This window comes from Aythya marila (genome assembly GCF_965140915.1).
Source record: "Aythya marila genome assembly, chromosome: 6".
Taxonomy (NCBI): Eukaryota; Metazoa; Chordata; class Aves; order Anseriformes; family Anatidae; genus Aythya; species Aythya marila.
In genome coordinates, this window is record NC_139047.1 from 22,223,549 (window position 1) to 22,367,727 (window position 144,179).

The following is a 144,179-nucleotide window of genomic DNA, read 5'->3' on the forward strand; positions in this document are numbered from 1 at the left end:
CTTGATCTTTCTGAGTCCCCTCTCCAGGCTCAGGCAGTTTTCTGCACTGCTCAGTTACAGGGTTCAGTGAAATGCCAGCTATGTGATACTGTTTCTAATTCCCATCGATTTCAATCAAAGCTATGTGTCTAATTATGCTTGCAGATCTATTCTTGCTGTTTTTCTATTGAGAGGGGATGCCTAGAAACAGTAGATGTTTTACCTAACTTTCTATGCTAACAGCTTATGTCTAAAGTCAGTGCTGACAGGAGCTCTAACAAGAAATCACTGCTTTAGATTTCCCTGATAATAAAATACCCTTTGCATACGTAACAATAAATAGTCGAGGTCTGCAGCTGGAAATAACCTTGTAAGGATGACCACAATTTACAGTTCTACCACAAGCAACAATACTGAAGTGTTCATAAAAGGGCAGGTTTGGGGTAAAATCAGTAATCTACTTTAACCAATTCAAATGCCAATATCCCATCTGCTAAGTCTCTTTATTTTATATCAGTCTGCCATTTTCTCTTAGTGGTAGCATCAATAAACATTGTTGGTAATCATCTGCTTGTGCTCTAATGTGGCATATTCAGTTTCATTGAATAAAGCCAGGCTGAAGATCCCTGAAGAAAAAAATGTGACTTGTTTTGCTGTGATTCAGATCCATGTCTCTGGTTTAAGAATGACTCAAAGTTGCATCATCACCAAACCTGAACACAAATAGTTTTGCTTTTTTTTTTTTTTTTTTTTTATCATATACAGAGCTAAATGCTAATAGCAGCTATGTCTTATTTATTCCAAAGAAAATTTTAATTTCACTTCTCTTTTTTTTTGCTCATTTTGCCAAGTGCAGTGGAACATCTCAAAAATAGCCATTGATTTGAGGTGTTCACTGAACACAATATTTGTATCTGATGATGTGTAACAGGACTCCAGCTGGAGAATACTACTTCAATTTAAGAAAATGTTTGTTTTGCTTTTTCTCTGTTCAAACAGATTTGGAACTCACAGATATTAAAGGCTCAGTAACATAGCTTGAATTCCTGCTTCTCTTAACCAGCATTTACCATAAAATTCTCAAATACAGATGCACAATCACAATCTGCCATCGAGACAATATAAAACACACTATGACAAAGGAAACATTTGTTTCTGTAGCGTTCTAAAACTACAGTTACAATGATATAACTAAGCACAGCAAACAATAGTTAAAACATGACCTGATGATTTTGCCATCATGATCACATCAAAGCCTCACAGCTCTTAAGTTCCCATCAAGTATCCAGGACTTCTGAGAGGGACCAAAGCCACAACCAACTCATGCCCTTCAGCCTTAAGAGGTCTGTCAGTGAGGCAGGGAGGAAATCAGGATCTAAAGCCTTCCAGTTGTGAGATCAACCTGATACAGAGGTTACCAGAAACATGGAAGCTAGAAATAAGGTGGGAATACCAGGCTGGCAAGGAGCCATCTAGGAACTGGGAAACTTCTTTGGCTTTTCTTACTTCTTCAGTCAAACTACCTCCATTACGACTGCAATTTTCAACAAATCTGCCTTCTCTGATATGAAAATGTTCCATGACAGGTTACTGTCCAGACCTGTTAGGACTGGAAATTCATCTCATGGGTCACCAGCCCCTGAACAGCCTCATGCTCCCAGAGTTCCTCTACATGCAGAGGTGGAAGACACATCGCTCAACACCACCGAGGACCAGGTGCTTCACGGCATCTAGAGCAGGCTGTCACAGAGCATGATTTAGGCTAATCTATAAAAATCTATAAACAGAAAATTCCCATATCTCTCAGCGAGTAGTGGGCCCTGGCACTGTAATGGAAATCACTGCACTTCATAATGGCATCTCCTTTTATATGAGATATAAAACCACGCATGTTTGGTGTTTCTGTTTTTGACTGACTGACCTTGAGTTTCAGGAGGACCCAGTAGCTTCCCCTAGCAAAGATGAGAAATTTCTTTTGGGAGGTGTCATGTAAAACAATTCTCTTGGAGAAGAAGTTTGGCTTTTAACGAAAACCGTTATGTTAACAGCACTGTTCTCCCAGGTGACCAGTCCCCACTTCTCAAAGGAAAGACTACAAAAATACAAGTCCACTAAGTTTACAAATTATATTCTTGTACACTTGATTCATCTGTATAGTCACTGATGTCCAAAAATATGACCACAGCACAGAGCTGCTGTTAAGGTATCAAAATCACCTAACAAGTCTATTGCATTTACTCTTCAAATATATATATATTTGTAATTTTTATATTTTGAAAGATGCTTAAATTTTAGACAATAGCACACACAAACAGTAAAACAAGTGGATCACTGCGAAAAAGGTAAATAATAGATATTTTGAAGTGATAATGTTCAAATACTACTGAAATGTAATTGATTGTGTAGGCGCAGCCTGACACTGTGGCGTACACAGATTACTTGAGTAAGGGCACTGGCAGGACCACTGCGGCCCCAGATAGCCTGCTGCCTACAGCCGAGGTTAGGCACTTTTTGTGCAGGAAATAAACGCAGTTTTACAAAACATATGAATCTCAGATTCACTTTTCAGCAACGTTGTCTACATTGATTTTCACATACAATAGCGTAGCTCTAACAAATAACATAGCAACAGAAGCAGTGTTTTGGCAGAGACGCCGCTGCAAGCAGCGCAGGTCCGCTAGAGGGCCCAGGGCCGTGCCAGGGAGAGCTGCAGGGAGCAGCAGAAGGGAGTTGCAGTTAATGCCAGAAAAACAGCAGTAGCAAATTTTACCCATCCCCTCCCCAGTGAAAGGAATGTATCATTAGAAGCCAAAAAAGAAATCTATATTAAGATACCGCTAATGTTCTAACAAAGTGACACAAACAAGTCACACCGCTAACAACTCACCTTCTTCCTACTCTAGGTATTTATAGCAGTCTCTGAAATTTTACTGATATACCACGTTCTATTAATTCTGCTATTCTTTTCCCCTTCCTTTCCCCTTCCCCCTCCCCAAAAGAAAAAAAAAAAAAAAAAAAAAGAAAGAAAAAAAAAAAAAGTAGGATAAACAAGGAACAAAGCAAAACCTTTAAAATAGAATTTCCTCTCCCCACCATTTATGTAAGTTAGAGACTTAGGACTGTGCTGATGAAGCCAACCAGCAGCCATCCTGCACACGGCAGGGCACCTCACGCTGACTCTCTGCGTGTGCTGAATCATGGCGACTGATTTTACAGGAGTCAGTGGCATGGTCGCATGTTACAAAGCAGGAACAAGCCTTTCATCATGAGAGTCCCTTAAATAGAAAGTTGTTAATAAACAAACTAAGTTAAAAGTCAATTGACCCATAATTAAGTGACCTTAGAATAAAATGCGCCATTGCAGTACTTGAGCAGCACAGAACAAGTAAATATCTCTAAAAGAAAAAGCAAAGTCTTCTATGACAGAAACCAATTTGATATGGAAATGGGTCAACAGTTGCTTAAGATGTAGCACAGTTTTGATTTGATCTGCTATATTTGGACTCTATATGAGGCGCTTCCAGTAACATCGGTATTGCTTATACATGAGACTTTTGCATAATCACTGTATGAAGCATTAGAATTCTTCAAACCGAGAATGATTTTCAAAACGACTATACATAACTATGTTAATAATGTGGATACAACAGTATTTGCTGGAGAAAAAGAACAACTGTTTTCTCAAACAATTAGGATTCATGATACATTGCTTGGCAGACTATTGTTCAAAAGCCCACACAGTCCTTATCCAAGAGAAGCCCAAACGCATCCATGAGCACCAAGTTATGCATAAAACTGAGCTCAGAATACGCACTGATCAAACAAGGAAAAAAAAAATAATCAGACATACCAGATAAGTTTATTTTACAAAAGAAATCCTGTATCTGTAGCAAACAGGTTTTTACACTGTTGCTTTTCAAAAAGGATTACAGTTGGAGTTGTTCTTGTCTTAAAATGGAATCTGGTTGTTTTCCTAAGATTTTTCTTCCAAGGATATGATATAACCATTTACTTCCATGTACCTCAGTTGTTCCCTTTCCAGTTCACCTTGTTTTTCCTATGAAGACCCTAGTAAACCTTTTATCACAATACAGATTTCAATCTAATTTCACTCCTGAAAACTATGAAAGATGATTTCACTAAGCTTACCACCATGTTAGGGAACTTTCTCCATCCAGTAGTGATATCTGCTTCTCTCTGGTTGGTTGACCTTTGCTCACGTATCAATACTATCGTATTTTTTCTTTGTCCTTGTGTTCCATTGTCTGACCTTGGAAATAAGAATACAAGTATGGAATCATTTCCTCTAAGTATGTAATGACAATTAAGATAAGCATGCACATCCTAAAAGCCAACTGCAGGCATTAAGGATCAGCTACTGACTCCTACAGAGCAATCATACATGGTAATGCAACCTTGGATGAGGTCATGGTAGTCTCTGAAAGCTAGAGCCATTATTAGCTGCTGGGTACAGGCAACCTTTAAAAAAGGCCTGTCCCCATTTTTGTTTTTGTTAATCTCTGTATGCTGCCTACTATTGAAAGAGGATACATTTAAATCATACTTTCATAGGTCATAATGTTATCATATTATTCCTGCAGAGACGTAGAAGAATTATCATAGCCATAGTAAAACAAATCCACTGAAATCCAGGAATGTGAGAGTGCTAGGTCTTCACACAGAAAACAAAATGAGACAAAAAATAACCAGTCTTGTCTATTTGTGATTAATAATAATGACTCTACAATCAACACAAATGATGATTACAGGGGCTAACAACCTTTATGGAGCCCATGTGAATATCCATTCTGTTATGTATCTTATACACCAACAAATATGATATTCTGAGAACAAATATCTCTGCAATACATATCTCCAAAAGGGTACACCCTGTTCAATCCAAGAGCATTTTAACCTAACAATTGCTATAGCATATTGCAATTATTAGACTAACTGCTATTAGTGAAAACCAAACTACTCAGTCCTATGTCTGTCTCTGTAACAGATGTCATACATAATGTTTAACAAGTAGTTCATGTCTCTTGATACCATTTTACCACTTGTAAAATAAGAATGCTTTTAGATCATTGAATGGTAGACGTTATAGAAGTAGAAAGCACTGACTATTATTTGTTGTATTATTATTATTTAATGTAACATATGGATGCAAAATTCTGGCTTGTTTGACCAGGAAGACAGCCCTATATGTTTAAAATTAAATTAGCATAGAAAAAAATTAAGCAAACAGACTATCTCAAATAGGAAATGAAATAAACAGTATGGAGCTCTTTAAATACATAACAAGTAATCAGCGAAAGGGCTGCGAACGGAACCTGAGTGGGAAGCTTGTGACCAGTGAGGCTGATATTGCTGGAAGCCTGAATGAAAGTTAAAAGGCTCCATGACTAGGCCAGACTATACAGGCAATTAGAACTGCTGAACGCTGCCAAGGCATCAGGCCAACAAGAATTACAACTCAACAAACTGAATGAAGGAGAAGGCGGGGTGAGGGGAGGAATAAATAATAAAAATAAAAAAAAAGGAAAGGCTTTAATTAAATATTTGAGATCTCACAAGGGATGGGGAAAGTGCCAGGTAACTGGAAGATGGTTAACTAAACTGAGGGGGTCTGTTCCCTCATTAATGCGTGGGGGAATTTACAAGTGTAACTTCTACTATCGTTAATTGGAGCTACAGTAAATGAGCGATTTCCATGTGCACTGGTGGGGAAAGGCTCCTGTTACCTAGGATTGGTCTTACCTGTTAAGGGTTTATTGAAGAGTTACAGAGTGATTTCTGGATGTGAATGAAAAGGGGTCACTAAGATGGAACCTCCTGAAATAATAGTCTGTACTCCTTTAAATACAGGGTTATCCCAGAATAAAGCAGTATTTTCATAAGAACTTTTCTTAGCAGCATTTCTTCAGAATTGTGCAGACATTTACTTTTCCTTGCCCTGCACCTCAGACATCCCAAAATAACCATGGGGGACGTGTCAGGTTCAAAGTGGATGAAATAACTGCACTTCTGCAGCTCCTTGTCAGAAGGTTCACCAGTTGGGATGATTTTATTGTGCATGTGCAGAAATGAGACAGTGAAATGAAGCCAGCAGGTCACTCACCCGCAAAGAAGCGGTCAGAATGAGCAGAACAGAAGTACTTGTAAAAGAACCTAACGTTGGCGAGGGTAAGGGAAGAGCTGCAAGTGTACCATGTCACTGGACCCAATTAGAAACTCCACAGATGAAATTATGTCAGATAAGCATCCACACATTTTTATACAGCTCCAAATTCTACAGTTTTCAGAACATCTATAGCTTCAGAATTCACATGTAGAATTTTACATACACATTAGTTATAATACACCATTTTGTCATCCACTGTTCCTCCATTAACTCTGAAATCTGCTTCAGAACAGAATATCTAAAATTTCATTGCTCCTGTAACACCACAAACAACTCAAGAGTTACTCAGAGAGGCAAAACAGATTGTTGTTTTGTTTTACTTTCAGAGAAATTTTGCAATATGTAAAATACTCCATATTTCTAGAACCCATGAATACAAACCTGAAATAATAGTTTTAGTACCTCTTTCAGGTATATAAAATTGAGAATTTAGGGCCAGGAGGCTTCTATCAGAGTTCCATGTAAGTTACTGTATCAGTAGTTCTACCTAGAAAGTAGAAAACAGAGTTTCAGAGTATGGCTCTTAAAATTAAAAAATTTATATATATATATATATTAAAAAAAAAAAAAAAAAAAAAAAAAAAAAAAAAAAAAAATGCTATGAGCCTTCACAGGCTTTAGGCCACATAATTTTTTTTTTTTTTTAATTCAAATTGCCCTCCCTTGCCTCAGAATTTGATCTCTCACATGAAACATGTCTATATGAGAACTAGATTTTAAAAGATTGTATCCTCAACTTTTACTAATGCCTTAAGAGAAAGGTGATCAGGTGGCCACCTCAGGAAGCCCAGCATATTTGAAACTCATAAACAAATTTGGACTTAAACTCTTATTTCATGAAAGGAATAATACTATATACCTTAAAGAGTATAGGAGAGCTTTACCACAATAAATCAAAATTATGAGAATAGTTAAAAGCAAATGAGATAATCATAAAAGCATTTACTGTTCTTGACACAAATCATTTAACACCATCACCATAGGATTACCTTACAAAAATAGTTGCCAAGAATGATTCTTTCTCTTGTTTACCCTCATGAAAATCCAAACACCTGTAAAGGACAGAACAGACATCTGCATTTGCTATGAAAGCAAACTTACTTCATAAATATGTCCTTTAGGGCCAGAACAGCCAAATTTTAGACAGGAATAATACAGGTATCATTTTTACACAGAATTTTAACACTGACATGAAAGCAAAAGTCAATTATTACTAACCAAGCCTGTTAATTTTCTCAAGATGAAGACGGGAAAAAAAAATGGAGAATTTTCACATTAAGGTGGTGGGCTATATTGTAGCTTAATTTATAATTTCCAGGCGTATAAGGCAAGCATAGACAGACCATATGTCTTTTCTTGGCCTTTAAATGCTCCTATTTTCCACTAGACTTGCCTTTTTCTCCATCTATTGGCAGCCATACCATTTGCTATTCAGGTGATTGGCTGTAATGAGCCAACTCCTGTTTCCGTATGAATAACCACTTTTTTCCCCAATTACTTAAGCTGCCAGCAAGTCACTGGTGTCATGTTCTTTGATGCAAATCTGACTGTCAATAAAGAACAGGACTACATAAAGAGAGAATTTATGATGATACCCTTAGCTTAATATTTTTCTTAAATGCTACTCAGTTTAACTTCCAGGAAATATAGGGAAGAAGGCAATGGTCCACAGTAAGAAGAAAGAATATCTTTAATTGGCTTTGTGCTCCACATGCCCTTGTAATAAGTCTTTCCATATGGTAGTCTGAAATAAATTTATCAATCTCCATTAATGTATTTGTCACTTTAAAAAGGTCCATTTTAGTCAATACCAAAATCTATAAAAGTGAAAAATCACATTTCATTTTACAATTTTAAAAGCTAGAATACTGAATATATAGTTTGATATTTACAATTTTTGGAAATATGCAGACACACAGAAAAGCGTGGGAGGGGGGAAGCTTCTGAGGCCAAGGAGCACCAGTTATTAACAATATGAGAACTAAATATGTAATTTTAACTCACTTTTTTGAAAGGTCAATTTTTTAATTAATCTTTCTTAAGTGGGCTTAGATATTTTTCACCAAAAAGAAAATATTATTTTAAGCCATCATACAACTTAGATTTTTCAAGCCAGAAGAACTTATTCCCCCCAAGTAAGTATGATCATGGTGTAAGGGACAGACTCCTACCTGGTGCTGGCATTCCTAGTTGCAAGCACCAACCACGTATGGCAGCAAATACTTTGAGAACAACGTATTTTGAGAAAAAAAAATGTTATAGTGAAATTCAAATATGATACAAAATAAATAAATAAATAAATAAATAAATAAATAAATAAAGCTACCCAGTATTCAAGGCCTAGCCCACAAACTACCTACCTTCAAAGTTGTACCATTTCAAGAAACCTCTACAGATTGCTATCGAGAAATTTTCCAAGTGTTGTTCATTTGTTCCAAGTGATTCCAATGAGAAGCCATTTTAAACCTTTAAACAATTTCTTCAACATCCACTTCAGCCATACAGCTATCAGCAGCCAATCTAAAGAGAACGATATTTTCACTACATATTACAAAGTGCTATTGGCTCTACAAAACTCAGATTCAGTTCTGCATGTTCCAGGTGCTCTCAGCTGGGACTTTACCTATGAACTAATTAGCTACTGTAGGAAGATCTCTTATATCAGCAGGTGTCCTAAACAGCTACTGCTCTTTTGTTGAAAGGGTTTGTGGGTTGATTCTTTTCATTAAAAACAAAATAATAAATTATTGTTTACATAAGGTTGACAGCACTTTTTCACAGAGCTGAGACAGAACAGGCAGCCAGCAAAGGGAAGACAGGTGAAAAACAAAATTTAACAGTCTGCTAACAATTAAATCATCTTTGATTGTGCTGATTTACAAACAAGAAAGGCCCTGTCTAATCTCCATAAGGGAAAAGGAAGAGAAAAAAGATGCTAAACCTGAAATTCATTAGTGAAATGCATTTAGCGTCTAAATTAAACAAATAAGTACTGTTAATTTCAGTGTGTTTAATTAGCCTGTAAAAGAATACAAACATATGTTTTAAGATTAAAAATGCAGTTTCATGGCATTTTTATTATTATCACTATTTGCTCCCCACATACTGAAATAGCACATAACTAAAAAATAAAACTAAAAAAATGAATTTATTTATTCATTAACTTCAATATAGAAATTAACCAGAATTTATACAAATTATTTCATACACAGCTTTTTTCAACAATGCATTTTAAACAGGTGTTTTAAGACCATTGCCCAGTGGTTCTTCTTCCAAACATGAACCTTTAAAATCTATGCTCAAGGAAAACTGGCTGCCACAAACATTAAGGGAGCACTGCTGATCAGGTACCAGGTCACAGGCTTTTTTTTTTTTTTTTTTTTTTTTTTAAACTGACTAGAAGGAGCAAATAGACACCTGACTGGATTTACAAAAGTTAAGACACCTGCCTTCTCCTCAGTTGCTTTCAACTCCCCTAATAAATACTAATAGACTAATACAAGCCACAGACTAGCTGGAGCCTACATTTGAAATCTGCTCTCAAACCTCATTTGCAGATTGGCCAGATGGTAATTAGTGTGGAGGTGTTCTCCAGGCAGACTCGCTTTCAGGGCAGGGTTTTTTAAATTTTATTGGGGTTGGGGGAGGAGAAAAAGAAGTCTTTTTTTTTTTTTTTTTTTTTCCCAGTTAAGATTAGTAACAGCTAGGAAAGGGTGCATAAAAGCCAAGCTACAACAGAATATTCTCTAGTTTGTTATATTTAAGAAAGTGCTTGCAACTTAATCCAGGGAGACCAATAAACAGAAGACTAAAATAAAAAGGCAGAAGGCTGCAGTGTCAAAGTGCTGTTAAAGTACATGAGAAAAGCAATCCACTTGGGGTTCATTGTAACACTTCTAATAATGAGCTTCCCATATTTAGACACAAGAGATAGCAAATTCAAACCCCCTGGAAAGGATGCAATACAGTTATACAACAACATAGCAAACTGTATTTGTTTTGTTATTACTACCTATGCACCCTATGGTTTCTTTAGGGAAGATGATATGATATCTTTATACCGTGGTGTGTAAAATAGCCTGAAATCTTTCTTTAACACCACTAACGTAACAAAATCCTCCCCGAATAGTGAAAGACCTCCACTTGAAGTTAAGCTTGATCTTAAACATCACTAAAAAAATAATATGTTTTGTTACTGCATTTCTCTCTGAAAGGTTTTCAAAATCATTCCAGTCAGTACATGAGATAGGATACATATTGTCGGGGATAAGTTGTTAAAGTGAATTTGAAATGTGCTTCTCAAAATATCGTTTACACATTTACCAGATGGTAAAATAAACATGTAAATTGTTATCGAGTATACACCAACTTTATACTACAATTTTACCCACTGTAGAAATGGTGTAAAAATGCTGAATATAGTGTTACTTGTTCATTTAATAGTTTATTAACATTTTAAATACTTTTGGAGAATAGGTTTACTTTCGAATTCAAAAAATACTTACTTAAGCAGCATTTTAATCCATCAATCAGGTCAAACTAATCTACTTGCTTCTACATTCAGCACTTTAATCAGTGATACGACTATCATAAACACAGTTCATTTCAAAGTATTTGCCTATAAATAGATGTTACATGTATTTATTAGAAATTGGTTTTAAAAGACTAATTTAAGGTGCACAGAGTGTTGCAAAGGTAATTTTGGAAGTGCAATTATCAATATCTCAGTTAAAGGTAGCTGCTATTAGACCACCAGGTCACCTTCCACTGGAATCTACTCTTCCATAAGCCATTGAACACATTCAGAAATTTGACCACGAATATTTTACTTTTGACAAAACAGAAGGCATGTGTTAATGAAACTCTGTATCCTAAGAACCTAATGTGTACACTAGGTAGAAATACACTGGAATTAAGATCTTTCCACTCAACTAACCCTTGATCTTCCCTAAAATAAAAGGTCCTATACATATGATCATTTATTAATGGTCCTGGTGGAAACATCAGCTGAAGTATTCTGATGAAAGTTTGTTGCTTGTGCTACCAGTAAGTGGTGCCTGGTGTGTCTTCCCTACCAACCCTGTACATTAGTTATACTGTGCTATGGAATTTTCTTTCCCACCTTTCAGGCTATACCTGTTTGTTTGTTTGTTTTTAATAAATATTTTTTTAAAAAAAGGTAGGGAGGGGAGAAGAAATAAATTCATTCTTCTGCAGTCTTAAGTTTAGGAACTTTCCTCATCTATGAGGAAATATATCCACTCAGCACATTTTATTTTTAGTCTATGTACCCAACAGACTCTGAACTGCTCTTTAGTAATGAGTATTTCAGCTAGTCTGCACACTCTAAAATATCCAAGGTCTTTTTTTCATCAATCCACAGTGAAGTCTTGGATTCTCACCTGAGATCTGCTTGAATTATTTTTTCTGAGGCTTTTTACAGCATCCAGATTCAACATCATACCAGTTAAGCTCCTGTTTACTATAATGTTGCTGCTTTACTATTATATGCCCTTGGCAATAAGGTGTTACAACATAGATACAAGTAATACATGACGATTCTCAAAAGTACTGGCACAGACTTACCTTAAGAGTTAGTGAATTTTGGAGAAGCTTCTATATCCAACAAATACGCCGTATTAGTAGGTGTCACAACATAAAATACTACAAACCAAAATTATCATTAAAGAATATTCTCCCATATAGAGAGCTAGCACAAAGGTAGTAGATAGCAAGGTTTAGCAAGCCTGTCTAGTTTCTCTAGCTTGTGGTTTAAGACTCAGAAGTCCTACTGACAAACCAAGTGCCAGAAGCTGCACCACACTGGATGCTTCATCACGGCTCCAGTAGAATCTTTTAGGGAAAAATAAAAAAACAATTTGCATGTGAGCACTTCTAAAGCACCATTTGGAATTTGCTGCTTTGCCAGCCTACCATTTAGATTACACTGCAGCTGAAGCATTTTGCAAAAAAAAAATACACAGGAATACTTAATGATGCTAAAGAGATTACAATAATGAGGTTTTCATATGGAAATAACCAATCATGTAATTTAATTATATAATGTCCCCCCCAAAAAATAAATATATAAATAAATAAATTTTTGTAAAGGGTTGGTTTAGAACTCATTAAGGAGAAACAAAATTTCAAACTTAAAGAAGTAACCTAAATGGAATGGGGAGAAATGGAATAATGAATGCAGATGGGAGGTGTCCAACAGCACACCTGCAGTTGCCAGCATACCTCTATACATAAATCAAAACAGATGTTGGGAAGCACAGGAGTCTGACTACCAAAATCCCTAGCACATTGGGAGTCATGTATTGGCTTCAGTGTATAAACAACTGCTATAGACTAAAACACTGAGCACGAGAGGGAACTGGTGAAGAAAGCACTGTCTTCAGAGTCTGTGCCACGAAGCACCAACCACCTCTGCCAGCTAACTTCAAAGCAGAGCCTGAGCCAACACTCCTATAAAGGCAGGGCGATCACTGGAAACTTGAAGCATATGCTGCTATTTACATAACTAATTGTAGCATGCACAGTCAAAAAACAGCCTCTAGCTTTAGCATATATGTGCAAAATAATTGATTGTACTGTATACAGAAAATTAGAAGCTGTCAGAAACAAAGCCACTAGTAACAGCCCCGAGAATCTAGAGGAGGCATCTCCTAGATTGCAGAGGCTATTCTTCACACAGCTGTGTGATTTACAGCAGGATATAAATCTAGGTGAGATTCAATGATAGCTGACACCCCATCCAAGCTTTCAGCCCAACTGACGTACACACCCCATGATCTGATGACGGAGATGCTCAATAAAAATCTTCCCAGACTCTGACCAGCTGTGATTTGTCACTGCAAGCATTATAATACAAGATAAAATTTTGCAAAAGATATTGCAAATATAACAACAATGCTCATCTGTCTGCACAACATATACCCAGCCTTGCAGAATAAAATGAAGAAAAATGTAAAGACATAGAATAAAACCCCAGCTGAGTTGCACCTAAGACTCCGATGAAAAATAGGAGGACACCAAGACGTGGAAAAATACAAAAGATGCACTAAAGCTGCATTATACTGGCAGCTTCTCAGTGGGAAAATAAATAAATAAAATGGAGAAAAAAAAAATAAAAATAAAAAGGTTTCTCAGGCAAAACAGAATGTTTGCGTAACCCAGAAAAGAAAATGCACATTGCTTCTAGAATATTCTGCTACTATTCAGAAATAACATTATTAGAAAATGACATTCAATAAGATCTACATTGGATAAATATGACATGTATTCTTTCAATCACAGAATAGACTAGAATTTCTTGAAATGTTTAATATTTTTATATTAAAAATGATTAAGATAGATTATTAAGATATCCTCTGGCTAGTAATTTTTTGGAAAATTATATTAAAATGTAAAAATAAATAAGCTGTAAAGAATCAAGCTCAGATCAGCAGTGGCCCTATAAATTGCAGTACAGCACCCACAAAACTAGTTCATCTGTTACTTGCCAATTAGGAGAAAACTCATAAACAGACAACCTGTTTAATTCAGGTTAAACCCATAAACTGACACCCTCAGAGAAAAAAAAAAAATATATATATATATATATATATATGTATATTGAGTTAAATCCTTTGAAACCATAAGAATCTAGGTACATGTAAATAAAAACATTTGGATACAAAAGAAAGCAGCCTTCAATGAATCTCTTCCTTTTCACTATTCCTCAGCAAGAAAAGACCCCTGTCAGAGCATCTCCTCAAAAGGAGTTAAGGGAGAGAGCTCACCGATGTGCTCAAGCCCTGAACAAAACCAGCTCTGGGGTGGGCAGTGAGGAAAAGGGCAGAGGAGAGCAAGGCAAAGGCTGGAGCTCACGTGAAGCTCTGGAGGTCTACCAGAGAAGGAGAGCAGAAGCTACCAGGGGACTACTGGTGTATGTGCGTCAGCTTGGAGAGCTTCTGCTTCATCTCTCAGGTGTGCAGCAGTGCACGCACCATCTTAACCAACTCTCTGGGGGTGGGTTTTGTGTTATGGGTCAACCCACTGCCTGCAAGAGGGACCGTCTGGCTTGCTGCAGCCCTGCCCTTGCACCACCGGCCAATGTTTCCCCCACAACAGCACCATTTCCATCCAAGCTACTTCGAGGTGCTTAGCTGAGCAAACCCAACCTTAGGGAAAGAGTCGGGTACACAGAGCTGCACACTCTCCCTGAGACAGCTGTGTACATCAAGCTATAGTCAAAATTAAATACAATTACTGTTTAGCAGAGTGTGTATTTAATACCGGCATTGCCCTTGTCCCGCTATCGATGGGAAATCTGACCATGGTGACAGAACTGCATTTTCATTACCGAGGGGAAAAAACACCCCAAAACCCACAGCAGATAACACTACTAAAGAAAAACAGACTTAGGTCCTCATCCTGCAAAGACATCTGTGCATCTATCTGCTAAACTTTACACTGTCACAGGACTATTTGTGTTGTTTCTCTGGTTATAAAGTATTTGGAAAACGAGCGTATACTGCTAATGGACTACCGTGGATTTGGGCCTTTCAAGTTACACCCATCTAAATGGCATACAGGGAAATGAACTCCTGAAGCAATCTTTCATCCATATGTTCTTCCAGTAAATTTTATACTGAATTTTCAAGTCCCACTTTCCATTTCTGTTGTTACACTTCATGCTACTTAAGTTTAGGTCTACCTATAAAAATGAATCAGACTGCTATAAGAAAAAACAGATTTTAAATACAGTTAATTGATATCAGTGATCAGAGAAAAATTGTAAGTGAACAATATATGGAAATACATCAGCTGGAACACTGAAATGTTTAAAAATACAGCACTGAATGTTAATCTCAGGTTTTTTATCCTATTTAAGAGAAAAGAAAAAGAGCGACTCTAGATAAGACTGCAAAATGTGTGAAAAAAAGGATACGGACATTACCAAATTTTTGACAGATATAAGAAGGACTGAAAATACCTGATTAATTTCCTTCCATTCCGCTTCTGAACACTTCTTCAGTACTAAAGGAATCCTCTTGGCATAAATATTGCCCCTAAAAAGGGGACAAATCCTTGCATAACATGCACTAGCCAAACAGGTTTTGATCTATCTATGAAGACAATTAAGGCATCAAAATCAACTTTGACAATAAGCAGAAATAAAGCTTCAATTATTCTTATAATCAAAACAGAGGTAATTAAAAATGCAAGTACAATAAGATAGCAGTTGGTCTTTTTTTTTTTTTTTTGAAATTCTTTTAATATAGGAGAAAAGAATACATATATCAAAGTAATACCTGGCCCTGTTCATTCCATCAAACTGCCCCTGCTTTGGGCTGTATCTCAACACAAGAGGAAACAATCAGATGACACAAATCAGTACTGATCTACTGAACCAAGGAAATAACATAATTTTGCACCAGTTGAGGATTTAATCTGTGGTACTCTGCCCACAGTTCAGCAACAAACCCCAATCCTCAATTAATATCTGAAATAACTGCTCAATGAGGTGTCCAAGACTAAAACTGTCAAAAGGGTGGGCATAACTCCGAACTCAGAAGCACTGCAGGTTTCTCGGTGAAATGTGCAGCATTTCTCAACATAGGCTACTAACCCATTCAGTGACTTTGAAAAATGCCCCTACCCCTTGTCACTTACATGTGGTGTTTTCAATAGCTTGACTCATGAGCTGTCAATATGAAGCAAAACCTTTCACCTCTTACTCAGTACCTTGCATCTCATCCAAGTCAAATGCCCCCTTCTGCTAACACAACAGAAAAGTAAACTGAGCTACCAGAAGGGAGCTTCCACCAAGCTTAAGGTGCTTTAGAAGTACAGGGATAAGGTGGTGGAAACACCAAGAAGGGGGAGATGCTTTAATAGTTTGCTGAAAACGGACATAGTGTGGTGAGCAGATATTCCTCTGTGGCGTTACACCACAGATCTGACCTAATGAAATGTGGGCACCACTCACATAACAATGGGCAAGAAGGGCAGTGCTGCTGCAAGGCACTGAGATGGGATTCCCAGGAGATATAGCAGCATGTGTGGATGAGCCCCAGCTTTCCTCATAGCCAAGGAGTGACCACCACATTTCCTCAGCATCTCCAACAGGAGAGCCGCAGAGGATGGAGATCAGATGGTCTGGTTGTTGTCTATCCCCAATAATCAACGTCTGCCCTTCAGCAAACATTTCCACAAAGGTAAGTAAGCTGTAAGCAGGGTGTTAATCAATCACTAAAAGTGTTCCTTAACTTACATTTGTGATTTCAGTTTAATTCCTGGTGGGTGGGTGTCTCCATCTAAACTAGGACACCTTTCAGCAACCTAAATTTTTCTCTCAATTCAAAGTTTCAGTCCCAGACCAGTATTATCTGCTTTGGGATAAAATACACTCCATGGAAGAAGCCTACTTAAAAAAAGTGAATTCTGTAGCATGGCCTATAGAAATTAAGATGTGACTTCTAAAAATAAGTTTAATTTAGGAGTAGCACTAGAAAATTAAAATTAATTTAAAAAAATACCCAAACAAGCCCCCCAAAAAGGTATTACAAATGACTGAAGTGGAAGCTTGTCTGATGCGCTTTGGTAACTCATCAACGCACTGTTTCTACTATATTAAAAAAAAAAAAAAATCAAATTATTAAGTGTATTCTAAATTAGTCAGTCACTTCAAGGTACACGAATATCACAATTATTGAAAAAGGCCTTGATCCTGAAAACATTTATGTCTGTGAATTTTTAGACAAGTGAATAGTCTTTGTAGGACTGACCTCTTACTTTACGTTATTCACACATATGAACTTGCATGCACGATCAGAGACTAAGGCAGGAATACACATTTACAAGCTATCAACATTTTACCTAAAATGTCTCTTAAAACAGATTCAAAGTCATTACCAGCTGTTTCTTATTTAAAGCTTAAGAAATAAATGCCTGTTAATACAGTCTAATATTATAGTTTACACAGAAGGAATGTAGCTGAAGTCTTCATCCATTCTGCCTTTAATTTTGGAAAAAAAAAAAAAATCACCTAAAAAAGTCAGCTTAGGACCAACAAGATCATTCGTACATGTATCAGCCCCTTAGTGTTAGAAACACAGCAACCCGGAGGAATTGCAGTGGTAACATGAATAAAACATCACAGATTTTATTGTGTAACATATTTTATCAGGCCAAAAGTTATACCTTATCAGGAACGGCAGCTTTGGATCTTTATGCATCAATGATTATTCTACCTTTATAAGAAGGACAATATTACCTATGATTAAAATTTCTAGATACAGAGATATATATGCTTTTCAAAGAGATATATATGTTTCAGATACACATATCTGAACAAATAGAAGGCTCTCAAGTGATCGTGGTCTTGAAATAAGAGGTGTTTTTGTTTGTGCATTCCCAAATTAATATGCATTCTGATAAATCCATGAAATGTTATCAGTAAGCTGCGTGGCTCTCTAGACCTGCTACAAACATATTAGCTGAAAAAAACAGGGTACTGAATGCGAACAGTCTGCTGCCTTCTATCTACTTATCACTCCGCTATTTCATTTTTTTTTTCCTTTGACTTTGTCCCTGTATCTTAGCTAGTCACACATTCCCCACTGGAGACCACATTCATGACAAGTTTTAATACTTAAAACGAAACCTTGTGTACAGTTTGCACAGAAGCAGTACCTGGAAAGCATACTTCCATGCAAAATCCTTTTTTCTGCTTTTCCCAATACACATGCATTCTATTTTTGTGTCTGAGTGATTTTAAAATTCTCCTATGTAATTTAAATAAGACTTCCAAAAACAGTAACCTTTCACAGGGATAAAACACAGCATTTCCAGTTGACAAAATAATTTATGAGGGACATACAAAGCACCTGAAAACGCAGACTGCAAATAAAACCATTTTAACTATAGCAACAGAACTCACTGCATAATGTTATAAGTAAAATTATGCAATTAGGTCTCTTATCAGACTTATTCAGATTTATGCCAGTTGGGGGGGGGGGGGGGGGGGGGGAATCATTGTTCACCACAGTTCCCTCGAGCACTACCTAGGGGAGGGGAGTGATGACCAGACAGCGAAAATTAAGAAGAACGTGTCCCACCTTACGCCTATTCTGCCAATCTGTCGCGGTTGTTCTTCTAGCTCCATAGGTTTACATGATTTTTTATTTTTTTTTTTTTTTTTTTGCTGACAAGTAATACAAGACAGATTCTTGCCTTCTTAGGATCTTGCAATCTAGTTTAGACATAGCACGTCAAGTGGTGATGAAAGAAGGTTAGGGTGGGTTTGAAGAGATAAGGATTCCAACAGTAAACGATGCAGAGACATCAGTTTAGTAATGTACACATGTTTTGCATGATTCATTGGACCAAAATGGCCAAAGGAACTTAAAAAGCTGTCAAAGGCATCTTTACCTCTGACCTACCTAGTCATCCATCTGCTTCCTCATACTGTCAATCAAAACCCTCCCATCCTTATCACTATTCTATTACACACATTTTCCGCAACCATTTCTCCTCCAGCTCTTAAAAAATATCTTAGCAAACATTTCAATCAGTCATTAAAAACCTTGTTAAAATATGCAATGTGTCATCAAATATGCATAGAGTACTCGTGCAAAATCTGCAGAGCGTAACTCACCATATTACATGGGATATAGCATTAATGGGAAATATCGTGAAAAGTATTACCGATAGGAACTTTGAATTACTTTCTAGGGATCGTCTTGCTCGGAGCTTGATTTTGTGTAATTTCAGTAAGGCAAAGAAAGGGCAGTTGAGTAGATTATTTTCCCGAATAATTAAATTAAAAACCCGCTCAGCACGGCTAGAATAATAACACAAATTATACTTCATGTAAAATTCATGCAATTAGTTGCTGGTCTCACAAATTCAAACTCGGGGTTTTGCTTTAACTAAACTGCAAGTATATTATCACTTACATACCCTGGGTCAAAAACTGCAGCTTTGATTCTAGGTTTATGCAGGTATTTTAACGCGTTAGCAAACGCGTGTATGGCAGATACACTCCTGCATCTCTAATGGTGGCGATAATAATAAAAATAAGTAATAATAAACGGACCTACCGACAGGAAATAGCCTTTTTTACTTCTGCAGCCTTTACCTCTTCCACTCTCCCGCAGAAAGAGTTAGGGATTTATAGCGTCCTGTCGAGATAGTTACGGAACAGCGTTAACCACTGGCTCTCAGGCGGGGGTTTTGCTCAGCCCTTCCAGGCGCTCGGTGCTCGCCCTGGCCCCCCGGGCCGCAACCCGCCGGGCAGGAGGCAGCGAGCCCCCGCCTCAGGGGCTGAGGGGACGCGGCGGGGGGCTCCTGCGGGCCCGGCGGCGGCGGGCTCACGGCGGAGGCACCCCTTAGGGCTGCGTGACGGGACGGAGGGGGCAGCGGTCGACGGCGGGGAAAGAGGGACGAGTTTTGTTCGTGTGTTACACCTCGACGGCCCCTCGCCGCGACGCCGAGGGGGCACCGGGACCCGGGAGCAGTTGCGGGGGGGGGTAAGTGGGGAGCGCTTCACCGCGGGCCCTCTCCTCCCTCACGGCCCGGCCGCTTCCCGCCCTGCCCGACGAGGCCGCCGCCGCCATCACTTCAGCCGCAGCCCAGCGCGGGCGGCCGGGCCGTGAGGGTCGATACCGGCACCAAAGGCCCCGGCGGCGGCTTCCCAAACTCGCCGTGTCACCCCTTACACCTGCCCTAACGTCCCGGCCCCCACAGACGAGGCGCCTCACCCGGCCCGTCTCCCCGCCTCTCCCTGAGGGGGCAGCGGCGGTCCTCACCCAGCCGCCCCCCTCACCTCTGCTCCGGGGAGCGGTCGGGGCAAGCAGGGAGACCCGCACCCCCCGAGCCGTCCCTCCTCCTCCTCCTCCTCCTCCTCCTCTTCCTCCTCCTTGTCCTCCTCCGGCCGGCAGCGCCGGGCCGGGAGGGGGCGAGCCCCGGCGCCCTCGCTGCCAAGCGGCGTCCCGAGACGAGGTGAGCGTTTTGCCAGGTTTATTTTACTTGTTATACACAGACGATACAAACGGGCAAAAACCGAAACATTTCTCAATGGAGCAGGTACTTGTATAAATTATTCAGTTCCACGGACATAACAGAACAAATATAAAAATCACAACATTCGATTTACAGAAGAGTCAAAAATATACACACGTTTATGACCCTGAATTTCTATTAGGAAACTTCCCCGTCGAGTGTAACCTAGACTGAATATTTAGCCCGATGCATATTTCAGTTTGCAGTTGTGTTTCATATAAAAATGCGTTAATCGTATAGATTTGCTACTCAAAATTCGAAGACTTACTATTCTGCTTCGCCGGGGGGGAGACCTGGAGGGATATTACTTCTCCGTCACTGCCAGAATCAGAGGTTTACAGGAAAGAGCGCTCTTACTTTCGATGTGCACTTTATTCCCCAGGAAGTCAGATCTCGGTTAGCTACTTTATGAAAAAGTCAATTCCAAAACTAAATGCAGTAAAATATACAACTCACAATTCATCTTCACTGGACTACACTATGGTTACCAACAATTCAGTCGTCTATATCTTTTTTTTTTCTTTTTTTTTTTTTCTTTTTTAGATTATTCATTACAAAGATTTACAGCAATATAAAGAAAGAGGGGAAAAACTGCAAAGAAATTTGAAAAGAGTTTGTCAGCATATTTGGCACCTGCAGGGACCAGTAATGGATTTGGCACTTGGGGGCGATGGGGTGGGGGGAGGAATACCACAAAAATAATAATATTGCTGATGTCGAGCTATTCCTTTTAAAGAAAAAAATACAGAGGCAGTTAATTTTGCTTTTGGAAGGCGTCATGCTACTTTAGTCGACTTTCCTACGAGACGTATTTCTGGTCTTTTGAAGGGAAAGCTCAGCTATTCCGTAGCTGTGTTAGCCCAGGGCAGTGCGTAATTATTTCATGCGAGGAATTGCGGGGAAAGTGAGAAACCCATTACTCGCTGTACGGCTACGGGGCGCTCAGCATTTCCAGAGGCGTTTAGAAAGAGTGTTCACCTGGGGAGGGGAGGCGGGGGGAGAGTGAGGGGATTTAAACAAGATCTAAGTTTTGCGACTTAACAGTGAAAACAAAAGTAAAGAGAAAGAAAAAAAAATCCGAACAAATAGGAAACAAACCCAAAGGAAAGTAATAAATTAGAACCCTATGTACAGGCATTTCACAGGCTCTTTTTCCCCACTATTACTACCATCCCCTAGTATCCATCCGTGGTAAAAGGAAGGAAGCGCTGTACGGCTGGAGAGAGTCTACACATCCTACTGACCGGCGGGGCTCGGAGGCGCGGGGGGGGCGCCCGCGGCGGGGCCGTCCGCGCCCCCGGGGCTCCGCCGGGCCTCGCGGGGCGGGCGGGGAGGGCGGCTCGGCCTCCTGCCTGCCTCCCTGCCCGCCTCCCCGCCGGGCCGGGCCGTGCCGAGCCGGGCCGGGCCGGGGGAACGGATGGGGCAGCTAGGGGCGGGGGTCAGTGCGCTAACCGCGGAGGAGTTATTGTGCAAAAGGACGGCGGGGCCGGCGGCGGGCCGCGCCTAGCTGTGCGAGTAGAAGCCGTAGTAGCCGATGTCCTTGGCGCAGGTCTTTTCGCAGTCCCGCTGGGTGAGCACCTCGCTCTTGAGGGGCGAGGAGCTCTCGGACACCGGGGTGTCCGACGGGGAGATCCGCCGCCTTTTGGCCTGCTCGTAAATCCCAGAATCGGTGGAGTCGATGGACTTAATGGACGATGGCGTCTCGATCCAGCTGGAGTCGGACAAATCTTTGGGCTTGGAGTCCTCGGCGCCCGGCAAGGGGGACCGCTCGGGGGCCAGGCTCTCCGCCTCCTCCCCCAGGTAGGGGTTGCCGGCGGCCATGCGCGCCGCCGCCGCGCTGTTGGGCCAGCAGGAGAGCACCGAGCCCGACTTGCTGCAGTACTGCGGGGGGCTGCGCGCCCCCCAGCCCGACGGGTCGGCGTAGTAGCCCAGCGGCCGCCCCGCGCAGCCGGCCGCCTGCAGCGGCAGCGCCTTGACGCCGGCCGCCGCGTAGGAAAGCAGCGTGGCCGCGTTGCCGGCGAAGTCGGTGGCCGTGTCGTAGGCGGAGGCGGCGAAGTCGAGGCGGTTGTTGGCGGGGGCGACGAACCAGCGCTGCGGCGACGGGGCCCCCGGGTCCTCGGCTTGCTGTGGGGAGAGCAGCCCGTTGGTGTGGGGCACGCTGCGGTCGGCGCCGGGCCCCGGGCCGGCTCCTGCCCCGGGGTGGAAGCGGGACTTGGCGTAGTTACTCACGAACTGGTCCTGGAGGAAGGAGCCGGCCATGGCGTAGCGGGCCCCGGGCACGATCTGCGAGCGGGGCGAGTCGTTGGGAGACGGCGTCAGCCGGTCCATATCGCAGCCCGTGTAGATCCTGCCGGAGAGAAGGGGACAGGGCTGGGTGGGCGCCGCCGTCGGGGGCACGGGCGGGCGCCGCCGCCCTCGGTGGGGCCGGGAGACAGGGCCCTAGCTGGGGAGGGCACGGCAAGCTGCTCTTTGGGACCAGGGGGTGCTTGCTGTTAGCCCAGGGGCTTCCTGCTCTCAGCCCAGGGCTTGAAATCCCCGCTCCGTCACACGCTGACCGGTCCCGCCGTGTGCGCCACAGGCAACCCGGGCGTGTGCAGCGAGCAGCGGGAGCGGCGGGCTGCGGCGTTATAGCGCCTGTTTAACACTTATTATTGAGAGTCGCAGACGAACCGTCAACATTTTACTGGGTTTAAATTAGGCTAATCTTTAAACACCTACTGGAGGAAATGCAGAACCAGACGCATCTAGTGTTCCCTGCGTGGCCTATATATAATTCTCCCATGCTGGGCTGCAATTTGCGATTATAAAAACTTTAATGGATGAATAACTACTATCTGTATTTAATTCAGGCTAAAACTGTGCTTTAATTAACCCTCCACGCCTCCTGGAATTTCTTATCCAAAATAAACTTGGCCCTTAAACAAATCCAACGTGCTAGACAACATTGAAGCTTCCCCCTCCCCCCGTCTCCTGTAAAGTGACGCCCTATAAAGTTTTTCCCCTCTGAAAAAGGGAAAAGCACTTGAGGCTGGGGGCGAAGGCCACGAACCCTCTCTGAAGGCCGCGGGTCTTGCAGAGGCCGCACAAGAAGCGACATCATGGGGCTGCCCTCACGGCGCTCGGCCCCTCGCGGCTCGCAGCGGCCGCCCGACGGGGCGGTCCCCTCGGGGAGAGCCGCTGCTCGGCCCCGGGAGCCTCTGGAGCTGCTTCAGGCCTCGGCGTCGCTTCCCCCCTGAGAGCGAAATGCCGCTGCCGAGGGGAGCTGGAGCCCTGCGAGAGGCCTTAGCAGGCGCGGGTGCTACACGCGGCCTGGGGCGCTGGGTGGGAAGCTGCTCCCGGCTGCAGCCTCCAGAGGGAGGAGGAGGTTTCATCCTTCCCTCAGGGGCTCGGCCCCGTCCTGCGGCCCCGGGGCTTGCAGAGGGACCGAGCAGCTCCAGGGCCGCCCGCCCCCTCGGGGCTCTGAGCCGTCCTGCGCCCGCCCTAAGCTGGCTGTGGGGGTGTGTGGGCAGGAGGTGCCCGCCGGCCATGCCCTGGGCCGGGGCGAGCCGCAGCCGTCAGCGCTGCTGCAGCCGGGCCCGGCTGTCCCCGTTCGGCTCCCGGGGACCGGGGCGGCCTCCCCACAGCAGCCAGGCCCTGGCAGCAGCCCCCGGGCGGTTCTGCGGGCGGGGGAGGCAGCGCGGGGACAAACCGCGATTAAAACTTCGCAGCCTTTAGCTCCACCCAGATGCAAGGAAGGAGAAAAAATATATATACGGAACAAAAAAAAAAAAAAATACGCTCCAACCCCAGAGGGGAACAAAACGAGACGGAAAAGAAAACTTGCTCTGGACACAGGGATTGCGGAGCCCGGGCTTATTCAAACTCGGCGGGCGCACAGCGCGCCTTGCGCGGGGCCCTTGCGCGCAACTCAACGCGAACTTGGAAAGGGGCGCAAAGAAAGGGGCCGGGTGCGGGGGGCCCCCCAGCATGTGCTGAGCCCCAAATGGGGCAGCCCCTGTGTGCCCGCAGCCCTGAGGAGAGCACAGAAGCAGTGGGCTCCGGCGGGGCCTCGCCCGGGGCGGCGTGGCGGGGAGGCTGCCCGCGCCCCCCAGCCTCTCCCCTTGACGGGTGCCCGCAGCCGGCAGAAGGGAAAGAAAAATGCGGTTTTACTTACGTGTCATAATTGTCTCGGAAGCCCTTGGCGAAAGGGTTGTGGTCTATTTTCAGCTGTGTGATCTAGGGAAACAGAGGAGCAGAGCGCACAGTGTGAAAAGCACGAAGAATGCACTCTGCTGCAGCCACCGCGCTTTTAAAAGCACCGAGCTTCGCTCTAGTCGGTCAAATTGCCTTTGAAACACGAAAAACGAAGCTGCGGCATGCTACTAGATACCAAAAATCGAATTTTACGATTCGCTTTATTCTAAAAATCACGCTAAAAATTCGCGTTTAACCCCATGTTTTCAGAAGTGTAATTACGCGTAGCGCATGGCCGTGAATGTATTTAAACCCAGAAACGAGGCGAAACGCCCCGCAGAGCGGTAGCTGAGAGTTGAGGCTCGCGTCGAGCCAAATAATTAACCCGGGACCGCGGCCCGAACATATGTCACCGGGGAGAGGGGCACCGCCACCCGGCCATGCCGAAACGCGGCCAAGGCGGTAACGAGGGTTTAATTCGAGGGAGCTGCTCCTTCGCCCCGGTGCGATCGATGGCCTCGCCAATTGATCTCCGCCGAGCGGGAGCTTCCCGGCGGGATCCCCGCCCGGCCCCGGGGCACAACGCGGAGGCAAAATGGGAAGGGAGCGGGGGGAGGCCCCGGTCTCCCGGTGCCGAAGCCCCGGGGGAGCGGGAGCAGCGGCCGGGCCGTGCAGGGAGCGCGAAGGGGCCGGAGCGGGGAGCTCTTTACATCGGTGTTCTGGTAGGCGGTGACCGCTATGAACTGGGTCTCGGGGAAGGTGAAGGTCTGCACTCTGCCCGGCTGGTTGGTGTCCTCCGTCCCGTCTTCGTTCACCTCCACCACATGCAGGCGGGGCTGGTACTTGTGGAGGGACTGCAGAACCACCATCTGTCAGGCAGAGGAAGAGGAGGGAGGGGGCCGCGGGGTTAGAGCAGCAGGACGGGGCAGTGATGCCCGCGGCAAAGGACGCGAGGGCTCTCCCTCCCCGCCGCCCCTTTATCCTCGTTTGGGGACACGGTCTTTAAAAATAAGGACTATTATATATATTGCATATACACATCCGACTGGAGAGTGCAGGATTCTGCCTGAAGCAGCAAAGCAAAAAAAAAAAAAAAAAGAAAAAAAGCCTAACGGAGCGTTTGCGGTTCCCCCACTGACCTGCCCGTTGTTGTTTGATGCTCCTTTATTGTTTGTAAGTTTTAGTTTCCCAAAGGAGATTTCCTGGCGCATCCAGTGGGCTCCCGTGTTGGGGGAGTCGGGGTGCATGTACACCCGGTTTCCTAAGCGAAACAAAAAAAAACACCACCACATCACGGGTCTCGCATGTAGCCTGGTTCTGCCTCTGCAGCAGCACGCGGGGTCGAAGGACCCCATTAAAGTTAGCGCTATTTTTCTGCCGAAACCGCCTTCATTTAACCGAGCGGGATTAAAGCAGCGTTTTCCGATCACCTCTTACTTTCTCCACCACCCTCCTTTTCTTTTTTCTAAAAAGCATCGTTGGCCCTTTCTCGTTTAAGAAGTCGCTAGAGCCAGTCCACAAAGGCTTTAATTAATCATTCTCACCTACATATGTGTCGGGAAAAGTGTTAATTGGAGGAACTTGCCTTGTACATTGGTGTCCGCCTTGCCGCAAGGAACCCATTTGCCTCCCTGAAATCTCCAGTGGTTGGGATCCGCCAAAATTACATCCACAAAAATATTGTAGTGAGCCGTGGGATCGAGACCAGAAATATTAAAACTTAGGAAAGGGAACATGCGCCTATAAAAAGGAAAGGAAAAAAAAAAAAAGAAAAAAAAGAGAGGAAAGAAGGAAAGCAAGCCAGCGGCAGCGATACGCACACGCAGAGGAGCCAGCCCGCTGTGCATTATCCTCCCGGCTCCCGGTAGCGACCGGGAACCAAAAATCCAAAGCAACTCCCTCCCGAAACGTCGAGCTTTCCGCGGGGAAGGGGCGCGGGGAGCCGGGGGGGGGCTGCCCCGGAGGGAACCGGCCCCGGCGACCACCGGCCCCGGCGGCGGGCGGCTCCCCCGGGGCGGCGGCGGCGGCAGCGGGCGGCTCCCCCGGCCGAGCAGCCCCGGCGCCCGGAGAGGGTCCGCGCGGCGGCTTACCTCCCCTGCTTCGTGATGATCATCTCCGTCTGGTGCCGGTGGAATTTCAGCCAGAGCGGCCTGTTGCACAGGTAGACCTGAGCCTTGCCGGGGACGAGACCCGGCTGGGTGGAGGAGAACTGGTAGAAAGGCGCCCCTTGGTAGGAATGGCCGTACTGCTGGGGGTAAGGGTAGCCCGCCGTGGGGTAGCCTTGCGGCGAAGAGTTGGACAGGAGGCTGTTATAAGCTCCGTTGGTGATCACAGGATGGTGAGCCATGTAGCGGCTGGGGCTGGCGATGGAGAAGGCTGGGTGAGCAGGTCCATGCTGGCCGGGGTAAGGGAACATGGTACTAGGAGCAGAGGCAGCAGACTGGGGCTGGCTGGACTGAGAGAGCAGATAGCGATCTGCAGCAGATCCATCGAAACTGTGACGAAGCTCAGAGACCCCGTCCAAGACGGGAGAGAGTTTATTTCTCTGGACGTCCCCTGGTGTGTCCTTGGAGTCAGGAAAATTGTCTGTATCTGACTGATTCGTCATCCCCCTGGTAATTTTTTTCAAAGGTGAACTTCTCTCCAGGTTGTCAGTGGTCGAGATAATGGGATGATCATGCAAGGCAAGCTCAGATCCGCCTGCATGTGGGTAACTGCTGCTCACATTGAGAAATTTCTTGGAGAGCATGATAGAGGGAGAAAGACAATGCTCCAGCTGCATAGCTCTAGCACCACAGTAATAACCCTTCAGTCCCTGGATCTGAAAGGGCTCCTCAGTATCAGAAGCTAGACATCCTGGGACCCTCACTAGACAGAAAGCACTTCATCCACCAAATGCTTCCCAAACGTTTGATTTACTTTTTTTTTTTTTTTTTTTTTTTTCCTTCCCTGGGAGAAGAGATTGGCCAATTGACACTATGCAGCAATCAGGAAAGACTCACTTTTGATCTTGCTGCTTGCGGAGAGGATGAAACGGCTTCTGCCATTGGTTAACCGCTGACAGTAATTTAATTAGATAGACATTAATTAGGATAATCACCTGGCTCCTGGTCGCGACGATCATGGCAAATTGAAGGAGATGATTTTATTGTGAGATAGAAGGAAGGCGAAGGGGGAAGGGAAGAGTGTGTTTGCTGTAAGAGCTCATTATTATGTGACCTTTCCAGCATTTTTTTTTATAATTTTTATTTTTCATTTATTTTATTTATTTATTTATTTTTGACTACGGCTGCAAAATAAACCAAAAGCCCCGCATTTCTCTAAATACTTGCGCGCCTGTCCCCCGCCTCTGGGTGCCGGGGGAGGGCCGGGCTGGGGGGGTCCGGGGGCCGCCGGCGGGGCCGGGCGCCGCTGCCCTCAGCTCACCCGGGCGGCGCCGCGCTCGCCCCGCTGCCGGGGGCGACCGGGGACCGGGAACCCCTCACCGAGAGCCCGGAGCCCCTCGCCGGGAGCCCCCCGTCAGTGCGAGCGCCCCCCGCCCCTCCCGAGCCCCCAGCGCGGCGGCCGCGGGTCTCCCCTTGGAAGTTGCGCAGTCAGCTGCGGCCGCGCTGCCCTGGCGTGGTGTCTGCGGGTCCCCAGTAAATAAATATTTTAGCAGGGCGCTGTAATGCCGCAGATCGTCAGCAAAACAGCGGAGAAGGCGTCCCTCCGGCTCCGGATCGCTTTCCACTCGGTGTCTGTTTTCCCTCAGTGACTCAGTCCCACAGACAGCGCTGGGAGGGGAGAGCGCTTTTGTAATACATTTGTCACCCGCTGCCTCGCCTCGCCTCGCCTCGCGGCAGCGGCGCCGCCACGGCCCTCCCTCAGCGAGCGGATCGAGGCCGGCGGCGGGAGCAGCCCCGGGGCCCGCGAGCAGCCCCGTAAGGGCCGAGCCGAGCTCCCCGGGGCTTAGGGGCGGGGGCAAGGCCCCCGATCTCCGGGGGACGGCGAGCGCCGTCCCTCAGCGGGGGGAGCCCCGGCGCGGCCCGCAGCGAGCTCCGCGCCGGACACTCGGCCGCCCGCCTCCCCGCTGCCCGCCGTGCCCCTTCCCAGGCGAGCTGATGAGTTTCCAGAATCACCCTTTTTTTTTCTCTCTCTCTTTTTTTTTTTTTCCTCTCCGGGAGGAGCTCTCCTGTTTCATTTTTCATAGTGTTTTCCCCTTAGCGATGTGGACCTGAGGTATGTCACGGAGCACACCTCTTTCCACTTGACACCAGCAGCCGGCTTCCAATTCCGCTCACTGTTACCGCGGCCCCGACCACCTCATAATAAAATCAAGCCCGACACGTAATCAGCTGAAGCCAGGCCGAAACTTCGCAAAGTCAAATCCAGAGAAGGCAGAAAGCAGGATGGTTTGTCAGAATGCGTATTTCAATGCTCCCAAATCTCACGGCCGTTTTGTAATTTTTCTGTTGCTTAAAACTGTGCGCTTGTTCAATGATGTGGTGTTTCAGGAAGGCTGGCATACACAGCCTCTGCATGGAAATTATTCTAATAAAATCCTTTGTTAGGCAAAACGCGAGGAAGTAATCATACTCGCAGGCTCATGGTACAGCACGGGCAACTTCCCATACTCTACCTTCTCCTTTCAGCGCTAAGAAAATAGTTTTATCAATATCAGCCCTAACTACTGTTTCTGACACTTGTTTCACCAGCATGCCCACCCTTGCATTTCTCTGCTTGAAACCGATAAAAAGGTAATGGATTTAGATACATGGGCGGGAGATGGGTCGAAACACAGCTAAACCCTGGGAAACGCTGCCCTGAATTATGTTGCTACACCCATATACATGCAGAGCTGCAATGAATTCAGTGGTGTACTGCCAATCACATGGAAGTGTTAATATATGCCAAAAATCTTCAGTGCACAACTCCTAAACTGGTATAATAGGGGGATATGCAATGGCAGGTGGTGTTACAGAATCGTCATGGAAAGAAGGAGAGGTTTGCTAATACAATATGCCCATCCTTCGCGCTGACAGGTGATGAGGGGTCAAGCTGCTAATGAAGGTCTGCTCCGCTGCGGCTGGAGGCTCAGAAGGTGGCTGCTTGAAAACCTTTCTTCCTCCAGGATGGTATATGGGCTGCTGCTTTTCAGCTTACAGCATGTGTGCACGCTTCCAAATCCCTCTGTGTAGCTCCTAAAGGACTGAACAAAAATAAGATGCCCCAAAACCCAGCCTTTTGATTATTCATGAAACATCTTAGTAAATGGAAAATTGTGCCTCCAAGTCAAACCAAGGACTGGATAGAAAGCAGGCTATTACAGCACAAGCTCATACTAAGGAGATCCACATCTCCAGCAGCTTTCCTTCAGCTATCCTCCATAAGATGTACATTTGTTAAAATAAATTTAGAAAAATGTGCAAGACTTACTGTTTTGGCTCCCAGCTTGCACTGGCCTTTCTCGCATGCATACACTGCAGCACTGCGATAGCTCCTTGCCAGTTCTGCAGTGCCACGTTACCTATGACCCCCCCCCAAATATCCATGTCTCTCCTGGTGATACAGGAGCACAGGGATGCAGAGCTCCGCTGCAGGCTCCCATCAGCTCCTGCCCTGTCTTTCTGCAAGGTGCAGCAGAGAAGCATATACTGGACAAATGGCAGGGCCCAAATACAACCTTCCTCAGCGATACGCTGGTTTTCAGCGCAAACAGCCAGAAACATTTCCACTTATTTTAACTGCAGGCAGATCAAACATGGTTTGGTACGTCTCCATTTTCCCAGTCTGATACTCTGCTGCCTACTGTGGGGGCAGAGGGAAGGCCATAAGGAGGGCAGCTGCAAAAATCTGCATGTTCCCCTCTGAAGTAAATGCACACTAAATATACTTTGAGAGAGAGTTATTTTAAAATGGTAGAAGGCCTAAATAAGAAATTCCAAACAAAAGAAAAATGTTTGAATGTTAATGAACAAATGAATAGGAAAGTACTGGGCACAATCTGGACAATAAGACATACATTTATGGTCCATTTGTTTATGATGCAAATAAGTCAAATAAATTAAAATCTTTAACACAAAGATGAGTTCTAAACTATTTATCTGTCACAACTGTTGCAGTTTAAAAAAAAAATCCAGCAACTAAGATATTGTGAATGAGTGATACAGAAAGAGCACTTCCACCCAGACAAAAGAACCAAATCTGCCTAAGCACCTCCAATACTTAAAATGCACCCCCCCAACCCCTGCCCAAAACCCAGTCACTCCCCAACCACAGTTACTTGGCTTTGTCTGCTTAAAACCAAGCAGCCAACCCACCTGCCCTTCCATAAGCATTTCTAGTCCATGGAAAAGGTTTAAAATGTCACATTGCAGTTGGGACTCCTTCCATATATCTGTATCTTATGTACCTCCTCTTTCACAGGAGGGAGGGTTCATATAACCCTACAGCAGCCCCCATCACTTTAATGTTTATTCTCAGAATAGTGCTATTTATGACACCGCTGGTGAGAGTTGTGTGATTCAGTTATCAGCATAACTGAATTCATTTTCTTAAGGTCAATTGTCTTCTGTGGATATTACAGCTTGAATAATATTGAAAGGGAGCTGTCATCATAATTTTCAGCACTTGCTTTTTGTATATCCTTGGAATTCAGCGCTTTTATATATGTGTGTATATATGTATATATAAAATCTTAAAAAGAGTATTTGGCAATCAATGGAAGCCAAATTTCATTAGAGATTTTTTGCTGTCCTAGCAACTAACATCTCAGTAGTTCTACAGTGGATACAAATATGTTTTACCAGCACTTTTCCTACACCATTGATTCCCCTCTTCCCCCCGCTTTCACAAAAAAGGCCTTCCAGAACTTGACAGGCTTGTAAATGTACTTTTATTATGTTGCAACGATCAAAATATATATGTACTACTGATTTTTCTCCCAAAATATTAAATGAAAATGTAATACATTTTTGCACATGTGTTCTTGAATTACTTTGGAGTCTGTAAAGACCCTGACATAAAAAAAATGAAGCAACTGCACAATTAGAGACTGAAAGGTGTTATTGAGCTGCACTTAGACTGCAAATGAAGTCAGATGTCTCTGTTTAATCAAATATAGCCTCAGCAGTCTCTGTTTTGTGAGTATTAGAAACGATAAACAAATATACACAGAAAGCATCACAAACAGTAAATTGATTATTTAAATACAACTGTATCCAACATAGCAGCTAAACACTGGACAATGTTTGAAGTCATCAGCACATCCACATGTTCTTCTAAGTGACGTTTGGGGTCCTGAAATAAAAAGGATAGCATGCGAGAAATGAATAAAACGTATCTCTGTGAAGGATTTCAGTTACTTCATTTATATCTAAGAAGGCTGTGACTTAAGGAAGAGAGGCCAGTGAAGCTCTCAGATCTTCCTTTCTAACAACACCTAGCAAATGACTAAATTGCCAAACAATTAGTCCATACTATCGCTCAGAGAAGCAGAGGATAGGTTTAGGAAGGAAATTTTTATCCAGCATCTGAAGAGTAACCATGACAGCTGTGAGTTTTAAGGACAAAACACAACACGTGGAATTCATTATATATCTCACTAGGTCCAATATTTTAATCTCAGTTCTGGTACACTGCAATTTGTTTTCAGATCTTTGTACAAATATGTATTCTAATCCTGTAAAGCCTCAAGCACGATCTAACACAGTCTTTGAATAGTTGTGTCGACTGAGAAAATTAACATATTTATACCTATCAAGAAAATGCACAATGAGATGTTCAAATGTTCTGACAAACAGAATGCTAAACCTGAACAGCATTCTGAAAATACACATTCCCACACACTATTACTCAATTGAGTGCGCACTTGTGGGCATTCACATAGAATAATTACATTATTTCTGGTTGAAAACTTAACTATATTCATAAACCGTTAAAATAACTTTCAGAATCAAGATTAAGTAATTAATCTGAAAATACTGCAAAATTATCAGGCATGTTTAAAAAACATCTCTAAATTTTACTGCTGCATTGTTGTAGCATTCTTGCTTGTAAAGAAAACATGGAAGGCTATCATATGGGAATTTTATCTACTACTTTAAAAGAATTATTGTCAAAATCTAATGAACTCATTTGAGTTTACGTAAAAGTGAACTGGAAAATCAAAGTGTGAGGAATGCCATAAAATGTAAGCTTTCTTAAATAATTCATTTTCAAAGATCATGTAGTTCTCCAATATTCTGTTCTTAACAAATGCATCCTAATTACATAATATACCTATTGCGAGCAGCTGTCTGTTTACAAAATTTTCTATATAAGTTGCAGAGAAAAAAAAATTTAGTAATTTTATCAGGAAAAAATGGCTTTTCTTTATAAAGAACTGCATCAAAATAGGTATTTTCCCCCACATATGTGTAATTATTTAAAAGACGAATGAAACTCCAGTTATGTTTGAGATGACATCAAAACTCTTAAAATACAATCCTTGTTGCAATGTTTAATTATATATATTTATGTATGTGTAGGTGTGCATAAACTTTATTGTTCTGAATGCTACAGAAATACACGAGTGACTGAACAATAGTGCAGATGTGTTATGACATAGCTGCTAGTAGCTGACACATAAGAGCAATCCAGAAGCCTTTACATTCTTCTACTGCCACTAACAATACAATATATACTGGTTCTTCAATGACATGCTTAGTATTTTTAAAGCCTTTTTTTTGTTGTTGTTGTTTTGTTTGTTTTGTTTTCATTGCCCCTCTTGAATTTTGAACACAACCTTTTACCAAGCTGTTTTGTTCTCTCCTCCACCAAAGCACGTTTCCTCAACCTTTAGGTTAAAATGATATGTAGAAATGGTTTTCTGTCAAGTCCTCTACATCCTTACTTTGCAAAGGGATAGAATGAATTGAGTAGTTTCAGCTATGGTCCTAAACTGTTTTGCTTCAACAGCAATACAAAGCAATGCAGCTTACTTGCATATGTGCATACTGGAGCTACGCACTGACAGTGTCTTCATGAACCAAGGACAGGGGTGAGCTGGCTCTTTAGCCATGATAATGTATGAAACTACACCCCCATCTGTTTTCAGTAGTACTGTTTTTTAAAAGTCGTCATGGTTTTGGTCTCTCTGACAGTACAACAGACTAGGATATCTTTATGTATCTCCTTGGAAAGGGAAAAAAATTGGAAGAAATCTCAACACTATTCCTCTGTATCTAATATAAACACATGTAGAACATGACTTGCAGATACACTGCAGATTACCTAAGGTCAAAAGCCTTGTTCCTTACACAACAATCTTCAGCAAAAATAAATTCATTCTTTAAAGAGTTGAGAATATATTGCATGTAGAACTAAAATCACCTACAGACATATAAGAAAATTAATATTTAGAATGAACGAAGCGTATCGTTCCACCTCACTCTAATTCATCGCACCTCACCTGCTTGCCAACATTTTTTATTGCCAGCTGTTCAGGTGTCATCTTATCTTCTTCTTCAACAGCCTGTGAACGAAACACAGAAAAGGTCAGTGTTTCAGATTTCATTTACTTTTTCCCCCCAACCACAAGATTCTCAAATATAATTCTCTTTCACAAAAAAAAAAGAAAAAAAAAAAGAGAGAAAAAGGAAAAATCAAACAGCAACACATTTCAGAAGTCAAAAGGAAAGCTACTTCAGGTTTTCAGCAGACATGGTTTTAATTACTAAGTGTTAGCACAAAAGATGAAGGTAAATACTCATGAATGGTTTTATTGTCAGATAAGCAAGATGTATTCATAAAACTTTTAAGCAAAGTGAGGAGTATTGACAGTAAAGATAATTGAAGATAATTAAACTAGTAGAGCAAAAAAAAAAGTCACCTACATTGTTTCAACTACTGGAAGTTTGATCACTAGTACATTTTATACTGTTTAGAGTCAATATATTTTTATAATGTCCTGTTGTTTTCAAACACACAGTCTGTATTATGTAAATCCAGTAACTTCACCTAATGGATGTAATACTGAATTTTATTTTTAAGGACTTCTTGGAAATTAAAAAAAAAATACCATTTATCAAGAATGACTGACAAGCTTATTATTTATTGAAAAGTTGCAGATATCTACGATTTATAAACAATATTTCTAAGTGTAAATGCCAGTATTAAAACACCACAAATAACTGTGATCCTTCTTTCTTACAACATCAATAATAATTTCTTTATTTAAAAAGAACATGAAATTAGGCATCAGAATGAGTTCTAAATATTTACTACCCACCTATCTACTGGAATAATACTGATAAACAACCTTATTCTGTTATACTGAAGTCTGGTCAAATAGTCCTTGACAGAAGAATGAACAATACAATCAGTTTTGAGCTACGGGAATCTGAAATTCTCTTCACCAAGCACAACTACAAAATCAATGTGATTACTCCAATTACTAAGCAAAACACATAATTAAACATTTTGCTAGTTTGTGGCAAAACCTTGGTGAAAACGCCTGAAGAGCTATCATAGTATTTTTAAAAAAGTTAATAGGCAACTTCACATAGTTGATTAATAAATGGGGGAAGCAATCTTCATAAGGCCATTAAAGCCCTGCTTGTGCCTCATTTAAACAAATCCCAAGAAACTCTTTGCAGAAAGCAGATTATACAAATCAGATTAACCCCCAAGGTTAAAAAGAGTTCTGCAGTGATAGTTTTCTTCTTACCATCTAGTCTTTTACAAGTCATTTTGAGTAAAGCTTGTGATAATTATCTTTGCTTCTGAAATCAAGTAATAACTTTCTTCATTTCATAAACAGTTACAGTTAGATCATTATGGGATAGGAATACCTTGTTATAATTCTTAGCTAATTCTAACATCTCCTTCACTACTGTTTCATTGAGTTTGCAGTGTTCACTGTAGTCCTGCAGTGTCAAACCTTCCATCCAACTCTTCTTATGCAAATTTAGCAACATCTGCAAAATAAAAACTGTTTAGAGCATGCATCATAAAATACATTCAAAATACTACACAGATGTCTAATTTATAGTAGTAAGAGTATAATAAAAATTATTGATCGTGCAATGTTTAAGTAACAACAGTAATCAAATATTCTGCTAAAGCAGACAATAGGCTTTCTTTAAGGTTTTAAAGACCAAACTTCTTGAACTCTAAACATGAAAATGTGGCATATACACCAGGGTCACATTTATTCTGACAGTAATGCTTTTCTTTTGTAATTCAGTATTTTTGCTGGAGGCTGAGAATGCACAATTGTATTGTTGAAGAGGTAGCAGGAAGGTGAATATTTTAGCTACCACATAAGGAATGGTTAAAGGATCTGACCTCTGATGAACTTGAAAAATATTTTAATGCTTTGATTAAATGTATGAGGTATTTATTTAGGCTTCACTGATTATCCTGAACTGTATGCAAGCAGCTGCCACAGTTGTGAAGAAGTGAACTTCAAAAGCAACCAAAGAATGACTTGTGTTTGTCCTCCTACAAAGTAAAGAGCCCTAAAAACCACATGATAAAATGAAACAGATTTTTGATGGTGATAAGTGCAGGGACTATTAGAAATATCTGAAATGTACTTGGCTCTCTGATGACATTCTGACAGTCTTGAAAAAGCGAAGAAATAACTACAAAGGTAATTTCCTGATTTTTATGCATAAGGAAAGCCTATTTTGCCTATTTTCCGCACACTCAAGCACTGTAGGGAAGATTCTTTCAGCAAACAGTTTCAGCTTGCCTTCAATTTGCAAACATTTACTACAGAAGTCTTTGAAAACCTATAAACCCTGCAATTCCTACTACCTGAATGAAAGCAGGTATTTCATCCTATGTGCTGCTTCCAAAGAAAACTCCTTTCAGCTCCCTGATTTGCAATATTATTCTTCCATTATTCAAAATTGGTTTTATTTTTATTATTCTTAGCCCTATAAAAGTAAAAATTAAGTAAGAAAACCATTCTGACCATTGCATTATAAATTCCAACTCTGAGATCAACGTATAACTGTAACAAAGCCATGAACATGCATAGTCATAACTGAGGACATAACTGAGTATTTTTTGTCAGTTACTGAACAGTATTTTTTCTGTGCAATGTGTAAAGTTTGTGTAAAGTAAGAAATGTGTCCTGTGAGTTAAGCAGGACATCACTACTTCCTGATGCTCAGTGTAGTCTTCGCGAGCTCTATCCATACCAACCAGAAACACTGTTGAAGTGATTATAGCCAATAAAAAACCTGAGACTCCTTGGTTATACAAATCCATTCCAGAAAACACATTCTTCAGTATTCTGGAATTCCAGCCTGTGAGAACCTAATGGAGGTGGTACTTTTTCAGCCTAAATCACTGAAAATTAAACTTTGCACAAACCTGTTAAGTGTGGAGAACAGCATGAGAACTTCCCATAAGACATCTGGAGAAAAATGTTGTCAAACTACTTACACGAATATTAGAATGTGTTTTTGAAAGGTTTCATCATCATTCTACACATCTAAGTGCTTTCTTATGGAAGAAAAGCCACGAACTGCAGTAGAGTTAAAACAACTACTTAAAGTATCAGCAATTAAATTAGAATATTACCACAATTCTTAAGTAGTTTGAGCAGCATTCTTTGTCCTCTGAATAGAAGCTAAAACAATTACCTTCTGTTCTAGTTCATTCTTCCTGTAGTTGATAGTGATGGAGTAGTAATGTCTGTTTAGTCCATGAATTAGTGCCTGTAAAATTCAGAGAAAGTTTGTATAAAATCTACTCACCATTGAAACAAAAGGAAGAGTTCATTTAAATACAGCCACCTTCAGATGACTTAGGGAAAGAAAAAAAAAAAGCACAACACAGACTATAGGTACATATCAGGTAAATATACCTGTTCCTATTTCTATCTTTCAATGTCTGTCAACTGGTGGTTATACTTTCTGTTTCTAAAGCACGGACTCGTTCCACAAGTAACAACCATCATAGAAGAAAGTGATTAACCACCTTCAAACTTTTGATAGATACATATGTGCAGGTATTTCTCTCAAATCTTACCTCTCTCAGTAAATTTGGCCATCTCATCTACTAAAATATAAGTCTCTCTGTTACAAATAAAAGAATGCTGAGTACTTATATTTACAACCACTGCCAACCTTTCCACATTTATATTCTGAGCTACAGTAAAAAGAGAGTAGCTTCAGCCAATTTTCAGCTTTGCAAATTTGTCCTTACTTTCTCCAACTGTCCTGTCTCTTTCCTCCCCTCTTCCCAAATCACTTTTTTAAAGAGTTGACAAATGTAAAAGGTAAACAATCATTCCACTTCAACCCTGAACAGAAGTTGTAGTTTGGCAATTGCAACAGAATAAATTGAAGCCCATAAAATAAACACTTGCTCTACATTTTAAAGTAAACCTTGCTCTTCATGCATTTTGTTTCAAATGGAAACCGTCATTCCAACATGACTTACAAATTGTATGCACAGACAAAAAGCAAGTAAAAAGCTGTTGATAAAGAAAAACAAGAAAAAAAACAAAAAAGGGATGAAGGGATACGAAGGGGGTATTTATTTCTAAGATATTAAGAAATACCTTAAAACTACTGGCAGAGAAAGAAACAGAAATTGTCGCCTAGTTGAAATCTCTGTTAAGTTTGCTGCTGAGCTCAACTGTGTCAGAACTGCACTCATGACCTCGGAACAAAAGCAAAACTAAACTGAGTCCTTAGAGGGGAAAAAAAAAAAAAAAAAAAAAAAAAAAAAAGTGTGTGTGTGTGCTTAAGGACAGTCTCATTTTAAGCCATGATTTTAGCCTAACACTGACATTGCAACAGCTCACTACCAACTTGGAAATTAAAAAACCAACCAACCAACAACAACAAAAAAACACTAACAAGAGAAACCCAAAACTCCTGTGACCAAAATATGCCATGCTATAGTGACAGTGATCTTAAAATAATGAAGCTGAACTGAATACCCCTGAACTGAATACCCCTGAACTGAATACCCCTGAACTGAATACTACAGGGGTTTACAAAAGGAGTCATTACACATGGTCCAGAAAAGCCCAGTTAGGATATTCTCCTGAAATATGCAAGCACAGGCTTGCCTACATCCAATCAAGAGCATTAACCGGTTATTTCATACTCATTACTGTTCATACTTTTTTACCAATTCAAAAATCAAAAGTAAAACAACAATCTTCTGAAGCAGAAACTGTTTATCTATTGTATTTTATTATCATTATTTTAAAAAAGGATTTCAATGTGTAAGTAATAAAAGGGAACTGATCTTTTGAAAGCTAGGGGTATGGTGAGTCTCCCAGAGGACGTTTCTCTTACAGTAGAAGTTTAGCCCTTATGTCTGTCCTACCATGAGTAACGTACTGTCTTTTGCCTAGAATGTTTATCTAGCAGATATTGCTTTGATTGTTTAAGTAATAGATCAGAAGACAAAAAACGATTCTCTGATTCTATGAATTTTGACTCTTGTGTGCCAGAACACATGCCTTTTAGAATGCATGGGAATAGCAAGGGAAAAAAGTTTTCTGGGGAGAAAAAAGGATAAGACACTGAGGCAGAAGAATGACACAGATAAAAGCATAAATCACTCTTGAGAATACTTTCTTCAGATCAGAAGCTTTTTCTTGAAACAAAAGTTTGCTTCACTGAAGACCAACATTTTTGTCTCACTAGTCAAACCATCAACTTTAGAAACCAAACTTTGAATGCTGAATTTCACAAATGCTTGCAGAGAAATACAAGACAATATTCTCAGAGGAAGCATTATAGTTGAAACAACCGAACAATCCACTGAATCTCCTACTCCACCATTTTTTCTCCAAATTACTATATCATCTCAAAATGATTTTTTAAGACATAATACAATGTTAAATCTAGATTACATATTAAGCAAGAAACTTTATATGCATACAGCAGAAAGGCAACATCATTAATATATAATAAACTTTTTCCATAATTTGCTTCAGAATAATTTATATTTAAGAAAGCTCAGACATGCTAATAAGGAATGTTTTAAATTACATTACTGAAAATGGATAACCTTTTACCTATCTTGCCTCACACAGTATGGCATCAATTGTTACTTTAAAAGTTTGCATTTTGGTAAATCAGTACTTTAACCTTTGCAGTATTTAATTATACAGGCATTCACGCTCAGTTAATTTAGGGCCCAACTTTAAACTCTTCATATATATAACTCTATTGATGAATCACATCAACTTCAAATGCTTGCAGAAAAATGCTAAAGAGAGAACAATAAATTTACAGCTTACTGTTTTTAGGCACCTTCCCCCAAAATTGCTGGAAAGATCCTGCAATTCACAGGACTATCAACACTGAGTTTACCTGGATAGATGGCTTGTTTAAGTGACCCAGATTTGAAGTTGTTTGTCTTGGTTCATGTCCCAAGACCATCATATTAGCATTGATCAATCTGAAGGCATCAATAACAACCTGTAAAAACAAGATGTCAAGTCAATTCTTTTTAGAAAATGCAGCTAATAGTGCCAAGCAACAGTGGACAAGGCACAATCAACTCTCATCTGTTTTTGGCCTTTATCCAGAAAATCATTTAATTATAATATTAATAAAAAAGAGCCTCCTGCTGGCTATGCTATCAGCACACTATACTACCTTGTATTGTAAGGTGACACCAATTACTACCTTTTCCATGGAGCTGTAAGTTTTATATACATGATATAATCAGATAATATTGAATTTTTATGTATGCTTACTCTAAGCTTCAAAGGTATGCATATGTTTGTCACCTAAATCTTATCCAATCAAAATGAATGACAGAGAGAGACTAAAACTGAAAGTGAGCACAAGCTAAGGGACCGAGTCTAAAGCCCAGTCCTGTCACATCAATTATACTACCACAATACTTGAAATGACAACAAAATTATAGCCAGCAAGGAACTTGCCCCATGTATTCCCTTCTAGTCAGATGCTTTTTGCTTCTTGTGACTACGAAAGGGTCTATAAACTGTCTGATGGATTAAAAAGTCCTTGTCAGTGTCATGCTCAAGAATAAAAAATAGAGTAAAAGAAAACCAAGGTCATTTATGATTTAAAGGTACACAGTAGGTAGCATTCAGTGCTATTTCTTTGCAAATAAATGAAAGCCATCACTGATTTTTATTCTGTCCTGTGCTGAATTTGTCTATTAAAATAGTTGGAAATGCATGGCCCATAGAATAAAACCCAATCACCTATCCAATGTCTATGTCAGGTGGAGCTGAGAACATACCAGCAACACACGCGAAGCTACTCTTGCTGGGTGCTCGCCATTACAGATTAACCTCAAGCTGACCTTTCTTGTTTGGGCCCTGGTCTTTTAAGCCAGACTTGTGGTCAAACACAGCCGTATGCCACCCACAAATAGCTCTCACCATACTCGCAGACATCTTTTCTGTCTAGCTTCGAGGAGTTATCCCAGTTCTTTTAGCTAAATGGTTTAAATCTCATTTTAGTGCTTTTACTGCACTCATTTTTATTCTCTTCCTCTCCATACTATGACCAACAACAAATACATTTATATGACTAGTTTGATATTCTGAGGAATTAGAGCTGAATCAAATCTTTTGTCTTGAACAAGCAAAAAATCAAACACTGTTTGCTACCAGAAGTCTGCAGAGAAAGTGACATCAGGTCTCCTATATTATTCTAGCATTTTCTTCTTGATTTACAGCAATGTTAACTAAATACATATGCAATTTGATTAAGACTATAATAGAATTATTGAGGTCACTGAGGTTATTCACGTGTAAATAAAATTAATGCAAGTTAATTGTTTAGGCAGGTATTTAAATAAAATTAATATTTATCCAATTGTAAACTCAAAAAGACTAGTAACCCATCACTGTTATTTTTTTAGACCAAACTATTTCATCTGTGTTGAGTAACTCAGTACCACTATGGCCTACAGGGCAGACTCTCAGCTACCTTGCCAGCTGTGTCTGCCCAATATATGTAATGATATATATATTCTGCATATATCACGTCTTAAAAAAGCCTGCGGAAAGTGTACAAAACATGTTTTTATTAAAATATTAGATAGCGACCCGATTAATGTCAGTTAACAGTGGCAATCCCTTTTTGAAAAATAATAAAAACTAATTACTTTTAATATGCAATAAAGAAAAAATGCCATCTATTAATGCTGATGAAGGGAATTATTTAAAAAAAATAATTCTCAAAATGATCTTAAATAGTTTCTATATACCTATACTTTCCTTGTTGAAAGATATAAAGTAATTGTATTTTTCCTTTTTTATTATTAACAGATTTTTCTCTATCTCAAAACGCCTGTGACAAGCTATTGTATTTATCTCTCCATGTTCCATTTTAACCAGATGCTCCAATTTATGAACACCTGGAAATGCCCAACCATAACAAACAGGCAGTATAAATTAAAAAGTCAAGCAAAAAAAAAAAAAAATCCACACTGCAGGTCTCCAGGGACAAGCTAGACAAGGGGAAAAAAATCTAGCAAATAAAAATTTACCCTGAGGAGCAAGAAACATCTGCAGGGCACTATCCCAAAATTGTGAGGAGCTGCTTTATAACTTGAGTTCTTAGTGGCCGTGCTCCTTGATTGAGTTTAAATGAGAAATTCACTAAATACTGTTGAGTTTATCCAAAAATGAATAGCTTCATAAACCATGGATTTGGTTTGGTTCTAGAGCCACGTGAAACAAGAAGGAAAATATAATAATAATGACAACAACAGATTAAACTTTTTTTGATAATAAATTCAACATTTTACTCAAGTATTCTCAAGGCTACATTCGGATATATTTCACAGAAAAATATGAGAACTAGCTGCTGAAATATTTGAGAATGACAGTGACTATCAAGCTAGTGTCTTCTCTCTGACCACAAGTGGTTTCTGGTAGGCCTTGGGTTCTGCCTGGGCGTGAGGCCTGAAGTACCACATCTCCTCAGCTGGGCAGGCCGCACTAACAGGAAGCGGTAGGAACTACTGAGGTCAAACTGTAATTCCTACAACCTCAGAAGGGCACCACGAGTACGCAGGTGGATGGTATTTCTCATCTTAGTTGCACGATGACGACCAATGATAACTAAATATTTTAACTACACTAAGATTAAAGGAATTTGCTGCTATCACTATAGCAACCATCCTAAAGAAACTAACATGCTCAACAACCTGGAGGCTAAATTTAGACCTAATACGCAATAAAAGCATAAATACAACAACAATTCCTACATATTGGCTTCTACCAAATATAATTGCTTTTTTCATGGTGAGAACAAACCAGTTTCTCTTTTAGAGGATTATACCAAAATAAATAGACTCATTAATGTCCAGTTTACTAATGAGCAATGGGTGAACTAGGTGTTAATTATGCCACAGTAAGATTCAAGAAAAAAGCCCCAGTAAGCGCTTGTAGGTGCACACAAGATGAAATCTGCCCTGTATCTTTGCATATCTTGAAGTAAAGCATGATGCAATCAGATGACAGCAACATGGTCATCCTGTATGTTATGATGGAAACTCTGGATATGGTATTTTGAACAAAGAACCTCTAAGGATTAATTAAAAGAAGAAGACAAAAAAAAAAAAAAAAAACACTTAGTTACATGGATTTTTGATAAGAAGTTGGTATTTCTCATCCAAAAATTTTAAGTTGTCATTACACTTACATTATCTGATGCATCTTGTGATCTGTTAGTAAAAAGTACAGTTTCCAAGCTTCATGCTAAATTCTCTTTCTATAGACATAAAAGTTAAACAAAAGTCTGTGGCACTGGGATATTTTCCAGAAATAGGAAGGTAGGATTTTTTTCAAATGCACTTCTGCAGTGCAACTCTTTCACCACTCTGACCATTTAATTTCTCCGAGTACAAGAGTCTTCAGACTTTTCAGAGGTCATTTCAACAGCAGACAGCTTATAACAAAACCATTAGCAGTTTGGCTAGCTTAAGGAAACCTCTTACTTTCCTTTTTTGTTTATTATCACTGCATGAATCTGCAGCATATGAGAGTTTATAATTTCTCAGGCTTGTTAAATTCATGTTAAAGGTCTGTTTTCTTGTTGAATAAATTTTGTTCATATAATGCTGCCTATTTCATATACTGAGTCTTTAATAGCACCTTTGGTCTATGCGCAACTCACAGATCAAAACAGAGGACTAAAATAGGGGTTGATGATGCTATTTACATGTGTGATTCCTGCTGTCTTCTTGTTAGTAGCTTTAATATAATAGAAGACCTTGTCTGTTTTGTAATTAACACATCTTTACTGGAGAGATATTTGGAAGTGATTGCTGTGAATATACTGGTTAGTAAAATAAACACAATCACACACCACTTTCTGTTATCAGACAAATTTGTGAATTGTACACATTATACTCCAGATCAACAAACTGTGATATAACAGCCAAGTAGAAGACACATTTATATAACCCTTTATTTTTCTGAAAATATGTATTCAATCTGACCTTGCAAATATAATTAGCTTGTGGGATGTGTGGATTTCAGTACCATGGATGCTTTACTAATTGCAGCTCTTGGAAATAGATACTAAATATTTGGAAGCTGCCAATACAAAATAAAAACTGCATCTTTTTGTACATCTGTCTTAGCTTCAAAAAAGCATAATAATCTAAAAAACAATAACTATACTGCATTTTTCAAGCATTTCCCAGGGGTCACCAACCCAGAGTAGAACTTGCATAATGGATTTTTAGAAACAAAATTTACAATTATCTTTAGTTTATTTTATAAATTTGAGGATAGCTATAATTAATATGATTCATGGTTATTCACAAGTGCTGGATTCCTCGATTGGTAACTAGATAAAAATCTGGCCTTTTATAGTGAACATGGTTATTAAAAATAATGGTGTGATTAAAATTTAGAATGTTTAATAACCAGACTTATTTTAGCTTCTTCTGACAGTGTGCCATGTAGATTACCACTTTTTCTAAAACACTCTCCATAACTTTGTTTGAAAAAAATCAAGACAATTTCAAGAGTACTTTACATGCTTGATTCTATTAAATTAGTCCAATTGCAAATCTACAAATAATATTAAAAGAAACACTCTTTTTTTGCAAGGTCTACTATGTTTTAATGATAAGGTTGAGTTAGAAGTAAGCCATCCTTTTTATTGAAATTAAAAAAAAAATCTAGCATCAGTATTTTTTCCAGTGAAGAATGTATCACATATGGTGACTATCTTTAAAAATGTATTGTTTCCTTGGAATTCAAATAGCAATGTATTGTTTATGCCATATGTTTATGAACAAACATACTAGTGCTTAAAGAAAACTATGCAAAAGATATAACATGGTTATGCAAGGTGTGGAAAAAGAAGTAATGTCCCATCTAAAATATCTTTTATCACCTGCAACTGACCTGTTATCAACTGCTTAGTTTGTTTCTAGATTCTTTAAAAATGAAACGGAACATGTGACTTGAGAAGTGCAGCTCAGGTTTATGACCATTTCGTTATTTATGCTGCCATGCACTGTTAGACAGCTACAAGTGAAGAACATCTTCTGTCCCCTGTAAGCCCACAACATAAAAAATTCAAAGAAATCTTACTTTTTATGCCATTTCCAATGAAAAGCACTAAGAACTGAAACTGACTCATGCCAAATGCATATCACTGAATTGCTGTGATTGTGAGTTTGAAGTTTGCAACATGGAAATTATTTATAAAATGTCAATTTTAGCTCTGGAAAATATATTCCTAGGAGTATGTGCATTTTCCTTCTCTATCCTTAGAGAATTGCTTATTTGTGGTCAAATCTGCTGTACAATTTGAACATCCATACTGGGAGGGGAGAGAACTACAGTATAATACATTTATCTTGACAAGTGAGGGCATGCATCCATAACTCACAAGTAGCAAAGCCACAAGTTTTAAAGCTATATGCCTTAATGAAGATAAATGGACTATTCTACATCCACCATGGCAAAAGGAAATTAAACATTTAATACTTTTCAACAAAAAGTCTTCTTGGAACTTTTTTTTGTTTTAGGGAAGGGCATGAACTGAAGTAATCTATGTAAATGGTTTAGTAGGTAAGCATACGTTGCTAATTTAAACACAGCAAGTCCAAAGGATGTTGCACAACAAACACCAGCGTTTAGAACACCAGCACTGATATTAACAGTTTTAGCATCCCACTAAAAAAAAATTAGGAATTAACATATGCAAAACATGTTATTCTGAGTTCATGCAATTACAATTAAAACGCTGGCTTTCAAATAAAACAGTAGAAAACGAGTGGTATAGCAGCAGTAATACGGCAGTTCAATGCTTAGTCATTTATGCCTAGGTTTAGAAAACTCATATCCTGAACTGAAATGCACAGATGAACACCAAGTGTCCTACACAGTTGTGCAGATGCAACGCATCTCTTACAAATGATTCTTCAGGAAAAAAAGCGTCAGTCTTTATTGAATGAGTAGTAAATTAAAACCAACACAAATGTTGTCTACTTCCTTATTCTCCAAATCTGGCTCAGTTCTTGCCTACATCCAAGTAGGAAGTTTCAGTCCCTGTTATGGAGGCTACTACACCAAATGCACCAGTCCATGTTATGAAGTGCCATGGATGAGTTCTACAGTTATTTGGTGGTTACTTAGCTTTTTGTTACATGGAAGACGTAATCCTGCTCTTGCCAAGGATGATTGCCATTCATATCACAGGATGCTATATCAGTTGACGCTTTTGTTGACTGGGTTTAGTGACAAATGTAAATGGAAAAGTACACAAAGATGAAAGGTGGAAAGAACGGAAAACTGCACAAAGATGCAACATTGCCATAAAAGGTTTTTCTAAGAATTAATTGCAGACTTCGTTTTCGAGTTTTGGCAACTAAAAGGCTACAATCACATTACAAATGCATGATATTGTGTTCCTGTAATTATTTATGACAATAATTGTGACATTTCCTTTCTTTCCTTTGCATTATTACAATGCAAATTGTGATAATGAAAAGTATCAAAGCTTTGTGCTCCAGTGCTATTTCTCAGCTATGGTATTTATTCACTTTAATCTCCAAATTCACAAATTACTAATATATCAATATTAATGACCAGTAATGGTACAATACTCAAGGATGAAAGTTTTTTATACATACTGTAAGAGTATCTCAATGTACTACATGTTGTACAAAATGTACAGGACAATATAATCCCTGATCTCAAACAGCTGTAATCAAAATTACACAACACAAAGCTCCCTTCCGTATTTTAGAATTTTTCATTTACAACAGAAAATAACGTTAGCAAGTGCAATTCTGAAAATGGTCTGTTTCAGGCATAAAATATTCTGACATAAAATTGTAGGTATTACATGCTTTAGAAGATACTTTATTGAAAAATATTATCTGCATAATAATACAAAGCAACCATGTCTCAAAGCAGCAGTGACAATATAGTCGCTTTCATTTATTTTTTAACCAATAATTTCAAGCTGCTAATGACTTGAATTTGCCTTGTTTCTCAGAAAGATTTATTAAGATAATGACTACTAAGACAAATGCATCAACTAGGGAGGGAAAATTGTCCTTGTAAAAAAACAAACCAAACAAACAAACAAACAAAAAAACTTGATAGGTGGCTCCTATGTGTTTACTCAAAGTTCTCACAAGTTTAATTCTTAATGGGCCACTTTCAATGTCAAATTTCAGGTGTTATACTAGTCTCTCCACATATCTCATTTTACCAATTGTTTTTTTCTGCCTCCTTAAAAGCAGTCACTATCTCCTCTAAATAATCAAGGGAAAAGGAAAGGTACAAAAGGAAAATAATAGTAGTGGAGAAGAGTGGAGGTCTGAAAGCATACAAACTATTAGAAACTAGCGTAAGACTTATGTTCAGCTGAAGAAAATTCTTGAGGACAGATGGCAATTCCAGCATTCAGAAGAATCATCGTTAGTTCTCTGCTTGCTTTTGGCTTCTTCTTTTAGACTACTTTTTATCAAATCATAAACAAAACCACTATTCTTATGTTCAACATCAGACAAAAAGTCCCTCTATTCCTCCAAAGAGTTAAAAACTAAAATCAGGTATTGACAAAACCGTATCACTGATACACAAGTTGACACCTAGATCTAGAATTAACACAAGTACCAAGTTGGGGGTCTTTATGGAAGACAGCACCCAAACAGGTCATTCAGCAAATAGAACAAGCCTCTGTTCAACTGTATGATACATCAGTTTTGTAGTGGCATTCTAGTCTTTCATACTATGCCTATTTAAGTTTTGTCCATTTCAAAAAATGGAAAATAAAATTCAAAATATACTGGAACACTACAAAATTCTACAGTAACTAATTTGAGCCACCATACTTATTTAAAAGGCATTATTTTTCTCCATGACCAGTTCAAAAGGATTTTAAAGCCTTGCCCTTGCTCAAGATGACCTTGACTTTGGACAAACTCGATTTTGCTCTAGATCTCCAGCAGCAGTTCAGCTAAGCTCTCCAGAAATTTGCTATTTCAGGACAAATCATACATGTATACATACAGTAAAATGGTACCTCTTTGGGACTTCTGGGAGCACAAAAAGGATATTTTTATTTCACATTTTAAAAACAAATAAGAGAATAAATGATAACTGTTCATCACATTTGTTAGACTCATTTTAGAATTAAATTAAAAAGATTTCATAAATTGAACCAAGGTAAGCAATTCAGAGGTCCCACTGGAAAAAAAAAATCAAACAAAATGGTTTTAGTCTAACGCTCACATTCTGGCTTCTGTTTGAAGCATCAGACCTTGCAATTGCAGAAAAGGAGGCTACTGAGATCACAGAACCAGGATCTTCACTGATGTGGAAGGAGAAAGAGACAGCAGTTATCAACTGAAATAGGGAGCTGCTGACTATATTCAGAGACAAAAATAACCACCGGAAAACATACGCATATACACAAAAAAGCCACTTGCAGACTAATAAAGCATTGGGACAGATATCCCCATAAGACTGTGGCATCACAAGACTCAAGTAGACAAAACCCTAAGTGATTTGGGTCTGAACTCAACGGAGCCTTTGTTGCACACAAAGCTGGACTAGATGATATTCTGAGTTTACTTCTGACCTGAATGATTTCTGTTACCTGGCTACCCAAATGTTATTTTTTTTTCTTCTTGCATTCTCTGAATGAGATTAAGATACACCACAGCAAAAACCTCTTTTACGGAGGTGGCAGGATACAGTCCACACATAGGATTAAGATGCACAGCATGTTTGTTTTCATCTGTCAGGAGGTGACAAACATGCAAAGTACAATTTATAAAAATTTATCAAAGACAAGTCTTCCTCAGAAAACAAATATTTTTGAAAATAGATTTTTGCCATGAAACAACAGATCTTCCTACCAATATTTCTGACAGAGCTTTGCTGGGAAAAGTAACAGCGCAACAGACATGAAATTTGCTGTATGAACAAGAGATTTTGTTACACACCATACTAAACACCAACATGTGCCAACAAACTTCTCAGATGTAGAAAACAGACTCCTGACCATTTTAGATATTTCACAAAACTTCCTGTCAGCAATTATTAATCAAGGGAAACCAATGAACTACCTATCAGAAAAGCAAACCATTTTAAGTGGTGACTTTTTCTAAATAAAGGTTTCTAATATAGTTAAACAAGTAAACTAAAGACTAAATTTAAAATAGTTAAAAAAAGAAAACACCTCTATATTTAACATGAGTGTTAACATATAGATAATGTTTGTAGAGTGAAAGAAATTACATTACAGTGGATTTATAGAGTGAAAGAAATTACATTACAGTGGATTTAATGTACTTATATTTTCCTTAAGAGGTGAGGAACAGCTGCTAAGTTAAGGTCCAAAAAAATTTATTTTTAACATTTGGCAAAGGTATATAGTTCTCTGTACAGAGATTTCAAAATGTATGTTGGAAAGAAATATAAAATATCAATATTTAGCTTTAATCCAGATCTTTAATGAAATTACTTCTGTGGAATATTCTAAATATGTATTATAACTCCCATTTCACAGACTGGAAAACTGAAGATTTATTTTTATATATATATATATATATATATATATATATATATATATATATATATTTTTTTTTTTTTACAAAAAGGGTTTTGTAAAAAGTACAAGATAAAGTGACAGCTAGACAGGTTGCTCCACTCTCCACATTTTACCATGCTTACTTTGAATTTATTCACAAAAATCAATTACAAAAAAAAAAAAAAAAAAAAAGATAAAACAATGCTTTTTCTCTCTGGGTTCTGCTAACACTGACCTGAGTTAAAATTTTATACAACATATGAGTTTTTACAAGCAACTGGAAATCTATTAGCCTAAATATTGAATATATGGTATGTAGTCATGGAAAAGAATACTGCTTGTGTAAAAATATATATGTGTAAAGTTACAAGACCAGTACTAGAGTTGCCTGTCTTTCTTGTGTCCTACAATATTTGGGAATTTAATTTTTATATGTGGATTTTATATTCTGTGCAAGGGCTTTAAGAAGACAAAAAATGTCTTTTTTAAACAATGAGAATTATGTCTTCTTATCTTCGAATTGCAGTCCCAAACCACAGTCCTAGTAGATACTTGGAATCAGAAGATGTGTGCCCAGATCAGGAGAGCTAACAAAGAAGTTAACAAGTTTTAGCTTTCTACCAGTGACAGGGGCAAACCGCTTTCTAATGCTTTGGTTAGACGAGGTGAACCTGAGGCTCCTCACCAGAATTCATTTCAACTTCCTGACACATGAAAATAACCTGTGCCCTGCTTTATCCCTAACTAGCACCACTACTACTGCTTCACTGACTACAAGCCATAGCAATTTACCTGGGCATGGGCCTGCCCTCAGGCAGGTTTAAAATTAGCTAATGTGTTATTTTGGACTTTGTTTTTAAATACTTCTAATCTCAGTCAAAATACACCACATTAAAATCTTCTATGCCACATGTTCACTATAGTTTTTGCCAGACAGTTATGCTGGTAAAAGGTATAATGAGTAATGATCTTGGACTCATGCAGCTACATGCACTAGCAAAAGCCCACCAGTACAGTGGCTACTGCAGCAACAAAATTATCTCTACAAGCATTTCTTCTTTTGCTGGTGCTGAGAAAACACAGGTACTTCCCTGAAATAGGCTTTACTCAAATTGTCTGTGATACTAAGGGGCACTAGACAGCACGTTAAGGAAGCCACACAAATAAAACAATCAAAACTGACCTAAAAAATCTCCACAGCTCTTATAAATCTGTTCGTACAGTTCATCTAAAATCAAAATACATTTGAATGCAAGTGAACTTGCCAACCAAGCATATAAAGATTATATACATCCCGCAGCCCAATCTCAACCCCTAAAATCAAGAAATTAATCTGAAGTACTATTCATAATTTGGGGGATTCTTTCTATTTCTAAACTTTGGGGATGCACTTGCCAGAAACAATTTTATTATTATTTTTTTTTAAAGATGTGAAACCTGAGAAAGTAATTTAATCTTACTGTAGCATCTAGACACATTAGAAACAAACATCACAAGACTTCCAGTGATCTCAAGTACTGGCAGCAATGCCATAAGAAAAGTTGTAACTGAGAATAGCTTAGATGGACAAAAATTCAAAATAAAAATGCCAAGTATTATTTACATGAGGAGAACAAAGACCCTTATTTAAGATGACATCTGTATCAAACAACAGTGGGAAAAAAAAACCCACACCACTTAGTGAGGAAGCGTGGTATAACAGTACTGTGACTTACTGGGAGGCTTTTCCCCTTAATGGATTTAATAGGTAGAGGTCTAAATTTTTGGTATAGTACCCCCAATTATATTTTGACAAAATAATTTTGTTTCAACATTCATACTTGAGTGAGAAAATAAAAGCAAACATAAATCAAAACTTACAGAAAAAAGTCATCACTAATTAAATATTCTACTGCATTATTTTTTCCACAAGAACTACCAATATATTGTTCCACTCTTTATGCAATTTAAAAGACAGTAAGATTGATTCTGACATCTAATAGTTTCCAAACAATTTTTTTTCAATTTCCTGTATTTACATAAACAAATACGATAAAAGAATCAGAACTAAAAAACAAACAAACAACAACAACAAAAAAACTTTAAGTGAAACCACAGATTCACAATATTCTATTATGAAATTAAAGGAAACCTTAGTGGAATTGTTTGGTGGCTTCTGTATAATTTCTCACAGGAAACATACTACAGCTTTAGAGAAAATGAATACTTACTTTTTAAATATTTATAAATTTACATTAATATCATCCATATATACCATGATGCATTTCAATAATTATTCTACAATACAATGGGAGTGCATGCTCAAACAAAACACCTCAGCAGTATTTTAAAGCAGTAAACCACCTAACCAATTTCTGTACGTTCTGTAGTTTTTCTAATCCACTCTCCCTGTGGTTGAGCAAAATCGAATTGCCTCTCACATTTGCAGACAGCTCTGTGAAGGTGATAATAGAGCTGCTCCCTGCTGTCATGAGGCAGGAAATAGGAAAATGGCATATGGGGCTAGAAAGAAATAAAAAGAGAACTAAACAAGAACAAAAGAGATTTCAACAAAGGACAACTATAACCCAATATGCTTTGCAAGTTAATCTCTTTTCATAATCATTTAACATACTTAATCATTTATCTGCACACTTTCTGAAAATCTTGAACGCTTGATACGGAGTCTTCTGTAAAGTTTTATTGCCAAAAGCATTTTGAATATGAAGGCTATTAAGAGCCATCATATGTAATGCCTATAAATAAATGCCTTATTGGTACCTACATTAAGGGGCTAAATCTATTCTGATCTGCTAATAATTGATCTTAGATTTTGTAGCTAAAATGAAATCTCTGAAACAATGTACGCTTAGATTATTAGTTGCAAAAATGTTGAGTCACACCTGAAAAGCAAAATATGAAGTGAGGATTGTGACCAGTTATGTGCACTTACAATATCAGAGAGTTCCAGCTTGTTTAGGTCTACTAATGTAAGGTGCAAAATAAGTGGATAAGGATGTTTTTTCATTTACAGTGAGATTATTTATTTATTTTTAAGGGAGAATGGGCCTTCAAAAATCAATAACTTACATATATATACTGTGCCTCCATGCTAATTCTGACTGAAGTACCTTAAAAAAATAAAAAATAAAAAGGCTACTATACCTTTCCTTTTACACTTTGAATGGGATCCACCACCACAGCAACAGCTCTTTCCGATAAGGCTTCAAAGCTTTGCTGAGTATTGATATCTACACCAGACAACCAACAGCCAAAGCCAGGGTGACTATGATACCAACCAACTACCATCTCAGGTCTGAAACAAAGAGAACACCAAGATTCTTTAAAAATAAAACCATGCAACACAAGAAGAAATAATAAAACACCAGGGCATAAATTAAGACGATCTGTGAAGAAACACCATTGGAAATATTTAAATTACTCTCCATATTATGGTGAAAACATGGATATGAATAAATGCGACAAAAGAGGGCTATCATTAAGGGATGCACATTAGCAGTAGAAGATCATGCTTTCAGTTTTTCACTGTTACCACACCTTCCTTGAACCAGTTTTTACCCTTTCAGCACTTGAGTAAATATCTACTCTTTAACTCCTTGGCATCGAGGGTTGAATTTTCATGGCAGAAAGTCCATTTCAGACATGGACAACGGGAACTAACGGTGGGAAAGGATTAAATATCAATTAAACCAGCAGTAGAACTAGGAACTCAGTCAAAAAGCAATTTGCACTGTTCTGTTCAGCTGCTGAGCCTTTTGCTAACATTAATTTTGAAGTTTTTCCCACAGTAAAAGAATTTGAGCAAGCAGACGACAACTGTTGAGGTAGGAGTGAAATAAAAATTTGTTTAAATCCTAGAATCTTTTAGCAAATAATTTCTCCTTTCTTTTTATTCAAATTGCTCATAAATAAGCTAAAACTTTGTAATTTTTAAAAATCTTAATTGAAAAAAAAAATCAATCTTTTACTAAACTGAGCAGCATTCTAATCTTTCAGTGCAATAATCAAAGATGTGGATTTAACATAACTGACAACCTCCTGACAATTGAAAGGCATGAGGTGGACTGAATTACATGCTACGTTACTCACCCATTTTCTGGACCAATTATTTCTTTTTAAAACTTAATAGCAGCTCCTACTTCACTAGTTTTGCAGAGAGCCAGCTGTTTCTTCTAAACAACATGCAGGGAGTATTTGTTATTCTCAGGTCTCCTCAGTGTGACTTACCTTCCTGTCTGTTTCAGCATATCCAACATTTTTGCTTGAAATACAGGATCAACTGCCTCCACACTGACACCCTGATGTAAAAAGAAACAAAAATCATGGTAATTGTACATGAAGTAATACTTCAAATCTTTTTACTTGTTACTTTTCACAAAAAAAAAAAAAATAAACACAATGTTACAAGCATCTGTTAAAAAAGGAAACCTTATCATTTTAGAACACCCTTAAATGTAAAAATACCTTTTATAAATGTATGTCAATGAACGTTTTAAAATTCTAAAAAAGATTTTGAACTGTCATTTAAGTAATTTCTGCTATGATTCCTCTTTTCTACCTCTTTTTTGTTCTGTAAACTCTGGCCTGTTGTTTCTCACAACTTCAGCTCGATGGATTTTTCTCAAGAGAACTAACAGCTTTTTGCTAATTCTACGTATACTGACTATGTATGAATACACACAAAATCAGGACAAAAGAATTTAAATACTTCATTGTTGTGGAGCTCTGAGTTACAAAGGGATCTGTACTTTTTTAAGAGCAGTATTTTATTTGTTAAACGAAAAAGCACCATCAATTCCAATTTTAAAGAGACGATGAACCAATATTTAAAATATCTTTTCATAGCATTAATATTCTTACTCAAAATTAAAATGCTTCATTTTTTCACACCATGAAAAATACCATTTAAGATATACCACTATATCAGATCTGTCAAAGAGAATTTGAAGTGTATCTATAGCATCATCACAATTAAGGACACGACACATTTCTAATCAAATCTTTACAGTTTTGAATCCTTCCCTTGGCTAGTATATGAGTTTTTAAAGTTATCAATTCATAAGCCTCGTAAGTGGTATTATACCAATATAATTTACACATAAGGACACAACTGATCTCCAGTGATATACACTCATGTATAGCACAGTATATGTACTAGTCTTTGCTTCAGAACATAAGTTTTCGCTTTTTTTTTTATTGAAACCCTTAAAATACAAACAATCAAATACTATCTAAGCATAAATTTATGGTATCAATATGTGAATTAGACATGTTCAGATTATATCCAATAGGTATAGACAGCTTAAATAAGATTGAATAAATAGGGAAGAAAGGAAAAGCTTTTAAAAATTATTTACTACGTGGAAAGAAAAAAAAAAAGTCTAGCTGCAAGAACTCACCGTTCCAGACTGTGGCATAGCAAAAACATCAATCACTCTCACAGTATAATCATCAACAAATTCCCCAAGCATCAGACCCATAACTTCCATAGGGACACCAGCACGACCATGTTTCAACATCTGGAATTCAGACCAAATGACATAGTTTAATTATATATGTTTAACAGGAGGTTCAAGTTTGACCTGGGATAGTTCTTCCAGCCTTTGCTTCTTTATCGATAATTTGCACTTTTGGAAACTGTAAGGCACTGTAAGACAGTAAAAATTAAGCCACAAAAAGAGAAATAACTTTCTTATTTTGAAAGGTCCACTCCATATTAAATGCATTGTAAAAATTAGTCTGAACAGCATCTAAAGAGCACAAGTCCATAAAGTCTGGGTAGGTGCCAGGTACTCAGCCTCAGCACCACACACAGCTGTAACACACACGAGACACTTACTTTCAGCAGCGCAAGGGAAGAGATATAAACCTGTTCCGCTGTATCGACCGCAGGAGCATCTGTTGGTGGCCCCTATGAAAAGAATAAATAATCAAGTATTTTCTTTACATTTATTACAGCCGTTTCTAAACATTTCCTTTAGTGTTCCACATTATGAAACTTAAAGAAAAATGCATATAAGATTGGGAATTTGTGTGCTGGATGCAGTTCTTACAAACAAACAAAAAAAAAAAAGCACACGCAAGCCCCAAATGCTTCTTTACAGCACCTTCCTACACTAACCTATTTTGCAATAAAAAAAACACTTAGCCTCCATCCCGTCTCCCCCATCCCTAGAACAATACCAGCCTAAACAGCAATTTTATCAGAATCAGTCACATAAAAAACTGGCAAGTATTGCACTGGGTACAAACCTGTTACAAGACATACAGGCTAACAGTCGGATTAAGTTTCCATTAGTCAGCTTTGCCGCAAAGCTAACCTTCGTCAGCTGTAAAATATGGCCAGTTCTCCAATTAACTATGTGTTTCTTACAGTGGTGTGAATGTAAATGCTGCTGGGCTAGCATGATTAACTGGCACCAACACAAACAGCAATTTCCCTTTGCTTCATCAGCTTTCAGCTAAAGAGGACTTGCAGATAAAGGCTATGGGAGTACTTTGCAGATGCACTGGTACAGTGAGAGAAAAAACGGACCTCCGATCCCTAGGTGGAAAAGCTGTGAACAAAATACTTTGCTCTTTGCCTTACGAGTAGTTATTTAAAAATTAGCACAACTGTCCCAGGTGTGAATGATTGGTTGAAACAGGTTCTCTGTACTGCTGAAAATGAAAAACACAGGAGGCAGCAGTTTAACTGTCCCCTTCTTGAAGAGCACGAGACATATTGCTCTTACATACAGAATTCCGTATCAGCTTACCTCATTACAGCCAATTAGCAGTACATTCATTACTTTGTTAACAAATTGTGTACAGCAAATTTCCAATGAAAAGACAAAAGGTTATCTCTGCACTAAGTGATGCAGAACAAACTTGTAATGGCTACAAAGCAACCATGGAGTATGGGAAAGAAAGATGCTCCTCATTAAATTAAAGAAGGAAAAGAAATGGCACCGTTATGCAAAGCTCAATTAGAACTTTGATTCCGCAGTTATACACTGTATAACTCTTACAGTGAAAAATTTACAAGCAGTTCATTAGAACATTGCACAGAACCAGACGCACGGGGCACCAAAACACTTAGTCCAAATCTACTACAACCAAAGTGCTTGGCTGGTGAAGCTTCAAATACCTAATTGTTTTCTGGTACTGTGTTTTTTTTCATCTAAAGATGTAATTTTACATTTTTAAGTGTATTTTTCCTGCTTCATGTAAAGTTTATCCTAAATTTTCTTCTTTTCCCTTAATACTTGGAAAGCATGAAGACTTGTATTTCCATTTAATCACAACAAAGAAGAAGACACAGAAAAGGGTACTTTTTTAATTAAAAAAAAAAAAAATAGTTCGATAACAACTTTCTACATGTATAAAGCTCTTTTCCAATTTTCTACCAGTTTTACAACAGAGAGAGTCTGAAGTGCTTGCAAAAGTACAAATTAAGTGACCTTGGCTCTGTATGAGGAAGAACTGTAACATTAACACTGTGATATGACCACATATATATTCTACATTATATACCATATATATGATATCACCATATAAATATTCTACACTTCTCCTAGATTTTCTCCTAGATTTCTTTTCTTCCTAGATTTTATCTGCAAGCAAGCAGTGCATTTCAACATTCACTTTTTTTTTTAAGCTGAAAAGCCGCGATTTCTGGAAATCTAATGTTCATACTTAAGATTGGCTTCTCAAAACTCAGGAACTTAACTGAAGTTTATTCCACAGATTATGACATTTAAATTGGCTCTCCTGCATGTACTCTCTAATGTCTGTTAATACAGCAGATCACACTGACACCCTTCCTGCAGCTGAGGCATTAATCATGTCTCTGTCCCCTACACAGACACCTGTGTTCACAACTTGTAAGAGTTTAATTATTCTTCATAACTTTTCCCACTTTAAAATCTATTTAAAATCAGTCAGTAGAGTCAACACTTAGAGCGAGGAGACAAAGACAAATATTATTACATTTTGTTTCTGTAACAAGGCAGCTAAAATACTGTTAGCTTAAGCAAGGATAGGAAGAAAATCTGGGCATTAGCCTACCATGCTCCTTCCTAATCTCTCTCTCTCTCATTATTTCTGTACTTTAGTTAGAGAATTGAAATTTTGGCTTGCAGTAGTGACAGTCCAGAAGTATTTAATATTATACTTGCTATTGATCCTTTCAACATTCTAGAAAGTTTTAGACACAGGCACTGCTTTATGGTAAAGTTCTCCTGCCAGCACCCATAGCCAGCAACTCATTTTCAGCAAAGGCAATATTGCTTATGCATAAGGGAACACTCCACCGGTATAAATTAACTTTGCCTAGCGTGTGTGTGTGTTATTTTCTTGGTTTGTTTTTTGTTTTTTAAGACATAGCATTAATTTCTATGATTTTGCACATTACATGTAGTTTAAGTGTAACTACGCATGTAAAAATGTAGTTTTACACACTACATGTAGTTTAACTATATGCATACACAAATAAAATGACTACACCATTAGTAGACAGCAAATGAAAACTTTACTGTTGTACTTTAAGCACGTCTTAGTTCATAAAAATATTAAAGCTCCAGCTCTTCTCATCCAGTTCAATTAATAAACTTAAAAATTACCTAATTGTAATCGACAATGCAAAGATAGTGTTGATTTATTAGCTACCAGGCTCATATAATACAGCGTGTATTAACTAGTTGCTTGTTTGTGAAGACTTCGTGATTTCCCTTTCTGTCTACTCTGTTCTCCTTGTAGATTATAATTCCTAAGTAATTATTAGAAAAAATAACTTGTTGCAGCATACCAATCATATGTATTTATTCTCACATTAATATTCCATTCTTTGTTCTGGTTATAGGTTAAAATAACTTCTCAGACTTCTGCGCTGATGCAGATGTACTGATTCAGGAATTTTGAGGAAAACTCTATAGGTTCAAAACTTGTCCATGACCTAACTTCAAAGTAGATTCAATTTCCTTTCATTTTCCTACCAAAGGTAAGCTGGCACACAAAATAGTTCAGGTATACACTTATCCTTCTACAGAATATTATAAGGCCAAAGTTCTTTAAAGATTCTTAACATAAAACTTTTAAAGATCTAACTGACAAACCCAACAGAATGTATCTTGGGTCTTCTGAATAGTTTGCTTTAAGACATGCCATTTGAAAAAAAAAAAAAAAACAGAAAAGGGCATTTGGAACAGGAAGCGATTTCTTTCCACTCTGACCACCTCCTTCTCCACAAAGGGCCGAGGTTCTAAGATGGTTCTAAGATGGTGCTGGAGCAAGCACCACGGCTCCTGTAAGCACATGCACATGGCAGCCACTGACGTTACAGGTCTGGAGAGTTCTTGGGCCTGTTTCTGCTCGTCCTCCACAGACATTTATTCATTTCCTTCATCATGAAAAAAGAGGGGGGGGGGGGGAAAGACTATTAGCTAATCTCTACATGGAGGCAAAGTATTTTATGCTGACCCTCCACAGCATGTGCTATTATCACTGCTCATAAACTTCACTGCCTGCCAACTTTAACAAAGGAGCACCATCCTCATGAAGCAGAGTACTAAATTAAATTAACTGGTGTCAGAAACCTAAACAAGAAAGCGTTTGTATCTGTAGTGCAGAAGATCTGCTGGTATTTTTGGTTTCATTATGGTACTCAAAGGTCACGCATTTCTCCCACTACAGTTTCATAAGATTGTCCTTCTCACTGCAAAATAACATGCTGCCTTCTTTCTGCCTGCCCACAGCTTTGAGCTAAATTTTGGGATTTGAGCTAAATTTTGGGATTTAGAAAGAGCAAGGAGAATAATCTTTTTCCTAGTCATTCCTGCATAAGCTGAAGAATACAGTAATTACTAACATTTAAAGACTGCTCTTAAAATAATCTCAAAGAACAATGTTGTAGTGCTACTTATTGAAAAAGGATTTTTATCCCAAATCAGCTATACACATCAGTCCAGTGAATGGCTGTCTGAAGGCCAGTCATTGTGTACAATCTAACCAAATTCTTGTGTTGTTTTAAAGTGGTTGAATCCCAATTTAATTAACAACCAGTAACATTAACACTATTACAATGCATTTTATTTTTGCTTAAAAGTGTTTCCAAGACTTGTAATGGAAAAGGAATTCCATTCAGATTAAAACAGAAGATTATGGTGAGGTATCAAAATTATTCACTATACAATTTTTGTTCCACAGTTAAAAAGATAACCCAATATAAAAAGCAGCCCTTTACTTGGGCAGGCCTTGTTGACGAAGTGTTAAAGGCATTTGCCATTCTAACAGGATAAAAACTAACGCCTTGAAGTGTTATCTACTCAGGCCTTTTAGCAAATTTGTTAACACTTTTAGGTATATTACTCCACCTTTCTCTTAGTGTGAACTGGTATCAATTATTTAGCCAATTTTATTATGTTATTAAAATACCTGCTGATTAAATGTGAACTAAAGTGTCATTTTAGAGCACTGCTCTTTATTTGTAGTATTTCACATTTATTCAAATTTGTAGAAGTAGTGGACTCGATTAATTACACTATCAATAGTGAGAAATACTCCACAAATAGAGACACTTTCTATTGTCTAAATGGATCTTAAATACTGTTCTAGTGTCACGCTAATAGAACAAAAGATGATGTTGAAATACAGCAGAGCAGTTTCAACAAAGAAACCCGGTTTTACAGGGGCAGCTATAATAAAAAAAAAGCAGCAAAGTGTTGTAGAGCAAATCTTAGCTTTATTGCATCAAATAACATATTGCTATGTAAAATATAAGAACCATTGCTATCATGACTTTTTTGTCTTGCAATTGGACCAATTTGAACATGAACATAGGACACACAAGTGAATGCTGACCGCTGTAATGTTTATTTCTTTCCCAGTAAGGCAAGAAAGAACCTTTTAATAGTTTAATTCTGTGAGTATTAAACAACTAGTGTGAAAAACAAGCTGCATGTAAACTATTTCTACTGCCTCTGCTTCAATGACTAGCTGAGGCAACCTGTTATAGGAGGTGTTAATTGGCAATAGGAGTACAAGTCAGAAGCATGTTCCCCATCGTCCTAACCCAGCAAGGCTAGGTCATTAAAGTGGAAATGAATTCTTTCATGCCGACTTAACCCCTTCAGTACATATTTTCAGCTGTTATATCTGAAGACAATTGAGAAAGATTAACCAACAACAAAAAAAAAAAAAAAAAAAACTTGCCGTACTTTTGAAATAAAAAAAGGTATTCACTACCCCCCTTTTCCCTTTACTCCCCTACTGAACCACCGCCATTGTAAGTGTTCCAGATAATCATCACATTTATTATGAAGTAAGGAGGAAAAGGGCATTGAGGGTATAAAAGCAATGACAGCCACAATAAAATAATTTAGCATGTTAAAATATATGTGGAAAGATCAGGTACTTAAAAGTGATCTTAAAGCTCCCATTTTTATAAAGGTAAATCCAGTAGCAAATAGTTTGGAAAGGGGAAGGAAAAAAAAAAACACAGAATATTACATGCAAAAATGACACAAATTCAAGCAAATATGCAAAGTAGACAGAAGTATGAGCAACGATAGACTTTATGAAGTCACCTAAGTACTCTTCTCTACTTACCCTTTGTAGAGAAGTGGTATAATGATGAATTCACAAGGATTTTCTTGGAAGAGCACAGTACCTTTTACCCATTGCTAAATCTAGAAACCTTATTTAAGTTGTGATTGTGGAGCAGTGTTTCTGTACTGAGACAATACCCTTGAAAATATTAAGTCAGTCAGTGGAAGTGCCAAAAGGGAATAAGCCACATTCCCGTATCTCAACAGTTCTAACACTGTCATGATTAACACCAAAGCAAATGATCTAATTCATAAAGAGTGAAAAATTCGAAAAATTTCATAAAAATATATTAGTTTGCACTGTGAATCACATGCTAATTAGTAGAAATTTGAAATTTTATTGCAGTTCTCCAGCTATTACACACACAATTTTACAGTTAGTTCCACATCAACAGGATTATATTTTGAAGCAAGCATTATGTCTAAACAGTTTGTATGTTTAGGCCCATTTTTATACCAATTATAATCAAGCATACATAACAGACCACAAAATACCATAAGCCTCAACAAACAGCCTAGATTTCTGAAAGGATCACATTGTCTTGTTACACCATATGTCAGATGAAATAAAAATTTCAGTAATATGTTTAGTCTCAGACAGACTCAGGCTCCAAAATGGAGTAGGGATACTAGGGAAATATTATGGCATCAATTGCTACTTTAAATTAAAAACATCTTTGTGAAAGCCTTCACAGGCTGTATCAAAGAAAAAACTGCCTCAGTATATTTTACTAAATCCTGCCTCCTAAAAAAAGGAAAAAAGGTTTATCCAGGTTCATATTTACAGCAGAACTCAACAAAAGCAATATAGATGGACTTGAAACATACAACATTTTCCATCTCCCTCCTCTTCAAAAGCCAAAATTATAGAACACAGAACTTTGTATAGCTCTGAGCAGTTGGCTATATGGGTTGGGATCATCAGTTTACAAACACCTCTTCAGCAGAGCCAAAACTTTACTACCTATTTGACTTGTTTGTTTTAAATTAAACAGAACTTCAAACAAAAATATTCACTAGCTCACTGAGATATTCCAGAGAATCTGGTCAGAATTTTAGTTAAGAAAAAAAAAATCACTAGAAACATCCATAAAATTTAGCTTACATTTCTAGCCTGTCCATTCAAAACTTTGAGAAGAAAAAAAAAAAAATCATCCTTCTGCCAGCACTCTCTCTTGCATTACTTTCATGGAAGAGGTACAATAATCCACCTGCATGGGCACACCCAATATTTCCCATATACCTTTAGTAAGCAATTTATTTTGCTTACCTAATTACCCAAAATGACAGGCATAAAATTTAAGTGTCTTCTACAAAAAAACAGCATTCCTGTTTTCCAATGTTCCCATAGAAAATATCATTTAAGACTACTAAGGCTTACAGCTTACTAAGAGAAAATATAAGAGCATTTAGCAATGATTGCATGCTAGTTGAGTTTTGATATAAGCTTAGTTATGCTACATGGTACTTGAGAGACTCACTCTAAGTTAGTCTGACGTTTTGTCAGAAGCACATAATTATTAACCCAATGTTAAAATGTAGCCACAATATGAAGTGATTTGCATACACCACTGATACAATTTGCAATACTCAGAATTTTCTGTTACGTTCCCAACCCAACTGCTACACAAAGAGGCCACTTAAGTGTATCAATCAAATTTTATTGAGATAAAAGAAGCAAAAAAATCAAGAAAAGCAAGAAAAATTAAGGGAAGGCATGCATCAATGCAATTAACATTCCCTATTATCAGAGTTATTGTTAGCAAAAAAAGCAATAAAAACAGGGACAAAAAAAATAGTGCTGTATACTTCTTTGAGAGGTACTACTCTTCACAGCTTCAAACTACTGGGGAAAAAAATACTGAAGGTTAATTTCACTCCAGAATAGAACCAAAACTAATCTGTCATCTACTCCTATCATTATAGCACCTATTGAGGTTTAAAAACAAAAGCCTCATGGCAGATAACTAATTTTTGCCTGCCTTCAGAAAGTTGTGCTTCAATCTGGACTTTTCACTATCTTATTCTAAACAATTCCACAATGCAGCAAGTCAGCCCTCAGCGTGTGCTGTCTGAGGTCATCCTAAAGCACACTTTGTGGAGCACAGCAGTTAAACAGGGTTTACTTAGACTTCACTTAGGAAGTATTTGGTTCTACACATTTGGGCTTGCTGTTGTAAAGAGATGGTATTCGGGACACAAGCAGGTTAACTAAAACTCAGAAGGAAGGTTAGTTATTTGTAATACTTTAAAACAAAACAAAACAAAAAAAAAAAACTAAAAGACCCACTGACATTAATACACAAAGAACACTAACATATGGTTCCAGGAAAACCTGAGGAGAAATCTTCTCTACCACAGGAGGAAAACAAGCCCTTGTTCAAAGGTGCTGCGATTTAGATCACTGTACAGGAGTTGTTCTCTGCTTCCAGAATGGAATGTTACAAGTGAACAGGTATAATGCAAGAGGCACAAGGATGACTGCTCTTGTTTAGTCTTTTTTGCTATTTTCTCATTATGACTACATTCATTTCCTTGCCCAAGTTCCTTTGTCTCTTCTGGGGAAAGTCAGCTGGACTGCACTGGCAATTAAGTTGAGGAAAGAGAAGCTAATTGCCTAATTATTAGAAATAAAGAAGTTTAAAATCTGAGGCCAAGAGCAGACAGCTAAAAACGGTCTCCAAAGTTTACAGGAAAATAGTAGATCACAGGAAGCTGATAATGCTCAAGCACAACCCACTAGCTTTGTTATTTTTAGTAAGGCATGACTGTAGCATGGCCCATCACACTTTAAGGCATCTTTTACACCATGAAAAAAGTACACACTGTGTGTAAGTACCCATCAGCTCAGACAATTGTATGACAGTTCCTAATGCGATTCTAGCATGTCCCCATACTCCTGCCCCCATTAGCACTGTTGGATATAAATAACATTACAATTACTGAACCATATTTCAAATGTGGCAAAAATATACCCAGCCTTTAGCAATGCCCAACAACTTTCAGATTAAGCCTACACTATGCACAGAGCTGTCACCTCCAGTGTAAGCAGACCTGGGCCACACTGGTCCCCTAAATTTGATATGCAAGTTTTAGCGTTTTAATACAAGGCTGTTCAACCAACTGATGCAATAAGCTACTCATCTCAGTCAAAGTAAAAGAGAACAATTTACTATATCTTACTATATCCTAGGCGCTTTTTCCACTCCCTGAAAACATAATCATATACATAAAACAAGTATCAAGCAAGGATACCTGCTTGAGCAGGGGATGGACCATACAGCCTCCACAGACCTCTTCCAACCCAATTCAGTGATTTAACTGAGACCTTCTATAGGAGATCACACAGGCGATTAAGGTCTTTGAACTTTTTGTGGGAGTTGATGTTGGATGGTTTCCAGTGGGCGACTGTTTGTCACTGAGAAAGTTTTTTTTAAAACTTCTTACTCTTTAAATGGGTCAATAGCTTCTGAGGAAAAAGGTAGAACCGGGGTCAGCCACCCACATTATATACCTAGCTTCTTCAACTGGGATGTACACGGGATATTTCAGCAATACCAGCAGCATTCTGAGCACTTAGAATTTGTGGTGGAAAACATCAAAGTGATGGCACAGCAACGATGCAGAATTTTAAGACCTATAATTCAGACTTACTGCTCTTGCAGAGTATTCTCAAAAGGAGTATCTGAAGCTGGAAACACATGGGAAGCAGAGAGCTGTGTATCCTCACAATTCAGGCCACATGAAGTGTACACACCAAGGAGACACAGGAGTAATCAAGTCATGCAGGTGCAACAGATACGAAGAACTACAAGAAGCACTCCGTATCTTTCCAAAGAAAAACACAGTTCCTGATGTTAAAGACAACAGTATTCTATGAACACACCTGTATTCTCCAAGCTAAGAACAAGCTGTTTCAAGAAGCAATTAACCAAAACAAATTTCAATAAGGTGCTTTATTACACAAGGGAGTTTTAGCATGAAGATTAGCCAACTAGAACATACCATTTATTTCAATATACATCAGTTTACTCCCATGACATAACGCAAGGAAACCTGCATTTAATTGATAATTGGGAATGAGCTACTGACCCACCTTTGCCTGCCAGATCATAAACTCTTATTCTGAAGCCTCTCAGAAAACCAGACCAGTAGTAGTGCACTTTTCTAATAACCATCCTGGCTAGATTAGCAGATGAAACAGAACTTTAAATCAGTGGCAGGTCTCCCAAGTTCCCACGGTGCCATAGATTTAGTAAATGGGATCAGTATGTTCTAAAAAACCATGATAATATGAGGGAAAAGGTTCCACAGCATCAAACAGTGCAATGCTTGAAACCTCATAATCAAAGTGACAGTTTTCAAGTGCCATTTACAATGCCCTAATCTGGAAACATCCCAGCTAACCCATCTGATCAACTATTTCACAGATGGAAGCACTTGATGGCTAATTGGCAAGTCCATTATTCAAATAAAATAGCTATCTGCACTTCTATTTTCTATATTCCAAGTCAAGGTGTAAACACTCCTTGTAAGACACAGGTCACTTCTCTCCCTTCCTTCCCATTTGGATATTTTCCCCTTCCCCTGCCATCAAATATGTTAATACAGAAGTAGAGGAACAATTTTATTTCCATATATTGCAGTAGAACGTCTGCACTGACAGAGCAATGTAAGCTATTTTCAAAAAATCATTTGAGAAATCAAAATTAAATTTAAAAATATCATTATTTCACTGCTTCCTCTCACACCTGGACTGAGAGAAAGAGACAGGATGCATTTGCATGGACAAGAACTTGTATAGCTTGGGTTATTGTTCTCAACATGTCAGGGAAAAAGCTCTGCTCTCAATTTACTCACACTCTGAAACAGTATCCAGTAGGATTGCCTAATAGAGGCATATGTGGAACTGATTTCACTAGCAAACAATAGTTCAGCATACAAAATGAAGAGGAGTGTTGCTCCAAATTCATGCCGGCTGCACAAGAAGAATGCTTTTACGTACCCCACAAAGCCTGTTAATTTGTCTACAGCAAATGTACAATGCAAAACCAAGTACTAAATCAGCGGTGAAATTCTGTGGTGAGCAGTGTTTCATGGGGATATGAATGTGATATAATACAGAAAAGAATAAAACAGGAAAGGGGAGATAACTAAAAAGCCCAACATGACAAGAAGCAGAGTCAGGAAGAGAAGAGACCAAACAAGAAGCCAACACAAGGAGGTACCTTCAAAATCTAAACTTCCATGAACAGAAGGGACGTGAAAGGACTGATAGATGTTTAGTTTAGGACATCACATCACTGTGTGTTCCCTAACTCTTTTTTCCCTTGCCTTTTCCCCACCCCAAGATGGCAGTGCTTCATCCATCTAAGACTGATAAAGAGGATATGATCCACAAAGTTTCTAAGCCACAAGTCACTGGATGGAAAACTTATCGTTCCTAAAGTGCTATTTCAACAATAGCATGCATATTGCCTTCATCAGACTTTTATTAGCCATATGAAGATAGTCAGTGCTAAATTCCATCGACCACTAAGCATATCTCTGGACGGTTTCCAATAGTACGTTGATAGAACAAACAGTAAAAAGAAAAAATTGATTTACTTAAAGCGGTTCCCAAGTAGAACACAAGACACCAAAAGACTTTTGAAAATAAATTCGTAACAACAAATCCAACTAGCTGCAGGAACAGCATATTGTAGTTCAGAAATAATAGGAAAAAAAGAAAAATCACAGAATAATAAATAGAACAGGTTGCGTTAGGAAGGGGAAAGAGACAAGCACTGTTGAAGAACCTAAAGTAAGTCAATGAGAAACAAGTCCATGGTCAAGATCGAACTGTGCTTACCAAGCATTTGCTGTTACTCAAACATTAGTTACAAAGCAAATCAAATGGACTACTATCCAACATGATGTGATAGACCTCTTACCAATCAAACCCCTAGCTAAAAATAAAAGTCTCTGAATTGCATTACATAATATTCATTTGAAAGTGTTTCTTTTCCTACAAGTTGCTACATATAAACAAATCTTAGGTCTTTCCAACAGGTGTTTATCACTATGCTCAGCCTTAAATGAAGAACCTTCAAAGGCAACTGTGACACAGCTATAAGAAAAACAAAGTTACATACAATTATTTAGAACACTCCAGGGCAACCAAAGGGTAGTAACTTTGTTTATTTTACAGCAGGACAAAGCATTTCCAATAAATTTCCCAATTTCTCTCTTCCACCTCAGTTATCTGATTCACTCTAAATTATCTCTCAATCAATCAACATTCAAAACAGAAGTGATCTCTGAAGGTCCAATGAACAATGTATCTTAAGGATGCAGGATTATTGGTTTTGAATAGCCTTCCTGCTGTTTGAGTAAACCAAAAGACTACAACAGTAGCAGAGAGATTCAGTGCAAGCAGCAACTTGCATAAAGAGCAATTCACTTTTCCACTTTTTTTTTAATGCAAGACATACTCATCAATTCATTTAAGAGACAACTCCATATTTAAACAAACAGAGCAGTTTTGCAGGCCAAAGCTGCCAGAGGAGTTCATCAAGCTTGAGTATCATATTCTATTGTCTGCCTCAATTTTCTATCAAGCCTTAAGTTAAAGCTGAGAAATTCAGAACGCAGCCGAGAGAGTTAACTGTAAATTTGAAAAACAGCTTTGATATGCGTCAAGTTCAGAGAGGACCAAGAAGTGAAAGCTTGAGTGATTAGACTGCGCAGATGTTAAAAAAATGAAGAGTCATGAAGCAGGCTGGCAGCTCAGAGGAACAAGAGAAATAAATGTTTAAGAAAGTTAAACTAAAAATAACCAAGAGCTGCTTGAAGATTCACTAAGAGAGCGTGAATAGAATTTTAGCTATAAAAAGGAAAAAAAATTATGCACAAGAAGTTACAGCTTATTTGGCAAAACACCTAGAGGCTGGAAATCAGTTTAGAATATACCACCAAATGCTTCAGTATTAAACCACTCATTTCCTAGTTACACCGGACACAAACACAACACAGAATCCAAAGAAGCTGTGGGTTTCACAATTTTAGTCATTCCAGAAAAAAACGAACACACACATCACAAAGTCCAAGATAAGCAGAACTGATTCCTCCAGAAGAATGACAGCCTGGATTCCAGACTTAGAACCCAGCTCCTGAGGCAGATCAGGAGAAAAGAAAGAGGCCAGCTACCGTGTCCAGCTGAGACCAAAAGGACTAAAAGGAAATTCCACTGAAGACCTGTCTTTTCCTTAAAGAAATAATTCTTCCTAGAAGCTTTGGACAGAGGTTTTTGTTTGTTTGCTTGTTTTTGTTTTGTTGTTGTGTTGTTTTTTTTTTTTAATTACCCCCTGTATTGACAGTAGCCAGGAATAAATCTCGCACCACAATGTAATAACTTCAGCTTGGTTTTATTTTTGAAGACTGCTGGCCACACCAACCAGCCCAGAAAAAAAAAGCAAGGAAGTCTTGCGCTAGAGGTAGGAGAGGCCATACAATGTGTGTGGGCTTTGCACTGGAACAGAACAGCTGCCACAGGGGTCTTTTTGCTGTGAGCAGCATTACAGCAGCAAGGACAATAGCAAACAACATAAAACAGTAAAACACACACAAGTGGCTACAGCTACCCAAAAGTGATGAAATCATCATGCTGACATTTACATACACCTCAGTATCTTAAGAACTGTTGTGATGGGCATTATAGGTACTGAAATATATCTTAAAAGCTATAAAATAAGATTAAGAGATATATCGAAATAGCAAATGAGTATGCTCAGCCATTTTGAACAATACTGTTCGGAAAAAACACTATTATAGGAAAATGATTTTTGAATTTTATTCTCCTTTTTCACTGCTTTTGAATCCAAACTTAAACCGTTCAGACACCAAATTAAAGGTTTATAAACATTCTGTAAAATCACAGTGCCAACACAAGTGTTCATACTGACAAGAAAAACAGTCAGGCTGTAACAATGATTTGCATACATTTATATAGCATCTCTAGAGTCAGATTATTATTATGAATTCTGTGGTTGGATTTTTTTTTGTGTGGGGTGGTGGTGTTTTAAACATAATTAAACACATATTCCAGTAATTGATTAATATTAAGAAGAGAAGATATTGACAAGCTGTATACTAACCTGTCCCAGCCCGGGCATACCTCCTCCAAGTCGTAGAAGTCTATCCATATTTCTAAAAAAAACAGAAACAAAGGAAAAAATGTCCCCAGGCTCTGAAGTGTTTACTAAATTGCTATCTATATAATTCACCTTCAGTCACTCAGTATGTCAAAAATATTGGTGGTAATTACAACACAACATCAGACTTCCTGTTAATTAACACCACATATTAATTCAAGAAGCTGTCTTCCATACTAATTAACAGACCTTGTTTTATTGCTTTGGTTTTGGGTTATCCCCATTTCTGAAGATGAGTTCTCTTGTCAAACTTTTCAAAACTTCCCTATCATTCAATTAATTGGGGGAGGTTTTTTTTGCTTGAGAACAGCACCTACATCCAGGAAGTGCTTAAAACTTATTAGATATACAGTCAAGTTTACTCCAATTTGTTCAAAAAGCATCAATAAAAATGTGAAAGTAAGGATTTTAGCATCCTCATTAGTAAGTTCTGCGCTAATTAACTTACAGCTTGTCAGTTATCATCAAAACTACATGTGAAAGACACTGAGCAGATTATGGATCTCTGAATTAGCATCAAAAGCTTTTTTTTTAATGAACTCATTATACTAAAAGAAATACTGTAAAGTAAACATTTAATGTGTATATAGTTAGAACGCTAGTGATAGTACAGTCATTTAATACATTTCCAGTGTTGCATGAGGCACTGCTTTAGTGCAAGATTATTCCAATCAACACAGCTAACTCGTTACTTTCTTGGAGAGAAAAATTGAGGTTTTCTATCTTGTACTTTTTAAAGTACTGATCTCCAGGAATAAATCATGTTAAGGTACCCAACTGAAAAATTAAACAAATGTTCATTAGTCTTCAGTTTATTCACTTTATATTGTTGAAAAACAATACTTAATTCTAGCTACCTAAGTAAGGGCTTTGTCCCAGGTGTAACAGTTCTTTTACTTGCTTACTTGACTTTACACAATAAAATCTGGTAATAAAATAGACAAAAGCTACTGAAAATTCTTATACAGCTGCTTTCAGCAAATCAAGCCTTTCTATTTCCACATCTTACAGAAATTAGTAAATTTTATTAGCTTATTTTAATTATGAAATAGAAAGGACATAGTGAAATACCAGAAACTATCATCTTAACTCTACAAGTCCCAATACAATACAATAAAGCCTGTTCAAGCAATGTAAGAGTGATTAAGAACAGCAAGTAATAGTATTTCCAAAATACACTCATCCTCAAACCAGATGTTACATTACGCATAACAGAATTATACATAATCTCAGGCTGCCATAATGATATCAGATCAAGAACCTAAGTTTAAATTCGCAAAAAATAGCTTATCTTAAAAAATTGGCTTTGCATATGAAAGATGAAGTTCTTGTGTTGAAGGAATGATGATATTCATTTTGTGAAATTAGTTAGTGGTTTTACTGACTAAATACTAGCCGGATTTATATCAGCTTAAGTTTAAAACAAATATATTAAGCTTCTCAGTAACAAATAAAAAGGAACCATTACAATCTACAACAAAACATGATTATTTAACTCTTCAATGATATATAAATATCATCCATTTCAAGCAACATTATCTATGACATATGGATCAATAACACATGCACTATTTGCAAATTTCACTCTACATTTTTAATTGGTGAATTTCACTCACAATTTTAATGCACTACCAAGCTACTAGCTTCATTTGATTCACTTCTTTTATTTTGTAAAACATGTTTCTAACACATGCAAACCTTACAACTGCAGCCTCAGCTACCGGTAAGTAACAAACTTGAAATCATGTTGTAAAATTTCCATGGAAAGGTAAAGCTGTCGTGTAAGCACAGGGTAAATCACTTAGGTGAAACAGCCATGAGCACAAATTAAAGCCATGTATGTCTCATTTTCCAGGGTAGACAACCCTCCATTGAAAGGCAAGATGATTCATCTTTCATGACACTAACAAGGGCTGAGGAGTAGGTAGCTGAGAAGTAGGCTTAAGATACTAAACCTACAATTTTAACCACTCATGACTGTATGCTTATTTTGGGAAATTCTTAGTCCCCACAATGGGTTACCATAAAACACATTGGTAGTTTTTCCTACACTACTGCAACTTCCATAAGCCAATGAGGTGTCTTACTTACCTTCATTTAAGAAATATCAAAAAAAAATATGCCTTTTCACATTTCAGTTTAGCAAGGGATAAGCAATATTTATTATTAGCTCATTAGTATTTTATTTACATCATTTATTCTAGTCTAACCCAAGACTGTAAATGTTTAAGTAGAAATTATGCAAGTACATCATTTATTAATCACTAAAATTGGATTAGACTCATTAGTTACAGAAACTTTTTTATTTGTCAGCTTATCTTCCCAGATTTCAGAAGAACAAGAGTCTCATTTTCTTTCAGAACTGGAGGGATATAACATTTCCAATGTTGCTATCACAGACTAATCACTGAAGGTGTTTAGATTCTCAAGGCAACACCAGAGAGACAATCTCCACAAACCAGTTCTAGATGGAATGCAAATTATTTCGCTAGCTCCACAGCTTGACTCTGGTTAGTTTTGGCAACTAGTATTTTACATTCTTATTTGTAGCTGAAGTTGTTTTAGTAGGTTAGAGTATATTTAGACTTTCATACATATATTTAAACATATTTGTTTACTCTGTGTAAACATCTGAAGATTTTAGGTTAGCCATCCAAATTAAAAACAATTTTGTTTTTTGTCAACCCACTGTGCCCAAATATTATCTCAGCAATAGCTTCAGTTTAAGAAACAATGTTTGTGAAAACAACTTCAGCAAAATTTTAGACCATAACTACAATTAATTTATCAATTAAAACCAAAGCATCTCTGCATTTCTAACCTGGTACTCAGCAAGAGGTGATCGCAGAACAAACTCAGTAGCAACTCCCACTTTCAGGCTATAAAGATGCAATCAGGCTATAAAGATGCAGTCTTTCCTAGAGAAGGAAAAATGAAGGAGACGGAGGGGAAGAAAATAAAATTTAGAAACAGCAACATGTATAATAAGAAATTTTACATTGATTGTGTAAGCCCAAGTATCTGTAACACGGATAGAACTTTAAGTTTCTCAAAAGTAAAAGAAAGCGTAAAGCATTTTAATAACCCCCTTTTTAAGCATAGTAACTTAGTCTTGGACCTATTCCTGCTTTAGCACTAGACATTCTTCAGATAGGAAGTAGAATTTCTGCTCTTTCATTGGTCAGCTAGGATTTTTCAGAAGCCCCAGATTACATACAGATTAAGGCAGGACTTAATTACCTCATGAATAAAATTTTCCTTGAGTATCATCACATCATTCAGGGTCTACCTGAAATGTATTTCTAGTGATTAAGGCATCTTCTAGATAGAAATGGCCTTTCACAGATAGAAGCAGAACAAGAGATCCAGTGGTCAAGCTTTCTGCAACTCACTGCAGTTACACCAATCCAGACTATGCCGTCCAGAAAAAGTATGAACACAGTTTAAATGAACATTTAAATACACAAAAAATTTTAAGTACTCTTGGTATTAAAAGCAGTTTTCCTCACCAATAAAACAATTCTTACTTTTAATACAAAAACAGACAAAATAACCCACAGGAACAAGAGGTTATGTGTAACATCATTAACTTCCTGAAAGTGAAGCCACACTGCATTTTAGGAGTGAAAAAAAAATGACTTCCAACTGCATTTTCATATCACCTTAAGAACTCCACAAACCCTACCATGTGTGTTTCAGCAATTTAAACCCAATCAATAATTTCTAGTGTCACTAGACTGAAACTGTGGTCTGTTGTTACTATTTTAGGAGAATTCTGCCACAGCTGAGATGACCTAAGCACAAAGGTAAACAGCGGCCTGTAGGCACGGGGAGTGTTTTTTACTGTTGTTTCTAGCAGCGTGACTAAATAATCACTGAGGGCGGCAGGTTTGCCTGAATTCAAGTTGAGAAAGGCTGCTTTACATTCAGCTCAGGAGTTAAAAGTTGCATTCTCGTTTCCACAGAGAACACTGCCCACTAATTGCCTCCGCTCAATCACTTACAGTGCAGCGTTTACAACAGATCTGTGAAGTGATCTGCGGCCATGATTTGATAGACATTTTTTTCAATGTCACTGTTAACATAAGGAGCAGTGGGGAAGCTGCTGCTGCTGCTTACCAACTTGATGCTGCTTTCTCAGTACTGCCAGGACAGCCATTTGTGCAGCCTTGCAGTAAACTGATAGGCTAACAAAAATGTTGTTTTTAACCCTGTTCATTTCCCTGATAGGATTCACACTACATCCCAGAAACAGTTGTCTTGGCATAACAGAAAAAGAGGTCTTGGAAGAGCTGACTGCTCTAAAGCTAACCCAGACTACGGAAGAAATTTATGTCGAACCGTTCTTGAAGCTAAAACTGTCCAAAGACGTCTCTGGCTGTCTTCTACTCCTCCCCAAAGTAAATGAGGTCACTTAATGGAGTCCATTCTGAACCTCATCTGAAAGAGGCACCAGGACAAAGGAGGAGGTGTTAACCTTTCTGGGAAGTCAGAGCAGAAAGAACAAGCCGGAGTTTCTCAGTGCTGACAGGCTAGGGTGCAATTCCACTGACAAGTCACAGGAAGAGGCATTAGGTTTCTGCCAGCTTTGCACAAGGAAGGGATCCAGGAGAGCTCCGAAGAGCCAGGCCCACAAGAGGCAGCAGTTGCACCAGCACAGGCTGCAAGAGAACTGCAACCAGCCCAGAAGCCAGCTTCAGTTACAACCCAACCCACTTTTACCCGGCTGCCCACCCAGGGGTCTCACACTCCCTTCGCCACTCCCTATATCAGAGACACAGTTCACCCAGAGCTTGATTTAATGTCAGACTGAAGTGCAACAATACAGCCACTGTTACCAACAGCCAACCCTGCTGTTGGGTCAGGGGAGGCAACAGTCCTGAGGGGCCGGAGTGGAGGACAAACCTGCGGTCACAGCAAGCTCAGCACTGACAGAAGAGTGACATGGAACCACGGCTTGGTAAGCCTCGAACCATCAAATGTAATTACCAAAGACTGTTTTAGAAAAGCAAGCCAAAAAAACTACATTCTTGTATGTAAATCAGGAGCATTTTGGTTCACTGCAGGATTTAAACGACATACATTAATCACTGAAGCTATCAGCAACAACACTGATCTCAAAAAAAAAAAAAAAGTTAAATAGTTTCTCAGCTTATATAAGTCCATGACTGAAACAACTCAGCTAAAAGATCTTGGTCATTGTCTGGTATTTAAAAAGCAAAACGGAACAACAACAAAACAGACCTCTACTATTGCAGTCTTCTCTTTCAATTGTCCTGGCCTGTAAGGGAAAAGTCTGTGGATATTAAGAGTGCACTGGGAGTATACACAAAGCATATTTGAATTGACATAAAAACAGAAATTTTAAAACACCTATGCTTAAGGCTTGTTCATAGCACTATTATTAGATAACTAAGTCACAAAAATTGTCAGATTGGAGTGCTTTGGCTCACCATTTAGTTGTTGAGTATGGTTTTTCTGGTCACTTCATATATGTTGACTTATACACCAACTTTCAATAATGAAAGTATTTTTCCCTAGGCAACGTAGGGCAGAAGTAACATAATGCATTATGCACAATATGTATGCACACATTAGGTATAAACCCACAGTTGCTGTGTATGTGCATGGCATGTTCCAGCCCATATTCTGAAATCAATTTGAACGTCTCAAATTATTGCATCTCTGCATGAGTTTCATGCTACAGCACACTATTTTTTCATCTGTTACTAACAAACCATGGTGTAACCCCCCAGCGTACGAGAATTCTACTGGGCTGACAGCTCAAGTTATAGTCAAAAAAAATAGTATCAAAATCAGCTTCCACAGACATAGATGAAAACTGGCTACCAGGCTGCCCTAATAATGGGAAGAGCACCAGGCTAGGCTCAAGTGACAGGAACTTACTCCACAGTTTGTGCAATCTGTACTCTGTGTGACTTCATGCAAGTCATTTCACCTCCAGTAACTCAGTTTCTCTACCTGTTGCATGGGGACTACAATACTGGAAGTGCATAGACAAAGCTTAAATCTCCTGGTGAGAAGCTCAATATCGCAGACTAACTTTTTTTTTTTTAATTTAAATTTGCTGCTAATTAAGTAGTTTAAGATTTCCAGTGCAAGTGTAACACAAATTCAAGAAACTGCTATGAAGGTAAAATAGTTAATGAACTGTATCTTGCAGAGGAGCACCATTTCACCTAAAAAAGATCAAATAATGCAAATAAAGTCATCAAATATGGACTGAAAGCAAAACTTGAACCAGATCTCATGTGACAGCAGGGGGAGAAAAAAAACTTCCTATGTATTTTGTATGAAAAGTGGAAAAAGAAATCCAAAGAATCTATTACAGATAATCCTCAGCTATTTGTTCATTAAAGCTAAAGCTTAACCATATAATGAACAAGTGGAGTCTCAGTAGTGCAAGTCCAGAGCTACGTGACTATTTAAGTTCCAAGAAGTGCTCAGCTTTGGAGGCTGGTCATTTCTGGACCATATAGACCTGGACCTCACTAAACCTAAGCTGGACTAGAAGGCATGCAGGTTAGGTCCTGTTTTTGCTTTCTGATTTTCAGAAGTACAGCAAACAAATGCATCTAATTCAACTACAATCATTGCTGAGCTGGAGTTACTTAAGTAACCCAGACCCAGACTGACTTCTCTAATGCACCCAAACCAAACTACCAGGTAAGAGAAGATTCCTTAACAAGTCACACCACCACACAAAGCCCCAGAATGAGCTTTTTAACTTTATGCTGCATGTACATCGTGAGCTCCCCTGAACTCCACCACAGGGACAGCAGACACACCACTGCTCTGGTGCACTTCCTCCCTACCACGCAGTTTTTCTATCATTCAAGGTATCCAAACTGCCAGTCCTTTCCCACCAGCCTAGATGCTGTGTTACCCCAGATGAGAGGAAGTAATTGCAGCTTCTACAGACCTTTTCCTTGCTTCCTAACAGCCGCTCACCGACCGCGCTCCTCTCAGGAGAAGCTTCTTACCAGTGCGCTCCCTGCTTTGAGGCAGGCGGCTCGTCTTGCACTCATGGGGGGGGGGGGTGTAAGAGCAATACAAACCTTTAAGACTTTTCAGCTCATCTAGTACCCTTTCAGCTATATATAATTTTCGAATACAATTCCGTAAAAAAATAAAAAAGAAAAGGAAACCGAGCGTCTCCGCCGGGCGCTGTTGTTCCCGGGGCCGCCCAGGCCGTGCCGGAAGCAAGCAGCCGCCTGGGTGCCGACATCTGCGCACTGCCGGGGCCGCCAGCTGTTTACAGCCTGGCTCCGCCGCCCAACTTGGTTCCCTCTCCGCCGGGCCTGCCGCTCACGGCCCCTTTCCCCCTGCAGCCCCCTTCCCTTTCTCACCCCCCCCCCCAGCTGGCCGCCCCCTGCCCCCCACCCCGTCCAAGCCCCGCCGAGGCGGCGCCGCGCGGCCGTGAGCCCCGAGGCCCGGCTCGGCCTCGCCACCGCGCCGCGGCCCCCCCGGGCCCCGCTCGCTCGCCAAGGCCCGGCCTTCCCCCACGGACCCCTCCCCGGTCCGCAGAGCCCCCCCCGGTCCGCCGATGCCGGCCTCGGCGCGGGGACGGCCCCGCCGGGCCCTCACCTGTGCGCGGGGCCGGGCCGGGCGGCGGTGAATCAGCCGGATCTCATTCAAAGCCCGGCCGCCCAGGCCTGCCGCCGAGCGCTTCCCGGTTCAAAGGGCACACGGCGGGGCCTTCCGGGCCCGGAACCGGGCGGGCGGGGAGGGGAAAACATTAAAAAAAGAAAAAAAAAAGGAGGAAGGGGAGGCGGTTGCCATGGCAACGCGGCCCGCCTGGCAACGGCGCGTGCCGCCGGCGGGGCCGCGCGCAGTGCACGTGCCCACGGGCGGGTGCGACCGTTACAGCCGTTAGGGCCGTTAGGGCGTGCCGCCGGCTCGCGGCCCCGGCCGTCGGGAGTGAGGGCGAGCTTCGAGGCTACGGGGCAGCGAGGGAGGGCCCGGGAGGCCCCTCAGGCAGCGGGGAGCCGCAGCGGCACCCGCGGTGCTCGTGCTCCCACACGCCCCCGCCTGTCACAAGGGCACCTGGAGCCCGTGAGGAACGCGGCCTTTAAGTGGCGCTAACTGGAATCTGATCTGAAACTGACTGGAATCTGGTCTGAAACCGACTGGAATCTGGTCTGAGGTGCTGAAACTGCTTTGTTGTGAAGTCCCGCGCCTTCAGTTTGGCCGTAGCGCAGGGTCACGTCGTGGCTGCATGACCCCTGTGCTTCATAACTACCCAGTATAATGGCCGAGGAACTAAAGGGTGTGTCAAGTTGATAAAAGAATGATGAATTGCAACAGTACCACATGTAATCACCTCAAAAGTGGTGTTAAAGGAATTAAGAGGATTTAGAGAAGAGTAATATGCTGGTCAAATGTATGAAAAACCACAGCAGCAGAAATGGGAAAGAGTGGTAATTTTTACCACACAAAGAAGACAAATAGGACATAAGATAAAAGCATGCGTAGTGATGAATAATGCAGAGAAAGCCAACTGGATTTTTCTATTACACTTATGTTACACAGCACCAAAAATAAATAAAATAAAAGAGGAGAACATGAGACTGAGGAAATAATTTTTCAAACGCTATGTGACTGTTCTGGAACTGAGTGCCTCAAAAACTTTTTATGGCAGAAACAATAGAGGTATATATATATAGTGCATATATATCTAGTTACCAAAAAGGTTTCCATAATGAATGTCCAAGACCGGCATTACAATTTGATTTTGAGAGCTCCTTCAAGGTCTGACAATGTGACATTAGAAGATGATCACCTATGCTCACAAACAACTACTTGAAGTAAGTGGAAATATATAGTGTTGTAAATTGCACTGACATGACCATAGCCACATACAATCACCCCTTCCAGGACACACTAGCAATCTTGGAAGTCGTCGTTTTTTTATACTGTGATGAGTAAAATGAATCAAAAAAAGAGGGAAACTCAACGTGATACATACTGCATTTTAAGAGGGGTAACTTCTGAAAAACCATATTCCCATAATTGTCTCCCCTATGTCTTTTCAGATCTTTACTAGGCTGAGAGAACTGCTAGAGCTAATTCTCAGAAGATTCTTAAAATGATAAAGAATTGAAATTTAGTTTATATGATGACTGTCATTTCTATTTCATATTATTAAGGCAAAACCTATTAGTGCATTTTATCACTGGAACAGCCATATTATTCAGGAAAAAAAAAAAAAAAGTGTGTGTGTATATATCAGTGTATGTTTGTCTCATACAAAAGAAAATTTGAACCCTGCTTCAAAGTGGCAGTTATATTCTATCTTATTTAACCTGGCTAAACTTGAGCTGTGATAGTCTTGTTAATAATATTGTGAGACATTTGAGTATTTTAATGTTCTCTGTTCTAAAAAAAAATAATACATTAATAAGGTAAAGTACGAATTAATTGAACTGAAATGCATTATAAATTTTCTTATTTTGTACTGTGTTTTTGAGAGTAATTCTTTTATTCCTTTCTGGTCACTGGAATTCTGATGCCTTAATGAGAAATACTCATTTTTAATTTTTACTCTTCAATCTTATGTCTTTTTGGAACTCATCAGTTCTGGAGAAAAAAAAAAGTCTTTATGAAAATGTAGCATTCTCCTGAGATAATGTGTATGACAAGAAAAAGCAACATAGGTAGATTTTTGTAATTTATCTGTATCCACTGACTTTGACAAGCTGTGTCATTTAAGACCATCTGAAGATTCGGGCCTTCTAAATACAAAGTGAAACAGACTTTCATTGTTATTCCTAATTACATTTCAAGTCATACTATTGACTTTTTTAATATATACATTTATTGAAATTTTATAAATAATATAGTTACAGAAGAAGAAAAAAGAAGAAAATAGGAGAAATATTTACATTAGAAAGTATAGTGAATTAATTGGATACATAGAGCAAGTATCATAGTTGGTACTTACAACAGATGGTATTTTATATTTTGATATAAAAAAGATATATTCTTAATCGTATATGTCAAAGAAAAGAGACCATATGTTGTTAAACACTTCCAAATTGTTATTTAATCTGAAGGGCACTCTCTTGCATGCTACTAAATCCCTCATTGTTTTTGTCTACCCAGCATTAATCCACAGAATATTTTTATTTATTATTTTGCTGTAATGAAGCGCTGAATTAAAATGTTCAAGATTTGTTCTTTTTTTTTATTATTATTACTTAAATGGCTTTTGAAAATCATGAAAACATATTTTGATTGAACCCTTACATTCTTCCAGTTTTCTTCATACTGAATTTTCCTTGTTTGTAGCAAAGTGATCAACAGGAATCAGGCTTGCTAAGGGATCAAACTATTTTTTCCTAACTTCCTGTTTAGCTTAAATGTGATTTTCCCACAAGTCTGTTTATGATTTACTTAAAGCAGCAATAATTATGCAGCTCTGTAATTAATGAGCTTAATTTTACAGATCTGAGTGATGAAATTGAAGAGTTGTCTACAGAACGTAAGGAATACACTGAGAGATTGGCCGCTGTTTTCTTGCAAATCATGTACATAAACAAACAGAACACTACTTGTGCTAGGACAGGAGGAAGTGTCCAGGACTTTATTATGATAATATATATATATTTTTTTTTAAAAATGTGGAAGTCTGGGATTAGAATATAATGTGTATGGTAGGATCAGATGCCATGTTAGAGTTGTGGACAACCACATCTACATTTAAGCGTATAAACCAGCACAGGGAATGCATGTACACTGAGGTGTACAAGAGCTGACTTCATCCTTGTAAGGGAATAACAGAGTCGGAAGCAGCACACTTGTCTGTATGGTTTGTTTGTTTAGCTTTGAACTATGTTTGGTAGTCAAACATTGAAAAAATAATAGAGGAATGGTAGTTTTTTAAACTGCAGCCTTTTACCCTGGACTGAAGCTCTGTATGTAAGGACTTGGCAGACCTGTATACAGGGAAATGGTTTCTTCTGTCATACTTGGCGAGCACTCAAAGTGCTTAGGATGACCTCTGTGACATCCACAACAGCTTGTGAAATGCCTGCACAATTCTTTGCTGCATACAGACTAATAAGTGGCCTTGTCACAATTAATAAAATTTTACAAGAATATGGGTTAAAGACAGTAAATAAGAGTGAGATTACTTTCTTCAGCATTCTCAGCATTTCACAATCAGCTGCAGAAGGCTTTTAGAGGTTTGAAAGAGGATTCATTAATCATGAAGCATATGATTAATGAAAACCTGCAATCAAAACTATTTTCATCTCTCCCAGAACATAGACCTGCCCATTAAATCATGACAAGTATAAACCCAGCATCATTTGGGGTGAGAAGAATGGTAGCAAGGTATTTGGATATAATCCATCCCAATTTAGAAGGTAAGGAATATTAAGAAAGCAAACATTTCCTACTGTGTGCCATAAATCCCCCCCAAAAATGGAGCCAAAGGGTGCTGTTTATATTGAAAGTTTCAGTATTCACCAGTCAGTACATATTTCATATGCAGTCCTACAGGAAACTGGACTTTTGTCTTTTTATGTCTATTTAAAGTGATGGCTGAGTTGTGAGAACTATCTACAAACCATCTGGAGAAGATAAGGCCAAGAAAAAATCAGTCTTGCTGGAAATGCTTGTGTTGGGGGTGTCTATGGAAAATTTTTATGAGGCAACAGAGGAGTGGGTTTGTGTCCCTGGCAATTGCAAAGGTGCTACTCTGTGAGAGACAGATTATTTAAATAACTGTAGAAGACTGTAAATTGAAGACTGAAAATTAAGAGAAAGGTGGTATGTAAAGTGGACATACTGTGTTGTTTTTCTGGATTGCTGTGGGATGGAACAATGTTCAACCCATTTCTTATTTTTTTTTCTTTATTCAGTGGGAGTTTTTCCACTTGTTTGTGACACAATAAAAATACATTTTATATTTCCTTTAGTACTTAAGACATCCTTGTAGTTGAACTGAAACATTCCTTTACAAAATGCTATGTAACTGGCACAATGCTTTTTACCAGTTGCAGGTAGCAAGAGCTCAGAAATTGACTATTTCTGTCACTTTGGTGGCTATGTCTGTGTTAGGAAGTAGCACAGACTGGTAGGAACAAATTGGGAGGCCTAAACAGGCAACACAATGTTTTTGTCAGATCCCCCACCCCTTTGGATAGCTCCAGTATAGGCAATGAATTGAATGAGTATTTGCAGCTGAAGCATGTTAGGCATGTTCCTGCTCTGCATTTTGTCATATAAAAGAATTCAGTTCCAGTGAGCTAAAAGCATGGGGCAAACCAAAGCCCCCAAGTGGGGGTAACAGAGAGTTTTGCTTTAAAAGCATGCTCCTTATCTAAACTTAAACATGCATCATTGAGATGCATGTCATCTTTTTTTTTTTTATCTTTTTTTTTTTTTTTTCTTTGTGGCAAAACTTAACCCACAGTATGAAAAGAAAACGTCAGAAAGCTGGAGAAGAGTGAAATGAGATTGAAGAAGGTGAGGTCCTCCACATTACTACTCATGGCATGCCCAAAGCACTGCGTATATACAATATGTTCTATGGAGAGCCTGAGGGACCTGTAAACTGCTAGATAAAACCCATTCAGTGAATATTTTGATCCTCACAAGAATGTCACTTGGGAAAGGCACATTTTTTACAAGGAACCAGCTGCCAGATGAGACCATTGACCATTGTTAAGATCTTTAAAATAAAGCCAAGTAATGTGAATTGGAGCAGTTAACAGATGGATGAATTACTTGTGATATAAGTGATAACCAAGTCAAAGCAAGGTGAGAAAAGGACTTGACATTGCAAAGAACAGCGGATATTTGCAGGGCTAGTAAAGACTGCTTCCCAAATAAAAGTGTTAGCTAGTGGTGAAGGAACCGGAGTGCATCTAATTAAAAATGCATACCAAAGCATAAAGAGAAAATACAAGGGTAAACAAATGGCAGAGACCAGACTTGTTTTCAATAAATGTAAAATCAATCACAACATGGTGAAAAGGTCCCGCACAAGAGGTTCAGTGTCCTGTATACAATGAAAGCAGCCATTTTGCAGAAAATAGATTGCTCTCAACTCAACTTGTGAAGATACGCTACGGAAAAGCTGTTCAAGATTGTGCTGCTGGAAAACATAACAATGGTGACACCAGTGAAAGTAGCTATAATGCTTTTTAAAGGGATGGTAGGGATGGTACTGTTCTATAAAAATAGATTTTCTACTCAGCCAGAACTTTTTCCTTTGAAACTGCATCACAAACAGGGATGCAATTTATAGATTTTGGAAATTATCTGATGACAAAAAAGTAATAAAGAATTTTTACATAGATTCACTCCAGAGTGCTCTCTGTAAATTAATTAAATCTGTGGAGATTGCACTAATAATCACAGTGATACAGCAGAGAATGAGGTAGTTGCGGAGTCTTAATGCCTGAGGTTTTGTTTGTGATTTACATTTTTATTTAGGAAGTGAATGAACACGTGCTTTTTATTTAAATATTAATTGGATCAAAATAAACTAACTTATACATGAAACTCTTGATTCCCTAATAGTTTTAATCTTCAGAGTTATGCAAGTTATTGATGAGATGATGTTAATCTTTTCTCTTTAGGATGGTTTCAGTTAACTTGCAGTACACTGAGATATACCCAATGGCATTTTTCCTCATTTGTTGCCCTGGCTCTTTCTTCTTTGTCCTCTTTATGGGACCTCTTTATTGTGTTTGGAAATTTTCTGAGAAAATGAAAATTATGAATAGCTAGCTAGATAAATACCAGTATTTTTCCTTCTTATTTCATTTAGCAAATTGTGATTTTATTGATTAAACGTATACATCACACCTCAGCCAGTTCATCTTTTTGTAGTTTCAGTCACCCGCAGAAGGAAAAGGTAAATAACACTATCGTTTCTTGACTAAGCACAATTTGTACTGTTGTCATCATGTCTTTGATGTGTCAATCATAATAAATACACTAGAAGTATGTAGAAAGGGCTTGTTTCATTCTTTCTTGTCATACCTGAATTGGCAGAAATAATATTTTTAGGATTTTATTTTGCCGATTAGGCAAACTCCTTACAAGCATTGTTAGAAATGTAATTAGGATAGGCAGATTACTTTACAACTGACAATAAACTATTCAGGTAAGACAAGATGTTTATTTTAGTTATACTGGCTGTCTGCCATAAGTAAATACAGTAGCAATTTATCTCATCTCACTAGCTATCTTGATTCTGTTGATTAAAGGCTGTAAACTGACTTTAATTATAAGTTGTAACAGTTGGTATTTGGAGACCTAAATATTTGGGACCATGTGGTGGAAGTTTGAATCTCCATTGTAGAAATGATCTGAAGAAACTCTCTTATTATTGCCTAGATTCCTAATTTTGACCTTTTTTTTTTTTTTTTTCTTTCTTTTTTAATTCACATGCCTCCAGATTTTCTTCTGCTTTTAGGAAGCACTTTTTGTTTGTTTGTTTTATGTTTGTTTTTCTTTTTTTTTTTCTTTTTTTTTTCTTTTTTTTTTTTTTAGATTGAATTACTAAACACATTTTTGTAATATCTTATTCCAGGTCTGGAGCGCAGTCCAAGCACCAATTGAACCTAAGCTTTTTCTCTCCAAAGGTAGGACATGTAATTCTTTATCTATTTCAAATATTTACTGCTAAGATAAACAAACTGTAAGATATTTTTATACTCTGCAAAGAAGGTAGATGCAAATATTATATTTGTACATAGTAAATTTTTACACAAAAATTTGCATATCTGTCTTTTGGATTCCTAAGGACTAATGATACAACTCTCAGTATCAGGTATTTCAGGCATCTTTGTTCTGTTTGGTGATAGTTTATGTTGAAAAAAAAAGTTAATTTAAATTCAGTTTCAATTGTTTTTTATTTCAAATTTAGTTACTCTTCTAAACAGAGTAAACACGACTCCCTTGTTTATGCTTTCTGTTGAGGTGTTAACCATGACAGTACTGCCTAGATTATTTTATTTTGTTTAACTGATAAAAGTGAGACTAAATCCAGATAAGTGCAATATCACACAGATAAGCAGAATGTTTGAAGTGAAAGTAAATATCAAAGCTTTGTTCTAATTAAATAAAGATACTGAAACCAAATTGTTAAATACCAAGATTCGTTACATTTTTTAAATTATTGTATTGCTGGTATCTGACGTACATGGTTGTAAAAATGTACTGCAATATAAAGCACAGTCTAAAGTGTAATGAAGACAGTTTACATACTTGTAAATATGTTAAATATATTTTTGAGACTTTTTAAGACAATATATTTGAATTAACATTGTACGAAAATGTCTTAAATTTTATTGCGATTACCAGCTTCTCTATCTGCCTGGTTAAACCAATGTAATTCGTGGAGTAGCCCAGAGAACTTCATGGTTAGCTGTAAGAGACTAGTTACTGAAGTTCAAGAAAAGACTTCTGTATCTCCTGTCTGGTTTTGTTAATATTCAAATTGGTTTGATACTCACTAAAACCTTAAAATTCATCTTTGGCTCTTGTTTTAGTTCAGCAACCTATTTATATCAGTTTAAGGCAGTACCTTTTAACCTGTTTTGACTTGTAGAGTCTTGAAAAAATGCAATGGACTCCTTGATATATGTTGTTGCCTGACTGACATATTGATACTGACATCTATGAACTTGCTGTTCTTAATTGCCTTCCTTATACAGACTGCTTCAGAAGTCCTATCTGAGGACTGAGAATTAGTATTACAGGCAGTTCTATGCTTAGCCCGCAGATCGCAAATTTGGATCGGTGATTTTAAAATGCTTTGGAGTCTTTGAGTAGTTTTCATGTACAGGTCATGAAATTGCAATGTTCAAAGTAATTGATATATAGCATGATAATCCATATGGCCTGTGTGCAACAGGGAATTTTGGTGGTATAAATGCAATAGTTAGTCTGAAAAATATTTTCCTTACAGTAATTATACTCCTTAGAAACTGTCCTATGGCATCAGAGCCTTATAATTGTATTTTCATGTATTTTAGGAACTTTGGGGTTTTGAGTAGTGTTTGCATATTTAAAACTCCCACTGCTTTGGCCTTTTTTTAGTACCCTTCGCAGCATTTTTCCAGCAAGCTAATATAATTATTTTCTCATTTCATTTTAGTTTTATACTCAATATTGAGAAGTTTCCCTTCTCCACACACCAAGGATATAGAAATAAATTAAATGACAGATTTCCAAGTTGAAAAATAAATTCAAGCAAGAGCAATAATCTCATCTAGCTAACAATTACCCTTTGTGTTCAATACCTTTCTCTCACTGTTTTCAGCGATTGTGGATAGCCTCTAAGTAATCACCAATCCATTGTCGCATGTTTCTTTATGGGCACAGATGCTTACAGCTTCTATTGACTGGCTGTAAATAACATCATTTTTAATTAGAAATGCACTGATGTAAAATTACCTGCTCATCTTAGCTCCATCTTTCAGGTAACTGGAGCTGCTAATTACTTTCAAAAACCCAGGTCAAATGCTCACTATCTGAATTCACTAACTCAGCAAAATATGGCTATCTCTGTGAAAAATAGGGAAACTTTACAAATATTTTTAGAGGTCAAATTTTGCACTCTACTATACATATTGACTTTGTTTGTTCCTGGTCATCTAGGATTTTATGATAGAAGTAATACAGAAATAGCTGTTACTCTTCAAATGAATGGTTGTTAAATTAGCTCTTTTTTTTTTTTTTTTTTTTTTTTTTTTTTTTTTTTTTATGAAAGACACCAACATGTATTCTTAATGGTACAAGAAATGTCAAAGCCAGCTCATTCAGATTTTCTCCATACATTCTTTTGGGTTTGTTTCTCAAGTGTGTAAGAGAAAAATGATCCCTAGTACCAACCATCACATGTAAACTACTAAAAAAACCTTTTTAAACAATTATCAAAATGGAGTATAGAGACCAAGTCTTCTGACCCTCTGCAGGAGAGACATTTTTAAATAAATGTTTTCATGTTTCAGTTATTGAAAAAGCTATTTGAAGCTGTCATAAGTTTGCATCTAGCTGACAGTAAGCATGTTGTCTAATCTAGATCTATATGTTATGTAAAAGATATTGTTATATACACAAATACTTGAGTAACAAAGAATTTTATAAATGCAGACTGTCTTTACTGTCTTGAAAGATAATATTAGACTGCCTGCTGTGTGAGAACTAATCATGCTTCCAATTATTTGAACGTACACTTGATATTGCAGTTAGTTTTCAAATTGCCGCTGCATGTATAGTTGGTGAGCTATTTACAATATTAATGTGGTTTAGGTCATTTGGTTTGGATAGGAGTTGTTTCAGCTCCTTCTGATCTCTTCCAGCTCTTTCTTTCATTTCCTGAACATTTGTTAAGTTTTCTTCATTGCTTACCAGTAAAATTCTAGCTAATCTTGATACTAATTTAAAATTAGCTCCATATATGTATATTAGTTTTTTCTTGTTTATGCTATGTTATAATATAGGTAGGTTTTGTTCCCTGTTGCTTCTGGAATTATATTTTACTATACAAAGTGGAAAAAAACACTAATAATATCAAGTCTTTCTTATGACAGAGGAAGCAGCTATCCCTCACATATTTTGAATGAAGTGGTATTTTTAAGGAGGAAGAATCCACGCTGCCTAAATTTGGTCATACAGTATCTATTGCCTTTTGAGGTATTTGTCATTTTGCCAGTTGAATAAGAAGGGTGTTGGGCTTTTTTTTTTTCCTTTTTTTTTTTCCTTTTTTTTTTTTTTTTTCTGTAGAAGAAGCTAGGAATGCTAAATATGCTATTTCATGAGGCTTACCAAGGAACACTGGTTTTATTTAATTTTACAGTGACTGATGCCAGTAGGAGGGGAAGGCATGTATTATTATGTAGCGTTGCATAAATTTATTTCATCTTTGCATAGAGTATATATTTATATTTCTTTAGAAAAAAAAATGGTTAAGGTAGGTCATCAAACACAGGGAAATACTGTGAATATACTGTCATTCCCTTGTAAGAATTACAAACATATTCTATATGACTCAAGCCATGCTGTCATAAACTCTTCTAAAATGTCCACAGACTAAGACCAGTATTTGGCTATATAATGGCTATATTTATTTTATATTGGTCTTTAAAGCTCAGAAATTAGAGTGACATTATCAGCTCAGTTGACAGTCCTCTTATTTCAGACCTTTAAGAACAGCTTATAGCAGAGGTCTTGGCTACAAATGATCATCAAAACTCAATGGTATTCTGTATAATAGCTGAATGATAAATTCTCCTTTACTTAATTCTTTACCTAATTCATGATATGGCATTCAGTGAGAACCCCAGTATTATGATCTACTAACACCAATAAGATCTTTTTGGATACAATATTTTACATTTTGTATAGTAAACTATCACAGGTAATGGCTATTGAACAGCTGTATCTCAGACAGATAAAAGAATTCCTCTGTAGTGTAGTAGGTAAAAAGAGTGATGAAATTAATAGTTGATTCAAATGAAAAAAAGTTAGATTGCAAAATCATTGTTTATTACCATTGATATTAAATATCTATCCAAGTTGCATGCATTTATTCTGCAAATGTTGGTGGAAAATAAGGCCATGCATATTCCTACAACAAAGCTGTTCATTGTATAATTTAGTTTTCAGCTGAGTCTGAACTTACTGCAGGTGAAAATAAGATGATCCAGATCTGTCAGCACTGATATACATGTAGGTGGTTCCATTATTATAATTTGTGAAATGCTCACAAGCTGTCTTTGTGAGGGTGCTTATATAGAGTAATGTATTAAAAAGAAGCAAGATGTTCTACCTTATGATGGCATTGCAGTTGTGCAGTTTGTGTAAAGCAATCAAATGTTTCTAAAATACATATGGAAACTTTTTTTGAGCAGGAAAATTGAATGTTATTATTATGTGATTTTGTGTGTAAGGTAATATAGCATACTTTAAGAAGGAATTTCCTGCTTTTTGTGTGACAGATATGCCTCCACTAAATGGGAACGATAAGTATTTATCAAGTGGATGCTCTTTTCATGAGCTGCGAGTTACTATAAGAATAACACTGTTGTTCTTACGTGGAAAGTTAGTGTTGCAGAACTGTCCCTCTTTCTTGACTATAGAGTTGTGCTAGTATCAATAAGTCTTCTGGACTTTTTTTCGCTGTTTCAAGAAGACCACTCTCCTTCTTCCAATCTTTTCTTAAATTATACTTGTAGCTCTTGTTTAAATTAAATTTTCAGTGATAAGAATGAACAGTAGGTTTAGTCTTTTTTAGAAATGTTCTGCAACTCTCATTAAAATAAATGGTCAAACAAAATAAAACACATACTTTAAATATCTACCTTTGATAAGCTTATTTAAAAAAAAAAAAAAAGCAAAAAAAAGCTTTTAATTATATTATATATGACAGATAACCAGATACAATCCATTACTTTACAAGCTGGATTTCAGTTTCCCCCTCACCCCTTCCCTTCACTCCCTCTCTGTTACAGTAGTTAAAGAAAGTTTATATGAAGAGGTCATTCATGTTATTAAGGCTGGCTAATATATCCAGAAAATTAAGGACAAGGTATTGGAGTCATGGTCTTTTAATTGAGTCATTCTGTCTCATTTACTTTCAGTGAAGCAAAAAGAAATAAAATGTTTCTGAAATTACAAGGATTTAAGCTTGCACCCTTGTAACTGCATGGATATGCCATTTTGGAGCTCTGCTTGGGGTATTTGGTCCACATGTGAATCCATGCTTGGGTATCCATGCTTTTGAATACAGAAACTAGACAGCTACATAAGCCAGTAAATTCTTTATGAAAATAGGATGAGTTGATAGTCACCTAAAATGAGATAATCCCATGAGAGCTTAACAATATTCAGTACTTTAGTCACATGATTACAGATGCCTTTGGGTGAATAAGGCTTTCCTAATCTGTAATAAGTTGCTTGATGAGCACCTAAATGAGCAAGAAATTCTTCATTATGTGGGATTAAAGGCAAAGTATAGATGACCTATCCTTGAAAACAAAATTTCTGCACTGAAGTGTAGTTGACAATGTAAAAAAAAAAAAAAAGTATTGATAAACAGCTTCTAATTCTGTCACTATTTTTTATCTACCTGAAATGTGAATATTGGATCCATCAAAGTTTCAAATAAATAGTAGCTCTGCTTTTCTCCTTTTTAGTTCTGGCCAGTGTGCCATTTTTGAAATATTCAAACAAAGAAACCACAAACCGCTAGTCACACCACAATACCAGCTTGTGTTTACATTTTCAGCTCTCCAGATCATGATCCTATTGAGCGCACATAGAGCGAGTGCGTGTACACGCGCCCATCCACCATCAGGAGAAACGAAACTGTAAACACAAGCTGGTATTTTGGTGGGGGCACACTAATATGGCGGTTGGTGGGGTCGGAAGGTGGAGGGTGAATTATGGATCCAGAATTTCCTTGTATTTTTCTCTTTAAGTCAGGCTGCTTGCACAGTAACTGCTTTTCAAACTGAAATGTTCAGTTGTTTTAGAACAGTAGGGCCTAGTTTTGTTAATTTTAAACTGTATATTCAGACTTGAATGGAGATGGATGAAAGCACTGATACTTGACTTACTTAAACTCGACAATGAAATACAAACTATACTATGGGACATTCTACTTGCATGAGTGTGTGGTAGGCAGGAATGATCTCACAGTCTTTACCATTTTTGGATTCTTTGGTTAACTGACTAGCAAATCATCTTGTTTAGTATTAAACCAAACGCTAAAGAAATCATAAAAAAAAAATAATATGGTGAGATAAAAATGTCTCTCTTTAAACTTGGTGAATCTGAGATTTATATTTGCATGTTAACTGTTCAGGTATGAATCACCTGATGGGCAGACTGAAGAGAGGAGATGTATTTAATTAGGTATCTCAAAGATCTTCTCAATGTCATCTGTTGCTTAATTTAAATATGTCTGCAAGTCTCTAGTCTTTTTTTTTTTTTTCCTTAATCAATGAAATTGTATTCTTGAGCTAAAGTTAGAGTGCCTGAACAAAGCTTTTATCAGAAGACTTGGTTTTGCTGCTTACAGGTAAGATGTTGCCATGAATCTTTATGGGAATCTCATCAAGAAGATCCTTTTCCTACTGTCTGATGTTGATAAGGTCTTCTTCTGGCCATTTGTAACCATTTTATCCTGCCTTCTCCAAGAAGGAGGAAAAAGAGCAATATTGTGGAAAGAATATTGCTGCTTTGAGAGGACACAATGTTTTAATGCATAATAAAGCCATGGCTTTAAGAAACAAAACAGAGATATGTGACAAAAGGAAGGCTGTTGTCTTCAGAAGGAAAATATAGTTTTCCTCCAAAATCTAACTAGTCTGGTAGCTTCTCCTATGGTGAGAGCAGCATGGCCTAATTTTCCGTCCTGCTATCATATTGCCATGTTCTGTTAACTATGGCATTTCTGAGCTCACTCGTCTAAAAGCTATATGCTGTTCTTAATTCCTTAGTATATATTTTAAAGGACTACAAAAGAAATCAGATTACACATAGTAAAACAGCTACTTTAAAAACTAATTTAAAAATTTCAAAAATAGTAAAGTATAACCACTCTTTTCCTCAAAAACAGTAAACACGCATTATTATTGACAAGTTTGATTACTTAGCACATAATGCCTGCATTTATGTTTTTTATTTTTTATTTTTAACTTTTGTATGTTAAAGGTAGCATGGAACTCAAAAAATCACAGGCGTTGTTGTAAACTCTCTATACATAACATCTTAATTCCTAGTATATGTCTGATTAAATGGAGTGAAGAAGGCTATTTACCTGCTCTTAAAGGACTTGTGAAATTCAGCAGGTGTATATTTTGAATATTTGGGATTACTAACAAGAAGAGATTAAATATAATAAAAGCTTATCCTTATAATTATAGTGATCCTTTTGGACCACTAATATCCTGTTAATTCAGCAACTAGATCTGAAAAGTACCACAAGGCTTTAAAAAATTAAGAATAGCCTGGTTAGCGTAATTAAGTATAAAACAAAGATATTATCATCTACATCTTTAGATAGTCAGTAGATTTTACCAGAGAGATTACAGAGAGTGCCCCAAAGGGATATATTTTTCTTATTATTACTGTCATATTTGTGCTGCTAAATTACTGAGTTTTTTACAGGTAAGCCTTAAGTTATTTCTAGGAAAGTCATATTTGACTTGGTTTAGCAGAAGTTGAGATTCTCAGTATAATCCATCACATGCTACTGGGACATTGTAACATTTAGCAAACTACTGAAAGCTTAGTGAAATAAAACTATTACAGAACGAATTGGTTTGGGGTCATGGGAAGTCCCATTTCATGCTCTTATCTAAATAAATGGCTGATAATATTTTGTTTTAGCGAGTCACTCCGCATTTTAGGGGTGATTTCAGCATTCTATCTATCAAGACTTGCTACTTATTTCTCTGGACCTTTCTTCTCATTCTGATCTCTCTATTCATGGTCAAGGATCCCACTGAACAGCAGGAAGGAGCTAACCTTTTGAAGAATTACCTAGTCTAAAGACATAAAGTTTCTGCTCTGGTAGGGCAGAGCAATAATGATCCACCTAGCAAACCATCAGTACTACAAGGAGATGGAGTTGTAAGAGAGACCTGTTCAGGGCTTTTCCCAGACCTTAAGGAAAGAGTAGTTAGCAAGAAATGATGACCACAAATCTTAATGTTTTTGTTGTGTGTGTGTTCTCTACTAGTAGCTTTAAAGTGCCATTTTTCTATGAGATCGTGTCCATCCAAGCCATAATCTTCTCATTTGTGGCTTCAGAATTTTTTTCTTACATGTTTCTCGTGGAGTTATTATAGTATCATACAAATGTATGTTACACAAACCAGTGAAAATTAGTTTAGCTACAGTAGTAGCTCCAGCAGCATAGCTATTAGTCATATAAAGCTGCAACCCTGTTTTTAATACAAATTCCTACTTACATACAGAGCAGAACAAAATAAAATTGGGAATATTGTACATCTAAATGCTACAGCTGATGGAACTGGCAGAGGTTAGTCACTCTTTAATTCCAGTTAAAAATGCCTTGACAATACAAGCCAAAAAAACAACAACGACAAAAACTAATATGAACAAAATTCCTAGTCTGCTGTGCAAGTGAATGATTGGTGTGAAGAAGAACAATGTAGCCAAATTGGCAAATACAAGCCAAAGTGTATCCCACCTTTATACACTTTTGCCTTCTGCCTACTTTTGCCTGATATGATAATTTTGTTTTGTTTATTAATAGAAATAATTATTAGTGTAACACTTAATAATTGAGAAACTGTGTGGATTGTCTCATATTTACTGTGTATTTAATGCATATGTTTTTATGCAGTATATACAAAAATATGTTCTTAAGTCACATGTCCTTACATAATTTCAGATTCTACATTCAAATTTAGAAGTAGTAGTTCAAATATTCACAGACTATATAGCAAATAGTTTCATCATCTATAGACTCCTGTTTTTAACATGTAGTAGAAACCCAACAGAAGATGGTATTCAGAATTATTTAAATGGAAAATTTCTTCCATGAGATATTATTTTAAAAGGCATTTCAAATATTTCAAAGTAGCGTGATGCATATTTGCATATAGTAAACAGCAGAGTACTTTCAAAAATACATTGCATTGAATTTGCAATTAAATATTAAAAAAATAAAATAAAAATCAAGGACCAAATTAAATCTTACGTTGGTAGAAGTCAGTTCAGCATTAAGTATGGTTAACTGGTAGACTCACATTGTATGCCAAGTGGCTGAAAACACGTTAGGTGTAATAAGTTACTATTATTATTACTGTAATTGGTTTTGTATCATTTTTCTTGGGGGAGGAGTATGGAATGACTTGCCTTATGTTTGTTTTGAGGAAGTTCCTTCAGAATTAGATCTTATTTACAGTAAATCTAAGGCTGTGGTTCCACTGAAGCCGAAGCCAATCTAAATGTTGATTGCTGCAAACCCTACTTTTGGCCATATGTTACCACGGCTTTCCCTTGAGCTTTCTTTGCTGTGCTCTTCTCCAGCATTTGTACTGGCACCTTCATTCATCTGACTTTAAAGTAAATATCTTGCAACTCAGTGGCCTGCTACTAACCCAGAAAAGTACATTTTGTAAGACTGGTTTTCTCTCCTGTGGGGTCAGCTCAATACCTGTGATGGGGAGGCATGCAACCAGTTTGGGGAACAAAAAAGAAGCAGGATAATCTCTTTGAATATGGGCGTGTTTTTAGACCAGCCTAGCCTAGCTATATTGTCAGGCTGCAGCTATGCCATGAAACAGCTCACCTCTGTGGGAAGGTGCGGGGTGGCATCATCCAAACACTACTGCTGATGCAAGGGAGTAGGCAGAAACACTTGGCTGTGAGCACACTAGCAGCTCTGATGTGGAGCAGTTCACAGTGTCATGGAACTGCAGCTGTAACTAATGAAATTAGAGACATGGCTATATGTTGCTCAGGAATTGTTAGAAAATGTTAGTTTTTTAATTTAAAACCATTTCACATTTATATTTAAGCAGAAATAGTGTAGGAAGGGGTTAAATGACTACTTGTGTTGTTTTAGGGTGGCATACTGGAACGCTTTGAAATTAGTCTTCTAACATCATTTAGTTATTCAATTATTGTACAATAATTGTTGTATAATTGTTATGGTTAATATTTTTTAAATAGTAAGAATGGGAATTTGAACCTGATTTCTTTGCCATCCATGGAAATTCTGTTTCTTAGTGCAGGATTTGACACTCTGTCAAGTTCCCTAAAATTCACGAGTGACAGCATCTTAGTGCTAAATTGGTCACTCAGCTATGTGTTATAGCAGTAGACCCCAGCAGATTTTAAACATTTAGATCTCTCTGTTATCAAGGCTTTCTTCTCATGTAAGAATGTACTATTACTGCACCCATTATTCCAAGACTACCAGTACTTCCAGATTTATGTACAAAGCTCCTTTTAAAATATAATAAAGCATTATTTCCAAAGTATTTACAAAAAGAGACTCAGTGTCTTAAATTATGTCATACTAATGTGCAGTATTGCATCATCTTAATTATCTTGAAGCATTCTTTCTAAATAGTATTAATGAGGTTAATATCCATAAGAAGACAGATTTAGAATCTCATTGCTAAAACTGGTCAAATAATTCATAATGAATTATTCACCTTGTTTTTTTCATGAACTCTTAGTGAACAGATTGCAATTTTCTCAGAAGAATTAATTATTCAAAGTTATTCACCAAAAAACTTAATAATTCTTGGGCTCAGTTTCTTGGTGAGCAATATATTGTGAACATCTGACTGGCCCCAGCGCTGCAGAACATACAAGAGTGTTTTTTTTGTTGTATGTTTTTTTTTTTTGGTATTTTTTTTTTTCCTATTTTGACCTTTCCCTATAAGTTCAGGTCTCTGAGATGAAATGTTTCTAAGACTTCTTTTTTTCTTATATCATCTGGGAAACTGTCCCTTTAAATCTGACAGAGATACACAGTAGCAGGCCTGAAACGTATAGCATACTGTCTCTGCCTTTCTGTTACTAGGTATTGTGTGCTGTACTGTGCTTTTACTTAGTTTTCTATTTCTTACTGTTCAATAGATGACTCATTGTCAATGGATGATGTGCTTTTGTATGTTGAGTTATACATTCAAAATTTTCCTAGAACTATTACTGAAAATGTTCTGTGTAGGCGAATAATATTTTAGATTACTTATCTAAATCAAGTGATTTCATTTTAATGTGTATTAGTTATCTGTGTAATATTCAGAACAAGATTTTTTTTTTTTTTCCCGCTGTAGTAATGTATATCTATAGGCACATTGCTTTCTCCAGCTCTCAGATATGGAAGACACCCATGTTCACTGCAATCTCTTCACTTTCTGCTAAAAATTATCCAGTGGGACAGCTACAGTTACTGGAAGCCATAGAGTAGCTAGAGTTACTATGGTTTTGCAAAGTTTTTCGGTTCCAGTTTATACTACTTTCCTGTACAACTCTTGTTCTTTCTCGAGAAAGATCCAGTCCTGGAGCTAATTCCTTCTTGCTGAGGGGCAGCTCTGTCTTCCAAGGAGGCAGCATTTTGGGCAATCTCGTGGTTCTTTATTATTATTTCCAGAATTCTCTCTCTCTCTCTCTCTCTTTTTTTTTTTTTTTTTTTTTTAATTTTATAGCACTTTGATCTGCAATTTTCAAATCTTGTCTTTCAAATACAACAATGTAGTATCACCTTGTAGCATTGGAAGACTCCATAGTATTAAAATGCTTAAATTTTGTAATGAAAATGAAAGCAAGGAAGAAAAATCTTTTACTTCTGTTTCCATAAATCAAATGGAAATATCCTACTCAGGTAGCCTGTTGGCACTGTAACTCTTCTGTTACCATCGTGCTTAACTGACCTGTTTTCCACTTCGACCTTTGCTGTTCACGGTTTCTCTTTAGTAACAACTCAGGAGAACATACTTGTAAAAGTGCACCCAATTATCTTCTGCCCCCGTGCCTTGGTGTAAAAGTTGAAGGATTGCTTTCTACAACACAAAAATTGAGATTGGGTTGGTGGTCAAAGTTCTGAAATTCACCACAAGTGATTTGTCATTCTTATCTGTTGTCTTAGGACCATAGAAATATGTTGAGTAATGAAATAGTATGATACTCCAAGTGTAAAGCTGTTCAATGAGCGGTAAAATCAATTTATTATATTTTCTGTATCTCACTATGTCCTTTACTTGTTCTTACTCCCATCCCCTCTGTATCCCAAGTAAATCTTACATCAGATCTACATCTTTTAAAACTTCCAGGACATCCTTTGTCCCTTTAAATGAGACACCTCCAGAATATTTCTGTCTTTGCCTGAAGGCTGTGGTTTGGGGTTCTGGCCTGCCAGCTAGATTAGAGATGTCACATGGTCAGACTGCCTCAGGAGCACATGGGGTTTTTTTTGGTCTACCAGATGCTGCCAAATAGAACAAATAATGGTTGCATTCTTTTTGCTTTTTCCTTAGAATTTACAGGCTTGTTCTTACACACATAAATTGGAAAATAATAATAAAAAAGGCAGCAATATCTGTTTCTCAAACTTGGTTGAAACTTGACAATAGATTTAAAAATTATCAGGAGACAGGACATAACCTAAACCCCTTTTTTTCCTTATTATCTTTGGGGACAAGGGTTTTTTAAAAAATCACCTTTTTTCCTAAATGAGTATAAACCATCCATTACAAATATCTAAGTAGTGTAGTACTCAGCAAATAAAGAGAATATTTATACTGTTTGCAGTTATATGTGTACCTATATCTGATGCATGTGTTCCTCGGTAACACTTAGGTGGACACCATGCCCAAAGCAGAGCGTGAGGTGAGGCCCTAAAACTCCAGGTGCTGCAGAGTTCTCAGCACCCTGAGTGTTGCAGCGCGTACTTCTAACCAAGTGGTGATGAAGGCCCAAAGCCTTTTCTCCTGGATCACGAAAATAATCCTGGTGGTTTTGTTCTGAATTTTCCAGACACACCTGATTTACATTGAACTGTAAACATCAAGGTTGTTTTTGTAAGGTTGTTTGAGACTTTGCAGTCAATGTCATTTAAGCCCATTCTTTAAACTGAGCTGCTGACCAAGATTTGTGTCATCATTAAGACAGCAGAAGCAAAGGAGTTGTGTGAATGCATTAAATTCTTTAATGGGAAACAAAACAGATCCTATGATAGTTAATATAAACAGTGGGAAGCTGGTGCGGGTCAATGATACACAACTTTTACACCATCCTTTTAACCAACTGTAAGAACCCATATATGCTTGTGACACACTGGGGAAAATAAATTTAAAAAAAAATGCTGGAGGAGTGTTTTCAGTCTGAAAGAAGGCACCACAAATAATAACCAGACGAGCGCGGCTTTAACTCCAGCTGACAATCAGACCGTGGGGGATCTGTTTAGATCCCGCTGGCTCCAAGTCGCCCGCGGTGCAAAGGTGCGGCGCTGGAAGCGAGCCCCGAGGAGCTGCGAGCTGCGGCCGAACGCCCTGCCCTGCCTTTGTCCGGCTGAGCCGCGGGGCGCCGGCTGCGGGGCCGGTTTTGAGGCCGGGGCCAGGCTCTGGGGCGCTGGGCTGGGTGCCGCCGCCTGGGGTAACGCGAGTCGGGCTCCCGGGCTGCGAGCCGAGGCGCCGAGCCCGCGCTGCTCGGAGCCGCGACGCGAGCGGGGCGCGGGGGCCGGGGCGCCACGGCCCAGGGCGCCGGCAGCGAGAGGGAACGAGGCCGGGGAGAACGAGGGAGCGAGCGGGAGCGGGGAAGGCGGCCCTGGCCAGAGAGGCGCCCCCGGCGAGCGGCAGCGCGGACAGCGGCCGGCCTGAGGGCCGCCGCTGAGGGAAGGAGCCGCCCGGAGAGAGAGACGCCCGCTGCTCGTCCTAACCCCAGCCGGGCGGGGATTTTCCTCCTGAAAAGAGGAGTGTCGACAGTTCGCAGATTATCGAAAACATTAGCTAATCACCCCACGCCTGTCCTAGAGGAGGCAGACAGACAGACACTGGAGAAAGCGCAGGGGACGGGCTGGTGTGAAACGCAGTAGCCCTGGAAAGCCTTTCCAGCTCCAGCCTGCTAGTAAAGAAAAGGATCATGTGAGGCTCCTTTGAAAGCAAATGTTCTGACTAAAGCAAGCAACTGCATTAATTGGGAGGCTTGTATTCATACATGCTGGGCTAAATAAAGCAAGCTGGTTTGCTGCAGCAGGCTGGGGAAAATTTATAAAACTAATCCTTTCAATTACTTTGTCGTTGATTAGGGTATCCACAACAAATGCACGGTCCGAAGAGTTTTTGCACGGAACATTTTTTTTTTTTTTTTTCAGGAACAGGACAAGCATCGTAAGCAAAAGAAAATAAACAAATCGGGGGGAGCGGGGAAGGAATGGCCACGTTTGCCAAGCCTGGAAAGCCGAAGCTACAAGGTATCCCCTTTATATGGCATTAAGTTAACTTTCCTCCTGGAGAGAAACTCGGCAGGACAACAAAGCTTTGATCTTTGTGTGAAGGAAGAAAGTAATGGAGTGATAGGCTCTCCAGAGGGTAATTATTCCTTGGCCGCTCAGACAAGAAGTTCCCTGTCACTGTTAAGGTTAATATTAAGGTAGCTGCGCTATACTTTCCCATATTAAAAAAAAAAAAAATCCTCCCCAGAATGTTATACTATTAATTGCCAATTTGCATATGTGTGCAGCTGCTGTTTTGGCTCCGATCTTCCATCCGATAAGCTTGCTGGAGGTATCACAGAGCACTTGGCAGCTTTCCTATTTGAAAAGAAAGCCTTCCTAACTACAGAACAGCTGATAGTCTATCAGTGATAGACCCTGATGGCGTGAATTACAATTACACTACTTTTCACACTAAATCTGGGTGATAGCTACTTGGAAAGAAGTTTCATCATTTTTTACCACAAACTGGAAAAAGAATTACATGGTCATGCTGTGCTTTTAAAGGCAGTTTGGTTCACTTTTGTCTATTTAACACCTAATTCCGAGGAGTCCATAGGCATCTGGAGATCTGAACGTCGCGTAATGAATTCACTGTTTAGATGGGAGATTTTTTAAATCTACCTCAAATTACATTTATTAACAAGGCGAGCAGGAAGTGTTAGAGTTGTTAGACGCTTCATTTATTAAATAATTTGTGGGTATTTTCAGTTGTCATATCCAGAGTCATGGGGGTTTACTTATTTTTTAATTAGCAATTCCAAAACAATGCTACTGCAATTTAACAATTCATCACGTAATCTGGGGCTGTTCAGTTCAGCCACTAATGCTAGATAATTCAGATTGTTATTTTGATCTGTTTATAACTCATTTTGTTGTGATAAGAGAACTGCAGCCTTGAAATTAAGTGGCACGATTTTGTATGGACCTTGTTGCGACCTGGAAGCTCACTATATAGTCTTTGTCTACCTATTTCTTAACATTAAACCTGGTATTCCAAAGCAATAGTAATTTTTTAAAAAATCACTTTTTTATTCTCTCACTTGACGATCGGTCTATATTTCGCCTTAGTATGTTTTCATATACCAGTGCGGAGGAGGAGGTGGGGGAAATGCAAGTGTCGAAGTAAATTTAATTGTAAGAGTAAGTCACCCACGTTGCTGCCAAGGTCACGACGTCTAAACTTTTTCCTTTATATGTCAGCAAGTTAATTTAGCGAGGTGTTGCCCTGGTAGTTAAATGTGGCTGTTTAAATGTATTAAAAGGTATGGTGGAAAGCCTGACTCCTGACGTAGCTAACCTAACAGAAAATAGACTTTGTTTTCCTTTTTTAGTTGCTTGCTTTATTAGATTTCTCACTCTCGCAGATTATCCAAAAACTACCCATTGATTGATCGCCCGTAGAGCTGCATTTGGTGTAAAGAAAAACTTCACAGCTTTATTGGCTCCCAGGAGACAAAACAAACATAACAAGATATTCGTATTAATACAAACAATGCAACAAATGAGAAAAATCATCACATTTAAATAAGACGGTAAAGTCAGTCCAGTGTACATCCCATCCTCTGATATACCATACATGGCAGATCAACTAATCACCAGTGCTCTCAGGCATGAGTCCCTATGGGAGATGCGGTATTGCTCACAGCATCTCAGCAGAGTGAACGCAGGCAACCGAAGAAAATGCCACCGAATAAACTTTAAGAACCCAGTTTAGCGGTATTTCACTGCAGATTTGCGACTCTAAACAAGGAGGTTGCGATTAGTCTGTTTCTTCTAAAACGTTTTGAATTGTAATTCGTGGAGGCTTGGACCTGGAAGGTGTTACTTTTTTTTTTTTTTTTTTTTTTTTTTTTTTTTTGAGGGGCACCACATAACTAATCATAACAAGGCATTTATTTTGGGAAGCGAAAGCGAGAAGATTCGAACTTTCTGCCATTTATTCTGCAGACAAAGAAAGGGACGTGCTCCTTTAGCCTTACTAAAAGAGTCCAAGGAACAGGTTTTATTTTTAAAGAAATAAACTTCCCTTCCAAACACAAAGGTGCCCCCATATACGTGCCACGAACCTTCTCTTTAAAAGAAAGCTAAAACCCTCTTAGCTTCATCTCAAAATAAATAAATAAATAAATAAGTAAATAAATAAATAAAATCTTACTTGATATATGATTGGAAGGAAAAGGGAAAGGAACCGTTTTTGAGGACAGTAAGTCAAGTCGGTGTTCTTTCCTACAAACTCTTTATCAAAAGACGCAAACGGTCTGTTATATAGTAACATTTTCCTCACCGGCATTTTCTTATAATAGCCATTTTCTTCACCCTATAATGGAAAAGTCACTTAGGCCCAGTGGGAAATATAGACCTTCAGAAATGCTGTGGGAGTCTTATCATCCTCGTAGTCTTGTTACCCTCACGCAAAGAGCCGGGTAATTGCTGTTCTGCCATTCTAGTCATCTCTTCTCTTTGATAAACTGACTAAAACCAGAGTGAAGCTGGATTTGTTGGCCACACAATTCCCTTGAAACCCATAAGAGGTCTGGCACTTCTGAGATTCTCATCACGTTCCAGGTCTTGCATCCATTTTCTACCGTATGGTGGGCTCGAAAAAAGCGGAAGGGACTGCCTTTTATTTTTGTGTCTGCGGTGTGTTTGGGCCGGCTGGGCATTTCTTGGCATTCCTGGTATTCTATATGGAATAAAAAGCCAGGCAAACTTATAAATGCTTACCGCAGTTCCGCCCATTGACGTTACCATGGTCTTGTGAACTTGAATGCATGACCACATTCTCTCTGCTAATAACATTCATGTTGGTCTTCTTTCACACTTCGCCGTCTATAGGGGTACACACTCGCCACGCCAGAGCATTGCCCAGAACGTGGGAGCATAAGGCATCCAGCAGCGGGGTCATCATTGCCTCTTTCCCTTGTAGGTCAGTAAGTTTCACCGAGGAGCTGCACTCGGTCAAACAACACAACAAGCATGTAAACTTAGTTTACTTTAGAATCATTTGCAAAGCATTCAGCATTTTGTCCTCTTCTTAGAAGAGGCATTCACAGATCACTACACATGTATCTTCAAATAGTTGCAGTTGCAATCGTGACCTATAATGCCGAGCTATCATAACACGAAGTAAATTCTAAAATGACGACTCTTAAAACTTTGTTAAAGCGTATGAAGCTATTTCATGACTAACTGGTATATTATCTTGTACTGCTTTCCAGCTACATATTCCGCTCAGATTTATGTTGCCTGGAATATGCGTGTTCTTGCATATAGACATGAAATTGTATATATATATGCATTTAAAAGTTCGGAGAAATGCAGGGAGCAGTGTGCTGAAGGAAATTTGAGAAATGATACGAAAGACTGAAAGGAAGTTTGAGTGGTAGAAGAAAACCTGCTATTCCCATTCTGCGGGCAGAAGAAGGGCTAGACCTGGCAGGCTGACGCTGGAAGAGTTTTATCATTCCTGGAATACTTAGGGGCACTAAACTCCCTGAATAAGAAAATCAGATGAATCCGTTTTAATTAGGGATCTTGCTGTTGCTACTGTCTTGTATCACTTGAGGCAACTGGGAATCTAAAAGTAACAAGCTTATTTGATCCGTATCAACTGCAGTTAAATGGACACATGGATGAGAACTCTATTAAAAAATCAGTGTATGCGATTTTGGCTGCTGAGCCTCCGTGGGCTTTCACATCTCGGATGGCATGGAGCCCGAGGTTTCTCTCCAGTGCTCCTATTGAGCTTGGACGTGGCTTTTTTACGCCCCCACCCTTATGTCCAGAGTTATGTACATGTTTCCACATATTAAAAATGCAGTCTCCACCGCTCGGATTGACAACACTAGCGGAGCCTCTGCAGACGTTGCCGTCCCCAGGTCTGTATGCGCCGCACCGTCTGGCCGCAGCCAGCTCCTCCGAGCTGGTGCCGTGCTGGGAGGTCACCCGCGTCCGGCTGCAAGGATATTTTTCTCCCACTCACTTCACCTTCTGGACCTCCTCCTCCAACTGCTGCAATCCCTTTAACCCAGCAAACCCCTCCAACGCTCGGCTGTTGATGAATTGGTGGGTCGGGTGCCCTTTCACCTGGTTGTCACCTCTGGAAAAAGTGCTAATGGACATTTGGAGATAGGATTCTCGCCCGACCGCAGACTCACTTTGTGCTGTGCAGGCACGGTCTTGTCGCACAAAGGCTCGGCTCCGCACACCGCCTGCACGCACACCCTTTCTCACGCACGCTGACCCTAGCAGTACTTTGTGAGGTTTCTTGGGGCACCTGTAGCAAGCAGATGTGGTGCCACACACAGCTCGCCATCTCAGCGGCTCCTTCACTCCGGTGCCCCGCTTAGCAGCCTTGGGACGGCGAGAAGGGCAGTTAATCACTACAAAACCAAACAAGACATTATTTGTCACTCCTTTGCTCACGGTCAATTATAAAGAAGAAGCTTCCCATGGCAGCGTGTCGGCAATGGCAGGAGGGGTGGCGGTGCCGCTGCCCGGGCTGCCTTCCTTCACCCATCATTACCTAGCAAATGAGCCGGCTAGCTGGTGGGCAGGTACAGAAGCCCTGGCAGGAAAGCAGGAGAAGAGATTATTTTTGCATATCTTCTGTGAATCTCCTGGGAATTCAGTGGCGTTCCTGATCTCCAATGCTTGTAATTAAGAGGATGGCATCTTTGGGCTGGAGAATTCCGGAGAAAATCATTTTCACGGCACCTAGAGGGCTTGATGTCGCACTTGATGACAGATGGGAAACCTTTATGAAGGCTCCGTAACCTTTTGCCCTGAGAGACTATACTTTTTGACACTGCCGGATTGAGGGGATATAGATGTTTTTACTCGGGTGATAGTGTGGTGATTTTTTAAAACAATGAGTCATTTAATAAAGTATTTTAATGAACTGTGCAAACGGCGAAAACCTGACAAAGCTTGTGTCACTGCTGAGAGCGAAAACATAACTATTAACCATAGAGTGTTTTGCCTATGGAGACTTTTATACTACACAGAAATAAGACATAGAAAAAACTAGCACACAGGATTTCACGTTTCATCTTTTCAGATCATGACCTCAGGAATGCCATGCCACTCCACTTCTATTAATCCTTTTATTGACTTAAGGCTCTCTGAATACGAGTAAAGTTGTATTTTAAAAGCGATAGAAAGAAAGAGAGAAAGAGAAAACAAGACTCATTCACATTCCGAGTCTGCTTTCTGTCTCACACGTATTACATTTCACAAAACAGATAGAAACAATAGAGCTTATTAAGAAAAACTTGTTTTGAATGGCAAATTAAGCATAATGAAAATACACACGTTTTTACAAGTAGTTATTTTTTCACCAATTGAATATTTTAAACCTTTTGAAAGTATATACTTGTCTCTGCGAAATGTTTTTCTTTTAGCTCATTTTCACCATATCACCCTGCTATATGTATCTATTTATATTTTTTAATTCGGTCAGCGCAGAAATCCTAATAAGCACAACACCTTGTCCGCAGCCAGGCGTTAACCAACAGGGGTGCTCTGCCCCAGCTACTCCTGAGCAGTATCAGTGCTGGCCCCCAGGCTGACGCACGGCTCAGTCACACTAAGGCTTCTTAGGCAAGAAAAAAAAACATCTTTATATTCGAGAAAATATCTCAGCCTTCGTCTTTGACGCAAATACCTTTTCTGTGCAGCACAGATCATCACAATAGAAATAACTATGTGTTACCACGATGTGAAATCACCTGAAATCAAGAAACAATGCAACAGTCTTGCCAGGAAAAGTAAACCTGACCTAATGAAAAGTCCCCCTTTCATCCTTATGTACAAAGTTAAAAAAAAAAAAAAAAAGTCTTTACAGATAATAGCAAAGAAATTCAAGTTTTTATCTCCATCATTCATAACGCTAAATTCAGAAACATAGGGGAAAAATCATCTGCTTGAAAAAGGACACAAAGCTTAACTTAAATTTTGCTTTATAGTGTAAATGCATTAAATCACTATTCGTATTTGCACCAACTTGTGTATCAGGTGTTACAATCTCTTAAACGTGAAGCACCCTGGTGTTGACTATTAAGGTGGACTGGATTTTTCTACTTCGTAGGTACTACAGCGATCTGGGAATTTATTTTTACAGCCTGAGATGTCAGTATGCCACAGAAGCATGAAAATCTCACCATCTGTATGCTCATGGACAGTTCATCAAGAACATTCAACGACAGCCTAGGAATAACAAAATTTAAACGTTATTAGTACCTCCTAACCACACATACGCTCGAATCTAATTTAAATAGTATTTAACCTGAGTTATCGTGCTGCTTACCTCAGGCCCAAAACAGTTTCATCCCTTTCAGTTTTTGCTTACCCGCAGGAATCCTGTCACAAACCAGGCACATGCTATTGGAAATAACACTCGTGAAATTAAACGGGAAGTTACACAGAGACGGCCGTGATTTAATTTTGCCGAGTGCTGTTCCACAACCCGGGGAAGGTTCAGGAGGCGAGCAATGGCTTCACCTGGCGGCTTACCTAACGTGCCCGGCAGTGGCCTTCTGGGCGTGGGCCTTGCCAGTGCCAGGAGACAGGGATGTGTTTTAGTTGGAACTCTTCTAGCAGACACTACATAGTTTAGATTAACTCCTTTCAGTAGTACAGCATCAATGTGTTATTCCCTTAACATAAAACATACAGATTATGTAAATCTGTAATAAATACTATTTTGAAGTGTATAGTAATCAGAAATCTTTCAGGGCAGGATGGAATGGAAACTGAGAACTATCGGAGAGTAAACATTCCAACGCTCATTCCGCCGCTTCTCCCTGGCAGAGCCGAGCGCTGGCTGCCGCCGGGCTGCCGCCGCCGCCGCGCTGGGCTTGGCCGCGCCGATCGGGGACCGGCCGGGGCGGCCCGGCCGGGGCTGGGGCTGCGCCAGGAGCCCCCTCGGCAGCCCCGCCGCACCGGGCGCGGACGGCGCCCCCCCCTCCCCGGCCGCAGGGGGCACGCAGGAAGGTGCGGGGTCCGGGCTCGCCAGGCCAAGAGCTCCGGGAGGCAGCCGCGGGAGAGGCCGCGGAGTTTGCTTGCAGCGCGTTAGCGCTCAGGACCCCGGTCCCTGCGCGGAGCTGGGAGGGCAGCGGGGCCCCGCAGCCCGTCAGCGCTGGCGCAGCTCGGCAGTGCCCGCACCTTGGCGGCCTGGCCCGGCTTGCAGCTCCTTACTGGGCAGCCCCGCTGGGAAGCGCCGCCGCCCGCCGGGGACAGGGAGCCGGCCTGAGCCGCCACAGCTCTTGTAAGAAGCGTTCCTCGCCTCTGCCCCTGGCGGGGACGCGGGCCGGGGGGCTCCGGGAATCCCGGGCACGGCGGACGAGGTGTGAAGCCTACCCCCGCTACCCCGGAGCCCGCCGGGTCCCCCCGGGCGCTGCCCGCCCCGTCGGGGGGGCTCCCCCCGCTTAGCGCGCTGCCGGCTGGGCGCTGCCCGCTGCCGAGGGGCCTGGCCGCGCAGGGCTCGCCATGCGGCCGGCGGGAAGGAGGGATCGCGGAGAGAAGGAGGGAGGGAGGGCTGAAGGGAGGGAGGGAGGGAAGGAAGGAAGGAGGCCGGGCTGATTAGCATGCAGCAGCGCTCGCAGGCCCGGCTCCATTGTTTTAACACCTCCCCTCTCCTCCGCGCCAATCTGTCACCGTTCAGCAGGCGAACGCTGCTGCCTCGAATGCTGCTCTTCTCAAATGAGACGGATAATTAGCTGCCCCGCACGAATGGCGCACTCTTCTCACCCCTGATTGCTATCACCTTCTTGCTCCTGGCAGTTTTGACACCTCGTAATCAGCCTGCTGCTTTTTCTCTTTTCTTTCCCTATTTCTGATTTTTTTTTTCTCCCCCTTCAGTTTTTTTTTTTTTTTAAATGCAATCCCAGTTGCCATTTGGATTGAGACTCCTCTGTTGAGTTAACCTTGTATGATTGCGGGGGAAAGGGGAATGTACGGTAGGGAGGAAAAGAAATCGCCTCCTCTGAGCCTCATCTGCCGGGTGGGGGTAGGAGCATCTCGGCTTGTTCTTCCAGCGCTTTTGTTCGGGAGGGGAACAACCTCCCCTGAGCGTCCTCTGCATTAACGTTATCTCGGATGGGGAAGGATAGTTGAGGCGCGACTCCTCCGCTCAGTTAATGGAGAAAGGGCTGCATTTCTATGGAGTTCTTTGATAAGTTAAATATAGCAATGCGAGGAGGAGATTTTAAAAGTAAGTTGACACGGCCAGGAAGCTCTGTCTTCCTCCCGGGTAGGCAGGGAAGGAAGAGAACTTCTCCTGAGCCTCTGAGACTGAATTCACTGCGTTTCATGGGAGGCGGAAGAGGGCTCTGATTGGAGTGCGGAGCAGCAGAGGGAACTTCTTCCCTCCTGATTCCAGAGAAATAAGAGATCTCAATTAATGCTCTGGTGATTTCCGCGAGATCTTAAAAAACAGAGGACTCGTGGAATCTGTCATAGGAGCGTTTCCCTCTCCTCTAACAAGCACTGACAGTCTAATTACTGGAGCTACGAGCAGCTGTCGAGTTAGCCGGGGAGACAGGGGAGCTACATGTGTTACCCCCGGGCGCCAGCTCGGAGCCCTCGCACAGGCTGCGGCAGGCGGAACGCCGCAGAGCCCTCGGAAAGCGCCCAGCCCCGAGCAGGGGGCGGCTGCACGGCCTGCCGAGCCTGGGGCCCGTCAGCACGGGCAACGAGGGGACCCCCAGGGGGCCTCCAAAGCACCTTCGGCCCCGGGTCCCCGTGGGGGCACTCCGCAACCCCGAGCGGGGACAGACACGGGGAGGCAGTCGGTAGCAACCTTGGCTCACGAGGCTGCTGCTCTTTCACTCCTCTCCGGTTCCACTTTCTTCCTCCAGATTTTTTTTTTTTTTTCTTTTAATGAAATCCCACTTCCCATTTGGACTCAACCTCCTCTGCTGAGCTGGGCTCGTTGGAAGGGGGAGAGGAGGGGAGGAATACTGAACCTCCTCTGGAGAGTGTAATAAAGCAGATGTCCCTGCTGGCAGCAGCAGCCTCCAGGAAAGCTGTACGAGCGGGGCCCACTCAGGGACCGCGCTCACCTCCCACCTCAAGTCCCTCACAACTGCTTAGCGCCAGTTTTTTTTGTCGCTTTTCAGCCCCAGGCTGCCGCCCCTCGCAGCGGACTAATCGGGAGCCGCCGCGGACGCCCTGAGGCAGGACCACTCCTCATCACCCAGGCTGAGCCAGGGCCCTCGGTAGGCGCTCTCCTAGCGGCAGGGGAGCCGCTAGGGCTCCCCGAGGCCGGGGAGCGCCAGGTCCCCCCCCCCAGCCGCACGCTGGGCTGCAGGGGGCCGCAGCTCCACCGAGTGCCCCCCTGCCCCCCGCCCGGGGACTGGGGCTCGGCGCGGGGCTCCCGGGGAAAACGCGTCCGGGCACGGGGAGACATTATTTTACTTTCTGGATAGGTGATTCGCACTCTGGTCAGCTCTTAATAATGTGAGCTCCCGAGCTCGAGTTTCACGGCTGAGAGGATAAGGCGGTTTCGTATCGGGGCTATCTTGAGAGGTGCGAATCCTCATCTCTCTTCCCAGTCCTGGAAGTCCTGGGAGTCCTGCTGCCCCGGGACCCTCCCGCAGAGGGACTTTCGCTTGGCTCCACAGGGGGCTTGCAGCTGGTGACAGTGACAGAGTCTTTCTCCAGGCCACTTTGCAGACACGCACTGTACACTGCTGTTTATTACACTCTGTTGACAGCCAGTCACAAACATGAGATGTTTAAAATACAGCAAATAACTGCAGAAAAATCCATTTCTAAAAAAGATGCAGGTGTATTTTTTTCCAGAAATAAGTCACCTGTGAACAAATCTTTAAAAAGTGGTATGCTTTGCTGCTATAAAAATATTAATGCTAATTATCAAAAATCAGGACAAAACCCTATACTCAGTTCATATGCAAAAAGCTCCAGGTCACCTTTTATCATTAATTTAAATTGCTTAGTAAAAAACATTGTTTTTTAATTTGAACCCTATAATTCCATAAAATGTGCAAACTTTATCAAAATGCAATGTTTCACCTAAACACAAATTCATATTGCATTGAGAAAGCCACTCTTGCATATTCACGTTAAAACTGAAGTCACTGAGATTTCCATTTTTAGGTTTTCCCCTCACCCGTCTAGGCCATAACTGACTTGAACAATCCTTCATAACAGACCAGAAGGAAAGGTAAATAATCTTTGGTATTCTTAGTTTTAGGGACAGTTCAGCCTTTTCTCATTCCATCCTTCATAGTAATATACCCTTTTCTATGGCAGTATTTTACTAATGATTAATGCTAGAACAGTATGTTAACAAAATAGTTTTTTTTTTTTTTTTAAACAAGATTTATCAGACATACAGAAAACTGCTACCAGTCCATTTTAGCAAAAGGGTCATTTATGTGCTGTGTTAGATTAATCTCTCTAGAAAACAATTCAGAAAGAAAGTCAACCATTGATTTATATTAAAGAGTCTATCCTAATTTTGGCACACTAGGCAATCAGTTACTCTGATGATTTTGCAAGAATCTGAATTAAGAGGTTCACTACTATAAGTCAAATTTGGAAATTTCATAATAGAAATTAAAAATTAGAGCCTACTTCTCCTTTCTGTTTACTTCAAGGAGAAGAGAATCATAACTGGATATTGAGAAAAAATGCTAGTGTTACACCAATTTCCCCACCCAGATTAAGGAATTAATCCTGCAAATCTGTACTCATAAATATAATCATGACTTTGAGCCTATTCAGACAAAGATTAATTGGAAAAAAAGGCATTTAACAACAATCCCAACGGTAATATTGAAGCATAACAAGCAATAATGTATTACAGTACTGACTTACAGTTCCATTTTACCTTGTCAAATGACAATTAAGAATGTGCTTATCTGACAATTTCAGTTATGAGTTCTTGTTACAAGTCTTAATTCTTAAATTCTTAGCATATCTATTGAATAAAAAAATCAAATGTATGCAAAAACAGTGATCCATTGAATCCTCATACATTAAGACTGTACTTTAAAGTGGGAATTCAGATGCCGAAGAAAATCTTCCTTAGATGTTATAGATGGTGGGAAAACTTCTCGACAGAATTCACATACTCCACACTGATTCAGTTCAGAGTCTGTATATGCTTGTGCCAGCAAATCATTGTCTTGAGGCTGCCAAATGAGCTAAAAGAAACAGAAAATGATTATTGCTGTGGTTTATGATATGATTTCCATGATACTGTGGTTTATATTTATGTTAAAAATACCCGCCTCTTTAGAGTAGGTGTACTTAACACATGCCTTGCCAGAGACATTAACTACTACCTAATTTTAAATAATTAAGAAAGACAGGATTTTTTAAAGTTTTGGTTTTGAGTTCCATAAACATAACATTCTTGCAAATGCTTAAAACGCCTTGATATCTATTAATGATAAATACTGCTAAGAACAGAATTCCGTAGGATCAGTACAATAAATATTAAGGCTTTTAACATTGTATTTCAATACTTTACTGTAGAAGCTGCAGGACATCATAGCAATTTAAACTGAAATAACAAATTTTTGCCTCAGGATAAAATACGTACTTCTTGTACAGAGCTAGTATGAAACATTTGATTTCTATTCTTATTGGTACACACCTAATTTTCAGTTAACTTACAAAATGACTAGAGCAATGTTGTATGGCTTAAGTTATTTATTTAATCTGACTGCCTTTTAGTGTAAACGTGTCTAAGATAATCTCAGTTTTGGGATTCCTTCTGCCATGACAGCATCAATAGTGCCATCTGAATATCTATCTACATTCAGGCAATTCTGTAAACTATGCTACATTTGGTTCAGCAGCTGTTACTGCTCTTGGTACCTGAGCTAGCTAGTTGAAAGCCAACAAGTCTGTTTACCTGACAATAGGGACTTGAGTCCAATACATGCTCTTAGTTAGAGGGTAGACTATATAGCTTGCTGGCAACTAGGACTCAGAAAGCCTTCTATTAGTTTTCAGGTAGTTAAAAATTAAGTTCTATTACTTTGGTATTAGCAACAAACACAAGATAAAATACATAGTTACATGGCCAAGATGATAAGGTTTTGAGTAAATTGCAAACTACTGCTGTGACTGCAAAGTAGACAGAATGGCGGTGAGTTGGTATCAGCTTTATGTGGGGCTGGAACCTAGAAAAGGAGAGCGCCCTACAGGTTTTTTTTTTGGCTCATCTTTCTTCTATATTGCTTCAATCACACATGGAAAGGCAAGCAAGAACACTTTAGAGAGTAGTTTCTCTTGAAGTTTTAAATTTCTTGCTATTCATACTTAACAGAGAGTTTTAATTTTCAACTCTTCTTCAAATTTATCATGCCAAATAGTTAGAATCTAATGTTTATTCCTGCTACGATAATTTACTGTACAACTAACCTGGCTTTCATAGTGGTTAATCCTTGTATTTAAACCAGCTACAACTTGGAGACAATTTCCTGTCCATTCCCCATTTAAACAGTGTTTAGCTTATCAGATAGTGGGAGCAGATTTACTGTCTTTCATTATGGTCAGCAATCCATATAATTAAATTGACTAATTAGTAATTAAGTGCAATCACACCACTTCTTTTCAGCTAAAAGAGCCTACTTATTGTATGTTGATGGTGTAAATTGCATATTAGATTTATCTAGACACTGACACACTTAAATATCCCTAATGAAATGTGTTTAGAATTACTTGTTTTTAATATCCTATTATGTAAAGCACCATTAAAAAAAAAAAAAAAAGATAAAATATTATTGTAAAAATCCCACTAAAGACATAGTTAGATTTTCAGTCTTGGAAGCATGACAAGGGAAGATACTCATCTAGCAACACACTGAAGCAAACACTTAACTTCCATTTCTTTCTTTGAGTGTTAAGAATATGTTTAAAATGCTTTTCAGAATAGGGATGTATTTAAGTGGGTGTTTCATTTCAAAACAATATTCAGATTAAGATCAATAGACTAATGACTTGCTTTTAAAATCGTGAACATTCTTAGAAATGTTTTTGGTAGAAACAACCCCCTCAAACTGTGAATACTGATAAACATATGCATCTATATGCAAGTCTCAATTAACAGTAGTCTGTAAAATCCTAGGTCCACTAATATCCATGCTTATTTTAATCTGCTGCTCTTTTCAGTCACATGTTTTTTTTTTAAAAGTTATATCCTAAGAAAACAGTACTGAGTTTTCACATTTAGTATCCACAAAGAAGGAAAGAGCTAAATTTATTACAGCAACTGAGAGCAGTTCCAAGAACTTACTGTTGCCAAATCTACTGCATTTATGGGGTTTTCCATTTTATAAGTTAACATATGTAGTAAATACTTGAAAGTTTTATCTACACTAGGGAAAAAAAAAATCAGGTATCTCATTCCTCTGTACTGGAGCTTCACCAGTGGCAGGGATGATGGTAACATAACTACTCCCTAGAAAGGTGGAAAAATACTAAGAACAAGTATTATTAATAGCTTTTGCTAAGGTTAATACAGTAAAAAGGGCATGTATGCAAGTAACACTTTAAAATATTATTTTAATCTACATGTATAATTATCTGTGAATCAAATCTTCAGCAGAATTAATAGTCAGAAAGAAACTCCAAAGCTGAGTCCAATTCACTAGGAAAAATACTAAAAAAAGCAACCAACGAAACAAACAAAAACAAACAAAAAACAGCTTTTGAAGGCAGCTTCACAAAAGTGATGGATGTTGAGAGAGACAGAAAGACTAATAGATGTTAAAGTAATATTGGCTTGGTTCAAACAAGTCTCTGGATAAGATGCATTTTAAGCTGTCTTACATGTTCTACAGTACTATGTAGATACGATTTATAAATACTGAAACAGTATTTGCCTTTTTTCCCCAGCTGTTAGCATTATTACATTTTCTCCACAAAGTAAATCATTTACATTTCAAGTGATGCCACCAAATTAATATCCTTTTTTTTTTAAAAAAAAAAACAGAAATACCAATGATAAAACCAATAGCTGACAATAAGCTGAATAGCTTATTGCTATTCAACTGCAATTCTTGTCTACTTTTTAAGCAGCATACTCCCCTATCAATTTATAATCACATACCAGCTGTTTCACTTGCTGTAATATACAATGCAGGGTGCCATCTATTGAAAAACGGATACACAGACTAACTAGTAAAAGAACAAACTGGAGAGAAAATACAAAAAAAAAAAGAGAAGAGTAACAAGCAGTGGAGCGAATACTTCACAGCTCCACAGGAATTCTACCAGTGACAAAATAAGTGGTTTAATTTGTTTAACTCAGTCACAATTTTAACGGAAGATCCAATGAAAAATAAAGCATAATAAAACCTGTAATTAGTAAATTAATATAGAATTGAGATCTCCTACATAACAGAGAGGTATTTAAAATACATTTTGAAAAATCAGGCATATAATTTAAAATAAAAATAATGGAGAAAAGCAAACTTTCTATGCTTTAAACTTTTCATCCCAAACTGGTTTGCAGTGGAAAATTAAACTAGAATTGGTGCTAATAGAAGAAATCATAAAAGCTAGGATGTCCTACAAATGCTTCCCAAATGCCAGTTTTGCATGTCATACAGTAACAAAATCGAGAGGTAAAGCTCTTTTATCTCCACGTATGTTATCATTAGCAAAGAACATAAAAAACACATAAATGCAAATAGGAAAAATATTCCAAATCCACCTTCAAAGAATTCTTAATATCACTATTTGTATATTCTCAAAAAGTTCTCCTTTCAGGAGGTGTGAGAAAAGCCACAGAAATGTAGGAAAAAAAAAAAAAAAAGGAAAAAAATCAAAGTCTATAAATTCTGAGCAATTTCATTTGAAAGAAAATGGCACACAAAGGAAGCAAAATATTCAGAGATATGATGATACAACCTGCTGAAACCTTAGCCTGCACTACAGCAATTGGGCCTTGCTTTCAGAATGCCCGCGGACTTCAAGTAGCTACGACTGAAATTCAAGCTCAAAGTACTTATATAAACATGATTTAGGTATCTTAGTGTGCTTCCACTCATTTATAAAAATAAATAATTATGTTCTCCTAATGATTGCTTAAACTACGAAGAACATATTTTAAGTTTTCTTAGTGGGGAGGAATGAGATGCTGTTTATACCAGATAAAAAGTAGATTGTTTTTTCCACAGTGAAGTATTTATCTGTTTAGTTTTTTTAATTAGTTCATTTGTCATATTCTCTGCTGTACATTAAAAACAATTAAAACAATTACGTGCCCTATTCATCTGAGATCAAGGGTAGAAGGAAAGCAATCTAGGGGGCAACTTATGATTAATGACAGCTTTGAAACAGATATCGAAGCAATTAACATCTACATGAACTGAAATTTGTGCAAGTATATACAGTGCTTACAGCTACTTAAAGTCTTGCCCTATTTCCCTGGAAAAGTTCCTTGTATACATACCTCAGTATCAGGGAGAAGAACTGACAAAATATATTGGCTTAAAAAAAGACTGGTGAGATACCTCATAGAATATATTATTCCTGTCTCAGAGACCTTAGCAATGTGTTTGTCTGCATCACTTCCTTTTTTTTTTTTTTTTTTTTTTTTGAATGTACAGTATTTATAGAAAGATACCTGGTGAGGACCTCTGACGGTTGTCCCAGCAGCTTCTAAAGGAAAAATTGCTTCAGGTGATCCCTGGTTCGTGTGCTTAGGTATAAACGTGAAACCAGTGTCTGCTGCTTTTAAGCACGTTTTGTCACGGGTATTTTCTACGGGCATGTTTGCATGATTTGGGGGGTTTGTTTTGTCAACAGTAGTTAAGCTTTGTAAAGCTGAGGTCATGAGATCAACTCCACGAGCTTCAAATGAGTTAGGTTCCAATTTACTGAGGTTAACAGCACGGTCTCTGTGCTCCAGGTTAAAATGATGATCTTGAAGCATGTTTTCAGCTATACCAGTACAAGGAACCGTTGGTTTCTCCTGAGTGCTCTGCAAGAAAGCAGAGTCATTGTCTGTAGGTGGAAACTTGACATTAAATTTAGAAAGTGATTCTACAGAGTTGTTGTCCTCATCTTGGCCCACTCCTCTTGGTGTGATAGATGTGATGCATGATGCACCTCTATTTATATCCTGTATAACCCGAGGCTTAAAAAGCTCTTCTGCTTGTTCATCAGTTTTATCAGTACACTGTATCGGCATGGAAAACTGTATTTCTGTGAAGAAAGATTAAAGAAAACATTAAGCAATATATCGTTATTCAAGGTGTGATGTTGGGGTATTTTTCCTGTGAAGGTTTTGATTTTCCTTCTTGGCTTCTTAACCTTAATTTTGTCTCTTTAATATCAGTTCAAGATGTATTTTTTTCCACAAGCATTAGCTCTGACTCAAAAATTATCGGAAGAGAAATAAAAGGAAACAATTCTGTTCTAATAATTCTATTTCTCTTTGATTTATGGCTATAAACATTTCCATTTTATTGAAACTTATGTTGTCCCATACTCTTAACACATACTTGCATATATTTACTGAAGTGTTCTGGCAGAAATAGAAGCTGGAACCAAAACTATTACATGCAGTGCCAAGAACATGCTAGGCACCATGAACAAGATTTGAGAAGGTATTCAGGTACCAAACTCCCATCAACTTTCAAATTAGGTAAATATTTAAACTGAACAATTATTCAGAAGATGGACCATATTTCCCCTGTGTTTTGAGTATTCCCCATTTATTCTGGGGGCTCTGTACATTTACTATGCAAAGGTCTTCTGATATCACTCAGATATTGTTACAATGTGGGCCACAGAATTAATACAAATTCAACAGATCCATATGATGTACAGCTTTTCACATAGTTAGTTAAGTTAGGAACATATTTAAAGAAAAATAATTAATTCTGGAATAAATTGTGAAGCACCCATATCCCAGACAATGAAGTTTAGTAGTGTACACTAGAATACAACATTACAGTTCGGATGTAGCCTTTTGAAGCCACGAGTTACACATTAGCACATCTACAAAACTTGGGCAAAGGCGAAACTTTAATTAGAAACAAGTGTTGGTATCAGTGTAAATTTGGCAAGTATTTTTTGAAATCATTTTTTGTTGTTTTGTTTTTAAATAATTTGACCCTACTATCAAGCAAAGCTGGTAGGAATAACCTTAATAGCTTCAATTATATTTTAATACAAGCATTAGCAGAACTGGACATTCCAGACCTCTTCCAGTGGCCACAAAAATCAAGTCTGCCTTTTGTTTTTAGGAAATATTGGGTTAAGCTCTTGTTCCGTATAACAAAAACGGTATTTAAAAGTCTGCACAAGGAAGTCTAGGCAATCAGTCCTCTGACTCTCCTCAGTCCAGCAGTTTTCCTCTAACAGATATGGGGCTAGAGACATTCATAACAGACATCTTTTGAACTGACAGCTAAATTAAAAGCAAGCAAGCGCTGTCATTCACACAGTATGATAGGATCTCACATGTAGTAAGTGCCTGCCTCTCACTCCAAGGGACAAAACAATTATGAGAGCCATTGATGTGACGACTGTCTTTTATAGCATGTGATTTGGAGCATTCGTCATGGAATGCCAAAACTGGCGGTGCGTTTTCTTGGTGAAATACTGAGCACCATGTGAACAGACTTGAAAAAGGCAGATGGTAAACAGTGGAAGTACTTCTATGTATGTGTAATTTACAGTATTTTCAAATATAAAGCAAAGCTTTCAAACAGTTGAATCACAATAAGAGCTTAAGTATGATATTACCAGTTTCAGGTTCTGGCTTTATCTTAAATTTACTCAGTTGGTCTGTTTGTTCTCTGGCTAGCATACATATTCGATGACACTCTTCTTTCATCTCCTGGAAAATAGTCTCCAGATTCTCCCTAGAAGATCAAATTACAAATTAAAGCATCAGCCACTTCAGCTCATTATGACCTTTAATCTAGTCACACTCACAAACCAGAGAAAAACAATAGTGTAAGCTACTTTTCTTGGAGAGCTTGTTCCTCAACATATGTATATACATTTTTGTTCTCCTCTGTAAAAGCAAGCAGAAAATAGAAAAAAAATGTAGTCAAATACCTATTTAGTTATATCATACACACAAACATTCAAGCTTAGGGCCTGACTCTGCAAGGACCCAAAGAAAAATCCTTTATTTTTTTTTCCTTCAATTCTCTCAGGTATCAGTGGAAAAGCTTTTACTCCACAAGTGTGAAAGATACTGTTTGCATCCCATTCTAGGCAAAATAGGATCCCACTGTTGTGGGCATTAACTGTTTTCTACTGTTTCCTGTGGACTTCAGACTTTGCAGGAGAAGGAACACACAAGCATTTGTTATTATTCCTTCCTTCTTTATCTACCTGATATTTTTGAGAGGCATCAGTAAACTCATTCCTCTCTTTTATACAACATCATATGACTTCTCCTTTTATTCTGAGGGGTCTTTTCAGTATATCATCTCTAGAATATCATATGGACATCTGATACTTAGTTATCTGCATTAAAACTAGTAGACATAGTTCTCCGTGCTGGTTTGAATTTTATTTGCCCAAAGGCACCACGCATCACGTTGTTCAGTTATTGATGCATCAATAAAATTCCCTCATGAAATTTAGATAAACCTGCTGAGCAGTTTATATGTCTAAGCACATAATGGATTTTATAAAATGAACTATAAAGATGAAAAAATTAAGTTTGCAACAAACTGGACTTGTGTTCTCTTTTGCATCTTGGCATCAAAAGAGGTCAAAAGGGGTTTTTCTTTAATCTGATGAATGGTTTTCCTTTTTACTGCTTATTTGTCCAGAAATCAGGAGTATCATGAGCTATACTCCTACTTCTGTTGCACTTCTTTTTTTTGAAAACAAATGTCTTTCTGGATCTTACTTCAAGAAAGAAACATCTACAGAAGGAGTTAAAGTTCAGGTATTTCAATAAATAAGAAGTGAGAAAAGACTTAACTCAAATCTTTAATTGGAGGTTTAAAATATACATATGATTAGATAATCCATTCTTCATTTGCTAGGCATTTGTGATACCATAACAAACGTAGATATATCATAACCATTTAGATATACATCAGTAAAGACAAAAAAAAGAGTCTTTATCAGAGTCTTATTTCCCCCCTTTCTTATCCTATAGCAGTAATGATCCAGACTAAAGATTCACACTGTTTACCTAGTCTATGTGAGAGAGTGGCCAAAACCAGTTGCCTTGGCAAGAATGTAAGAAGACAGGAAGAATTCACAATACTTTTCCCTAATACTCTCCTAAGTCCCACCTTTAAGAACCTTCTATTTGACCCCAGCAAAGGTTGTTAAGTAGTATTATTGCCTATCCTGTGAAAAATGCAAACCTAAGTTTGGTCAATATTTTTCCCAAAACACTGGCAGAAGGGGGAACGCTTGCTTGGGAAATACACTGCTTTTGGTTCCTTGGTTGTTGCCAGGGCTGGCTGGCCTCAGTTTACAGATAAACCTGGTTTCAAACTCTCATTTAGGATGGATCAGGCCAAGAATTATTTCTTCATGCTGACTATCAGACCTCCTCCTGGCAGCGCAGCAGGCTCCTCTGCTGTGCTGCCATCAGTTAATCCATTATGGTAGTACATTCCTGCTCTGAAGGGATTTAATGCAAGGGAATTAATACTTATCCAAAACCCAGCATTAATATCTGCAGTTATTTCCCACAGAGTTTAACCTCCTGCTGAACCAAGTGGCTATTTTTCTTCCTTCCAACTTAACTCTATATACGTGCAAAGCCCTGTTATGATTCCACATGGTCACTGGCTTTATTTCCTTCCCACGCTAACTCTTTGATCTCTGCTGCTCTCCCACCCTGCTGCTGCCCAATTTTTAAGATACTATGTGGAAATGATGGAGATAGCAGGTCTTAGTATCAGAAAAGACAACTAAAAGTAAGTTGACAAAATGTTGCTAAAGTATTTACCTTGCATGCCCTGGTGAAATAGGAGAGAATCCTAGAGATAATTCAGGCTTATCTGGAACAACTTTCTTACTTTTCACCTTGAAGTAAAAAATTAAAAGTATGAATCACAGGTTAGCATATTCATTTTGCTCTTCACCCTGATATGAATAAAAATGGCACAGTATCCTTCAGCTAGTCGTTCTGTAAGCTCTCAAAACATTCACAAAATGACAAAACCCTTTATTTATTTATTTTACCTCGTGTGTGAAGTCTTATTTTTAGTTTAGCTTTTAACAACTCAGTGTGGCATTCCTCTGCTCATACTTTCTTGAAAGAAAACTCATTCTAAGAATATTGCTTCACTGCAAGTCTGTTTTAAACATGTACAAGTTAATGTTATATATTGCATATAAGCTTGTTACTGAGGTACCCAGCAATTTCAGCTCTTAAAAAAATCAATATATTCACAAAAATTTTCAATGAACACATCAAAAGCTAATGTGTCAAGAGTCCGCTCAGGTTTTTGGATGTTATTAACTTTGACTACCACCTTGTGGTTCACTCTAGTATTACATAGTTTTAAGGCAGTGCCAGGTATTAAAAGTTTTTACGAGAATCAGTCATTAAGCTGCAGTTCCCCTAGATCTACATTACCAAATGGTCCGGTTATGTTCATATGAGCTCCACATCAGACTCAGAACTTGATCATATGTCTGCCAAATCATCTGGTTTCAATATATTGCTTATAACCACTGACCCATAGCCTACCTGGTAATAGAGTGCAACTGCAGCTCCCGTTGGCACATTTGAGTTGCTTTAAATGTCCCTACATTGGTTACAAATAGCTGCTGTAAAAAGTCAAGCAAATGCTTGCTTGATAAGTCTGAGGGCAACGAATTGTGTTGCTTTGTCCTTTTAGTTACAGTCACTTTGAATTAGCTAGCTAAAATACATTTATAAGATTGCGTTCAGCCTGCAGTACAGCTATCCCACAGCTATATTTCACACCGGATGCTATTTTATCACAAAAATAGGGTGGGGTTAAAGAGAAAAAAAATCAACTCAATTATGGTGAAAAATCCCAACTGAAAATTATAAAACTGAAACGCTGATCTCGGGTTTTCACAAGTATAGCACTATAATGACAACGTAAAAATAACACACAAACCAATCAATGAATTAAATAGTTTGGTTACCTATGTTCTTTATATAAATTAGTAATTTCCTAGTAACTATTTAATGTTGACATTTAAAATAATTTTCTTAGAACAATTAGTATAAACACGTTTGAAAAAACTAATAATTTTCAAAAGTTTGGTTTCTCATTTTATCTCCACTTGTTTTAATCTTATCTTACCTCCATTTTGTATATTGGCATCTGCATACTCTTTTGTGCTTCATTTAATTCTTTCAATTTAATTTTCAGAGATCGTATTTTATCTTCTTGGTTGGAAATAATAGACATAAGCTTTCTTTCCTTTTGACTGCTTTTGTCCTCAAGTTGCTTCAACTTCATGCTCTCATTTTCTAACTGTTCCTAAAAAACAATTTTAGAAATGCCAGTACAATTAATAGAACTGAGCTTTGTGGAATATCATTATTCAGCAGTCCAGAAAGAGCTAAGTAAAGATTCTGCAACATAAATAAAAGCCATTATTATTAGCTAAAATATTAATTTTGAATTGATAGTAAAGACCTTTTACTGCTACACATAGATGTATCTGATCATAGATGATTACTCAAAACTGAATGTTCTGAATTTGAGTCATATTGGTGAATATAGAAAAAATACCATCTTGATTCACTTACTGTGCCATACACATTAGCATCTTATTTACAACATAGTGTATGTTTAATATATAAAATAATAATTAATTAACATTGTTTAAGATGGATTGAAATTAAAGGTGATATTCTGCAGCTACCTTGTTTTTTGAACAAGCCCACGAATACTGCAATGCTAGCAAGATTTACAAAATAAAAAGCAGTGGCTGGTCCCACTTTAACTACAGATCTGGTAATTTGGGGAATTTTTATGTAAGTGAGCTTTTTGGTGGAATGAAGAATTCTATAAGGAATGATTATTATTTTATATACACAGAAATAGTCCTTGAATAATTTTCAAGAAAAAAAAATCAATGGAAATAAATAAAAAAAACAAACAACATGGCTATGAAAACCTTATAGTTGTCAATTTATGAAATATCTAGAAACACTGATATTGAACTGTATCAAGTGTTGCATAGCGTTCCCTGAAGCCCGTCTGTTTCTGCAAGAGCCCAAAGGGGTTTACTCTGCAAGATGGAATGTAAGTGGAATGCAGTATGATAGTCTGTAGGCAGGTAGAGCAAGGTAAAGAGGAAAACAGCAAATAAACGCTTTTCTGAGAAGAATATTTGTTTTATTTACAAATGTGACCTAAATAGATTGAGGTTGTGTGTTTGGAGATTAGGTAGGTAAATGCTAATGTAAATTATAAGATACGAAGCTATTATCAGTGAGATAACCCAAACTAGACAATGACAGCCATACGGGGATAGATTTAGAGCTGGTCTACAGAGACACCAGGTGGTTAAGCATGGATGTGTGCATGTGCAGCTAACACAACATTTTAGTGCCAAGAAGTTATCCTATCTGGATAAACAAACTCAGAAAAAGGGCCTTGAAGGCATTGTTTTTTCCCCAGCATCAATTGTGACTTTATAAAGTAAACCTAAGCTCAGAGCTTCAGTGCCGCTCTGGACTTGGGTGGGATCCCAGGGATCCAGATTAAACATCAACTGCTTGCTAGGTTCAAAACACTGTCTAAAAATGCAAAACTCCCCTCTCAGCACAATGTGCAGATCTTACATACCCAGTCATTCAAACACCTTTGAACTGGCAAGGCATTTCTGCTTTAGGTATTGCAAACTTCTTAATTCCTATGGCTGGAGGACTCTTGGGCTGACAGGTATTGTGGGAAGTATATAGAACTCATAGGACAGATCATGAAACCATTTCTATAGTCTTCTAGTGTGGAATCTGTACACTGCATCATAGTAGATAAGAATCTAGGGAAGCGTATGAAAAAAAAAAAGACAACAGCAACATAGAAAAAAAAGAAGAAAGGTTTTCAGATGCAGTTCTGGAAAAAGCAAAACATTTGAAGATTTTAGGCCAAAGAACCCTGAAGACCATCAACTTCATTAACATGCTACAGCAACTAGGTTGGATTTTCTCAAAAGGCACAACAAGAACACTAAAGCACTATGAGGCACAGAAAGTTTAGAGCAACTTCAGGAAATATCTGATGATTGAGAAAAGAATCATACAGAGCAATGTGCAAAAAACCACAACTATGTTAAGAGATGGAGGCATGCATAAAAGTATTTTTAACAGATCTGAGAATACTTGGAAGAATGTTATAGCCAGGCTGAAGCTGGACGTAGTTTTTAAACTATATACCTTTTCCACATAACTCTAAGACTACAAAGGTCTGAAAAACGTGATGCAGCATAAGAATAATAACAAATTCATAGTATCTATGAAGAAGGCTTCAGTATTGTTTTGTGTACAACATGGAAAGCATACAGCAACATGGCTCATGACCAGTTTAGTTCATGCATCAAGCCACAGTTAAATATGAAAAGTGCTAAGCTGTTACTTCTCCACCTGGGTCACGCAGAGCAAACCAAACATAGCTACCAGGGAGCGTTCCAGTCATCTAAGCACAAAAATACAGTACCTATGATATGGGGAACTACATTTTGCCATTCCAGGAACATGAAATCAGTAATATTTCATTCTGTGGGTTCACAGGCTCCAAGCCACAACAGAGCCATTTGGTAACAGGGTTCCCAAACACTCCTTGGTCAAATTCCATTTCCCTTTTAAAAAGCAAATGAGACACAGCTTCTCCTGTATTTTCCTTTTAAAATGGGATGCTTGGAAATCCAAACACCCACAAAAAAGCTTATGTCAACCACAGCACTTGCCCTTGAAGAACAACTTTAACTTAAGTACAGTGAATTAACTCAGTGAGCCTGTGATACAGCGTTGATCTGCACATACCATTTATCCATTCAGAACTACTACAGCTCCAAAAAACAAGGACTTTGAAAAGCTACCAGACAACTAGGAGCAATGCAGTAACAGCCAGTAGCTCTCTCCAATTTTTCCTATCTTTTCCAACGGGAAGCGAGGACAAGATTTTAGAAAACAATGAGAAAACCCACGTGGGAACCAATGTGAGAAGAGCCATTCAACATGTTGCAGTGAAGATGTATCAGTGCATACTAGTGTAAGTCATCAGGTCTTGTGCACTGTCAGCCTGTCACACCAGGAAAAACACTTGCAAAACTATTACATCTTTGGGGATCTTTCAGTAATATAAGCTCTCACATGTTGATCCTCTTACAGTTTCTAATACTGACTGAATTTGGGTGTTTGCAAACAATGTGGTAACATTTGTAAATTGCGTTAAGTTTTAGCTTAATGCAATCAAGTATGTCACACAGGTGATACCTACTCAGTCAAGGACTTGGCCACATAATGGATCTTTTAAGAATGCTGGTATTAGCAACCAACAGAGAGGTTACATCTGTATTATGAACAGATCAGTATCTTTTCTTTTGGAGAGGCCTTAACTTCATAGGATACTCAAGTTGGAAGGGACCTCAAAGGTTCTTCAGATCAGCCTTCTAATCAAAGCAGCGGTAACCTTTTCTGATGCCTGTCTTTCCTCCTATTGAAATGTTTTCCCTTATGTCCAGTCTGGACCTTTCGTGTTTGTCTCTCACCTTCTTGCCATGCACCACTGTGAAGAGCCTGGGTCTGCCTGCCTGATAACTTCCCTGAACGTATTAGAGAGCTATTAGTTTCCCCTGAAGTCATCTATTCTACAGGCTGAACAAGTCCAGTTTCTTCATCTTCTTCTCATAGGGTACATGATCAAGATCTCAGATCCTTTCCAGCAGAGTCGCTGCACGGCCAGTCAGTCCCCAGAATGTGCTGCTGCAAATGCAGGTCCCTTTATTTTTTCCCTGAAGTGTGCTATAATGGCCTGTTTCAGTGGCTTCCTAGGATAAATAAACTTGCAGATGGTTTTTAAGGAAAAATACTATTCAACTTACAAACTACTCTAAGTGGTTTCAAGGAATATTAACTGTAATGACTTTTAACAGCTTAAGCAAAAACTTTTTATTATTTTTGGGCAGAGATAGCCTAAACAGATGAAGCAATAAGGAAAAGGCTACCAATACCAAAATTTCCTAGAACACGTAGCAGGGCCTAACTAATCCTAGTGCATACATAGTATCCGTAGCAAAGGATAGCTAAATACATAGACTTGTCAGCATAAAATCATAAAGCACAGCTTTGTGTCAAAAACAGAAAAGCTAACACCAGTGAAGTTGATATTGACTGCAATACAACTGTACGAGACTGCTGCAGTAGCTGCTTTTAGTCACTTAAGTCATTTTAAGCACAAAGATGACTAACATGTATTTGCCATTCCTTTGCTTACAGTCTGCATGAGGAAAACCTAAACATTTATTGTAGAATGAACAATTTTGTATGCCATATGCATTATTCATTCCTGACACAGTTTCTTCACCTTTTTTGTGGTACAAGAAATTCTGATTGACAAACTCCACACAGTGTTTTATACTGAGGTTCCTGACCAAGGAAAATATGAACATGATCTTATTTTCTTCACAGGTATTGACTTAGCTTCCTGTTTTATGGACACTGCAACAATTCCGATATATAACTCTGTACTAGAAATAACACAGAAGAAGCTTTGTGGGACATTGTTTGCTGGACAGCTTTGGCTATGAAACAGCTACAGGATCCACATTCTTCCTAGTTAATAAAGTTAAACCAGGCAGTTCTGAAAAACAGCACCTGAAAAGGCAGCAATTTAGGTCTCTTTGGTCTCCTCAAATAGAGGACTGAAAATATCCAGTAATTTTGTATATGGTTTGGTACTGACCAGGCCACTGCCTGATAAACACTTTATGGCACGCTGGCAACGAAAATAGGCAACAGCAGACAAAATAAACAAGTATGGCCAAGTTTTTGAGGTTGGAAAACAGGAAAGCTAATCCCTACCTCATTTTAAACCTCTGAAATTTAAGGTCTAACCATGCACCTATTACAAGCAATCCAGCATTTCTATTAACTTTACTGGAGAACAGAATATAGTTCTCCAGTCTTCCAAAGAAATGCTATTTGACTTAGCAAAAGACAGTTTCAATAGGTATCGGTAAACCTACACAATGCCAGACATGGGAGAAACTCTGAGTTTCAAGGAAGGACAGACAGCAACATTTTAACTTGTACAATTAGTCTTTAATTATTTATTATCCAGAATTGTACATTTTGCAAGCCTGATTTTTTTTTTTTCCTGGAGAAGTAGAATAATGGAGTTAATGAGATAGAGGACAGCGGCTACAGAAAGTTGTCTAACTTTCATTTTGTTTAATGCAGAATGTGGATAGAATGTGGTTAGAAAAATATATGCTTTCAAATAAAATACGTGAGCTTTCAAATTTGAACAGCCAAAAAAGCCAACACTTTATTGAATTAGATACACTGGATCAGTGGCAGGTTGATGACTTTTTGGTCTAAAAGAAGTTAAAAGATGATGTCTAGGGAAGAGCTCAAGAAAAAAGGAGGTATTTGTGATACAAACTTCAATAAATTGCCAGACCTTCTTAGCCATAGCTTCTGCATTTCTATTAACTCAATATATTTATCTTCCATGAAGTTGTCCAATTTACTCCTGGATTAGGAAGCTCTACTAGTTGACTACCTGTCATGTGAAGAATCAGCTCCATTATTGCTATTATTTTTACTTTTACCCTGACTTCATTTATTCAGGAAGACAGGGACTGTGCCTGGGCTTAAGTGCACATATTCTATATAGTTGATTCTGCATGGAGTTATTATCAAAAATCTTCCCATTTACAGCACAGATGAAACAAAATCCAGATGAATTTGCTGAGAGGCAGCTGTAATAACTGACTAAATCAAAATGCAGATAAAGACAAATAACATATTCCATTAAGAAAATTGCCTCTAAAATAATGATTCCTGCCTCTCATGCATTGCCTGTAATGTACTGTATAGACCACATAATTTCTCAGTGTTTCATGTGAGAAGAGCAGATAACACAGTTCCCTTTTGCATTATATGACTAAGTTACGTAAAACTATTGTCCTCAAACAATCTGAAACAAGAATATGGAATATTAGGCTTGGTCACATCTCCACATGCAACTGTAAGATATGATTATTATCCAATTCAAGATAGAGAAATGCAAAAATACACAAAGATGTTCCATCACAGAGTGAACCCTGTGTTGTACTGCAAATAAAATGCGAAGGTCAGGAAAAAAATAACATTTAGTGATTACAGATTTTAGTGTAGAAAAATTATGTAAAGACTACTTTTTAAATAAAAAATGAGTGTATATAAATCTTTGAGAACAGTACGTTTAAAATGTTTGGAAAGGCTTAGTGTTAAGTAAGATTTCTTCAAGATAATTAAATAAGCATCAGTAATCCAATATGGTTATTTTAAAATTAACATTTCTGTTTAAAAACTGCATTTCCATGAATTTAGTGTAACTTGTTTGTTCATAGCTCAGGCTTAGGAAACAAATTCTGAAGCTAACTATTTTTAAATCACATGTCTGATTTCATATACATCTTTTTAACATTGACTTACAAAGTCCCTGTTATGGAGACTCATATTCAAAAATAAGAGATGCCTGCATTACATGACATCTCCCCAAAACAGAATAAGATGATTTAGGATAAGAACAACGCAACTTTGTGCATCTTTGCTCAACATGTGAAATCCATTCACGGTATTTCCTGTCTATTCTACGCTACCATTTCATTCTTATTCCTGTTGCTCTCAACAGGCTGTAGTGAAAATTTAAGTGTTACTTCAGTGAATAGGTGAAGAGGGAAGAGAAATTGTATTAAAATTAGCTATTTAAAAAAAATCAAACATATCACCAGCATCTCCAGAGCAATGGATAGTTTATTTATCACTCCTCAAGTGCAGATTTTTCATTTCTTCTTGCAAAAATATGCAGGCTGGCTGTGATGTGAATAGCTCTTGTGAAAGAAAGAGGGAACCCCTTCTTGACCACTGTTTTTGGCAGGTTAAGAAATAAATGAGTTCCTATTTTCTGATGAAAATTATTCTAGGGAGCTGGAGCAAACAAAAACTGCACTAAGAAGGACCAAAGACAGATGCTTAGTTCAACTAATCAGACTACAGGGCACCACACTCGTGCACTTCAGGTGAAGATCTCGTATTGTAAGAAGAACAGTTCAACCACAAAAAATCTCAGTTCTCTCTTTAGGTTCTCATAGTATCATCACAGCACAAATATGATCTTATGCTGAACATGTTGCAGATGACCATACCTTTAAGAGTCTCTCTCTTCGTTTTGCTATGTTCAGTTTTTCAGAGAGCTGGCTACATGATAAGTTGGAGGTTTCAATGTCTTCATGCATCAGAATGTAGGGATGCACATTACCTTAAAATAAAAAGATTGTCACTGCATCTTTCCCCATCAAGCTTCTAAGTACAAGCAAAATCAAAATATGCTAGGCTGACATTAAATTCTCTATTTTCCTTGAGCAAGCCCTCACACTAAACAAGCAAGAGAAACCAAATTCTGCGCTTAGAGACAATGCAAGACTCATCTAGCAATAATGAATGTACATGTATTCTTAAAAGTAAAAGCCAACTACTTTGCTATTATTTATGAAAATCAGGAGTGTTAGGCTAGTGTGAATAAATATTTAATGAGCATGGCAGAGTAACCATGTGTTAATCTGACTCTTCTCTTATTTGTGTACTACAGTCAAACAGTAGAAAATTATCTGTCCATGACTATTTGATTTGAAAGAATTACCTGCTATAAAGTTTCAGTTATCCACTAGATCAGCATCACAAGACTTGTCTAATGTAAAAGACATAACCATAGCATTCACATCTAGAGCAACCTATGAGTTAAACTTATTAACAGATAATTGTAAAAGTAATTACGTGACGTGCTTAATGTAGTGATTGATTTGAATCCATATTTTCATAACTTTTATTGACTTCAGTGTGAGCAGGTTCTACATTTAAAGAAAATCTCACAATTTCTTGAAGAGGATACAGAGAGACCTCAGAAGTGTTGCATTTTATAAATAGATTTTGAAACAGCACATTTGTGTTAACTCTCACGTTCGCAGAAAAGTATGATAGTGCTCTGAGAGATGTATATTGTAAAAGCTGAAGCAACAAAGTCAAAACTATTCATCAATGCAACACAGCATAAAAAGAAATAATGCGCAGACTGGAGTACATACCTCTATTAGCATTCAGAGCAGCTAACTGTGAATTCAGTTTTGCAATAATGCTGTTTTGAAGCTCTATCTGTTCCTGCTGTTCACGTATTTGCTGCATGTAGTTCTCTGTCTGCAAATATAATTTAATTAGCATTAGTCTTATTTTGTTTTGACTAGGGGTCTCCTATTTAGCATATAAAAAACATCTCTGATTTTTAAAGATGACTGTAGTTGTGGACCTCTGCATGAAAACCCAACTACAGTCATCTTTGGCAAGTCTGTAATTTTGAGACTGCACTGATTAGGAAAGGTATAATAAATAAATTCTGATTTTAAGTAACTGTTTCAACTGTAGCAGTTATAAAGGATAGGATAAATTAAGTATAGGAATCTTCTTACATAGCCATAGAACACATAGGGTTTAAAATGAGAACTACAGCATTTACTTCTTCAGAATGCTGGTCAGTTAGTTTATCCATAGAAAGATATAACTTTCTTCCCCTGTATTTTCTAACAAATAAATTATATAGAAATTGGCTTTCAGAAAGATAGGTTTTTAAATTAAATCAACATTGCTTATTCCCTACAACCTTGTAAGTAACTAGTTGTCTACGTACAGAGATTTTGCCTGTTTCTTTGAGTGCAGTAGACTTGGTATTCTAACCTAGAAAACTGGGGGGGGGAGGAGAAGCAAACAAGCAGAAAGTAAGAGTAGCCAATCAGCCCCATTTTTCATCTAGTTACGCTCTATTTTGTGCTATAACCAGGCCATACAGAGCCTAATAAGGCTGCTCACATTTCACCAAAGAGTATAAATGTTATTAGACAGTCAGTTAATTGAACACATGGTCAGGTGGCAGGAAGATGCTAATATTCAAGAACTATTATTTCATTAGCACATCCCTAATGTTGCAGTTACAGTAGCACTAAAAACAAGCAAGAAAACTTGTGAAATCCCAGCAAGGAAACTTACAGAAATGCACTGAATTTGTCTGGAATTAAGAATATGCCTATTATTGAACAGGTCAATACCTGGGACAAGACAGGTATGTCTTCTCTTCTATTTATAATTTATCCATACTGCTTTCTAATTCCCTGATCTCAGTCATGTTTAAATTCCACACACCCCTACTGCCCAATATGCTTGTCTGTGAAGTAGGCAGGAATAAACCTAGAAACAAAATTTATTTTAAAAGGCCAGGTAGTAGTTGTACTATGAGAGTTTTAAAAAAAAAGTGATCAAAGAGCAGTACACTCCAGCAGCTACCAAGAGACCTCATGAAGCAGAAAAATCACTGAGAACCAAATTGAAAATGTACAACAGCAATGTCTTGTCAACACTTCTGTACAGAGCACAGACATGACAGCTAAAACAGACAGAAGAGAAGATGCTTTTGACAGCCAGTGTGCACAAATTATTCCTTGAGTCAGATGGCAGCAACAAGTTACCAACTAGAAGATCTGCATGACAACCAACCATCCATCTGTATCAAACACCATCTGGCCGAGATGACTTTGGCTTCTGTGTGCTTGACATGGCTCCCAGCTCTAGAGACTGGCAAAACAAGTGGCCTATCGGTAACTTAAGTAGTAAACTGTTAACAACAGAATGGTGGACAATCCAACAAATCCACACAATGAACAGAGGAATTTACTATAGCAAGGCACCATACAAAGGTCAAACCAAACTCGTGTTTTTTGAATAAAAACACTGAAATACAACACAAACAAAAATACCCCAACTAGTTATAGTATCAACTCTTCCTAAAAAAATACTTCCATTCTCTTCTGAAGCCATGGAATCAACTACTGAAAGTTTGATTAGGGCAACAATTTGAACAAATGGCAATCCTTTATGAAAGGTTTTTGCCTTTGATTTCTGTACCTGAGAAAATGCAGAGGGAAATACTGCAAGCATTTAGTTCACTTAACATTAATGATCTCACACTTTTCTGATTTTCTTCCATGGACTTGAAGAGAGCTATCTCCTGACCTTGTATTTGATGTCTTCTTTCTATGGCAGAAATTTCTTTCAGGTAGTTAGATGCCCCAGAAGTATTAACTTGACTGTTTTTCCTTCAAATAATTTTTCATCACAAGAGAGGGAATTCAAAAGATTCTCAAACATTCTGAAGTATGTTGCCTTTTGTTAAGTTAGTTGCAATTTCAGCACAAAATATATCTGACTTGCTTTCTCTGCTTGTTAAGTGCAGAAAACTCTACAGATTTGCATCGGCACTGCTGCAACAGACTAGGCACGTAGTTAGGCTGAACAGTGGATGAATGACTTGATACTTGTTCTGTAGGGCCTTGGCTAGTTTATTTTGACATGAGCATGGATGGTAAGATCGTACCCAGCTATCAGAATGCTCTCTAGTAGGCATTTCCTTACTCCCAATGGCACTACTGCTTATATAACTTGACATTGAATATGGTTCACCTGCCCCCAAATAAAGCCCCAACCTACCCGTTCTACTGAAGTAAAAGTCCTGTCTAAAACACTCAAGCCTTGCAGTTAGCTAACAGAGTTTTCCTTGCTGTGAAGTATATGCACAATAAAATTTGTATCACAAACTCCCAAACTGATAGCTTTGCAATATGCTGGCACATATGATAAGTCCTAGAAGAATTTTGGCTTAAGCAATGTTTTTTACAACAGCAAACTAGATAAGAATTCAAAGGTGCTCCTTACTGGTCAGGATGCCTCCAAAATCTGTTTCTGTTGCTTCATAATTAAAGAAAAATTGTGTAGATTTATTATTATTTTTTTTAAATCAATAAATATTCTAATCATTTTAAGATACGTTTGCTGTAACTGTTTCAAGCAATATTGTCCTAAGAGCTTGCACAGTGCTTAACACACTAAGGCCTTTGGCTTTTACATTGTGTAAGTTAATAATTTATGTGGCATATTCTCCCATTAACACAAAATTATTTAATTTAAGCTATTTAATAACTTAATTTGATTACGCTATTTACAGTAATAACTTAAAATTTGGTCACTTCTGAATAAACCAAATTAAATTTCAAGATGTCCTTCATAAAGCTGGGTAACTTGCATATACATCTTTACTGCTTACATTAAAAGACTTGATTAATCCTTCAAAACAGAAAACACTTTTCTTATGTTTAAAATAAGAAAAGTAATAATAAATTAAAGGTTGAAAACCAGAAAGCCACCTACTACATTCACACCTTAATGAATTACTCTGCAGTTTACTGGCCTGGTCGTATAACTGTAATTTTCAACTTTAACAGATGTACTCAAGTGTGCCTAGCCAAAGTGAAACCGAAATCTACATGTACCACAATCCTTCACAGAAGGGGTGGCTTTACAAATACAGTGCAGAACCCAACACATACTTTTTGCTGTAGCTCTTTCACAGCATGGTCCCTATCCATGCATGCTTGCCGATAGGCTTCATAAGCTTTATTAAGCTGCTCTCCGATGTTCTTGTCCATAATTCCCAGTGTTGTTTCATCACTGAAAGGATGATCAAGTTAAAAGACCTGAAAAGTAATCAGAAGGAAAAAGAAAGCTAAGAAAAAGAAGTGTATAACTAAAAATAAATATAATATCACTTGTATTATTATCAGATTCAAGCAATTACCTAAATTTATGATATTTCCAACAGTTTAATGTTTATACAATTATGAAGTAACAGACATTATTAAAACAAAGCAAAACCTAGCTTTTGGCATTAAACAATACAAAGGGAAAAAGCTAATAACATTAGGTCACACCACAACCTATTCTATGCCATATTTGAAAATAAAAACACATGCAGCACCAAAAGATGAATTAAAACATCTTTTATCTAAAAAATTAGTAATATCAACCAGTAAGACTCAGACCTTTTCATACATTACAATCAACTTTTTACTGTTTGTGATCAATTTCAGTATCAGCTCCTGAAAATAAAGCTCGTGAATCATGAGGCATAAGACTACAATATTAACTGGTTACAGACTTCAATTTCAAGAGAGATTGAACTTTGAAGACACAGTTGCTTTACTTCTATAACAATAGATGACAAAAAATATAGAATTAAAATTTATTGTAATGTAATAGGGGACAGGTAGCGAATTCTCAAAAACAGCAAAAATGGGCCAGCGCTATGGAAAAACAAAAGAAAACAAAACAACAACAAAAAATCAGCAGTAATTCATATCTCCTCTCCTAATTCAATATTAGCATGGTCACCTCACAGTACAAAGTGTGAACAGCCACTGTCACCTATCACTGTCTTCTGGGATCGTGCATAAACCACAGACACTACTAAGGAAACATGCAGTCAAGAGAGGATAAGCCACAGAAAGATGGGGATGAGGATAACCTGTCCTGGACCCTGGCAAAAATCCTAACGACTGCAGCTTGAAGCTTTTGTTATTTTTTTCTTGCTCTTGAATATCTTCTACATCACTGATGCTTAATTCAAAAAAGTGGTTTGACTTTCTAGGAAAGTGCAATGTAGTACTGTATGGATGTTGCATTTTTTTGTCCTGTTTCAATTGTCTCAACTCCAGCATGACAGTACTTTATTAGTAACATTTACTACTTTAATTTTTTAAAGTAAATTCTTTGACAGATTGGAAACATTTAGGGACCCTTTGATACAACAAGTATTATTGAAATTCACAAAGTTTTGTGTAACATCTACACTATTTCATGTAAAACGTTTTTGTTTTCTAAACACCAGTTCCTTAGATTATAATCTCAGTTACATGTTTACTATCTCAAAAAACAGTAACACAAACTACTTCATCCACCCTCCCCATCCCTCAAAGAGTAACCCTCCACTAACTGGAACATTCCCTGTAATACCTGGGACACATCTTGAAACAGATAAATAGACTTTCTTTCAGCTTCAAATGAAGGACCGTTTTATGTAATTCAACGAATAAAATCAGATACTACATTTGTCTGCAGGGGCAGGTACTAAACTGAGGAAGGGTGTTGTTATAGCTGAAAGTGATTGAAAATGTGCTCTCACATTCCTTAAAAACTTGCAGAGTTTGCACTGGTGTTGATTTTGTTCTTCTCTGAAATTCTCCAGAAGACACTTAGCTTGTTACAGTTTACTTAATCAACTGTAGTGTCCTGTACCTATAAAATGTAACTTCAAAAATAGACTGCAGCAGATTTAAAAGACTAAGTTCAGCTTCCAATAGAAGGAATGGGGTTCAGCTCTGGACAGCTCACTGTTTGTAGAAAATGAAGGTGTGCAAATTCAATCTCAGTTTGATAAAAACAGCACTCTAAATTTATGCCTGACTTCAAGTCCTCTACTGACTGATTGATTCAGACTGCGAACTTCAAAATTGTCGTGTGACGTCTTGGTTACGTAATGGTGATAGAAGTCTACACTGCCACAGGATAAGATATTCCTGCCTTCCCCAATCTCAGGCCATGTATTTTTGCCACCTATTTGTACCAATGTCAGTGTTTTTATGCTACACAGTTGAGTTGTGCCAGAGAAATAGCTGCCTACTTCCTCAAAAAAATTCAACAGGAGCTAGTTCAGTGCAAGGCTGCTGGAGCACTACTACCAACACAGGGAGGCAGTGGGAACATGAGACTAGCCGTGGGCAGGACTGCAGCAGTCTAGATTTAGATTGGATTAAACTGCTCTGTAGTCACACCCTGAGTTGCCTGTTGCTGGAATAAATAGATAATATAAGAAGCAGTTATCTCATATCCAGAACTCCTTGCAATTAGAAAAAACTGGCTCCTTTTCCTGCTTCTCCTCCATAGGCATCAATATTTAACAGGGAAATTGCCAACTGTTCCTTGTCATTTTCTCTGCTCCCTTCATCCAGTTAGGAGGAAAAAAAACAAATACCCCCACTATTTTAACCAAGCCTTGCTGCATCAATATAGCTACTGGAACGTATTCAGCCCAAAGCTGACAACCCTGATCTTTAGCAACTGACATGCTAGATGTTCATTAGATCCTAAAGACTCTTTCACAACTATTAACAGCAATATGGAGTCAGAACAGATGCAGCAATACAAAATGCTATATTCAGTCTAACAAGGACAGAATTAGACAGAGATTAACTCCGGAGTTTGCCTGATAAGGGAGTCCTGTAGATGTGAGTAGCTTTGAGTGTTGTGCTGCCTGACCAGCGGCAGTGGGACCTTGAATTTCATCTTTGAGTACTGACTTGAACACTGGAAAACAACTGGATACAGCCAATACTGTAAGACAAACCTTAAAGTAAACTAACTCAAGGAAACCTGCAGATGCTCTTAAAATATTTGCTTCAAGTGGAAAACATTTCACTGGCACAGGTGGGAAAAAAAACAGCAGCAGTAATATGAATTTTCTGCGAGTCAAATGCCAAAAAAGCCCCGATAGAAAAATCAGCAACCTTCTGCTGCACACATCATGAAGTCCCAGCACCATGGATCACCACAGAGTCACAGTCAGAGTTTTCATAGTGCCTCAGAAACGCCTTTAATACCAAAGAAGTAAGGCTTTAGCTAATCATGTGTATACAAACACCCATTCATAATACACGTGCCTACCTCTCATAGATTCATACGAGCACATAGATGCCATCCAGCAGCAAGCACTCCTCTACATATTTCTGCTTTCAAAACAGTTTCTCCAATGGAAATACTTTGTAAGTTACACTGCCATCATCATGGGGGCTGGAAACCTGTTGAGGCAATCACTTGTGAGAGGGAGACCGAGCGTTCCCTGCACTTGCAGTGGGGAGCCGGCTCTGGGGGACAAAAGCCCTGCCTCGCACGGGTGCACCGCGCCGGCAGCCCGGGAAGAGCCCCGGTGGCCCCGGTAGCGCCCCAGCCCTCCGAGCTCAGGGCAAGGCTGCGGCTTCCCGGGCGCTGGGGCGGCACACCCACCCCGGCCGGCGCTGCCAGCGAGCCGCTTTCTGCGCCCCCGCTCGCCGGAGCTGCCCCCCGCTGCCCTCGCTCCCGCAGCCCCGGCCCCTTCCGCGGCACCCAGAGCCCCGGGCGCTGCCCGGAGCCCCGCGGGGGAAGCGGCTGCCCCGGAGCGGCCGGCGGAAGCGCGGAGGGGCGAAGGCACGGCAGGGCAGGGCAGGGCAGTGCAGAGAGCAGAGCAGGGCGGCCGGGGCAGGCCGGCACCGCAGCCCGCCCGGCAGCCCCGAGGCCGAGCGCCCGGCGCTCCCCGCGGGAGGCAGCGGAGCGGCGTTAGCAGCGACTCAGACTTACGAGCGCCTCACGGAGCCCGCGGCCGCTCCTGGCACAGGGCGCTCGCTCCTGCGAGCACCTTAACCCAGGAACCAGAACTCACTTCCTGCCGGGCCTCTCCCCGCCCGCCCGCCCGCCATGTGACGGGCGCCGCCGTCGCGCTCCCCGGGCGGCTCGGGCCGGGCCGGGCCGGGCCTGCGGCCGCAGCAGGCGCTCGGCGTCGCGGCCAGGCGGGGGCAGCGCCGGGCCTGAGCGCGGCGACCGGCGGCTTTCGGCTCCCCCCCGGGCTTGCGGTGCCTCTTCCTCATGGCTGCTGCCCTCCCGTCCCGAGCAGGGGCCGTGCTGCTGCGGTGCAGGGCTCCTGGAGTCCCTTGCTGTGAATGGGTGCGGTGTTTGTAAATCGCAGTGCTTCCATTCGTAGCAGGAGTGCACTTGTTCATGTTCACTGTATAAAGGCCCTTTTGCTTCTGTAGGTGACAAAGGTGGCATTTTTTCTGTGCATTTAATGCATGCAGGCAGCAGGTTTAGCACGTGAGAGTACATTGAAAATACATTCAGCATTTTTAATTTTGCTGCTGCTACAAGCCCTTATTTCTCTAGGTCGCACGTAGGAGTACATTTTTCTTGGAGGTGTGTAAAAGGGTGAGAGTTGGTGGCAGAAAATGCAGGATTCCTTACATACTTGCACAAGGTACGCTCACAAAGCCAGCATTAGAGTAGCATTACAGACTGTGTGAATGAGCCTCAACTGTCCCTGAGCCCCACCAAATGTACACACCCCATCAGACTGGGCTCTTTCTTCTCCTGGGTTAGAACTTCTCTCTTTGCCTGCTTGCGAAACAGAACCTGCGTTAGTGCCTCCTGCATCTCAGCTCAGGGGGCCTCGCACACCTCACCTGGTGTGTGCCCTTGGAAGCCTGGGGACTGAGCTCAGACACAGTCATAGGCATTGCTCTCTCTATTTTTAAGATGATTTCTATTATATTTACTTTTCCTGCTGCCTTTAACAACTTGTTTGGGCTGTTTTGACCTTGTTTTAAGACTAAAGAGACTTATAGGCAGATAGGTTATTGAGCCAATAACTGCACTTCCTGCTTAGCCACTTTTAAGAACTTTGGGTGATTCTGATGAACTACTGAGGTTCAGCGAGGTATTGCTCAGTTAGTTTGTTTCCAAGAAAGGGGGAAAGGGGGATTCAATTTCTTCTTTCAGATGCCTTTAGCTTAACAAAGTGTTTGAGATGCACAAGTTCAGATTTCATTTAACCAGGTGTTTGAAAGGAAAGGAAAGGAAAGGAAAGGAAAGGAAAGGAAAGGAAAGGAAAGGAAAGGAAAGGAAAGGAAAGGAAAGGAAAGGAAAGGAAAGGAAAGGAAAGCTACTGCTTTTTAATTTCTACATTTTTAATTTTTTTTCAGTCTTCCCAAGTAGTTCTGCACTTGAAAGGATAATGGATAACAGAAAATAACAATTCTTGAATTCAGATCACTGTATGTAAATATAATTTAACTGAAGCTATATTTAAAAAGGGATAATATGTAGAAAAATACAAGTAGGTTATCTGATGATAAAAAAGTATTAACTATGATTATGGGTGCATGAATTTGAATAGAGACTTAACATATATACCATCTGTGAAACACTGTCATTGCACATGTTAGTAGGAAGCAAAAGTTTGTTTATTAAATTCTGGAAATGTACTTAATGTAAATTTTCTGCAAAGGTCTCAAACCCGACAGCAAAACTGACAGCCATCTACAAACATAACTTTGCTTTTTGAAGTCATATGCATTATTCTTGGTACTTTATCAGTAATATTCTTTCACAATAAAGCACAAGAGAAGCAAGTCTTTCCTCTATCTTCATTATTTAGTGCTGTTTTTCCCCCTTTAATAAATTTTCCCCAGTGCAATAAAATATGTTGGAAGCTTTACTGTAGCCCATGCTAATATTCCTAGCTATTTCCAACCCCTTTAATAAATTGTTAAGTAGAAGAATAGAAAGAATACCTATTAAAATAAAACAAAATGTATTTTGTGTAGCTAACTTGATGTCTAACTTTGATCTTTTAAAGGAAGAGTGTTTTTTGCTTTACAACTATTTTTTTTTTGTCCTTTTCTTCCTCATCTTGCTTTCTTTTTCTTCCTCATCTTGCTTTCTTTTTCTGTTTTCCTGCTTCCTCTTTATTCTCTGTATTTCCTTCCCTACAGCCATTCCAATAGTGACTTTCTGTATTTCAGTCTCACATCAACATTTTACATTTTTATGTCATTATTAAGGCAAAATTGCTTTCCTATATGTAGTCTTTAATACAGAAGTGGGAAGAACAAAGGATATTTCGGTATAATTAAAAACAGTTTAAGATTTTAATGATCTGTTAATCACAAAAACTATTGCAAGCCACTTATCTAGAGTTTGGGAGTGGTGATAAAGAAGTTCATGTCTGTGTTATTTTGTTTCACTTTGTCTTTAGACTTGGAGTCTTATTTTGACAAATATATTAGAAACATTTTTTATTATTTTTTAATTAGGAATTATCAAGTTGATTTTTTTTTATTTATTTTTTTTTTCCTGAGTGAAAATTCAAAAGCTTGCTCTGAGTGGTAAAGCAGTCCATATAAATATTTCACATCATCAGTATTCGGTTTAGAGGTTGACATTAGTCTTGAAATTAAATTTTACATAGTTCATACTCTGAGTACAGCATGAAATCACTGATGTATTAACTTACTGGTTGAAGCCATGTTACAGAACTGAGAGGAGCTGCTTGCTGAAGGTAGGCTTGCAGTGCAGCAGTTTGTATTTCAGGGAAGTTTAAATCTGGTTCCTTTATACAATTACAAACTTTTAAATACAAATCGCCTTCCATCAGCTGTCAGAAAGAGGTTAATATGTTTCCTGAAGCGTAATGTAGCCATTCGTTCAGACACTAGGTGGCTCACGTCAGATGTTTAAACCTTTCCCAGAACTGTTGAGCTGTGGCTCCCCTGGCCTGTATTGCACGGTGCTGGGTGCTGAGAGCCTGTGCCACTGGTCGTTACTCCATTCCTTCAGTAGCTTTGTTGCTGTTTTAACAAAATAAGCAGCTTATTTTGCTATTGAAATGGGCATTTCAATGGGTCAGAAAAGGAGAATTGAAGAAGAATTGTGGATTAATTTAGAATGAATGTTGTATTTCCATAGTAGGAAGGTGAGGCTGTTTTTTTTTTTTTTCTTTTCCCCAGCTGCTTAAATAGTCAGCTAATGAGCCTGTGGAAACCTAAGTACACACAATGCAAACAAGGTATGTATTTTGCCTAGAGGTAGCAACAGACAAAACCTGGCTTCCAGAAATTAACTAAAGACTATTTAATCAAGGTGTAGACAAACAGACTAGTTGCAATATAAAAGTAGTGTTAGTGCAGTTATAAAGTTTGTAGCTATATTTTTTCTATATATCGGTATACTGAAGTTGATAAATATGATTTACTTGTTGTTTTCCCAAACTATTGAAACTAGATTTGGATCACCTTATAAGTAACATCTTCAAGAGTACTTTCTTCTCTCAGTTCTTTAGTAACAGTAAAGGCAATTTTTATGTTATTGGGGAGGAGCGTCAACAGGATTATGAAATGCGGTTCTGAGTTTCAGTGCTGGTTATGACTAATATTAGCTGGGAACTTCCACTGAGAAATACCCAACTGAGCAACTTCCTTATATGCAACTGCAAGCAGACAGCCATCCTCTGTGACAGAGACCTCAGCTGAACCAGCCTGCAGTCTGGCTTTGGACTCAGTGCAATGTGCTTTACTTCCATGAGCTACTCCAATGGTTTCTGGAGGCTTGCTGTCCTGAGAAAATGTTACCTTGCATGTGAAGGGAGCAGTGCAAACCTGCAAGCTTGGAAACTGTTGACATATACAGTAACTATTGTACCTAATGCAATACATTTAAACTGGCTTTTAAAAGTCACTAATGATAATGGCATCAGTAGAAAGTAGCAACAGCTTTGTGAAACCAACGCTAGTCATCTGTATAGAATGCAACCTGTGTTATGTTCAGAGAGAGTGCAACAAAATGGAGTCTTAAATACATCTTCAAGAAGAATAGCACAAAGCCAATTCACCAATTCACAATTAAGCTCCAAAGGAACTTGATTATACAGAGCCTTGAGATCCAGTGAGGTTTTATTCCTGTTGTGTCTTTTTTTTTTTTTTTTTTTTCTTTTTTTCTTCATAGAGGCAAGTACTCAGGAGTTTTTACACCTAAACATTATTTTTTCAGGCCTGCCAATGTAAAGAAGTGAGATGTCAACTACAGGACATAGATGCTCTCCCTCAGTTACTCGTTAAAATTCAGTGAATCTTGGTAGATAATTTAGACAGAACTACATTATATTCAGCACCTAATTTGAGAAAAGAAGCTTTTGCACTTTTGGGTGAAGGTTTGATTACAAGCCATTTATCAGGCTATCAAGCTGTCAGTGTACAGTAAGAATGGAGGATGGAAAAAAAAAAAGAGAGAGAGAAGTCATTTAATTTCTGAGATCTCATGACCTCTTTCCTTCTATAAAAAGGGGAGCTGTGTTCTGCAGCAATATCAGTGGTTCCATGGTATTATTTTTGTTTTTGTAGTCTCACAGAATTCCAGAGTTTGGGGAAAAGGAAGAGACAGGTGCTGATACAAAGTCAAGTTAATGGACTTGTGTTAGTATACCTGTGGAATGTCATGTCAAAGCTGTTTGGGATGTGAAAATTTTGGATGCGTTCAAAGGGAGATTGGACAAGCAGATACTGGAGAGATTCACTGAGGAAAACTAAAGAGACAGGCAGCATCAATCTCAGGAAGTTCTCTGACCTGAAAATAGCTGGCAGCTGGGAGAAGACTCTGAGGAAGCATTACATATGCTTGCCCTGTTCTTATTCTTCCCAGGGCATTGATTTCTAGCCACTGCTGAAGAGAAGATGGGTCTGAACCAATGTGGCATATGTTCTTATGTAAATGACTTCATGCTGATACAAATGTGTAGGAATTTCTCTGCATTAAATGATCTCCTGTAAAAGACAGGATATTGTAGAAGGATAGGGAACATTACTACTGCAAAAGCTCCAAAAGATTTTGCAACATCCAGTTAGAATCATTTTTGATTATTTCAGAATATCCATTTGAACAATAAAACCTTTTAGCAGGTGTGTAGAAGGTGATCAGTGAATTTTAACTGGTTTCTGAAAAGACACTGTGTAGTTGGTCTTTGGTTATGTTTGCAGTTGCACTGTGATGACCAGTACATCGGTTGCATAATTTCATGGCTCTCGTTGTTAGTATTCATCCTAACTGCACAACAGTCTTAACAGAAGGAAGGTCTATATCTTCACAGCGAGGCAGCCTTCTTCTTGTTCACTGGATTGTAAACATCTCAGTAAAAAGGTCTCAAAAAGGAGTGGTGGTTAGAGATTTTTTTGCCCCATTATTTAGCTGGTGATGGCATCTAACAGTTTAATATGATATATTTAGTGCAGGAGCTTTCACCTGGGTCTCCAAATATACAAGTTAATGTTTTCTAGTTTTTTTCAGTTAAGAATGAAATCAACTATATGTAAAATCTGTACAATGGCATAAATTTTCCAAGCTTCTTCCTAAAGACGAATTTGTTAAGAAAACTAGTAAAATGCTTTGATTCTCTTTTATTTTTTAAGGAAAACACACAGTCACTTTAATTATTTTGCAGGATGATAGGACAATTGAAAATGCATCTCTAACTTCCCTGACACATTGAGTCAGTTTACTTCTTGTCAGCATTATTTGATTTTGTAATATAGTAGGATTTGAAAATAAATAGTTCTGTTTCTCTGCACACTAAAAAAAATATTTTGAAATGATTCATCTCTTCAGTCTTTTTCTTGTTGATGTAGTTGTTCCAGCTCCTCATGTTGTTTTTTAAATTGTTTTATAAATGAAACGATAGCTTTGTGACTTCAACAGAGTGCTTTTCTTGGTTGTTACTCACAGCCATTCTCTGAGAGTTCAGTGGTTCTGAGCTTGACTAATTAGGGTGTGCAAGGCAAAATAAGATGCTTACATGAGTGTATCTGTAAATCTTACCAGGTACCATTTCAGTGAAGTTCTATAGCCAAGTAAATAAAAAAAGATATGAGCAATCATTGAGCAGTGATTCTGCTCAAATTTTAACAATCTTTTTTTGATACCTGCATACACCAGAGATAAATCAGCCTGTGGATTTTTTTCTGGTGAATCTTTCCCAACTTTAAGCTAAGAAAGCTTGAAGCTCTGTGCTGTTCACAGCGTGCTGACACTGTGCTTGCTTGAATACAGCCTCATTGTCTGTGAAGCTAAGCAGGCTAAATGACAAACAAAAATGCAGACCAGCGTCCTGCAGATGATATTTGTTCTTACCATGCTGTAAACAGGAATATGTGTATGAAAAGAAGAAGAAAAGGATGATTAATGTGTATTCTCAGTTACAGTACAGAAAATGCAGCTCTAGTGATAACTGACTTTCTGAGAGAGTTGTGACACTTCAGTATTTATTCCTGATGAAGCAGGGAGAGGACCACATGATCAATGAATTTGGGCCTTTTTGCATAATTAGTGGCAAAGCGCTCACACACACACTCAGTTACTTTGCCTGGCACAGCTTCAGTCTTCTTATTCACCAGCTGCTAAGTCATTTTCATATCCGTCGCTGCTTCCTCCGAGTGAAAACACACCTGCTCTTCTTGCATTGTATCCATTTATTGTTGGCTTCCTGGAAGCAAAAGATGTAAGAGAATTTTGGCTTGTATCAGAGGTCTGGATAATCATGGGGTAACTCAGGACTGCCACACTCTTAAAAAGTGATTATATGTTAATTTATCTATATTAATTAACAATTCCCATCCATACATGTACACTGAAGGCTTAGAATTACATGTAAGTGGCATTTTTGGTAACATTATTTCTCGTCTCTACCATTTGGAAATACACTTTTTTGATTAGGATTTGACCATTCCTACAGTGTTATCACATACCAGTGCCCTTAAATTGCAATCAGCTTATTGTGTATTAAATCACATCAGAGAATTTTACACAGAACTGAAACATCCTTACCTGCACCAGTGACTAAAAACTGCAGCTTTGATCACAAAAGGGAGATTAGGCAAAAATAACACTGAGGAAAGACAACTTTAATATGGGGAATAAAACCAGGAAAGATAGATATAATGATAAATATCAGGTTAGTTGCTAATAAGAAAATAAAGTACCAGAGACCTCTTTCCTGGTGCTTGTCTTTACATTTCCATGTATTCTCTGAAGTGCAGCCATATGGACAGCTGTCCCTAGAGCCCTCCTTTAGAAGGCACTGTAGCCTGGAATTTATGGAAGTGAGCTTTAATTTCTTCTCCAATTCTTCAGAGACAGTGGAAAATTGTATCATGTATCCTATCCACCAGTTACTAATCAGTTGTTGCCTGTTACTGGGTACTGTGACAAACACAGTAACCAACTGGTTACTGCACCAGCCATGAAACTGGCAGCATAACATCCGAGTCCTGAGTGCTAATCATTTTCTAACACAGAGAGTCTTTTATATAGACATTAATTCATCTTCACAAGACTCTAGAAATCTACTTCTTCCTTGGCACATAGTGGAGTAGCTAAAGACAAGAATCACAAAAGGAGTTTAGGGCTATGGTACCAGCTGCTGCAGCCTTCAGTATATATCTGCCTTCCTACACAGTGTATGGGGCTAGCTGAAAAGCGATGCTTTAAGTAGAGCTGCTGTCTCTGTAGTCCTGAGTCCTTTCTAGTCATGTCTCTTGGAGATGAAAATTCATTTTTACATGGAGTAATTATGGCAGATCATAGAGATTATAATTCTTTACTCTCGTGGCTACAGCCACTTTGGGTTCCAGCCTCCATTCTAACAATGTTTGCATGTTTTATGGCATGGTAGGCAGTAGGGTATTCCCACTTTGCTGCTTTTGACGATCAGTTTTACTGACTGATTTTCTATTTTACTGGTGCCTAGAACCAGCCCTCTGAAGACACCATCCTTGCCAAAGGCAGAATCAGCTTTACCTAAACCATTTCTAACATATGTTTGCCTGTTTTGAAGATCTATATTGGTGATAAAGATTTCACAGCCTCCCAAGGGACCTTCTGTTCTTCCTTACAGATTTTTTTTCTAAATCTCTAATTATTCTTCAGTTGAACCACACTTTCCACAAGGCACAATGCACAAACTGGACAATATGCTCCAGCTGAGACTTTCCACGATAGCTTTCAACAAATACATGCTGGCTGTTTTGTGTCCTTAAAACAGGACAAAAGCCTAAGCTTTTATACAAACTCGTTCAATTATTTGTTCCAGTATTTTTCTGAGAATGGAAGTCAAGCAGAACAGTATGTAATTCTCTTGTTTCTTCTGTTCTTCTCTCAGAGATAAATAAACATGATGTCTGTCCTTTTTCATTCTTTCAGAAGCTCATCTGTTCTCCACAAGTTCTCAAAGATAATTGCTAATGGCCCTGAAATGTCTTTATTCTGTTATCTCTGAGTATCCGAAGAGGAATTTCCTCAAGCCCAGCTGGTTTGAAAATATTCACAGAAGTTATAATTCTAACCTGAATTATTTTGCCTTTGTCACTGGTACTAATTCTTTTATCCATCTGATTGAGGTTGACCCTTCTACTGAAGAAAGAGGTAAAAAAGTTTTCAGCCTTTTCAATATAATCTCTAATAGTTTCCTCTAATTCCACTGAGTAGTAGATCACTCAGTCACTCTTTCACTCTTTCCTTTGTCTTTGTTTTGGCATAGAGACATAAACAGAACTTTTTTCTTCTTTTTATCCTACCTTACTACTTATCCCATTCTGTGCCTTGACTTTTCTGATTTTGCCATCTTTTTACATCACTGCATTATTCTTATATACTCCCCAGTAATTTGACTTAGAGCACAGAATGTAGAAGCTTCCTTGACCTTAAAGTAGTTAAAAACCTTACTGTTTCTTTAGCTTTGGGGGATTTTTAAAAGTACATTTCTTGTTTTATCCCTTGCATTGGAGTGATTTGTGTTATTTTCTCCTTTTCTAAAGGAGACAGAAATTCTTTTGAGCTCCTTGTTTTATTTTTTTCAAGGATCACAATGGTGTCTGCATGCTGGGTTCAGACACTGAAGTGTCTGTATAGATCTAATCCCGACTGCTTTGCCAGAAGTCACACTGTACATTATGCTAGAGCTGGGTCTGAAGCACAGAAGTGCCTTGCTTGCATCAGTTGCTTCTGATTCCTGCCTCATTTATGATCTGATTAAAGCAGGATTGTTTGGTTACTATCTGAATTGTGTAGGTTTATTTTATGCTAGCAAATTGCCTTGCTTACTAGTTTTTCTTTGCGTGCCCTTCATTGTCCTTGTTTATTTCTACATTGTCTTGAAAAAAAAAGAAAGAAAGAATGAAAAAAAAGTTTCAGTATGTATTTTTCCCATCTGGTTAGTCCAGCACTCTTCTTAATTAGTAAAATGCCATCCTGTCAGATTCTCTCCTGCCAGGAAGTCATTCAGCTACCAAATCACTTCTTCACCTCCATCATATATTTTAACATTTGAAAACAGCAAAACTGTAAGATATCAC

General features: G+C 38.7%; 3 protein-coding genes across 6 annotated transcripts; all 3 read right to left on the minus strand.

The window, feature by feature from the left end:
* Positions 1-21,721: 21,721 nt before the first annotated feature.
* On the minus strand, positions 21,722-27,436 carry TBR1 (T-box brain transcription factor 1; the record flags this gene model as incomplete). The annotated part of the gene is made up of 6 exons (XM_082763289.1): positions 26,482-27,436; positions 25,977-26,131; positions 25,531-25,652; positions 25,102-25,260; positions 24,372-24,433; positions 21,722-22,565 (listed from the first exon to the last, which is right to left on the minus strand). Exons 1-6 carry the CDS (start codon positions 27,171-27,173, stop codon positions 21,722-21,724), a joined length of 2,034 nt encoding a protein of 677 aa, XP_082619415.1. The 5' UTR covers positions 27,174-27,436.
* Positions 27,437-31,246: 3,810 nt separating this feature from the next.
* On the minus strand, positions 31,247-77,083 carry PSMD14 (proteasome 26S subunit, non-ATPase 14). 4 transcript variants are annotated; one of them, XM_082763623.1, is made up of 13 exons: positions 76,781-77,083; positions 74,417-74,453; positions 71,994-72,090; positions 69,116-69,167; positions 55,235-55,306; positions 54,795-54,914; positions 53,623-53,693; positions 52,540-52,690; positions 39,706-39,813; positions 37,009-37,083; positions 35,203-35,328; positions 33,822-33,884; positions 31,247-31,669 (listed from the first exon to the last, which is right to left on the minus strand). In XM_082763623.1, the coding sequence occupies exons 4-13, from the start codon at positions 69,161-69,163 to the stop codon at positions 31,571-31,573; spliced, it is 933 nt and encodes a 310-aa protein (XP_082619749.1). In that variant the 5' UTR covers positions 69,164-69,167; positions 71,994-72,090; positions 74,417-74,453; positions 76,781-77,083; the 3' UTR covers positions 31,247-31,570. The 4 variants fall into 4 exon arrangements, with proteins under 4 accessions (XP_082619749.1, XP_082619750.1, XP_082619748.1 ...); XM_082763624.1 differs by lacking the exon at positions 76,781-77,083 and adding an exon at positions 76,252-76,394; XM_082763622.1 differs by lacking the exon at positions 74,417-74,453 and having other exon boundaries at positions 76,781-77,082.
* A 30,638-nt stretch (positions 77,084-107,721) lies between these two features.
* Positions 107,722-134,667, minus strand: TANK (TRAF family member associated NFKB activator). The gene is made up of 10 exons (XM_082762918.1): positions 134,593-134,667; positions 133,924-134,057; positions 130,755-130,901; positions 127,413-127,521; positions 126,477-126,589; positions 119,411-119,590; positions 118,075-118,151; positions 115,887-116,005; positions 113,758-114,338; positions 107,722-109,318 (listed from the first exon to the last, which is right to left on the minus strand). Exons 3-10 carry the CDS (start codon positions 130,851-130,853, stop codon positions 109,151-109,153), a joined length of 1,446 nt encoding a protein of 481 aa, XP_082619044.1. The 5' UTR covers positions 130,854-130,901; positions 133,924-134,057; positions 134,593-134,667; the 3' UTR covers positions 107,722-109,150.
* Between the last annotated feature and the right edge of the window lie 9,512 nt (positions 134,668-144,179).

Bases quoted from the DNA above. Each gene is read 5' to 3' on its own strand.
- PSMD14 (XM_082763623.1), bottom strand. From the start codon at position 69,163: ATGGATAGACTTCTACGACTTGGAGGAGGTATGCCCGGGCTGGGACAG. The intron at 52,691-53,622 runs GTAAGTCACACT...TCTTTGTTTCAG, and splicing joins ATGCTGAAACAGACAGGAAG to ACCTGAGATGGTAGTTGGTT. The intron at 31,670-33,821 runs GTGAGGTGCGAT...TTTTTATTTCAG, and splicing joins TAAAAAATGTTGGCAAGCAG to GACCCCAAACGTCACTTAGA.
- TANK (XM_082762918.1), bottom strand. From the start codon at position 130,853: ATGGACAAGAACATCGGAGAGCAGCTTAATAAAGCTTATGAAGCCTAT. The intron at 127,522-130,754 runs GTATGTGTTGGG...TTATATTTGCAG, and splicing joins TGAAAGAGCTACAGCAAAAA to ACAGAGAACTACATGCAGCA. The intron at 118,152-119,410 runs GTAAGATAAGAT...TTTTACTTCAAG, and splicing joins TGCCAATATACAAAATGGAG to GTGAAAAGTAAGAAAGTTGT.